Below are 114,599 nucleotides of genomic sequence, written 5' to 3'. Positions count from 1 at the left end.
CCGCGATGCTTTGATCTTTGTTAAACCTTCTATAGCGGTTTGGTTGATGTTGTGTAATTTAAACCATGTCTTCGTGGGAGGTATGATGTTGCAACGTGTTTTGTTGTTCATGGCCTTGTTATGACCTTTTTCAAGATCTAGTTATTTCAAGATCTAGATTGCCTCCTCAAATGGGATGAACGTATGTTTAACCTTGAGTGATTTGGATGATTTTCAAGGATAAGTTCTAATGGACGAAATCTGCCATTATTATCCTGTATTCGGTTGAATACATTTCGATTTTCACTCTATTTGGGGGCTCTTGCCGTTGTGGAAAAAGTAGCATCAGTGTCATCCATTTGTATTTGCTTCCCTTTGTCCAGTTGCTTCTGCAAGTAGTTGTTGACTTGTTGTGTTCATTTTCTCTTCTGAGCCTTTGACGCATCATTTCTAATGTAACGTCTTCATCTTCTGTCTCCATATTTTCTGGATCTACTTAGTTTGTATTTGTAGCATCTAGATCTTGAAGATGAGCTGTTGGAGCCTTCGGTCGTATACGTCTAGATCTAGGTTGTCGTGGTACTTGGAGATGTGAAGGTTGAGCTTGCAGATCTAGTGCGGCTAGTTGATCCATCGCGGCCTGATTAATCGGAACTTCAGGATTTGGTAAGTTGTTTTCTTCTTCTTGTCGCTAGTGCTGCCCAGAAGTGTTACTCATTAGTGCTGCCCACTTTTGGTGCCCAAAAGTGTTGCTCACTAGTGATGCCCAGAAGTGTTGCTCATTAGTGTTGCCCACTTTTGGTGCCCAGAAGTATTGCTCACTAGTGCTTCCCACTTTTAGTTAGAACCAGAAATGTTGCTCGTTGGTGCTGCCCACTTTTAGTGCCTACGAAATGGTGTCGTCTTCCTCCGTTCTTGTTATTTGTTGTCTTGTATTCAATCCATACGTTGTAGTTTACATTAAATCTGATTGTGTTGTACAAGTGGCAGCGTTATTGTCATTGTCTATTTTGTGGTTATTTCCTTTTGCTTTACGCTAACAATATTGTAGCGTCTCCTCTGTAACGATGGTATTGTCTTGTGTGCAGTTATGTTTTCCATTGCTGAAGCATTGTGGTGGCCTTTGATGAAGGCGATAGAGGATGCAAATTAATATTGAGCCTTTTGGCTTATAGAGTCTCTTGATTCAGCGAGTTGTTGTGTTAGACTGATGAACTCTTATTTGCCTGCTTGTCTGATATCGAGTAGCAACCGTTGATGGAACTTGACAGTAGTAGATCTATTTTGGCTGATAGTTGAAATTTGAATGTTTGTTTAACTTCTTCATTCCGCTTTTCGCCATGGTTGACTTCGGCATTCTTCTTTGTAAGGGTGTGAGATCTGATAACATCTTGGAGCACTTGTGGAAATTCTCTTGCGTTCATTGTTGATAGTTGTACTGGCCTCCTTTTGTTTAGTTGCTTCTATAAGTTGTCGTTAAGTTTCTTTGTTTTTCTGAACCTTTGATGCAGCACTTCCAGGGTCAGGCTTTTATCATCTGTCTCCATATTTTTTAAATCTGCATCTCATGAAATTGTGCCATTATGAGGAGAAGATACTGGCTAGTGAGACCGTAGAAGTTTAGATCTGGACTTTTGTGGTATTTGAAGCTGCAAAGGTGAAGCCTTTTGGTATGGTGAAACTTGATTGACTGGATCTTCAAGATTTGCTCAGTTGTTTCCATTGGACTGTTGTGTTCTTGCTTGATTGTTTACTTGAGATCTTGTAGTTGTTGCCATTAATGGAGCTTGAAGAAAAAATGTGGAAGAGGGCCCGTTGATAAGAACCGCAGACGGCGCCAATTATGTTTGGGAGAACTCACCCAAACACACTAACGATCTTGTTAGGGGGATTGTTGTAGAATTGTTGAGACTGTACCTTCAATGGCTGCCTACGTATCCAAATCGTTCTCTGGAATCAAGTCTCTCAAATGAACGTAGTTCTTTTTTTGAAATGATTGTTGGGTATTTATAGGAATCTTATTGCTTAAAATACCCTTTCCTTATTTGATGAGATATTTCCCTCTTTGTATGAAACCTTTCCCAAAGCTTCATATGGAAAAAATCCCTTGACATATCTCCGGACCTGCTATATATAACTTGGGTGTCATATTAGTGGGTAGTGTCATTGATCCAATAAGGGGCATGCCCGAATGCCACACTAGTAGGCAAGCGGGACTGCCACAGTAGCGGGCAAGCAAGCACGCCTCATTAGCGGGCGGCTCTTATAGTAGTACCCAATGATAGTCGTTCGTAGGGGTACGAGTACACTGGTACATACACTCAGCTCAGTTATCATTGTACTAACATTAATCATGCATAACAATTGATCACACGTGCAGAAAATTATTTTTACGCATCAATGCAAATCAATCACGTATTTAAATATCATTGAACGCAACACGAATGATCATCAATCAAATACAATTCAAATATCCACAATCACATACACAATTAAATATTTACATTATATACATATAGTTATCACAAAAACTAATATATAATATATAATATAGTGGCTACACTTTTGCTCAAAGCTGCTTACATATCCAAATCTTTCAAGATTGGAATCAAGCCTTACGTAGCTCTTAACCAATAAATATCAACATCTTTGTATCTACCTTTAAGAAAAACAATAATTTATACTATATATAATCACATACAATAAGTTTCAATTACTCCCACAATCATATACGTAAAGTTTCATACCCAGAGATACACTATGAACCTTTAAATCTAAAAACTCATAAATAGATATTTCTCTACTTTTGATTCTAAAAAAAATGATCTTATGAACCATGTCAGTTCCAAATAAAACCATAACCCCAATTATTTTTACATTATTTCGTAACAATATTTAGTATTTCAGAATTTGATATTTATTTCATGGCCAACGTGCTATTAAATATGGGTTTGACTTTTTGATAGAAAGAGAAAGGAGGGAAAATTAGTATTTTGAATTTTGAATTTTTGTGTAGAGATTTTTAATATTTGGAAAGTTTTCAAAAGATATATTAATATAAGATATATAATAAATATAATACTTATAATAGAGAAAAATATTCTATAGTTAGGAATAGAGATATTTGGTAAAATAGGAAGTTTCTAAAATGTTAAGCGTAATATAAATTCTTTAGAATGGAATGGTTTATCAAAAATTTAGGATTTTTAAGAAAAATAAGTTTTTACTTAGAACTAGACAAGTTAACTAAAAGAAAGGACGGAGACACGGATCGTGCATCTTTTAGCTAGCTTGGGATCGGATTTCTGGTGTAATATTCTCTATACTCTTTTTCGCGATATGAGAGGTGAGTAGTTAGTTTTTTTCTATTTCAAGTGTATACAGAAATAGCTTTACTGTCCAAGGTTTCCGCTCATTTTTACTGCTCATTCTTCTGTCATTATTCTTCATCCTGTCGTTATTGTTAAAACTTGTTAAATTTTAGTACTATTGAAACTGTGAAACTCTGGAATTGAACTATTGAAGCTGTATGGGCTATTAATGGCGGCGCAAACCCAAAAGAAAGAAATCGTCCTGCATTTTGTTTGAACTCTTTTTGTTGTGGTTTTGAACTCTTAATGTTGTGGTTTTGGTTGGTTTATGATTGGTGGTAGTGGGGGTGTTGAGTGTTGTCGAATGGGGGGTTGTTGAAGCTTGGAGGGTCGTTAATGGCAGATGATCTAGTGTGGAGGAAGGGTTATCGATGTAAATTATATTGTAGTTATTTTTGTTGATTGGTAGTTGATTCTAGCGGGTGTGTTTGAGCGCTGTAGAGTGGGGGCTAGCGAAGCTTGAAGAGGTTGTTTTTTGTGTTTATTAAAGTCATAGGGTTTTTCAAAAAGAGTCAAACTGCTGGGATGAGAGTGGAGGAAGAGAAGAGTGGTGGTGGTTGTACACGAGCTGGTGCGCTGGTGAGGGTGACTGAGATCGCGATCCAGCGCTCCCAGTCTCACCAGTTAGGTTTCTATTTTTGGTTGGGCTTGGGCCGAACCAATTAATTGTTTTTGGGCTGGACCACATTAGTTTTGTTTCTTTGGATCCATTCTATTTTGTTTGGGCTGGTCCATATGATTTGAAATGGGTCAGTTTAGTTTTGAGTCTTAAAGTCTGTTTAGATTTTTGGGGCCAGGTTATAAAGGCTTGGGCCTCAGTTTTAGGTTTTGTTTTGGTTAGTTAGATTAGGACCATGGGTTGAAGTGTTTTACATATGGGTTTGCATTAGGACCTGTTTGGAGGAATATCAAACTGGTGACTGTTGGGTTTGGCTAGGGGTGGAACTCGGGCGGGTTGGGTCAGGTTGAGATATAACCCGAGCCCAACCCAAGTTTCAAATGTTTTAACCTGAGCCCTAGTCGGTCCTTAAATTTTCAACCCAAGCCCTAGCCTGACCAATTCAGGTTGGGTCGAGTTATGTCGGGTTGGTCAAACTTTACGGATTTTTTTTGGAATTATGAGGTACAAAACACCGAAATTGAAATCTTCTAATGAAATCAAAGAGATTTGATTGTTTGAAAGTAAAACTAACTTTGTTGATTACATTATTCTCTCTAAAATAGAGATTCTCAACCTTATTTTTTACAAAAATAGAAGGAATGAAATATATATGTATATATGTACACGGGCTCGGGTTTTTCGGTTTTTAAATATTCTAACCCGAGCTCAACCCAAAACTGAATCGGGTTTTGATTTTACAAAACCAAGTCCGGACCACGGATTTGACATGTTAGCCTAGGACCAACAAAAGTCGGGTTTTAGTCCATTGGGCTTGGGCTAACCCAACCCAAGTTCCACCCCTAGGTTTGGCCCTTTGACTGTTGACCGTTGACTGTTGGTTGTTTATTGTGTTACATTGTTATTTTTTTTTTATGGACTAATCCCATGGTAGAATGTTATAAAAGCCTGTATAAACTATTTGTCATTATCTAAGAAAGATTTGACGTTGATATTGTGCAATTATTGACACGTGACGAGAGTGAAAGTTTAAGAGATATAATATTCTTAAAACGCTATAAAAAAATATTATGCAGTACGTTTGGAGAAATTGTGACATTATGTGGTATGTTAAAATTATTGTTATGTTAAATGATATGATATGTTAGGGTATATATTAAATGCAATATCTTTGAGAAATAAATGTAAACGCTCAGTCATTATATCTGTGAGATGCTACTATGAGGTATTATAGTATTTATGGATATTTCCAAAGGGATTGTGGTTTAGTGCAATATATTTTATTTGGTACGTAAAAGAATGAAAATAAAAGGTATTATGATATTTCCAAATATGGTGGCTTAGTGCAATAATTTATTTCGCACTTGATAAAGTGAAATGGTTATGAGATACTTATGTATGATACCTGAATAAATTACGTAACGAAAATCCTAGAACCTAGCTATCACAACTAACTCATGTGATTTGGCCCTTGTGTAGGGTGTATGTGATATGATTGGCTCTTGTGTCGGGTGTATGAGATGTTGATTGACCCTTGTGTAGGGCAATCGTAGCCGAATAGTGGTTTGATTATCTCGTTCGCAAAATTAGAACGAGACGCGCGATATTTTATGCCAAATAGTGGTAGTACCCACCTAATGGCGTTCGTGTGGGGGTTACCTGGTATGCGATATCCCGCTTAGGGTAACTACGCACATAGTGATTCATTACGTGAGGGGAGGCATGTCACACCCTGAATTTCGACAGAATTTGGAAAAACAATATTAATTCCGACTCTTCGATTTTCGAGGTGTGATGCACTCTCCACTTCCAAAAACCCATCATCTATTTAATTACGTGGATAATTCAAAACCAATAAAAATTTTTAAATAAACAAAAGTCCTCTTCATAACCAAAAACTCACAAATAAGATTAAATTACAAATCTCCTTTCACCCTCTTTAATTATAATTACAACTGAAAATACAAAACAACATTTGTCTCAACTAAAAACTATTACACCTTAAGGAAAAACAAAACATATCCTGAATGCGACGCTAACGCAAACCACAAGCAGCAACCAACCTTCTTTAACACTTATCCTGCCAAGACTTATCAACTATGTTCATTTAATGAACACACCCGATAAGCAAACATGCAAATCGGGTCAACATTATAAACAATGTTGGTGTGAGTAGCCCTAAAATACAACATATACTTATACATATATATACACAATCCATAAGGCAGTTAGTTCCTCCACCGAGGCGCCTTAACTTCCAACGACTAATACAACATTCTTAATCACAATAAGTAAGGCAGGTAGTTCCTCCACTGAGGCGCCTTAGCTTCCAACTAGCCACACAACAAACCATACACATAATAAATAAGGCATGTAATTCTTCCATTGAGGCGCCTTAGCTTCCCAACCATAATACAAAGGCATTTAGTTCCTCCACTGAGGCGCCTTAGGTTCTAACTAAACTAAAAACCAGCCAAGCATATTCTGTACTTACTGCATTTCATGCTCAATTACAGAGTGAGTCGTCTCTGCACAAGTAATTAGTTTGACCCACCCTTCTGCAAAACCATATACAATCTTATATTTAAAGATATATCATTAACCAACATAATGTCATAATTATATTATTTAAGGCTTTCTTTGTGTGTCCCTAAAATCACGTCGTATCTATGTCTTACCTAGTTTCCCTGGCTACCACAATCGCTTCCTAACGCCGAACATGTACATCCACATGTCTCCCCTCACATAATGAACCACTCCGTGCGCAGCTACCCTAAGCGGGATATCGCATACCAGGTAACCCTCACACGAAAGCCATTATGTGAGTACTGCCACTATTCGTCATAAAATATCGCGTGTCTCGTTCTAATTTTGCGAACAAAATAATCAAGCCATTATTTGGCTACGCCAGAAGGGCCATTTAGATTCACTGAAATGCCAGAAGGGCCAATCAAATTACTTATGCCAGAAGGGCCATTCAGATTCATTGAAATGCCAGAAGGGCCAATCATATCACATACACCCCTCACAAGGGCCAAATCACATGAGTTGTAGTAGCTAGGTTCTAGGATTTTCGTTACGTAATTTATTCAGGTGTCACACATTATATCTCATAATCATTTCACTCTATCACATGCCAAATAAATTATTGCACTAAGCCACAATATTTAGAAATGTCTCAATACATCTCAAGACCACTTTCATTCTTTCACGTGCCAATATATTATTGCACTAAGCCACAATCCGTGGGATATATCTACAAATACTATACTATCTCATAGTAGCATCTCACAGATATAATAATAGAGCGTTTATATCTATTTCTCCAAAAATGTTGTATTTAATAGATATCCTAACATATGATATCATTTAACATAACAACAATTTCAACTTACCACATAACGTCACAATAGCTTCAAATGTACCGCATAACATTTTTATAGCGTTTTAGGAATATTATGTCTCATAACATTTCAATCTCGTCACGTGTCAAAAATACACAACCTCAACGTCAAATCTTTCTTAGATAATGACTAACCAATTATGCAGGCTTCCGCACCATTTTAACATTTGATTTGTCCATATAATTTACAACATAAAACGTAGCACAATTAAACAGTCAACAATCCATAATCAAAGCCCAAAACCAAAACCCAAAAGTCTAAATATTTAAAGACCCCATTTGGATCTATCTTTAATTCCTATGGACCACCCCAAAACAAACTTGAAACTGGCCCAAAGAAAGCTAACAGGTTTCGGCCCAAGCCAACTAAAAAAAATGAAACTTAAACTGGCCCAAAATTTTACTTGGTTCGGCCCAAAGAAATAAAGGAAAATTGGCCCAAAGACTAAAATGAAAATGGCCCAAAACAACTAAAATAGAATCCGACCCAACAACTAACTAATGTTAGGCCCAAGGCCCAACCAAACAAACAGTATCGTCTCCCTCCCTCACCAGTGCTTCTCCTCCACCACCAACCCGAATTCCGGCCACCAACTCTCCTCCTTCCCCCCTTTTTAACCCAGCGGTTTTGATCATGATGAAAAACCCAACACTTTGGTACCATCAAAACTCAAAACCCTCGCTGCTCCAAAACTCCATCGCGCCGCCATTAACGCCTGTCGAAGGTTCCTCCACACCACTGCCAACCTCCAACCACCACCAAACAATTGGGGTTTGATCCCCAACAACAACCAAAACTTTAGGTATACTCAAAACCCAAAAACCCTCACTGCTCACCAATGGCGATCGACGCCATTAACTCCATTTCCAAGCTTTTTTCCCAAGCTTCAACAGCCCCGACATCACTCAACCAATATACCACAACAACCTAACATTCATCCCCTTACTACCACCAATTAACAACAAAATAACAAAAACAGTTCACATAAATTTTACTGGCGATTTCTCTGGCCGCCATTAACGGCCTTTCAAGCTCCAACAACACACCCAAATTTCAATCCCGACATCAACCAAATCAAAATAAATCAACCCACACAACAACAGTATAGCAGTTTCAAACCATATACAGGACAAACGTTGGTTTGGCTCGCGCCACCATTGACGCTCTTTCGAGCCTCAATAGTTCAAATTCCGATTTCAGAGTTTCAACAGTTCAATAAAACTAAAAGATATCGACAGAAATAAATAAGTAGAAAATTGATCGGAAACACTCGACAGTAAAGGTTTTAATTCGTAGACGTACAACTTTAGTTTTGGTAAAATGAAAAAACATTACTCACATTAATTAAAAGCTCCACGAATCTCTCCTAGTCCAAATCGTCGCGCTCCAACCCTCTAGCAAACGAGCCGCCTCCATTTTATTTTATTTTTATCTAAAAAACCCTATTCTCTGGAAAAATATGAATATATACCTGGATTTGAAACCTAAGCCCAACACAGACTCGGGCCCAGAAATTAGGCCCACGTATCCCAAATCCAATCCAACAAATTTTAAATAAATAAATTAATAAATAAATAAATACGTATTTTAAATACGGACGTTACAAGGCATGTGGATGTACATGTTCCGCGTAAGGGAGCGATTGTGGTAGCCAGGGAAACTAAGTAAGACATAGGGACGACGTGATTCTAGAGACACTTGAAAAAACTCTAAACGATAATTGTGATGATATATCAAATTGTACGTTAAATCTATAATAAATGATTTATTGTAATTTATGTTGCATTCACAATGGTTTTGCAGAAGCGTGGGTTGAATTGATTATTTATGCAGGTGTGACCCACTCTGTGATTAGGCCTACACCAGTGTAAGTATAGAGTAAGTTTTAATTTTGTTATTTTATTATTAGATACAGTTGATCTAGTACGGTTTGAATCTAAAGCGCCTCAGTGGAGGATCTAAATACCTTATTAGTATTGAATAGGAAGCTAACGCACCTCAGTAGAGGAACTACCTGCCTTAATTATTATAATTAAGAATACTGTATTAGTCGTTGGAAGTTAAGACGCCTCGGTGGAGGAACTAACTGCCTTATGGATTGTGTATATATATATAAGTATATTTTGTATTGTATGGCTACTCATACCAGCATTGTTTATAATGTTGACCCGATTTGTATGTTTACTTATCGGGTGTGTTCTTAAAATGAACATAGTCGATAAGTCTTGACAGGATTAATGTTGAAGAAGGTTGATTGCTGCTTATGGTTTGCGTTGGTGTCTCATTACAGAATATGTTTTGTTTTCCCTTGAGGTGCAATAGATTTTCACTTGAGACAATGTTTTTGTATTTTCAATTGTAATTATAATTAAAAAGTTGTTGAAAGAAAATTTGTAACTTAATTATATTTGTGAATTTTTGTAATGAAGAGGACTTTTGTTTATTTGAAATTTTTTTATGGGTTTTTTGAAGTTGAGAGTGCAACACACCTCGAAAATCGAAGAGTCGGGAACAAATATTGTTTTTCTGATTTTGTTGAAATTCGGGGTGTGACAACCATAGTCTAAAAGTAGGTTACAAACACTATATAAAACACCCAAAAGGAGTTTAAGAGAATCTTAGTTCATTACTAGACATATTTTCCGAAACAGGTTCATGCACATAACGAATAACACGGTAGGTTTTCTAGCCAACTTGTCAGAGCAATAATGTTTTCTACAATCATCTAAATGATACACCACTTGATTATTTGAAAACTATGATAGGTATACTTACTTCTTCATGTAGAACTCGAAGTCCCAACCTCAGCCCATCTAGAAGAAAACTTAGGTAAAAAACGGTAAAAATCCTAATTCTCAGCAAACTAGATTTCTGACGGACTATCTTCCAAATGGCACAACTCTTTTCACAGATATCCAAATCCATCGAGGCTTTTTGTGTTGAAAAGCTAACACACAGAACGTACTTTCTTATGTTTTATAAAAATACTCAATCTCATTCTAACTATGCCAAAACTAGGTTTGAACACAGTACATAGAAATTGATTTTTGACGCACTGTTTTCTGCCAGTCAAACTTCCAGACGTCATAATTAATTCCACGGGCCTTCGAATGCAGTGAGTCCAATTGAAATAAAAATAAGACTTCCAGATCTTACTCTTTTATGTTTTATAAAAATTCTAACTCTCAGCCTAACTATTTTAAAACTGGACTTGAACACAGTGCGCAGAAATTGATTTCTGATGCACTGTTTTCTATCAACCATACTTCCAGGCATTATATCTATCTCCACATACCTCAGAATGTGATGAGGCCAATTGGGTTGGAAAGAAGACTCAGAAAACTCACTTTTTCATGTTTTGGCGAGAATTTGAATCTGATCCTAACTATGTTAAAACTCGATTCCAAACCAGACACAGACCGGATTTCTGCAGTCAGAAAATTCTGACGTATCAACTTCCGAAGGGTGTAACTCCTTCTACATAAACCGAAATGTTATGGGGATTTTTGAGTTTGAAAGAGGGCAGATAACACTTACTTAACGTTCTTTAAAGAAACCCAAAATCAATCTCTAATTAAACACACTGAAATTCGTCTCCAAATCAGACAAAATTCATGACTTGAACAGGACCCAACAACACGCACCAATATTAGAACAAATTGCATGCCCATTTGAGTACTTATCAAATTTAATAGAAAGGTTCATGTTCATGTAGTATCCTTATACACCAAGAAAATGGTTCAAAACTAATAGATAGGCTATGCTCACGCAGCACATTAAAGTCAGACTTATAACCTTGCAAAATTATTAGGTGGGGAGAAATACAAAGGGTGTTGTACCTCCTAGTATTCAAAACCCATTCTCCCATGCATGGAAATTATATATCATGACTTATTTTAATGTAATAACCAAATCCACACATTCCTGTTTAATTGAAGTTAACAATTCTTAGCCACAAATTAAATAATATATATATTACATTAGAAACTAGCATGTGAAATTTGCTAACAGGAAACTAACATGGAAAATACCCATCAAAACACGTATATTAACAAGGAAATCTTGGCGTCTGTACTTATCTCATGCATCAAAATCAAACAATACCCTTTAGTTAAAATAGTAATCTATAAGGTTTTTAACGTAGCTTTAAACAACCTTTTAAACAATCCAAAGGTTCTAATAAACCATTCAAAGCAATCAACATCTTGCAGACTGCCAAAGACCACTTAACAATCAGTGAAAAATCTTTATCAAGCAATTGCGAACCTTGAGACAGAAGGACAGTATGTCAAATTGTCAACCTATGAATTTGATCAAATTAATTAATATCTTTTTAAATCTCCAAATCCATTAAATAAAATGCATAACTACTAGAAATTATGTGATAATAAAACAATAAAATTTCAAAAGAATTTAGCAAGTTTAGACTACTCACCGGAATTAATCGAAAAGCGAAAATGTTAGTTTACATAACAAACTAGAAATCAGGCGAACTCGAAAACCGACGTTAAGATAGTCTTTCTCTTTCGAAACCTTCTCTTTACCACTCTCAAGGCAGTAACACTCTATCTCTCTCTTTTCACTCTTTACGTCTCTTTTTGTTTTCTTTTTCTTTTTTTTTTCTTTTTTGAAACCCCTGAAAATATCTAACTAAACCCCTTTTCTCTCTCTCCCCACATTTTCTCTCCCTTATTTTATCTTTATCTTCTTTTCTTATTATTATTACTTAACTTCATATATTTAATTAAAAAGGGGAATAAAAAAAATAAGGGTGTTATAGACTCATTGGAAAATTAGGCCTTTGAAAAGTCACATGTTTCGAAAGGACGCACCATTTCGGCGTAAAACACTGTTTCGAACCAGTGCCTATTTCGAAAGGTCGCACATTTTCAGCATAAAGCACTGTTTTGAACCAATGTCTATTTCAAAAGGTCGCACACTTTTCGGCATAATGTACTGTTTCGAACCAGTGCACCGACCCTTTCGAAAAAGCTTCTCTCTCTTTACGTACTGTTTCAAGTGAAACCTATTTCATCTCAAGTGGAGTAACTTGGGAGACAAATTACTCATTCTTATCTCAATAGATTTGTGCAAATCCATTTTTCTAACAATCCCACACATGAATAAAAATTTGGCTTTTACACTCATAAACAATGGATTTCTATTCTTTTACAAATGAAAAGATACCGCATCAGGTCAAGTAGCATGGGAGTCCTTGAACTTGCCTTAGTGAAAGACGATCGGATTTAATTGGACGATCAGTAGACTTCAATTAATGTCCTTGAACTGTCAGCTGTTTGTATAAACCTAAACAATCATCCTCACGCAATACCTTATCGAATACTGTTGGTTCTCACGTTTGTGTTCATTTTGGCCTTGAACACTTCTTGGTTTCAGATAGTGCTCCTGAGACATTTGCCTTTAAAATTCTCATAGAAGCGGCCCCACTTCGCACTAACATAGGTGATTTCTATAAAGAGTATCCTGCAATACTCCACTTGGATAACATAACTTTCCAAGATATAGTAAATCATTAAAAGCTTGACTTATCCGGGTCTCTCATGGCGGATATGCCTTTGCCTTATAGGAATGGGTTAGAGTATAATATTACTTTTCAGTGCTCACTGAGTCACAGACATAATTCAGTTGGCCTATTAAACCTATATCTTGGGATCTCTAGTCAACTAGGTTGGTTTTTCCATTATTAGAACTCTTGGTTGATTATCTCAAAGGTTTTAAGCACATTCCCCTTGATAATCTTTTCACTTGCTCTCTTGTTAAACCTTTTGTAAGTGGATCCGCAATGTTATCTTTTGACCTTACATAGTCGATTGAGATATATAACTCCATTTGAGAGCAATTGTCTAACGGTGTTATGTCTACGATGAATGTGTCGAGACTTCCCATTATAAATGCTACTTTGTGCTCTACCAATAGCAGATTCACTGTCACAGTATATACACACTGCTGGCATAGGTTTAGCCCAGTTTGAAATATCCTCTAAGAAATTTCAAAGCCACTCTGCTTCTTCTCCAGCCTTGTCCAATGCTATGAATTATGATTCCATAGTGGACCTTGCTATGCACGTTTGCTTTGAGGATTTTCTTGAAATTTATGCATCTCTCCTAGAGTAAAACACCACATTTGATGTCTTTTAAGTAATGCTTTAACAAATGTCCAATTTTGAATTGATTAATTCAAGGAGATACATAATCCCCCACATTTTTCCAATTTCTCATGACAAAGTCAATAAATTGGAAACCCATTTAGATATATGTTTTTCAAGTGAGGCATCTTGCTAAAAAATGTCACATATCATTCATATAATGTCTAAACACTTCTAAAACCTCAATTTTGCTTACAAGTATGCTTACAAAACAATATCTTGAGCAATCTTCTTTATTGGCGCTCTTTGGCGCAATAGTAAAACACATACATCTTAAAATTAATATAATACTTTTAAAACTCTTTTAGAACCCGCCATTCCTAACATTTTGAATAAAATAAGGATTCTCAGAATCTTGGATCATAATCCCCTTTAAGTGTGGCATTACCACCACTTGTTTGCTTTCAAGAAGTCCATTCCAAAAATGACTTGAAAATTATGTAAGCGAGCTACCATCATGTCCACTTTTCCTCGCCAGTTGTTCATCTTAATGTCAACTTCCAAAGCGAGTCCTTTCACTGGTTCGGCTTCTTGGTTCAAGCCTCTTATATAGCCTTCACATTCTGCGAGTTTCAATCCAATATCCTTGGATAAATACTCTGAGATTAACATATGAGTCGAACCGGTATCCACCATTGCTAGTATATATACACCTGTAGTTGTTGAGTTCCACTTCTGCTAACATAAAGTCTTCATCGGTGATCGAAATGTTTATACCATTCAACAAACTAGTAGGACTAGCAACTGGAACAAGAATAGTAACAATAGCTCGTGATGTTGCCATTTCTTTAATAGAAATACACCTTGCTAATCCTTAAAACCAAAAAAGAAAACATAAACAATATATGTTCGGTAATGGAGAAGAAAAAAAAATATGTCTTAAGTTGTTAGGAAACTTATTCCAAAAATATACTTATTGTTAAGTAAACAAGAAAATCAAATTGATATAACAAATATATTATGAACAAACCTTTAGTTCAACGAATGAACTTAATTTACCAAAGAAGTATCTATCTTAAATTGTTAGGAATATACAACTTAAATGTACTTACTCTTTACCAATCACCAAACAGTACAAACCTTTTGTCTTATAAATATCTTGTATTTCTTTGTTAAATCCGAGCCTAGTGTAGAACCACTATGTCCTTAAGACATATTTTCTCCCTCACGGTGCTTGAAGGTTGGTGGGAAACTGTCTCCCAAGATAGAAAGGATTTCCTTCTATAGAAAGCTAGCACTTTAATTCTACAGAATCAGCGAACACAACATAGTATTTGACTAAGAACAGAGAGAGAAGAAAAAGATCAAAAAATGTGTGATCTGGTGTTTATCTCTCCAAATTCATCCATTATTTATAGGTGAGAAGTGCCTTTTCGAAATAGCACAGTGACTCTTTGAAAAGTTAGGCACCTCTTTGAAAAGTCAGGTACCTCTTTGAAAAGTCACATGTTTCGAAATGACACACCATTTCGGCATAAAACACTGTTTTGAACCAGTGCCTATTTCGAAAGGTCGCACCTTTTCGGCATAAAGCACTGTTTCAAACCAGTGCTTATTTCGAAAAGTCGCACACTTTTCGGCATAATACACTATTTCAAACCAGTGCACCCTTTCGAAAAGGTTTTTTTTCTCTTTACGTACTGTTTAAAGTGAAACCTATTTCATCTCAAGTGGGGTAACTTGGGAGACAAATTACTCATTCATATCTCAATGGATTTGTGCAAATCCATTTTTCTAACAGAACACCTCCAATACCAATGACTTTATGGTCATTCTCATTGAATGTTAACCTTAACATCAGAAAAGTTAAACTACTTGCCATTGTGAAATACACAATTGCAACGCTATACTTTGATGCTGCAAGATAACCATGTTCAGGTAGCAACATCCATTTCTCCTTAGGAGTGTCACCCTTAAAGTGTAATAGACTTCCCTTACAATGAGTCACGTCTTCATGATCAAACATCCTTATATACTCTTCCTTATTCTCATGCAACTCTGAAATCAGATCACTTGTACTCATACCCAACCTTCCTGGCTGTACCCCAATGTCATGGCTAAGGCCCTAAATCCACAGTTGTTGTCACCCTTTGGATCTTCAATATCCAAAATTAAAGGTTGCATTGTACAACTTCTGGAAAGTAGTCCATATAGCAATAGAATGAGCAATCACCCATATCCTTATCAAACTCAACCTAAAACAATAACAAATGGTTATCTTCGTGCTTGTAACAAGTACAATGAGTATTATGTGAATGCACCTTTTTCGTTGTTACTCTGGGGGTATTGGCTAAAGAATCTCTAACACACACCGTTTCAAGGGCATAACAACATCTCACTATGCAACTATTTTTCTTTTTATTAATATAGTTTATACTTAATCATAAAATCCTTTGCATGAATTTTCCTTCTATTTTGTTTTCATTGTCTCCTTCATTATCAGCTCAGGAGTGATAGGTGAAGCATCTTTATATGTAATAAATGGCACAGGAGTATTCTCTAGTTCCATTATAGTAGCTTCGAAAAGTCTCATCTCAGGATCATTCTCCCATTTCTTTGTTGATATTTGCAACTTAACTCTATCCTCAATTTCATTGGCATGGGACACTAAACCTTTAAAAGTTTCATCAAGATACGATTTCATTGCACATAAATCTAGCTTCACGCCAACCACCTCTTTATGTAGTTTTTCCATTGGAACCTAAAAATCAAAACTAAATAAAGAAACATATTAATATTTGAAGCTTCAATGACGAGCATAACAGTTGACCCTTAACATCCTTTAGATGTTCATTTTGACTCTCAACCGAGAAGGTGCAGTATTCGAATATATGAAAACTAATATAGCAAAATTTAGAAAACAGTCAAACTAGGATTGTGTTTGTGAATGCTTAAGAAATGAAAAAAACAAACTTGATTGAGAGAGCGCGAGGGTAGTATGGTCTTTTTCTTCTCTTTTATCTATTTTTAGTTCGAAAATAGATCTTGGAGGAAAGATTGCCTTTATTGGCAACTTTGACTGATGCCCTCCGGAGGGAGCCAACCATTGACTTGCAAACATAAGTAACATGGTTGAGATAGGAAGCATAGATCCACCGCCTATCCTCAATTCTTAGGTGGTGGTGGCAGATCGAGCAGCTACACAACCTGCAAACCCTAACTCTTTTGGTCTTAGATCGTGGAGCTCTTTATTCAACACTAGCAAGAATTCTAAGCTTCAACCTAACCTAAAGAAGGTATTCCCTAAGTTTACTAATGGCATAGCTGAAGTTCCTCTGAAATAGTGGAAGAAGGGGTTAGTATTTGGAAGGAATATGTGGTTTGGTATTTTGTGGAGAAAAGATTATCCTATCCATTTGTTAAGGAGGCTGTGAGCAAACAATGGAAATTAAAGGGTAGCTTTGATATGCTTGTTGATAGAGAACTGTTTTACTTCAAGTTCATCAATGATGAAGATCGTCAGCTCGTTATTGAACATGGTCCTCTATTCTTAGCTGGTAGAATTTTTGTTGTAAGATTGTGGTCGGAGTCCATTGAACTACACAAAAAAACAATCAACTCCGTCCCAATTTAGGTTAAGGTTGACATCTCAAAACAGTTGTGGACTAACAATGGTATTGGATTTATCTCAAGTATAATTGGGGAACCCATTTGCACAGATGATGCTACAACAAACACGGTAAGTGTTACACCCCAAATTTCCAGAAAATTTAAAATATGGAATTATCCAAGATATAATTATCTCAATCGTCACCCTATTCAATCATCTGAAAACCCAGGATGAAACGAAACCCTAATAACATATTATCAACCACGATATTAAAATATGAGATCAAATTTAAAACCAAAAGGAACAATCCTTCAATCACATTACTAAACTACAAAGAAACTAACCAACTTTATTATATCTGTCTCAAAACAAAACCGTACACTTCAGAAAAACTTAAACCAGAAGACTCCAAAAGCAAATCCAAAACACGTGTCATCATCCACTGCACTCCACCATCTATGTTTCCAAGAACACACCCACGTTGCAAAACAAAGCAAGCATGAGTCAGCAAATTGAATTTGCTGGTATGAGTAAGACTAAAAATATAAAAACAATATGTTCAATATTTCAAATAAAGGAATATACTATTACAATCATTTCAACTTGGAAGACAAGTTAGTTCCGTTTTCTCAAAACGGCATGTAGTTTCTTCCCAAGTAAGATTTCACCCCCAATATAAAATTTCAAGAATCTCATATAATAGTACTCATCATTCCCACTTTCCAAAATAATTCATAACATAAATACCACTTACATTCCACTTATTAAATGTACATATAATAACCTAATTAAATATGAGTTTGATATACCTTACCTTTAAGCCAACACATCGTCTTAGGGTAGGATATTTACGTCCCTGCATAAAAGATTAATAGATCCTACCCACCTGCAAAACAGAGTTAGACATCACAATAAAATGATTTATCTCAGCCAGTCAAATTTCCATTTATAATCAAACCTCATTTAAGACATTTAAGTCTAATTGATACAACCTGGTTCGTCCCGCATATTCGGGGAATACAACTTATCATAAAAACGGCATGTAGTTTCTTCTCAAGTAAGATTTCACCCCCAATATAAAAATTCCAAGAATTTCATATAATAGTACTCATCATTTCCACTTTCCAAAATAATTCATAACATAAATACCACTTACATTCCACTTATTAAATGTACATATAATAACCTAATTAAATGTGAGTTTGATATACCTTACTTTTAAGCCAACACATCGTCTTAGGGTAGGATATTTACGTCCCTGCATAAAAGATTAATAGATCCCACCCTCTTGCAAAACAGAGTTAGACATCACAATAAAATGATTTATCTCATCCAGTCAAATTTCCATTTATAATCAAACCTCATTTAAGACATTTAAGTCTAATTGATACAACCTGGTTCGTTCCGCATATTCAGGGAATACCACTTATCATAATACCTATATCAAAAGTAGTCATTCACATGATATCATTACGTCATAACCGTAGATCTCAGACTATCACAAGTCATTAATATTTTCGTAATAACATATCAAGTTATAGTCATTTTGCAATCACATAAAAGATCACTAGCATTCACTAATATTATTCACAGTCACACTTCACATCCATAACATCACACAAATTCACATACTTTTTGTTCATTCAATTCCACAATGTATCTTGTTTATTAATCACTTATTTACTGACCTCACCTTTAGTTCCTACTCCACGATTTGCACTTCACACATTTGCCAAATCACACATACCCGTATGCCTCTCTCACACTGAGTACCACTACAAGACATATGTCCCAAGCGGGGATATCGCGTCCAGGAACATATTTATATCTTGCAAACTCGTAACTTGTGAGTCACAGCCATCTCTGGGCTTCCATTCGCATAATCACAACCTCTTTTGGGTATTCAATATCTCAGGTCATTCAGGGCACATTCAATGAATACCTTGGGTCATTCCTGCCATATTCAAGGAATACCCATCATATACTAACAGGTCATTCATGGCACATTCAATGAATACCTTGGGTTATTCCCGCCACATTCAAGGAATACCCATCATAACACTAACAGATCATTCATGGCACATTCAATGAATACCTTGGGTCATTCCCACCACATTCAAGGAATACCCATCATAACACTAACAGGTCATTCATGGCACATTCAATGAATACCTTGGGTCATTCTCGCCATATTCAAGGAATACCCATCACAACACTAACAGGTCATTCATGACACATTCAATGAATACCTTCCTATCACATGACATCTCAAGTCATAATATATCATTACCAAATTCTAAGGCATGGAGAGTTCTAAAGGTGTGGTCGACTCATTGAAAATATTATTCTCAGCTCACTTATCATTGTACTAGCATTAATTATACACAACAATTGATCACACGTGCATAGTTATTTTCACGCATCAATACAAAATAATCACGTATTTAAATATCATGGAATGCAACACGAATGGTCATCAATCAAATACAGTTCAAGCAGCCACAATCACGTATATAATTAAATGATAACATTATACACAAATACTTATCACAAAAACTAATATATAATATAGTGGCTACACCTGTACATAAGGCTGCCTACGTATCCAATCTTTCAAGATTAGAATCAAGCCTTACGTAGCTCTTAACCAATAAATATCAACATCCTTATATGTACCTTTAAGGAAAACAGCAATTTCTACTATATAGAATCACATACAATAAGTTTCAAATACTTCCACTATCATATACGTAAAGTTTCATACCGAGAGATACATTATGAACCTTTAAATCCAAAAACTCACAAATGGATATTTCTCTACTTTTGATTCTAAAAAAAACGATATTATGAACCGTGTTAGCTCCAAATAAAACCACAGTCTAAAAGTAGACTACAAACACTATATGAAACACCCAAGAAGAGTTTAAGAGACTCTTAGTTAATTACTAAACATATTTCCCAAAATAGGTTCATACACATAAAGGATAACACAGTAGGTTTTCTAGCCAACTTGTCATAACTATAGTTTTTCCTACATTCATCCAAATGACATGTAACTTAACTATTTAGAAACTAGGGTATGTAGACATACTTTTTCATGTAGAACTCGAAGTCCCAACCTCAACCTATCGATCTAAAAGAAAACTTAGGTTGAAAACGGTAAAAATCCTAATTTCAGCAAATTGGATTTCTGACGGACTATTTTCCGAATGACACCACTCTTTCCACAGGTATCCAAATACATTGAGGGTTTTTGTGTTGAAAAGCTAACACACGGAATTTACTTTTTTATGTTTTACAAAAGTACTCAATCTCATTCTAAGTGTACGAAAACTCAGTTAGAACACAGTGCACAAAAACTTATTTCTGATGCAATGTTTTTTGCCAGTCAAACTTCCAGACTTCATAATTAATTCCACAGGCCTTCGAATGTGATGAGGCCAATTGGAATAGAAAGCAGACTTCCAGATCTTACTCTTTTTTATAAAAATTATAACTCTCACCCTAACTATCTTAAAACTAGACTTGAACACAGTGCACAAAAACTGATTTCTGACGCACTGTTTTCTGTCAACCAAACTTCCAGATATTATATCTATCTCCACAGACCTTGGGATGTAACAAGGCCAATTGGGTTGAAAAGAAGACTCAGAACACTCACTCTTTCATGTTTTGGCGAGAGTTTGAATCTGACCCTAACTATGTGAAAAGTCGATTCCAAACCAGACACAGACCGGATTTCTGCAGTTTGAAAATTCTGACGTGCCAACTTCCGAAGGGTGTAACTCCTTCAACGTAAACCGAAATACTATGGGGATTTTTGAGTTTGAAAGAGGACAGCTAAAACTTACTTAACATGTTTTAATCAAAACCTATATCAATTTCTAAAGACACTGAAAATCGTCTCCAAATCAGACAAAATTTCTAACTAGAACAAGAACAAAACAACATCAATATTAGAACTAAGTGTACGCCCATTTAAATACTTATCTAATTTAATAGAAGGGTTTATTGCTCAGGTAGGTCTTTTATACCAAAAGAAAATTAAGATATAAGTTTAAAACCGATGTAAAGGTTAGGCTTATAGCCTGATATAAGTCTGACTTGTAGGTTCATTATACAAAAGAGAACCAATAGTTAAAGAGATTCAAAACTAATATATAGGTTAAAGCCCATGCACATTAATGTTTGACTTAGTTTAGCTTAACCTTATTATAACTAGGTGAGCAACAAGTTAAGGTGTACCTCCTAGGTAGTTAAAACAGTTCCTGTTTGGACTTACAGAATTTAAGTCCACATATTTCTACATAATCATCACCACTTATTTCATATTTTAAATATCATGAAGGTTAGCACAAGTTGTTACAATCAAATATTCCTTAGATCATCACTGACCATATAAGACATTTCAGTAGCAAATAATTCATACAGATGCTTCAACTACTTAGTTCTCATACATATATATAAGCCATTTCTAATTCATAGACACTTCAAATGTTTATTCTCATATCTATAAGCCACTTCAAAAGCAAATAAGTGATGCAGACACCACCGACCATATAAACTCATTTATATCAAAAGAAATCTCAATGTCAGTAACTTAACACAATATGCCATTTTCTTTTCTTTTTTGTCTTTGATCAACATAACAATTTTTCGCTTCAAATTTCCATTAAATAAATTCAGGTAATCACTAATATAATTCATATGATAACTAATCAATTAAATTTTAAAATAATAAGGTTTAGACTACTCACCTGAAATTGAATTTGCAAAAGAATGTCAATGCTTTCTTTTCTCCAATCCCTTTTCTTCTTCTTCCCTTTCTTTTTATTTCTTTCAATCAAAAATTTTTTTTTAATGGAGGTTAGGGTTTTGTTTTTGAATAATAAAATTTTTATAGAGGAAATTCGCAGGTATTCTTTATTCAAGGTTTTAAGTTTGTTTAAGTTAACCTATGGGCCTCAAATGGGTCTAAAAACACCCAAGGTCCGTACCTATATGAATGGGTACATTTTAACAATGTTTTCAAGCCTAAAAATGATTCTAAAATACCTACAAAAGTTCTAACAAACAAATTCAAGTAAAAACAATTTTGAAAAATCAACAACAGCTAAACAAATTCTAGAACAAGCTAGACTTTATAATATAATAGTTATTTTCAATTCAAATAATGTAAATTGTGTTGTTTAAAAATTGGGATTGTTATAGTAAGGTTAAACTATGCTCGTTTTTGCGTTGTCGTCAATACTGACTTTAAATTCCCCACGTCGATTACGGTCAATATGGGGAATGGAAATAATGCTGATATTAGCTTAGACTATGATTGAATTCCATTAGTTTGCGAGCACTGTAATACATTTGGTCATACTGATGCAAAATGCTCGAGGAACAAGGATGTACAACCCACTAAACAAGCCCCACTAATCAAGACAAAAAATAAACCACAACAGAGATGGACACCTAAGAAGAACATGCAGCAAGGTCAATCTAGCTGTGTGAGAAATGCCGAAGGTATCCCACTACAAGATGGTGAGGAAGAAAATCATGTCATAGTGGTTGATGACCAGCAAGCCGTAGAAATACAAGCTGAAAAGGGCACTGAAGAGACTGAAAATGTGGTACTTATAGAACAAGACGCTCTTGGGTTGACGGTTCATAGTGATGAACCTCTTCTCCAAGGGGATGCGAACCTTGATATTGGTGCTCATGGTGTTCCCCATATTGAAGACCAAGATGGTACTATTCAACCATCTCTTGTTGAGGAACCCAGCAACTTGATAACTTCCACTATTGATCCTCCTTGCTCAAGATTGGAGGCTACCAGGGAAGAGGAGCAAAGGGAATTCACTCCGGTATTGAGCAAAAAGAATGCAAAGGCTAAGAGAGCTAGTGGGTGGAAACAGTCTCATATTTCTCCACCAATTACTAGAGGCAAGTCTTGTAGCAGTAACAACACGACAACAATTTATTCTACAACTCCAGTCGAGAAAATGACTACGGTAACTAAAGAACCCTCTCCGAATGCAGTTAGGGGGCACTTACCTGGTGAAATTAGTCCTACTCTAGCTATGATGAAGCAAGCATCCAAGGGAAAATACAAAGGTAAAAACCTTGATGGATACATTAAGGAGATTTGGGATGACACTCTTGGTTTAACATATGCTTGTTGTGAATGTGGGACTTTTTCTATGATTTTCAGAATGCACAGAAACATCTAAGGAAAGATCATCCAGTCTTAAAGGACAAACTTCTATTTGGTGGTAGATATATAGATGTTTGTGTTGTTATTCTTATGTGCACCCTAGTAGGTTATGTTCATGAGTGTTTCAGGATTGTATGGTTTATAGCCTTAATCTTTGGGATTTGTAGTTCTCTTAGGGAGGAGATGTACCCATTTAAAGATCATACTCTTTGGGGATCTTGTAAGTTTTATGTCTTTGGTTCTCTATACAGGTGGGGGTCTGTCTTAACCCCATAATCTTTTTAAAAAAAAATGTTATATGTCGTCTGTTACTAATTTGTGACAGGAAAACCAGCTAATTAAGATTAAAAATACACTACATAAACTCACCTAGGAAACACTCATTAGCTAATATAAGTGAAAATACCTATTAGTGAATAATAAATAAATCAAACAATTAGAAAGAGAACCAATTCGTAATATTAAATGAAAGTAAAACTAATACCATAGTCAGTGGCGGAGCCAGAAATTTATTCCAGAGTGAGCCGATGAGCACTAAAAGATTTCAACTCAACTCAATTTGTGTGTACACAACTACATAAACTTAGTTTGTTTTATTTTAGTTCAACACTGTTCATCAATATATATAAATAGTTTACGTAAACAAGCACTTCTTAATTTATTTAGTCAATATTTGAAAATAAAAAAATTATGTTAACATATTTAGGTATTGGAGATTTCCTAATTTGTAAGTAGTGTTGAATTTGGTTATGAGTCATAACTCATTGCAACTAGTTAATCAAGTTTAGCATTAGTAAATTGGACAAAATGAGATCCTTAGTATTTATTTATTAATAAGTCATGTATCTTGTTTTTTTTCGCCAATTATGATAAGTCAGTCAAAAATTCTACATGGTTTCCAACAAAATTAAATTTAAAGAAGCATGGAATCATATGATATGATCAGCTTACTGTTTCTAACTTGAGTACTCTTCTAACTTTTCATTTTAACGGTAGGATGAATCCATCAGCTCAACAAATGAAATATTACCTTTACCAAATAACCCTTTATAGTTCACTTTTTTACAACTAGCTATAGCCCTTTATTCAAGGGCACAAAGAAAATTCAAAGCATAATAGACGCACTAAGTACCAACTCAAAGTATCAAAGTACTGTTTTTAACCAAATTTCAGGGTGAGCCAGGGCGTACCCTGGACCCCACTTGGCTCCGCCACTGACCATAGTATAAGTTTTCAATAAAAGTTGAAGTAATAATGCATGCACAATATTATGAGTGGAAATATTATGAATATTGATTGTGTTCAGTTGGTTTTCTTCAAACGTTCCAATTTTTTCTAATTTGTGCTTTTAAATTTTAATACTTCTATCATTTTAATATGTTCGTGTTAAAGTCTATTCAAGTCTTAAACATTGTTGTTGCTCCTTTATTAGTTTCGCAGGCGCATGCAATGCTGCCAATTTTCTAGTAAGAAGATCGATGAAATATATTCGTTCCGCTCCACATAAATATATGTGCCCAATAAATGCCCAATCCACTATTTTTCCGCTATCACTGTCATTTAAATATCACGTACTCTACCCAAGCGCGTGAAACATGTGCCAGGGACGACACTTCTTTGCAGCAAGGCCCAAAATTTCGATATCGGTTAATATATCGGTGTACTTAAAAACCGAGATATATCGGATATCTCGGTTTTTTTGGTGACCAGTCCAAAGTTTCTAAAATATCGGATATCTCACCGATATATCTTGGATATCTCGCCGATATATCTCGGATATATCGGATATTTCGGAAATTTCAATATTAAATTATTAACAATTGGTCAAAAAGTCAACTGATATATATCGATTATCTCGGAAATATCGATTATATCGGCGATATAAACTTTCATATCGGAAATTCCGATATATCTCGAAAAAAAAGGGGTTTAATATTCGGTGGATATATGTCGGAAATATCGATATCGGTGTACCAATTTACCGAGATATATCGGCGAGATATCGGATATCTCGGCGATATTTTGGGCCATGCTTTGCAGTAGTTATCCTACCTAGTGGTGTCAAATGGGCTAGGTCGGGCCGGGCTGGCCCTCAAACAATAAAGCTCTCATGTTTTGAGGGCTGGGCTACCTCTATCCTCATTTACTTCGAGGGCCGGGTCGGGTCCGGCCAATACTTAAATCTCGAAGCCTTTATCCGCCCATCAACCCTCTCGAGAGGACTTGAAGGGTCGGGCTTGAGGGCCAAACGTGAGGGCCGGATACTATGTTATACATTTGATTTACAAAATAAATTTAGAAATATTAGTTAAAAATGATAAAATCGAATACACTTCACAATTAAACCTTCAAACTACTAAAAAAACTTGTTAAAGTTGTATTAGTCAATTAAGATAAGTTAAATTCATTTCATAAAATATTATAATAAAATTATAAGGTTGGCAAACTTAATAGATAAACGTTCTTTTAAGTGATTTTTAGCATATTAATGTTAAAATGAAATATATTGTAAATTTTTTTATTAAAATATATGTAATAAATGTTAAGGGCCTAATGAGGGCCGGGCTTAAGGAGGGTTTAAGTTTCAAAGTCTAGGCCTTTATCCTCCCCTCAAAGGTTTGAGGGTCGGGTCGGCCCAGCCCACAAATGTGTGAGGGCCTCATTTTGAGGGATTTTTCGGCCCATGGGCCGGGGCGGGGTAAGGGTTTGAGGGCCATTTTGACACCCCTAAATTCCTACCCAATCAATTTCCAATTCTTTGATCGTGAGTAGGGCTGTCAATGGGTTTCGATAATTCAATAACCGGCCCAAATCAAATCGATAAAAAATGGTTTGGGTTTTGATATTTTGGTTTCTGTTTCGATTCGGTAATTTGATTCAATTTTGAGTTCCGATAAGATATGATATTGGTTTGGTTTCAAGTTTTCCCTCCATCGAACTCATATGAATTCAAACCGATAAAATAAAATTTTAGTAATATTTATGATTAATTTTGTATATGTTTTATCAATTGTGTGGCTGAAATTAATCGATTTAATTGATTTTATAGTTTTCAGTTCGGGTCTGTTTGGTTTCGGTTTACAACATATCTTATCAGTTCGATTCGATTTTCGATTTAGAATGAAACATAATATTATTGGCTCGGTTCGATTTCGGGTACCCAATTATCTTATCGGTTCGGATTTTTCATAATCCAACATCCTCAAACCAAAATCTTTCCCCACTTATAATATACCTAAGCAGTTAAAATCGGATTTAATCGGCGATTAATCGGTGAGTAATCGTATATCGGGATGGGAGCGAGATGTTTTCGATCGATTTATCAGTTTGTTCTCACTTAGCGATATATTCGGTCATATCGACCGATAACACCGCTTTATCGGGGCAAAAGAGAATAAAACAATGCCGATATTATCGGAACCCAACTAGAATTAGAAAAAAAAAAAAAACATAACCCACAAAGTGCTTAACACTTCCAATTCCAGGGCTTTTGTCTTCCGATTCCATACATTTGCAAAACATTAAAGAACAAGCAGATTGGAATACCCATGTCAAATCCCTGCAAATATTCAAACGAAGAAGAAAGGGATAAGTAAAAAAAGAAGATTTTGTATGAAAGAAGAAGTGGGTTTACTGGCGGAGGTATCACATTTTACTCATGGAAGGGATAAGTTCAAAAGCAAGTTATCAAGCTCTCGCTCACAACTACAAACTGATTTGAGACCACTGGATACTATCAACTGATTTTTTCAGCAGAGAATTGGATGGTTTTTGTGTGGACCGGTTGTTTGAATCGGTTATTAAAACCATGGTTTGATACTTTGATGTGAATATGTCACTATTTTATTTTTATTTTTTTCTTCTGATAATATGTGAATATGTCAGTATGAATTGACTTGTTTTTTTTTTGTTTTTTTTTTTTTTTTTTTTGACTTTTACTTTGAATGAATATGAATTAACTATATAACTTGTGTTTTTCTAAAAAAATTCTTAATTATTGGATTTAATGTTGTTGTTATTCTATATTTCGAAGGTATAATTGTATAAAATAATATAAAACCGATATCACCGATTAAATCGTCGATTAATCACCGATTAACCGATTAATCATATATCGCTCCTAGACCGATTACATCTGAAAACCGATTTTAACTGCTTAGTAATATACAAGTATTCACAACCCATGCTATACAAGTATTCACAACCCACCGTAATTCAAATAATATATATAGTAGGGAGGTGATTTTAATATCTAGCAAAACCGGAGAGGTTCTTCGAATATCTTTATTAATTAAAATTTTAACAGGAGTGTGATTTTAATATCTACCAAAATCGGGGAGGTTCTTCAAATATCGAGCAATTGGGAGATTTAATTTACACTATTCGTGGGAGATTTCTCAATCTATTACTTTTTACAGTATTTTGGAAAATCTAGGCAGAAGCATATATCATATATTCATTGACGAAAATGATGAGCTATATAATCCGGCTGTATTATGTATTTCATGTGCATTTTATCATCCTAACTTTATTATTTGCATGGTTCGTTCATCATTTCAGCTTGCTGCAATTCGGTATATATTAAAAAAAGATGGAGAATATTGCCGCTTGTTCTTCTCATTCAAGTATTTCCAAGTCTTTTCCAAGTCAATATATATAGTACTTCTTCTTGCTCCTTGTCCACATTAATTGTACGTAGAACAACATTGGAATCACTACCATAAAAACAGTCACTCTCAAGTCCAATCTATCTTCAACTTTCAGCTTGAATCTCACCTTCTCCATGAAAACAACCAGCCTTTATCTTCTCTTCTTCACCATATCTTCTCTCTTCTTCTTCACTGTAGTTGTTTCTATAGAAGATGACATAAGATGTCTTAGAGGAGTAAAAGATTCACTTAAAGATCCTCTAAGTGTACTACTTAGTTCATGGAACTTTGGTAATACAACAGCGGGTTTTTTATGTAAGTTTGTTGGTGTTTCTTGTTGGAATGACCAAGAGTATCGTTTGATTGCTCTTGAACTTCGTTCTTTTGAACTTGGAGGTGAGGTTCCTGCTTCTTTACAGTTTTGTCAAAGTTTACAAACACTTGATCTTTCTGATAACGCGTTATCTGGTTCGATTCCTAGTCAACTTTGTGAGTGGTTACCTTTTCTTGTTAGAATAGACTTGTCAAAGAATCAATTTACTGGTTCTATTCCAGTTGAACTTGTTAATTGTAAGTTTTTGAATAGTTTATCTCTTGGTGGTAATCGGCTTTCGGGTTCCATTCCTTATCAGTTAGCGCGTTTAGATCGTTTAAAGATGTTATCGGTTGCTAATAACGATTTATCTGGTCAGATTCCTTCATTTTTGTCGAATTTTGATTCGGCGGGTTTTGAAGGAAATAAAGGACTATGTGGTCGTCCACTTAAATCTAAGTGTGGGGGTGGGAAGAAGAAAAATTTTGTGATATTTGTTGCTGCGGGTACTGTTATTTTTGGAATCTTCTTTTTTGGGACGATTATTATTGGAATCTGCTATGTTCGTAGAAGGAAACTGAAAGTAAAAAAAGAGGTAAAAGAAACAAAAAATGGAAATATGTTTGCAATATGGAGATATGATGGGAAGATCGCCTACGAAGATGTTCTTCGAGCAACAAAGGGATTTCACTTCAAATATCGCATTGGGGTTGGAGGTCACGGGAGCGTTTACGTAGCAAATCTTCCCTGTGGAAAAACAGTAGCCGTGAAGAAACTTCGCCGATCTTCAGAGCAAATTTATGAGAAAAGTTTTAGAAATGAGATCAAAGTTCTAACTAGTATACGACATCGAAGTATAGTGAAGCTCTATGGTTACTGTTCCAATAAACATAAAATGTTTTTGGTCTATGAGTATATGGAAAGAGGAAGTTTGTTTAGTGTTTTGAACAATGAAACAGAAGCAGTGGAATTGGATTGGAATATAAGGGTGAATGTTGTGAAAGATGTTGCACACGCCATATGTTACTTGCATCATGATTGTACCCCTCCCATAATCCATCGAGACTTATCAAGCAACAATATCTTATTAAACTCAGAACTAAAGGCTTGTGTCTCAGATTTCGGTACAGCTAGATTAATAAACCTTGATTCATCCAATCAAAGTCTTCTAGTAGGCACCTATGGATATATTGCTCCTGGTAAGTCAATTCAAAGCACCCTTTTGTTTTAATGTTCTTTGGTTCTGGCAAGAATTTTCTGAACTGGTGGCTTCGTTCTTGTTTTACAGAGCTAGCTTTTACGTTGCTAGTGACTGAGAAATGTGATGTTTATAGCTTTGGTATGCTAGCCCTAGAGACAATAATGGGAAGACATCCAGGAGATTCCATTGCTTCATTACCGAGGTCTGATGCTCAAATGATTATGTTAAAGGATGTATTAGATCCACGTCTTCCATCTCCAACGGACAAAAATATTACAAGGGATTTGGCTTTTATAGTGGGAGTGGCACTTTTATGTGTGCGTTCCAATCCTCAACACCGTCCAACCATACAGCAGGTCACTCAAGTCCTTTGCCGCGCTCAACCTCTCCTTCAGCCCTTGGATGAGATTGTGGTTCATGATGGGCAATAGAAACAAGACCCGAAATAGTTCTGAAACAAATAGTCGGCGGTTCTTGAACAACCTAGTCTAAGGAGTTGAGAATTATAGAAGTTGAGAGAACCCACAAATGAGCATCAGGATGGATAATATGTGTGCTGAAGATCCAATATTGCATACTTGATAGCTTGTCCAAAAAAAGTATTTTATATTCTTACCTCTTCTCTTGCTGTAATAAGATTAAACTGTTAAGTAGTACTAAAGGTTCTGCATGGTGCACACAGTTGATTGTGCATCCAGATGTAGAACAAGTAATTCCAATTTACAGATTCAAGTTTGTTGCATCGCTAAGATTTTTTGTTAACATTTTATATAGGTAGAATGTAAAATGCAATGCAAATCCATAATCTAGAAGCTCAAACTGAAGACCTATGCGTAAAAGCCCCTCCTCCGAAGTCCCAACCAAGGTCTTGCCACTAGCTGGTGTTATTAAGATTGTAATTGGCATGGAAAGGCATTGGCCTATATTACAATCTAGTGGAGGATTGTTGGTGAGATTGTATTATAGTTTGAGAAGCTATATATTGGTTAGACTAGACTGTTGCCTCTTTGCGGATATGTCATGATTTAGACGAGTGATCATGACCAAGTGGTCGTACTTGGATGCATTGGATCTTGTCCAAATGTACATTTTAGAGCACCTGATCACATCCATGTATGAGCAGAGCAATTGCAGTTATATAACTGAATCTCAAACAGTTATATACAATGAACCGTTGTGCTCTTTCAAATGAATGTGAGGAACAGACACATGTAATATATTGAAGAGGTGTGTTCTTTGAAGTTGGAAGAGGTGCGTCTGTTCATACAGCATTGAAACTCTATAAAGAGAACCTCTGTAACAAGGAAACAAATATGTTATCATTATCTCTCTCTCCCTCTCCCTCTCCCTCCAATGTTTAGTCTTGAATACAAGTTTCATTACAGTGCTTAGAGAATTCTTTGGTATTGCTAACCGCAGAATTCTATGGTTTGTTGTATCTTGGAGGTAATTTGCCAATGCTTAGAGAATTCTTTGGTATTGCTAACCGCAGAATTCTATGGTTTGTTGTATCTTGGAGGTAATTTGCCAAGACCCGATAGCAAACTCTTGTAGTGGGGGCAAATAACACCGTAAGGATATTATTATCTGCCATCGTCAAATTTATGATCATTTCCCCTGTTCCTATATACTTCTCTGTTACTATTGTATTAACAGCTGGACCAGTGCAAGTCTGGTGAAATTTATCAGAGTTTGGATCACAAGCACGCTATAGTTGGTTGAAAATCATATTAGGGAACATGGTTAGTTAAAACACATAAAGATGAGCATAGCATGATCATACGCTAAAAATTACAGATCACACTCAAATTTTAAGTACGTTGTTCGTGACCCTTATCAATTTTTTTTTTTTTTTTTTTTTGGAAAAGATTATGTGGTTAGGCAGACCCTCACCTGTATATACCAAAGCAGAAAAGCTTACAACTTTACAAGCTCTCCAAAGACTATGATCTTTAAAGGGAGCATCACAACAAAGTAATGTTACATTGCTACACTCCTCCCTAAGAGTGATCATTAGAGGGAGGCTCACATGCAAAAACATATTACCCCATCGTCGAGATAGACTACCAAACATCCACTCCTCAAGAGCTCCAAACCCCAAACCTAAACAACAGCTAAGATTCCTAATAATAAACCAAACTGCGACGACAGATGAACTTTCTGATCCTCAAAGTCAATTAGAGGTCCCAATAGCCCACTCCTTCTATTTCCAGTCTTCAAATTTTTACAAGTCAATGGGCTGGCCTTCTTTCCCCTTTCTTCCCAACTTACGTTCTCCACCTTCAAACACGCAGAACAACAGAAAACAAAGTCTTAAAAACTTACATGGTCTTACTTCTAACTCTATCTTTAACTTCCCACTAGAGTATATTTCACCTTCTCCATGAAACCAAACAATCTGTTTCTTCTCTTCTGCACAATAACTTTTCTCTTCTCAGTCATTTACTCTGTAGAAGAAGACGATATAAGGTGTCTTCAAGGTTTGAAAAACTCGCTCAAAGACCCTCAAAGCAAGCTCACTTCATGGAGCTTCATCAACACTACAGTAGGAGTATACAATACAGTAGGTTTCCTCTGCAGATTCGTCGGTGTTATGTGTTGGAATGAAAGAGAGAATCGCGTGATTGATCTTGAACTTCCATCTATGGAACTTGGAGGTGAGATTCCTGATTCTTTACAGTTTTGTCAGAATTTACAAACTCTTAATCTCTCAGATAACGCGCTTTCTGGTTCAGTTCCTTCTCAAATATGTGACTGGATACCTTACCTTGTTAACCTAGATCTTTCTAAGAATAGTCTTTCCGGTCCAATTCCTCTAGAGCTTGCTAACTGCAAGTATTTGAAAATACTTTCTCTTAGCGACAATCGCCTTTCAGGTCCACTTCCGTATCAGCTATCCCGTTTCATACAAGATGATGCATCGAAAACCTTTGGTAATAACAAAGGTTTATGTGCAGACTTTGGTGGTCTTACACCATGCCATGAAACTAAAGACAAGCATCAAGTCATCATTTTCATTAAAATCCCAATTCTTAGCGTAATCGGTCTTGCATTACTAATAGTTGGAATTTGCTACATTCATCGAGTGAAACTGAAAATTATGGTGGAAGAAGCAAAACATGGAAATCTACGTTCAGCATTGTTGTATGATGGGAAGATTGCCTATAAAGATATCTTAGGAGCAACAGAGGGTTTTGACGCCAAATATCTCATTGGTGTTGGAGGTGATGGGAGTGTTTACAGAGCAGATCTTCCCTACAAAGTCACAGTGGCAGTGAAGAAACTTCACCGAGTAGAATTTCCTGAACAATCAAGCAAGAAAAGTTTTGAAAATGAAATTGAGATTTTAACAACTGTAAGACATCGAAACATTGTGAAACTTTATGGGTTTTGTTCATACGAACGCAACATGTTTTTGGTTTACGAGTATATGGAAAGGGGAAGTTTGTTTTGTGTTCTGAACAATGAAATGGATACAGTAGAACTGAATTGGAATAAGAGGGTGAATGTTGTTAAAGATATTGCTCATGCTTTATGTTACTTGCATCATTTATGCACTCCACCGATCATACATCGAGACGTATCAAGTAATAACATTCTAATGAATAAAGAACTGAAGGCATCTGTCTCAGATTTTGGTATTGCTAGACTACTAAGGTTTGATTCTTCCAATGAAACTGTCCTTGCAGGCACTTATGGATACATTGCTCCTGGTAAGTCAATAAATTCAGAACCTGTTTTCAGTTCCATGATTTTTGGTTCGGCTTCGGAGTGCTTAAGTAACCTGGTTTGATTTGTTTTGCAGAGCTAGCTTATACAGTGGTTGCGACTGAAAAATGTGACGTTTATAGCTTTGGCGTGGTAGCTCTAGAGATAATAATGGGAAGACATCCAGGAGACTTCATTGCTTCACTATCAACGCCTGCTGCTCAAAATACTATGCTAAAAGATTTATTTGATCCGCGTCTTCCATCTCCCATGGCTCAACATATTACAGCGGATTTGGCTTTCATAGTGGAGTTGGCACTTGCATGTGTGAAATCCGACCCTGAACACCGTCCAACCATGCAATATGTCTCTCAAGTCCTTCACGCTTACATCGAACCTCTCCCCGGCCATGGCCATTGGATGAAAGTTTGGTCTTAACTGATTGCACACAGATAATGGGATGAATAGATATCTTATTCTGAAATCCAAGTATCAGCATAGTAGTCTGTGTTGTTGTACTCAAGTTTGTTCAAGATGGAATAAAATCCTATATACACAGCTTATGGTGTTGCTCCCTCACTTCACAAGATTCCGACATTGCTGAAATACATTTTGATGTATAAATAAATTCACCGCCATAGAGTATAGACAGAAACCATTGAAATATAGGTCTTCTACCCAATTTTTTTTTGAAGACTTCCTCCACCTTTCTTTTTTACCCAAAATCTTCTCTACGCTAGAAAGCAGTTCCCAACTTCCCATGGCCAACTTTCCATCAAGGTACTTCCAAGTTCCAACACTAAGTCTGAGCATCAAGAAAGCAGTTCCCAACTTCCCATGGCCAACTTTCCATCAAGGTACTTCCAAGTGTTGGAATCTGAGCATCAATGAAAGCAGTTTCAAAAATACTTTTGTATGTTGTTTAGTCAAAACATTGGTTGAATGAATCACCACTAGCAAGTGAGGTATATGAGGTGATCCTCTAGCATAAGGGCGTGCCCTTAGGGTACAAAGGCTTTTGTGTTAGGAGGAAGGACTCACCCAAAGCCAATTATATTGTTGTTCTAAAAGGTAGTCTATTCTAGTGCAAAATCAGATTGCTACTAATCCGCGCCTTGGTTATTACCTGTTATTCTGTCCTTGTCTTCTATTATTTTCTTTTATCTGCATACAACAATCTTAAGGAAAGATCAAGATGTCTACACCTGTTGACACCACACCGATCAAAGAAACCAATTCTGGAGTCATGGAAGTAACTTCGTCTATGAGAGATGCTGCACCTCTACTGAATGCTCGCAACTTACCCAATGTGTCAAAGATTGAATCCTTCAGCGGTTCACACTTCAAGCGATGGAGAGAAAGAGTGTTCACAGCCCTAGATGTACTCAACTATGCAAAGTATCTCATTGATACAGCACCCATGGAGGGTTCTAATGATTTCGAAAGAAATCAAGCTGCTTGGCTCAATGGGAATAATGTATGTCGTCATGCTATTTTGAGTACCTTGTCCAATGAAATTTTTGATATTTATTGTTCAAATAAGAATGCACATGATATATGGGAGAGTTTGAACAATAAATACATAATAGAGGATGCTAGTACTCAGAAATATGTTATTGGGACTTTTCTAAAGTTTCATATGAGAGAGGATAGAGATGTAACGTCTCAAATCCATGATTTTCATGTGCTGATTAATGATTTGAAAACTGAGGGTATTAATTTACCCGAAACCTTTGTTGTTGGATGTTTGATTGAGAAACTCCCCAGGAGTCTTGGAAACACTATAAAAAATAGTATGAAGCATAAAGCGTAAGCGGGATGACTCTTGAGGATGTGATCATTCACATTCACATAGAGGAAAAGAACAAGACTTCGGGGATGAGGTGTTGTCTAAGGAATTCCATTCTAAAGCCAATATCATTGAAGGTAATCCCAACAAATCTAACAAAACCTCTAAGAGAAGGAAATCTAACAAAAATAAGAATTTCAAGGTCAAAGGCACTTCTTTTAAAAGGAGTGGTAGTCTTGGCAATGGAAATTGTTATGTTTGTGGTAAAACTGGACATAGGGCTTTTCGGTCGGACACAAAAAAACAACACGATGATCCTCCCAATGCTAATCTAGTTGAGGGAGATGATATTGTTCTTTCTTTGTTGTGTCACAAGTGTTCATAGCCACCGGGAAGAGGAACTGGGTACTAGATTTTGGTGCCACCACGCGTGGTGGTGATGTTGAAAGCCTTCTCGGACTACATACTAGTGAAAGATGAAAAGGTCTATATGGGTGACTCTAGGGTGCGTTTCTGTTGAGAGAAACAGGCAAGGTTCTTCGAAGTTAACCGGGGAAAAACCCTTTCACTTAGTAATGTTCTTCATGTTCCCGAGATTAAGTGAGGAATCTGATTTATATGTCCCTCTTGGGAAAAGTCGGCGTCAAGGTGACTTTTGAGAGTGACAAGTTTGTTCGACAAAGAATGAGGGTTTTGTTGGTAAAGGTTATTGTAATAACAATGGTCTTTTCATGTTGAATGTACTTGACAACATTATTATTAATAAGAATGAATCATTTTACGCTTTACTTGCTCTTTTTTAATATATGGCATGGTAGACTAGGACATGTGAATGTTCAATTATATGAAAAGGATGAAAGCATGTGGTTTATTGTCTAATATTTCTGATTTTTCTAATGATAAATGTGAGATATGTCTTTGAGACTAAAGCCCACGAAGAAACCACAATAGAACTGTGTCTAGAGATAAACCTGGATTACTAACTCTTATTCATGGTTTGGGTGAATTCGAAGTACCATGTCTAGAGGGGGGAAGTTTTATTATATTATATTCATAGATGACTTCTCTAGGTACACCATGGTATATTTACTTAGACACAAGCATGAGGCAGGTGAGATGTTTCTCAAGTACAAAGCTGAAGTTGAAAACCAGCTTAACTGTAAGATTAAGAGACTTCGGTCTGATAGGGGTGGAGAATATGAGTCTAACCCCTTCTAGGACTTTTGTGACAAGAGTGGCATTATTCATGAGACTACTCCACCATACTCTCCTGAGTCTAATGGAGTAGCCGAACGGAAAAACAGAACACTAAAAGAGATGATGAATGCTATGCTTGTAAGTTCGGAGGTTCCACTGAACTTGTGGGGAAGCAATCCTATCGCTTGCCATATCTGAGAATAGGATACCCAACAAGAAAACAGGGAATAAAACACCATATGAGTTATGGAAAGGTCATGTACCTAACCCGACATACTTTAAAAATGTGGGGGTGTCTTGCTAAGGTTCTTGTGAACGAACCTAAAAAAGAGAAATTGGGACCTAGAACCTGTTGATTGTATGTTCATTGGTTATGCTCATAATAGTCTTTGCATATAGATTTTTAGTAGTAAAATCGATAATAACCTTGTCGATGCTAACACTATTATTATAGAGTAAAAATGTTGATTTCTTTGAGAATTTGTTTCCTTTGAAAATTGGCATTGAGAGGTTGGTTGCTCGAGTGAACAACAATCAATAGATCCTGAAATTTCTGAACAAGAAATTCGAAAGAGTAAAAAGAGAAAGGAAAATCCACCAATTTTGGTGATGACTTTTACATATTTCTTCTTGATGATGATCCTGTGACGTATAATGAGGCAATCAGTTCTCGAGATGCACCTTTCTGGAAGGATGCTATACACTCAGAGCTAGATTCGATTATAGCTAATCACACATGGGAGATAGTTGATCTACCTCACGGCTTAAACCCTATCGTTACAAGTGGATCTTCAAAAAGAAATTGAAACTAGATGGTTCCATTGAGAAATACAAGGCTAGACTTGTAGTCAAGGGATTCTCGGAAAAAGGCATTGACTATTTTTTGATACTTATGCTCCTGTAACTAGGATTTCTTCTATAAGAGTTCTAATGGCTCTAGCTGCTATTCATAATTTATTTATTCATCAAATGGATGTAAAACTGCATTTTTGAATGGTGATCTTGATGAAGAAATATATATGATGCGACTGGCACGATAGTACCGGGGAATGAGCATAAGGTATGCAAGTTAGTTAAGTCTTTATATGGGGTTGAAACAAGCCAAAACAATGGCATGAAAAGTTTGTGTGTCATGATGTCTAATGGATATCACATAAATGATGCCGATAAATGTATTTACTTTAAATCTTTTAATGTGAATACATATGTGATTATCTGTCTATATGTGGATGACATGTTAATCATGAGTCCTAGCCTTGATGTTGTGAGAAACACCAAGATGTTTTATCCTCCCAATTTGAAATGAAGGATTTGGGAGAAGCTTATGTGATTCTTGGAATCAAAATCATCGAAAGCGATGATGGCTATATGCTTTCACAAGAGCATTATGTTGAGAAGTTTTTGAAGAAGTTTAACTTTTATGATAGTAAAGCATGGTATCGACACCTTATGAGGCAAATAGTGAACTTCAGGAAAAAAAAATGCTCAACATGGTGTACTTCCGTCTAGATATGCCCAAATTATTGGTAGTCTCATGTACTTGATGAATTGCACTAGACGACATTGCTTATGCAGTTAACAGTGCTAAGCAGAGATACACTCATTGTCCTAGCCGGGGAACATTGGAGTGCCTTAGAGACTAGCCAAGTACTTGGGAGAGGAACAATGAATTACGGCATAAGGTTTAGACAAACTCCCACCGTGATGGAGGGTTATTGTGATGCAACTGGATATCGATTCTCATGATATCAAGTCCACTAGTGGTTATATTTTCACCCTAGGTGGAGGTGCGATCGCTTGGAAATCTTCTAAGAGACCTTGATAGCTCGTTCAACCATGGAGTCCGAGCTTATTGCTTTAGATAAAGCAAGTGCCGAAATTTTGAGTGGCTTAGAAACCTCTTGGCGATCTTCCTATTGGTACAAAACCTCCTCCCGGTATTCTACCTATGCATTGGTATTTGTCGGGGCCGCATGATAGCAAAGGCAAAAGCAAATTGTATAATGGGAAAGGCATATTAAATGCGAGACTACCGCCTATAATAAAAATTTCTTTGGAATCTAGAGTTGTGGCTCTAGATTATGTGAGGTCAGAGTTAAATTTGGCCGATCCTCTGACAAAACCACTTAACAAGAGACAAGTGGTTGATACGTCGAGGGGATGGGACTTTTGCCTTAGATAGGGCTTATTGACGACGGCAACCCCACCTATGTGATTAGAGATCCCATGAAGTAGGTTCAAAGGGAAAAACAAGTCACCTCGTCGCTCTGGTATGCTATTGTCTTTCTTTGAGACGTCCCACCCTATGACTAGATAGCATTATTGTATACTTTGTATAACTTGAATAGCAATGAGAAAAAGGATGAGTTATTTTACTCTTAATGGAATCCATAGTCCATTATTTTTATGAGATAGTGTATTTTAAACTGCTATGTACACTTGATGGATATCCACCTACGTGAATGTAGAACTGGGTCGGTTCTTATGAGTATTCGTGCAAATACTCTAGAGCATTCACATAACACAGCGTATGAGGGCAAAAAAGCAACACCGCGAAACAGGCATATAATGAAAGAGCAATGTGGGTGCATGTCCTCTATTTTACTTCTGAGGAATGTTAGTTCAAAGATTTTTAATCCACGACTTTCACGTATTATAAGACATGTTACCCTATATGGTTCAAGCCACGAAAAAGCACCGATATCTTATGCATTGTTTTTCGATTCTCTCGGCATTTTGTTAACCCATTTCTTTTGTAATATCCTATTCCAAAATAGTGGGGACTATTAGTATTTTTGAAATAGTGGGGATTGTTGGAATCTCTAATGAGTATTCAAAAATACTTGTGTTGTTTAGTCCCACATTGGTGAATCACCACTAGCAAGTGAGGTATATGAGGTGATCCTCTAGCATAAGGCGTGCCCTTAGGGTACAAAGGCTTTTGTGTTAGGAGGGAGGACTCACCCAAAGCCACACACGCGCGCGCCCGCCCCGCACCGAGCCGAGTCGCGTCGGGCTTGGGCTGTTTGTCTAGTGGGTAGTGAATTGGTTTTGTGAAACCGACTTGGAGAGGTGTCCGTCCTTCTCCCTCTATGATAACCGATCACACCTCTATATAAACACTGTTGTGCTCATAGAGAGAGATCAATCATAGAACACAAAGAGTGAGAGACGCATAGAGAGAGAGAACTCGTGTATACCAGAAGTCGTGATGCTGCTGCCTCTAGATTGAGAGAGTCAGAAGTCGTGCTGCTGTCATAGTCTTCTTTCCATAAAGGTGCTGTTGGCTGAAAAATACATCTATAGTTTTGGTGTGGTAACTATATATAGGGCCAATAATGGGAAGACACCCACCAGTCTTCATTGACTCAATATCAATGCCTGGTGTATATTAAAAGTATTTGTTAGACCACGAATTCCATCTCAGTTGATAGAATTGAAATACAACGGAGGATTTGGCATTGGCTGAGTTGACACTTTTATGCAATCCAACCCCCTCCCAGAACCTGAAGTAGTCATCAACTCATCATACTATTCCATTGTCTGTTGATCAAAGTCTCTATTGGTTTTAAAAAAATACACAAAAGCCCAAATTCCTGCACACACACACACACTCAAACAACTCTTTGTTACGTCAAGCAACAAGTACGAGCCACATTAAAAACCATGATTCCCAAGAAAAAAAAAATAACTTGCAAGTTCAAGGACAAAAGTTCCAGCATCACTACAAGATTACAGGCATATTTCCATGAGGCCACTTCATAATGAATGAATAAATAAGATTGTAACAAATGATCTTTTACCAAGAATCTTATCGTGCAAATTTGATTAAATTTTAAGAATGTATTTGTTGTCAGTCATGTTTGTTTCTCATTTCTGTGATGAAAAGCACCTTGCAGAAGAACACCCAGCTGATCGAAGCTTCATGGCTCGGCTGAAAGCCAAGGGTTAGGCGCCACATATGTATATCCCTGGAAATGTTCACCAGAAGTTGGTGTTGGAGCTGGAGAGTCATCTAGAGGCATTGTCGTCCAGCACTTGTCAAAATTTGCTGTGCAGTCTTTACCATTCACATCTGGCTTGAACTTGGGTTGTAGCTCTCTTGCCTCCAACTTCTTCCAGTTGATTGGCTTAAACCACTTATGACACTTTATTTCATCTCCTCCACCTAGTCCGCTGCCCAATCTTCTTGAAGGCTCCTTCTGCAGTAACTAATGACCAAAAAATGAATGTAATTAGAACAGCCTTGGTCATACATTAAGAAGGATCGACAAGAAAAACAAATTGAAGCATCTGAACTTACTCCTTTAAGCAAGGAGTGCGCCTCACTGCTCAAAAATGGTGGGAGCTTGACTTTTTCTTTTATGATTCTCTGCTGCAATTTCTGCCTGTTTTCGTGTGTAAAGGGTGGCTGGCAGAACAAAAAAACAACTTTAATAAATGTAATAACAGTGACTTACTTGGAAATCAGACAGAGGTCGTCAGATATAAATTAACAACCATGTGACTACACTACTTTATAGTTCTTTCCTAGGACCCAATTGAAAAATTGAATCAATTAGATGGTATAACAATCTCAAGTATCATTTGACCTCTTGATAAAGAACCAAAAAAAATACATCATTCACCAAAGAGAAAATGGAAGTACTTAAGTTGACATCTCCCTTAATTCTTGTCCATAGAAGTCTAAGACAGTAAGCCTTTTGCAAATAACCATGCCAGTCTCCTGACAGAAACCTGACGATCCCTACCAAGTACCAACATTTATGGTCGTAGGCATTGAGTTTCTGATGTACAAAAGTTTTGGACTTACAAGTCTTTGCACATTGGCCAGTAAATACCAACCAACGCTACCCAAGGTCAGGACAGCTCCCCACAGGTTCATGACTTCAATCTCTACGGAATCACCAATAGTCAGGACCTTCACACTCAACCCTTTATTTCTAGAAAACACTATCATTTTTAATGACTTTATCATCAGGCCACATAGCTTCCAAGCTCCAACATATCAAAGTATACCAACTGTAAACTATAGAAAGGTACAGTTACCTGTCCGGTTAGCATTTCATACAAGAGTATCCCAACACTCCACCAATCTGCATCTTTGTTGTGCCCCTTGGACAACAAGATTTCTGGAGCCATGTATTCGGTTGTCCCACACATTGAATTGGATCTGCTTGATTCATCAATTTCTTTTGCCAGCCCAAAATCAGTTAGCATAACCTGTGTAACATGTGGGAAGATGAGATATAATCCAATGACATATTTTTTTTTTTTTTTTTTTTTTTTGGTAAGCCTGTTTTAAATGAGATCAGTAACTCTTTGATGCTGGCGGGATTCGAGCCCTAGACCTCTGGTATCATCACCCAAAGGTTTTACCGACTTTGCTAGTCGGCACCTGCCAATGACATATAATTACAAAACAGATATTCCATAACCACAATGTATTTAGCCACAGCATCTAGAGTGAGAATGGCCTTACATGCCCGTCTGTATCCATAAGAATATTTTCAGGTTTAAGATCACGATGCACAATCCCGTTCTGGTGAAGATGTGAAACAGCAGAAACTATCTCAGCAGTATAAACTCTGGCTTGATCCTCACTAACCAAGACATACCCAAGAACAAAATAAAAAAGTGCACAGTACAGCGTGGCTAGTTGTTCAAATATAATAAGACATTTATGAAATTTACGTTAATAATAAAGTACCTGAAGAGTCCTTGTCGATACAGATGATAGAAGAGATGTCCTCCATTAATGAAATCAAGGATCAGATACAGCTTACTCTGTGTCTGTTCTATCGCAGGATTCGCAGCAAAACGGAGAGTCAGAATATACTAGATAAAAACAGTTTAAACGAAGCAGGAAGGAAACAGAAATACATAGAGACGAGAACGAGAGAAAAGGTATTTCAAACAAGAATGTACGAAAAAGGACAGGTTACTGCAGCCTAATTCTGCAAAACTATAGTAGAGTTGCTTATGTTCAATTACATTATTTTATTAACCCCTAAATTAACTCATTATACAACTTCAAGCTGTCCAACAAAATCAAAGACCGCCCATGCCCATGCATAATCCACGTTATTTCTGCACTTTCTCCTCATCCGACCACTGAACCATCATTACCCTGTGTCTTATATGGATGGTGGATCCTTGGTTATAGATTAGATTTTGTTTAAAGTGGCCGAAACACCATAACAAACTTGCAGGAAATTTGTAGTTGGGGAACTGTTGCACAATCGCCAAGCAATTACGTTTTCTCAAAGTTAACTAGTGCCATGGCTTTTGACAAACTCCTTGCTCCAACATCTTTATGGAATACCAATTAATTTATATTTGACTACTGATGAGATTCATCTAATCAAGTTCAATTTATCTAGTGGCCTGCTGGTAAAGACTTGGGAGGTTGGCCCAAGGTCCTAGTCCCACCTTTACCAGGAAAAAGGGGATAACGGAATCAAGTTCCAACTATCAAAAATAATAATTAACCGTCTTCAAAGGTAGCTCTAACTTGATATCACAAAAACATGTTAAAATGTATTGCAATTTCAATTCTACTAGTACTTATTTCAAGAGAAGCTAAACAGTGCAATAAACAACAGATGGACATGAACACAAGGATCTCTTTCATTTGTATTCCTTTTGTAATTCAATGATTATTATTGAGATCAAACAAAAATTACATTCGGCTATCACTTAATCTCAAGAAACCGTAATTATAGCATTATGCGCAAACATGTCTCTCCTTAACACTTAACAAATCGAATTCACTTTTATGTGTATTGCTATTTGAAATATGGAGAGTCTCCAAGTGCGACAAGGTGTAACTTAGGGGCAATCTAACTCCTGATCTTGTATACCAACTATTTACCAATTGTAGTAAAAAATAGTTGGTGAGACATTCTTATCTCCTTCTTCCCTCCAAAAACTTCCATATTTGGTATCTGTTTCAAATCCAAAGAGAGGAAGAAGAAGCTAATACTGTCTAATTTATTGTTGTGCTCTCGTTTTTTCTTAGTTCTTTTCCCCAAAATGGCCAAACCTCAACCTTCGAACACAAACCAAAACTCAAATGCTCCCTCATGGAGCTCGCTTTTCAAAGGAGCGGTTACAAACATGGCAACCACAGCTCTAAAGAGTTTCACGCCTGTGTTACAGGATGTTGTTGCTGAAGTACCAATTCATATTGTTGAACAAGGCAAACTCCAATGGGAGAACTACTTGGTAGGTTGTTTCCTATGGTCAAAGAATTTCTAACTAAAATGTGGAAGTTAAAGGCTGATTTTGAGATCACTACAGATAAAGAACTGTTCTATATATCTTTCTCTAAAGATGAATGAAGATAGGAAGGAGGTTCTTGAAGCAGGGCCAGTATTTATTACTGGAAGAATATTTGTATTGAAGACATGGACAGTGGAGATCAAATCACAGAGAAACAAAGTTGTGACTGCTCCAATATGGGTTAAATTGAGTGATGTCCCAAAAGAACTATGGACACTTGATGGTATTTCTTTTGTTGCTAGTTTGGTAGGAAACCCCATGTTTATGGACGATGCAACAGCAAAAAGGAAGAGACTTTCTTTTGCACGAATGGTATGGTAATTCCTTACAGTCATAAGTATAATCCTACTGTTAAACTTAAAGTGGACGGGAAGAGAGGTAATTGTTAGTGTTGAATATCCATGGAAGCCTTCTGCTTGTGAAAAATGTAAAAAAATTGAGCATTCTCCAACTAAATGCACAAATAAAGTCGCCCAGACTTGGGTCAGAAGCACTGCAGAAACTGGAGAAACTAGTGGAGCATCAAATGATATAGCTGCTGCTACAAGGTCTGAAGGTAATGGAGTGGTAGAGTTAGTGGCCACAACCTTAACGAAGATTGTGCCATTCTCAGAACAGGTGAATACTTCAAATGGGCAAATATCTCTAATTAGAAGGGTGAAAACTACTTCTCCTATGTAAACACTGGACCATGTCCAGTTGTGAACACTAGAGTTAATCAAGGGGCATCTGTTCCACTGATCAGAAATGCACAAAACAAAGATAAGTTTCTAGTACCTTTGATTACTACTCAAGCGGTTGTAGTATCAGAAACTAAACCTAATGTAGTGGTCCATGACGGACAGTGTCATGTGTTGCAGGATTTGAATCATCATGAAGAAGATGGCATACCGGATGAGGAGGAAGAACATCTTAAAGATGATCAAAATCAATGGACTACTGTAAAGCAAAAGGATACAACAACGTTGTTCAGGAGAAATAGAACCTCCGCTTGCTATGATGAAGAAGATAAAGTCAGTCATCAAAAAGAAAAAGATGGGATATCTTGAGGACTACACCAAAGTGTTTTGGGCTTTTGGGATGATACGCTGGGACCCACTTATGTGTGTTGTGCTTGCGTAGGTTTTGATTGTAGGCATGTCGCTATGAGAAAGCTCAAACTCATCTTAGGAAGGATTATCCTAAGATAGTGAAGGAAATCATGACTAGGAAGTAGGATTTCTATCTCTACTTTCTTAGGTTCAATTGTGGCATGTCTAGAGTGTTACCTCATGTATCTTGTGTCATTGTGTGCCTCTTTTTAATGGTCCAACTCTTAGGGAGGCTTGTAAGGTTTAACCTTTTGCAATAAATAGGTGGGGGTCTACCTTAACCCCAGTAACCATTTCCAAGAAGAATAAAAAAAAGTCGGACACAAGTCGTCATATATCTTCAGTATAACTATATACAAATTAACTAAATTTCTTCCAAAGAATAAAACTAAAGTGACCATTAAAGAAACTAGTAACCACTCTATCTATTTCACTTGAATCAAACTATATACCTGGAAAGAGTATTGAAGCTGAACAATGAAAGGGTGAACAACCTTAGTAAGAATATCTCTCTCAGCTTTCATATAATCAACATGATTCTTCTTTATAATAGTGTCCTTCCTCATTACTTTCATCGCGAAAATCCCATCATCCCCACCATCAATATTCTCCTTTTTTCTCACTTGAAACACTTTCCCAAATGCACCTTTCCCAACAACTCTCAATATCTCAAAATCCCAGGACACATTTTCATCCTCTCTTTGGCCTTCTCGGCCTCGACACCAACCTCTTCTTCTTCTTCTCCATCTGAGGTCTGAAAGTGAAGAGAAGTTAAAGGAGCTAAACGAGGAGAAGGACCAATAAGAGAATGAGATCTTGTATGAATGATTTCGGGGTCAAGAAACAAAGTTGAGGAAGAAGAAGAAGAAGAGGGTTGTGTAGTAGTTAAAGGGCCAAAAACTTCAGAAAAGTCGAATTCTTCATTAGATAATGATTGTGATGTTGGTATACTTAGTTTGTTTAGCTTTCCAGCTAGAATGGAATGAAGGGCTTTCTTTTGAACGTTAGAAACCATGTTTTTGATTGATTTGAGGTTTGTCCAATGATTGCAAAGCAGAGCCAGCCAATAAAAAAATAATCTTTTTTGGCTGGCAGAGAAGCAGAATGATTACATGGCTCAAAACACTGGATTCAAATACAAGAGAAAGTGATTCAATGGGAGGAGAATATCATTCACACAAGATTAACAACGAGAGAGAGAGAGATGCACGTGACAGAATTGGCTGTCAGGCTTTGAGTCAATTGTTTGAAGGGGTGGGCAAGTACTATTTTGAGTCTCACGAACCACACCAATCATGGATTGCTTATTGGATTTTGGTGCAGTTACTTTTGTGTAGTTGGGCAGACTTTATTTTTGGTTTTTGTGTTAAAATTCATTTTGGTTTGGAGTTGGTTAACAGATTTACAAATTACACCAAGAGTGTGTACTGGCGTATATCATACATAGAACCATAAAATACTCTGTTTTATATATTTTTCTATATAATACAAATAATAAAGTCAACGTTTCAAACCTAAAAATTAATACTTGAATTTTATGATCCAGGCTTATAATTGCTGAACAATAAAGTCTGTATTTTTTAAATAAAAAAAACACACTACAATTTGGACAAAATATTATTTTCTAAACTTATAATGCAACAAAATATGATCAAAAGTATTCATATTATATCCATATAAAACACGAATTATATGTTTGGCATTTTTTTTGTGTTTTTGGGCAGAATTTTTAAACGAATTAGAATCCAAATTTTCAAATTTTTGACAAATAATTTCCGTACCGAATTTTTGTTTTCTACGAATTTACTAGGCTTAGCGAGATGGAACGTAGGCCGGGTTCGTATCTATGGGGGCCTTTAAATTGGGCTTTTTTCAAAGCCCTGAACCCACAAACTTTGCAACTGTAAAAACGACTTTTGAGACAACAACAACAACACAAAAGAGAGAAGAAGAAGAAAAATGGCTACTTCAAAACAACCATTTTTTACTCCATCTCAACTCTTCTCATTACAACTATCTTCATCTTGATCTCAGTACACTCCCCATTTCCCACACAAGCTTTCTCTATACCCCTTCAAAGGCAATCTCACCTGTCTTCTCTTTACTATCATTTATATATATATTTGCATTCAGTTTCATTTTATAAACTTCTTTTTTTTTTTTACTTATTTGTTTGAACAGAAGAAGTCAAAAGGAGGTTGAAAGACGTTCTTTGTTGAGTTTTAAGGAGACACAAAAGGGTAGTAACGTTACTTTTGAATGCACTCCTTCTGGACCTTGTATCTCTTGCCATTACTCTGAAAAGGTTAGAGAAAAAACCTTTACATTCAAACAAACGCTGCAATATAGTTATTTGACTTAAATATTTGTTCTTTTGGTTAGTTGTAATGGGTTAAGTAGTTATGGAGTGATTTTGAGTGTTGGGCATATGTTAAATTTGCAATCTTGATTGTTGAAATGTGGTTTATGTCGAGAAGTGGGGAAGGAGGTTTTAGTTTTGGTTGATATTATTGTATACACAGTTTGTTACACTATGTGATTGTGGTTGATATTGATTTTTGAGCACCGAGAATAGTTTAGTAGAGTACCATGGAGGAGGTACTTCTGCCTTTTGTGTCTTGTTTATGGATCACGAGGTTTTGAATCGATGAATAGGTGTAGATGTATGTAGTGGTAATATATGTGCAGTTAATAAAAAAAATTATTGTTGGGGGATTTGAGAGCTGTTGTATGTGTAATTTAGAAGTGAAGGACATGTGTATTTGGTTTACACTCTGTCTCGACATAGAAATGTATCATTTCTTTGTTTAGTTGCTCATAATATAAAAATGCATTAGGCAATGGATGCCCACCAGTGATGAACACTGTGGGTTAAAGTATAAGGGGGGAACTGTGGTCCACCCATGCAGATTGAATGTTGATGCAAAAGCAATGACCTATTGCTAAGCTGTGGTATGTATGTGTTATTGGGTTGAAGTGCATACAGCAGGAATTGAACCTACAAATCTGCCAAATATGACCATAGATGTGTAACGGGGATCGCCGTACATTGTGGATAACCAAATTACAGTTTAAATTAAATCCTTAGGAGGAATCAATGATTGGGAAGCAGTGAAGTGACATACAAATACAATATATTCTGTAGTCATGTAAGTATTTATTTGGGCTTTCTTAATAAGTTAAGATGATATTTTAGTTTTATGAATTAGCAAAGGCAACGGCTAGTGTATGCGTGCATGTATCAGTGATATTTTACTTACATGTCGTGTACATATGTATGTGTGTTTGCATGTATCACTGTATGTATGAGCTGTATACTTGATTCATACAAGATGTAATTAACCCATGCAATGTCATTTTCTCTGTGCTTAGTTACTGTTTGAAATGTCTTGTGTAGAATGATGATAAATACCGATGCAGTGAGACTGGCTATCGCATCCCACTGAAATGTGTAGAAGTTGAAAGTGGTTCAAAGTCCAAAGATAACAGAAAACCTCAAAAAACCCGCTCCACTATGGAAATTACCCATGCAGTGATGCAAGACAGAAAAGAGCTAACTACTTCAGTAGGTCATAGAAGATTGCTTGATGACCCAACGACAAAGGAGGATGTGAAGCAGGCATATATTACTTACCGTAGCTGTATACCAGCAGTATTTGAAGAGAAGTTGTCAGTCTTTGGTTTTGAGGTATGTAATGCATATGCTGACAAGCTTCTTTTCTGTGATGAAGCTCATGCTTTTTTGTTTATATAGAACACTCCACTCATATTATCACATACTTTTGCACCTTTTGAGGTCAGTAAGTACATTGGCAGACCTACATAGGCACCTGAATGGGCAGCTTCCCACCATCAGCTTTTGAATTTTATTCATATAACTATGTAAGTATGTTAAGCACTAGAAATAATGGCAACACAGTAAAAGTTTGCTCCCCCCCACAAATCACTTGTTACGTACTTGGTAGGTTGACCACATTAGTTGAGTCGGGCCAAGAATCTAAGGGCTCTGATTAGGATCAGCTAATGCTTGAAAATGATACATATTAATGGTGAATTTGAAACAGTACAATAAAGCCTTTTTCTTTCTTTACCCTAGTTAAGCATTGCAGCCCACTTAAAGATCTAGAATCAGATCAAATTACTATCCTTTTCCTTTAAGCTGAAGCCCTTTTTCAGTTGAACCACCACAACCAGTTTTAGTGAGTAATAATGTCAACTAAATAAGTTTTAAACGTTTAGTATATTAGAAATATGACACTTGCGGAAAAATCAACGGTCACCATTAATTTGGGGGATGCATCACGCTTGTCGAGTCCATGGCTCAAAAATCATTTTGTACCCCTTTTTCCCCATTTTTGCGTTAGTCTTCTGATATATCGCTTGGTTGGACTTGGTCGAACCCCCCTGAACTCAAATCCTGGGTCTGCCCCTGAGTAAATGTATCTTGTCCTTCTATCTGAGATATAAATTTTCCGGCGAATGTTAGTGTTAGCATTCTAAGTGAGTCATTAGATAGGTGTGAGAGCTTTATCTACAAATACTTATACTCTAGTGTAAATGGTGATGCTAGGAGAGTTGTAACATTATCGTAATAAGGGAAACCAGTAATAAGAGATGAAGAAGAAGAATAAAGGAATAATAGTTGGGGAAAGATTTGTAGAGATTGTAGGGAGTTATCTTATCTCTCTACTCTACATGTATTTATAATACTAGGAACCTAATATACATACAAGGAAGGAAATTGTACTACCTACTGACTTACCACATTTATAAGATATGTGGTGGTACAATACGAAATCATTCCTAATATGCAGGATATAAAATCTTTCCTAGTACCCAAAATACAATATATTCCTAATACTAATATATTTCTTAACATCTAGGAAGGAAGATAAGGTTTCTCTCCATAAGGTTTAGGGAGGCCAGACCATGTTGCATACTCTCTCTCGCTGACCCATAACTTACCACGTTAAAAAGAACAAGTTAATCAGAGGTAAACATTCTCAATTTCTCACTGTGATTTCAAAGCTAACAATAAAAAAAATTAAGTGTTAATGAAGAAGAAAGTTTGAGATAAAAGAGAGAGATAAGAGAGTACGGCTTTATTAGTTTCGGCCTTCTCTCACACTTCTCACATAGGAAAAACAGTCTGTATGCAATATAGAAATATAAAAAAATAAAAAATAAAAATTGTGTCGTTTTTAGCAATTCTTTAGAGCTTGACTGCCGTTGACTGCTAATTTTTTCTTCTCTGACCAAGTCTTTGTTGAAGATCCTTCTTCTCTATGGATTGATCTACACTTTGTAACAATGGAAATCCCTCCTTCAGTCAAGATTTCCCACTCTACCAGTAGCTCCTCCACCCATTCCTAGTAAGCATTCCACTTGAAGGTGAGAGCTTGGCTTCTTCCTCAGCTCTAGGAAGTTCGTATTGACCAAGTCTAAGTGTGTCTCCATGGAGCTCTCTCTTTAAAGGGAGTAACCTCACTAGCTCAGCTGCTCTAAAGAAAGTTGATGTCAATGCTGTTGACGGTGTAGCAACAATCCCAATTGAAATAATCAACAAGTGTAGCTGAATGGAGTGAGACTATGTAGTTGAGTTCTTTATTGGTAGAAGACTTCCTCTTCAACTAGCACGTGATTCTTTGCAGAAAATTGGAAAATCAATTGTGGATACTCCATATCCACTGACAGAGATTTGTTGTACTTCAAGTTTAACTTGGTGGAAAACATGACACAGGTGCTGGAAGATGACCCATTCATATTGCTAGTAAACTCTTTGTCATAGGCAGTGGTCACAGTAAGTGGAAGCTTAAAAATCTAAGATCAAGACATTGGCGGTATGGATGAAAGCTAATGAATCTACCAAAAGAAAGAATTGTGAACTGATGATGGGCTTAGCTATGTTGCTAACATAATAGGAAATCCTATATGGCTATATGTGGATCAGGCAGCTAAACTCACACAAGAATCCATTTTCCAAAATTCTGTGTTGTCGTACTAGTGAGCCATGAGTATAAGAACCCAGTCAGAATCAAGATGGGGGAAATGGAGCTTGATATAGAACTGAGTATCCTTGGATTCAGTAGCATGTAAAACCTGTCAAAAGTTTGGACATAAAGAAGCTAGTTGTGCATCTAAGATGACATCTGTGTGGGCTGTAAAAAAGTTGAATGATAAGCAAAAAGAGCAACAAGTGGATGTTGCAGCTGAGCCAGCTGAAGTGACTGAGGTCATTAATGCAGTGGAGAACAATTCTGAAGAACAAGATTCTCATGCAACTCCATCTGTCCTGCCAGAGAGCAACTAATTGAGCCCATAGTGCAGAACTTTAATCCATTTCAATTGATTGAAGAAGAAGATCAGAATGAAGATCTAGCTACACCTATGCAAACTCAACAACAATATGTGAGAGCTTAAGAGGTGTCACTGCTATTAGAGGGGGTACAAGTCAAAAAGGAGGCAACTCAACTAGGCGTGTTTTATCTACAAACTTCAAGAGGGTTCATCTGCAAGAGGTGGCTCAGTCAGACATGAAACAGTGGCAAATGATGGCTTAACTGAAAGACGTGGCACAGAGAATATGTCACCTACAGTTGATAAAGTTCATGTCACACCAAATGCACTCCATAGCTTGGCTAAACTTGGAATTGCAGGTGATAATTTAGAGGATGAAGCCCCTGAAATGAAACTGAACATTTCAATGACCATTTACCTACTAAAGAACAGAGTTCCTCAGTGGAGGCAAGTCAAAATTCTAATACCGAATGGACTGAGGTTGTGAGGCCTAAGAGGGGGGGAAAAGGTAAATTCCAACTCTCTCATGGAGAAATCAATGATCCCACCATTACCATGCTTAAAAAAGAAGTGTCTCTATTCAAGAACAAAAGGTTCAGATTTCTTTGCAATTATATCAAAGAACTACTGGAGCTGTGACAAATTCTTTCGAGATTGTAGCAAAGTGGAGGGATCATATCAAGAGAGATCATGCTGATCTAATGAATAATTTCTCAAGGATTGGGGACTATTGGAAATAACAATTAGATTCTTGCTTTTGTTTCGGTCACGTAGGAGATGTTTTGCAATACACTTGTGCTCAACTGGTCATTAGTAGTATGAGTTAGGTTGGTTATGTATTCACATTGAGTGTTTGTGATGTATCTTGTTGGCGGAAGTCTCAACAATGGATGAACATTAATAAGATTTAATAAAACAAACACTAAAATCTAGGGCTTAAACCTTCAAACATGAAGACCAATTCTCAAATAATTAATATTCCATAATAACCAACCCACCAATGAAGGCCTTGATGCTTTTATATAAGAAAACAACTACTAAACCTAATTGGAAACCAAATAGGAAACCATCCTAAATCCTATTCCTATTTGAAATAGGAAACCAAATAAAAATAGAAACTACTAATTAATTAATAATCTATGCTCATGCATCAGTTTGTTATGCTTTGTACCTCCTCATGTTATGGAGTTGTTGATTTTGTAGAAGGGGGCAAAGCCTTTGATGGCTTGAAGGAATACAGGTAGGGGTCTGCCTAACGGCCTAACCCCATAATCATTGTAAAAAACTGAAAATTTTTGTTCTGTCATTTATGTTAGGGTCAGAATGAATTGGTACTACTGTACTAATACTATTCTCGATTTTTTTTATACAGGCGATCATGTTATGTTTGTTGCTTGTCAGTGGCCCAGTTGTATATATCAGAAGGAAAAGAACGATTGCCATGTCCGGAGTTGGACCAGTGAGAGTACAGACCAACTCTAGGTTCTAATGATGGGAACCGCCCCAGACCACGATCTTCTCTCAAAGTCAAAACTGTTGCAACAAAAATCTAGCAGGAGATGTATTGCATATCCTACGCGGCGCAGCAGGAAAGCCATCTCTGCCCCGAAAACAACATTGTTCTCTCCTTCACGAACAGTCCAAACACTCAGCTCATAGGACATGGATTCTTCTTAAATGGTTGTCATGTATATTTGAAACGAAGTTGATCTTAGTTGAGATAAGAAATTGTTTCACACTCGTGAAAAGTAAAATGTAGATGCTCTAGAATTATTTGAGCTCAATCCCTCAATACTTTTGATATTAAGACTTGATTGTTTGGATGAAGTTTCGCAATTTTGTTTTACAAAGTTTTCGATTTTGGTGGCAGTCATGCCCAACGTCCAATCATACTATTTCACTTCAGCGTCTCCTGTCCAATGCAAGTCATTACTGAACTAGGAACAAAGTTAGGATTCTAAGCCAGGGGATGCGAGATTATCACACCCTACTCCACCAAAAGAGATTTAGTATATAAAGGAAACATAATTAATTATGACTCTTACTTACTATTTTTTTCTCCTATTTTTTCTTAATCTCCCTACTTACAAGGACTGCCCCAATGAGCCCGAAAATGAACTGCTATTATATATACAAGGTTTTAGACCGGCCATATGGTCGGAATCATTTCTAAAATTCACATCCCTTAAATTTTTGTGAGGAATTCAATGACTAATAATTATTAACATAAGTTTTTGGAGTTGATTTAGCAATGTTTTCTTATTGGAGTCGTATAAAATTTCCTTGTGAGATGTTGATTGACTTATTAGAGTTAGGGGTGCCAACGGGTCAATTTTGGGTCTGGTTTTAATGGTTTCGGTTTGGGTTTTACTATTTGTGGTTCTATCGGTTTTGGTTCTCAACGGTTTTAGTATGAGAATTATAAAACCCAACCCAAAACCATCAAAATCTATGGTTTTTTTATCGGTTTCGGTTCTAATTCGGGTCTTTATTATTTATTATGATTATTAAACAATTTCAACCATTTAAACACTAAAACTTGTTTTTATTTTTATTTTTTTCTTTTCCTACATGATAATATTTTATGTATAATTAGTGATATATCAACAATCATATTTACATCAATCTATGAATATATATCAATTATACACATTAAAATATTTACCATTCATACATGTGATAATTTCAAACTTTGATATAGAAATTAAAATAATCAAATATCTAACCCCAAAAATTTGATTTTTTTTACATGCATACACATATATTTGTTTCCTCTCGATCGTGTACACGTGCAATCACATATATTTGTTACCTTGATATATTTTACGTGCATACACATATATTTGTACACGCGTATTAACTCGCATTATATTTTAAATCGAACATGCGAGTACATGTGTCTTACAATTACATCTCATCACTAATTTTTAACATAAACACTACATATTGGTTTATAATAAGTGCGTGTACCACAATATATCACTAGTTTTCGAACCCGTCCTACGAACGGGTGTCGTTATATTAAATTATTTTAAAAAATATTAACAATTATACAGAACTATGAGATATATATGATAATTATATTAATCACTCATTCAAATTTCTTGCACCACTCTCAATAAAAAGAAAACACCAAACCTTGATAAAACCTATTGACTTCTTTTAGTTGTTAGATTTAATAATTGAAGTTTTATGAGAATGTTCAATGTGGCGAAGATGATATTGAAACTACTTGAATAGCAAGATATTTTCAATCATAATAAAAGAATTATGATAAACACTATTTAAAATGCAAAACTATACTTGTTGAGACATTATATTCCCCCTATAAATAATACAATTATGTTTCGAGGTTAGTTCAATATATTTGCATCAAGTTTCCGATTTTCTGTTAATTATTCATTGAGGTTAGTTCAATGTAGTTATTGCATCTAGTTTTTGATTTCCCATTAATTATTCTTTGAGGTTAGTTCAATGCAGTTGCATCAAGTTTTCGATTTTCCGTTAATTATTCTTTGAGGTTAATTGGTCGCGGTTGCATCAAGTTTATGATTTCTCGTTAGTTATTCATTAAGGTTAATTTAGTGTAGTTGCATCTATTTTTCGATATTTCGTTAATTAGTTTTTGAGATTAGTTAATTGCATTTCCATCTAGGTTCCAATTTCTCATTAATTTCTCTTTCAGATTAGTTCAATACATCTGCATCTAGTTTCTGATTTCCAGTTAATTATTTTTAGAGGTTAGTTCGATATTCAATGCATTTGTATCTAGTTTTAAATTTCTGGTTATTTATGCTTTGAAGTTATTTTGACTAGTTACATTCGATTTCTGATTTCTAGTTAACTATTATTTGAGGTTATTTCATTGCATTTGTATCAAATTTCTGATTTCCCGTTAAATATTCCTCAAGATATTGCATCTAATTTCTGATTTACCATTAGTTAATCTCTGATTTTAGTTTTATGCAATTGCATCTAGTTTCTGATTTTCCGTTAATTATTCTTTGAGGTTAGCTCAATGTAGTTTCATCCAATTTTCGATTTCTAGTTAATTGTTCTTTGAGGTTAGTTCAATATCAAGTTTTCGATTTCCCATTAATTATTTTTTTAGGTTAGTTCAATGTAGTTGCATTAAATTTATGATTTCCTATTAATTATTCATTGAGATTAGTTCAGTGCAGTTGCATCCATTTTTCGATGTTTCGTTAATTAGTCTTTGAGATTAGTTTATTGCATTTGCATACATTTTCTGACTTCCCATGAATAACTCTGAGGTTAGTTCAATATATATGCATCAACCATCAAAAAATGTATATATGTGCATCTAGTTTTTTATTATTTATGTTTTGAGGTTAGTTCGATGCAATTACATCTGGTTTATGATTTTTCATTAACTATTCTTTGAGGTTATTTCAATGCATTTGCATCTAGTTTCTGATTTTCCGCCAATTATTCTATGAGGTTAGTTCAAGCAGTTGATTTTTATATTTATATTTTGATTTTATGTTAATTATTTTTTGAGATTAGTTCAATGTATTTGCATCCAATTTTCGATTTCCCATTAATTATTATTTGAAGTTTGTTTGATGTATTTGCATACCGTTTCCAATTTCCCGTTAAATATTTTTCAAAGATTTGCATCCAATTTCTAATTTCTCGTTAGTTATTCTCTGACTTTAGTTTAATGTAGTTACATCAAGTTTTTTATTTTTAGTTAATTACTTTTTGAGTCTGGTTTATTGTATTTACATAAAGTTTCCGATTTCCTGTTAGTTACTCTTTGAACTTAGTTCAATGTATTTGAAGCCAGTTTCCGATTTCCTTTTAATTATCCAATGTGGTGTGTAATATCAACTTCAAACAGGGCATAAAAATAAATTATGTTTGATTTACTATGTGGGATCATAAAAAATTATCCAGTTCCCGATTTCCCGTTAATTTTTCATTAAATTATACATGACCCACTATGTGGGATCTTCAAAGATTATCTACGAACGTGTGATGTTATATTAATTATTCTGAAAAATATTTGCAACTATATATACATAACTATTATATATGAATATTATATTAATCACTCATCCAAATTTCTTATAACGTTAAAACCCTACTATCCATTAAAAAAAAAACTCACCCTTGATAAAACCCTTCAACTTCATTTTGTTATTTAATAATATAAGTTTGATTAATTTTTTGTGAGATTGCCTAATAAAGGCGAAGTTCATATTGGGCTACTTGAATAGCAAAGCGTTCCCAATCATCTGAAAAAGAGATAAGATAAACACTATTTTAAATGCAAAACTATACTTATTGAGACATTCCCACAACATATAACACAACTATGTTTTGAGGTTAGTTTAATGCTTCCTCCAATTGGTGATCAAATTAAGGTCAACACGGATGGGGCTTCTAGAGGAAACCCAGTCCAACTGGGTTGGGTGGATCCTTTAGAAATGTTCATGGTGATTTTGTCTTACTCTTGAGCAAAGGGTATCGAATTGGAGACAACTATACTGGTGAGTGCATGGCTATATTGGAGAGTGTGGAGCTTGCCCTTTCAAAAGGATAGAGCAATCTCCGGGTGGAATTAGATTCGGTAGTAGTGTCAACTTTTAACTCGGGGGCATCCCTTGGCAACTCCTATGCGGATGGAAAATTTGCTCACGCGAAGGTGCAAAGCTTGAAAGTGTCGCACTGTTGGAGAGAGGCTAACCCTAGCCCTTGAGACCAAGTGACAAAATTTGGATCTTTCTTAGCTGAGAATGAGGCTTTTGTATCAAATGGCAGACCCCCATGGCTATATGAATGGGAGGTTCCATATGGTTGCTATTTTATAATATCTTGAGCCTACATCGTATAGCATGTGGGTTCTACCACTCCTATACAGTTCTTTTATTTCGTTTCTTTCCTTAATTCAATTTACACTTACCAAGTAAAAAAAAAAGGTTAATTTATTGCATTTGTATCCAGTTTCTGATTTTCAATTCCATTATTTATTTTTTGATGTTAGTTCAATGCAGTTGTATCTAGTTTTCGATTTCCCGTTATTTATTTTTTGAGGTTAGTTCAATACATTTGCATCCAATTTCCTATTAATTGTTCTTCGAGGTCAGTTCAATGCATTTGCATCCAACTTCCGATTTCCCGTTAATTATTTTTTGAGATTATTTTAATGCATTTGCATCCAATTTTTAATTTCTCGTTTATTATTCGATAAGGTTGCATTTGCATTTAGTTTCTGATTTCTCGTTAATTATTGTTTGAGGTTAGTTTAATGAATTTGCATCCAAAGTAGATGATGCATTAAATCTATCCAACTTTATTTGTTTAAGCCCATATAGACATATAGTGCATACAATTCAATTTTATTTGTTGTCCGCTTAGTTTTGATTGTACATCGTTACTTATTTTATGATTAGTTGACTTTTATTTTTCCTTTTTTATCCCAGTCACATGTGTAGTTAACAAATATATAAAGTAAATGTTCAGGCAACTCAATTTATTTTTTCTTTCGTTATTTCATTGTCTTTTTCTAAAAAGAAACTTTGTTATGTTAAACTTCACCTAAGATTAGTGTAGAAACTATTCTTCGTGGCGAAAGGGTTTTAGAAAATCGTTTTCGGTGAAAACTATTGTTTTTAGCAATTTAGTTTTCTGTCTCTTATTTTTTCATAATTAGCTATAGTGTTTAGGAAAAGTTGGAGAATCTATGAAACTCTAGATGGGATTGTTTCCTTCTTTATATCATATTTTTTTTAGTAATTAGTAATAGAATTTAGAAAAAACTGGAGTCTGGTTTTTTCATAATTAGTCAAAGAGTTTTACAAATATTGGAAACTCTGTGAATGCTCAAAAAATAGAGCTAACAGGGTATAGCTATAATATATATCTAAAGAAGCATGTGTATCCTATTTAAATATACATGTGCCTAAGTTAATAAATATAAAATGTGGTTCTATCGGTTTCGGTTCTCAACGGTTTTAGTATGAGAATTATAGAACCCAACCCAAAACCATCAAAACCCACGGTTTTTTTTATCGGTTTTGGTTCTAATTCAGGTCTTTATTATTTATTATGATTATTAAACAATTTCAATCATTTAAACACTAAAACTTGTTTTTATTTTTATTTTTTTCTTTTCCCACCTGATAATATTTTATGTATAATTAGTGATGAATCAACAATCATATTTACATCAATCTATGAACATATATCAATCATACACGTTAAAACATTTATCATTCATACTGTGATAATTTCAAACTTTGATATAGAAATTAAAATAATCAAATATCTAACCCCAAAAATTTGATTTTTTTTTTTTTTACGTGCATACACATATATTTGTTTTCTTGTATTAACTCGATCGTGTACAAGTTTTTTTTTTTTTTTTTTTTTTTTTTTTTTTTTTTTTTTTGAACAATAAACTGGGGCTCTGGCCTACCCTTAACCTGCATTAATTACATATATTTCGATCATGTACGCGTGTAATCACATGTATTTGTTGCATTGATATATTTTACGTGCATACACATATATTTGTACACGTGTATTAACTCGCATTATATTTTAAATAGAACATGCGAATACATGCGTCTTACAATTACATCTCATCACTAATTTTTAACATGAACACTGCATATTGGTTTATAATAAGTGTGTGTACCACAATATATCAAGTATGTGTATCATATTTAAATATACACGTGCATAAGTTAATAAATATAAAATGTATTAGTTAGTTCAGAATATACACGTTGACATTATTATTAACATCTATGATACACTTGTTTAACGTATTGTTATAAAATATACATTTAACAACACACATTCACTATTATTAGAAGCAGTATTTTTTAAAAGACATATTTAATTATTTATTAATTAATTTAATTAATTATTTTCAAAATTAATTCGGACCGGACTCGGATACGATGAAAGCCGGTTTTGGCCCGAGTCAGTGTTGAACTTTGCAGGTTTGGACCCAAGATATATAAACACTTTTTTAGAAAATAGGGTTCATAAAATAATAAAATATTAAAAATGGAGAGATGAAAATTTGGATTTCTGGAGGGTGGAGCGCGACGGTTCGGACGACGAGGGATTCGTAGGAGCTGTTCAGACAGGTGAGTAGCTATTTTGCTATTTCACCGAACTTATGGTTTTCTGTGTTGATACTGTTCATTTTCCGTTGTATTGGACTTCGTGCTATTCTGCTTTATTAAATTTTATTTAAATTTCGGATTTGTAATTAAAGTGTAATACTGTGATACTGTGCTGTTGGAACTGTGGAACTCTGTTCAAACTTTGAACAGGCGTCAATGGCGTCAGCCTCACAGAAAGCGTCCAACATAGTTTTAAATCTTTGTTTTGTGTGGGGTGTCGATACATTTGAGAGAACTGTCGAAGCTTCGACATGAACGTCAATGGTGGCAGCGAAAAACCCCTGTACTCGTTTTTGTTTTTGTTGTGTTGCGTTAGTTGGATTTTGATGTTGTTTTGTTGTTGTTGGGGGTTGGAATACGGTGGTCGGGTATGGATTGGGAGCTTGGAGAAAGCTTGAGGTGCGTTAATGGCGTTACTGCCATTACTGCCATACGGGGTGGGGGCGATTTTGTTGGTGTTTGAACTGTTTTGTTGTTGTGGATGAGCGGGTTGATGTTGGGTTGTGAGGGGGTGTGTTTGAGGTTTGTGTGAGGGCTGTTGAATGGTGGTGGAAGCCATTAATGGCGGCGGCAAGAAATTTCTAGATCCAGTTTTGGTGATGTTGGATTGGACGATTTGGGCTTTTTGTTTTCATTAATGTTAGAGGGTTTTTGTTTGGGAGTCTAACCGATTTAATGGAATGGGAGATGGTGGTGGCCGGAGATTGGTGGCTGGAGGAGGAGAACTAGGGAAGAAGGTGAACTGTTCACCGATTTGGGCTTGGGCTTTGGGCCTAACCCTTTTGGTTTTATGTGGGCCGGTTCTACTTAAGTTATTTGGGCTAGTTCTAATTTTTGTTGTGGTTGGGCCCGATTTTAGTTTAAGTGTTATGGGCCGGACCACATCAGTTTTGGTTGGGCCAACTCTTTTTAGTTTTGTGTTGGACCAATTCTTTTTAGCCTTTGTATGTGTGGACCAGTTTATATTAAAGTTTTGATTGGGCCAAATCCAATTATTTTTGGGCCGAATCCACTTAACTGTTTGGGCCAGTTCAATATAAGTTTTTGGGCCCGTTTCTAATATTGCTTGGGGCCAGTCCATAGGACTTAAAATAAATCTAATTGGGTCTTTAAATGTTCGGACTTTTCGGGTTAAGGTTTGGGCTGGCGGTTAGGTCTACTTAATGACGGCCCATGAGCCCATGGCCCAGCCTGCACTTTGACCCAAGCCGTGAACCATTACATGACCTGAACATTGTTGAACACCTTAAACGACGGTTTGACTTCGATGACGGTTTGACTTCGACCGTGGCGTGTTGATTTTGACGTTGACCATGATGTGTTGACTTTGACCATGATGGGTTGACTTTGATTTTGACCATGATGGGTTGACTTTGACCGTCGACCGTTGACTTTGACATTTGACCATTTGACTTTGACCGTTGACTGTGAATGTTGACTTTTCTAGTTTTTCACATATTGGACTTTATGGATAAATATAGAAATAATATGTTGTCGATATTATATAACTTGGTTGGTCATTATCTAATTTAGATTTGGCGTGAGTAGTGTATAAAACATATATATATATTGGGCTTTGATTGTGGATCGTGAATTTGTTTATTTGTCTTCACGTTTGGTGTGTATATTATATGGACGATATAGTAATAAAATCTTTGTGGAAGCTCAGATATTGGGTTGTCATTATCAAGAAAGATTTGGATGATGTTGTGTATTTTTGACCGTGACGATATTGAGATGTTAGGACATTATATATTCTAACACGCTTATAATAAAGATGTATCGCGATACATTGAAGCATTGTGACATGATATAATATCTTTGGGATATTTATATTAATGCAATATCTTGGAGAAATGTATATACACTCCATTATTTTATATGTGAGATGCTAATATAGTATCGGTGAATATTTTGGGGAGTGTGGCGTTGTAAATAATAATATATTGGCACGTGAAAGAATGAAAGTGACTATGAGATATAATTGAGATATTTAGATATTATGGCTTAGTCTGTTAATAAGGTAATTGACTGCGCATGATATAGTGGAATGTTTATGAGTCATTAACGATGACACACTGAATAAATTACATAACGAAAATAACCAGAACGACTACCACAACTCATGTGATTGGCCGTACGGCGTTCCGGGGATTAAAATTTGAATGGCGCCCCGGTGACTACCGGCGTTTGATTAAAATTTGAATGGCCTTCGGTGGCCCTCTGGCGTAACCCGAATAGTGGCTTGATTATTCCGTTCGCAAAATAGAGCGATGATCGCAATATTTTTATGCCGAATAGTGGCGAGTGCTTACATAGATTTGGCTTCGTGTGAGGATTTACGGTGTCGCGGCATCCATTTCGGGTGGTTACGCCGGAGTGGCTCATTATGTAAGGGAGGCATGTGGATGTACATGTTCGGCGTTGGGTTGCGATTGTGGTAGGAAACTAGGTAAAAGACATAGATCGACGCGTGATTTTAGGGACACACAAAGAAAGCCCGAAATAATCTAATTATGGTAATATGTTAGTTAATGATGTATCTTTAGATAGATGATTGTATATGCTTGTTTGGTTATAGTTTAGTTAGAACCTAAGGTGCCTCGATGGAGGAACTACATGCCTTATTTATTATGAGTATAGGTTGTTATTGTGGTTAGTGGGAAGTTAAAGCTACCGATTGGAGGAACTACTACCGCCTTAGTTATTGAACTTAAGGATGTTGTATTAGTCGTTGAAAGTTAAAGCCTCGATGGAGGAACTAACCGTATGGATTGTGTATGTATATGTATAATTATATGTTGTATTTTAGGGCTACTCACACCAAAGCATTTTTATAATCTCAACCCGATTTGCATGTTTGTTTATCGGGTGTGTTCATTCAATGAACATAGTTGATAAGTTTTTGAGGTTTAGTGTTGAAGAAGATCGGTTGCTGCTTGTGGTTTGCGTTAGCGTTGCATTTCAAGATAGGCCTTGTTTTCCTTTGAGGTGATATAGCTTTTCAGTCTAGACAATGTTTTTGTATTCTCATTTGTATATTTTAATTAAAGAGTTATTGAAAAGAGATTTGTAACCTAATCTTAATTGGGAATTTTTGTAATGAAGAGGACTTATGTATAATTGAAAATTTTTATTGGTTTTAATTATCCGCATATTTTAAACTGTTTATGGGCTTTTGGGAGTGGAGAGTGCGTCACACCTCGGAGATCGAAGAGTCGGGGAACAAATAATGTTTTTTCCGAATTCTGTCGAAATTCGGGGTGTGACAATTATAATATATATATTTAATAAACTTTTACACGTAAAAAATATATTTTATATTATAATGTATTAGTTTGATTATCTTAAGTGTAATATAATACTAAATTTGATATATCGAAATCATACTAATCGGTTTTGGTTTCAATTTCGGTTCGGGTACCCACGGGTTTTTTACGATTCAGTTCTTTATCGGTTCGGTTCTTAATGACCCGTTTTAAATGAGTCTAACTTTTTAAAACCCAGAACCCAAATATTTGGTTTCGATTCCGGATAATTGGGTACCCATTGGCACCCCTAATTAGAGTTGTGGTTGTATTAGGAAACTTTTTAAGATTAAGAGTTTATGTTGTATTATGAAACTCCTTATGATTAATTAAGAGTGTCCACATGGCATACTTCTCTCTCAAGAACGCGCCACTTAAGAAAGAAATTGTCCACATAAGAAGTGCTCTAGTTTAATATAGAGAGGTGATATAAAGATTAGACAATACTGACTTAACAGCCCCTATACTTAATCGTAAATTACAAAACATCCACCATATTTCAAAATTATGCATATAATTACATATATGACCCCGATACTTTTGTTTAATGTCCTCTTTGTTTTTCGGCTAGAAACATGTCTTAAAAAAAAACATTCAGATATAGAGTCCTCACACACATATAGATAAAGAGTTCTTATAGATAAACTCACATTACAACATTAAACAATATTACAACATTAATTAAAATAGACATATAGATAAAGAGTTCTCATATATAAACTCGCATTACAACATTAAACAATATTACAACATTAATTAAAATAGACTATAGGACAAGACAAGACACAGACACAGACAACTAACATTAAAAACTGAAAACTGAAAACGACACTACTATTATTCATTCATCAGCATCAGCATATTTTTTGCCATTGTGCTCCTCATGGTCTTTTTTGTCTCTCAAACTCTTTGCGAGTCAGGAATCGATCCCCGCATTAGTGTTTCGACCCATCAGCATATTTTTTCATCTTCGTGCATATATATTTGTATTTTTTTTATTTGTATGAATTGATAGTCTACGTGCTTCCAAGCTTTTGAAAGTGTCGGCCCCATCATTACACATATTACAACTAAATTTTGCGAATGCTCTTGTAAATATACCTAAAAATCTAGACAGGGACGGAGCTAGGATTCTAAGTCATGGGGTGCGAGATTATGTGCACACCCCCAAAAACAAAAGTATGCAATTTATTTTTTTTTATTTTTCAGAAGGTCTAAACAATAAATATCAACAAAATTATGCATTTATTTCAATTCACAAAACTAGAGTGTGTTGACTATTAATAATTTAATATGGACTGATGAAGTTAATTACTTAAGCACTTAAGTCATTAATTGATACTACTATGTCTATATATATCTACATAATCTAGTCAACAAGTCTACAACAATTCAACAAATTGTTAACTTCCTATAATGTTATAAATCTATATAATATTATATAGATTTACAATGTTATTATATATAATGTTATAATGTTATATAGCCTTATAAAATATTAACATTGAAAATAAAAAACTATCTTGTTTTATTTTTGTTTTTTTTTAAAGTGGAAATTTTATTGATAATGATAATGATGTTTACAAATAATTAGGACAAGCGTGCAACAAACTACGCCGCAAGTCATTTCTGAATTTGTGTTTTTTTGTTTTTTTAATTTTTAATTTATTAGTTTTTTTTTCATACTATTTTTTTTATTGATAATATTCTTACTATAGTTGTGAAAATTTTGGGATTGCGGTAGTGGAAGTTTGCTAAAAAAATTGGGGGTGTGAGTAGAAGATTTTTATAGACAATTAGTTATGTGGTAGTAGAGCTTTTCTAATCTCAAGGGGTGTAACCACCCCCACACGCACCCCCTGATATCATCTATGAGTTTGAACAATCGTGATAAAAAAGGGTGCGACTCTCTAAGTTGTATTGCGACCTTAAGATAAACTCACGATAATTCATGAATTTTGTACTTCCCCACTATGTATGTTTTCTCAAATCTTCCCAACTCTGGCTTCTAAAAGGATAAAAATCTATCACCAGACCAAAGCTAAATTGCTTGTGCGGGTGTTCTACACTTCTTTAGGTCTCCATAAAAACAACTTGCAAAGATCTTTGAACTCTTCTTTACTCTTTTTTTTAACCTTTCCGGCCAAGCGCTACGACAAGTCGACAAAGCAGTGAAAATTCCTTGAGAATGCGGCAAATGGATGAGCATCTAAAGTAAACTCCAACAACCACTACATAAACAAAACAACCACAATCATCGAATGGGGGATCGCTGACTACATGTTAATTTGCACTGGAAAAACTGATTTTACATTGGCAATGATGTTTTGGGCTATCAAAGGCTGGATCAGGTTCCAATACCATTTGGCAAGTAGTTGCTACAAACTTAAAACAAAGTTAGTAATCCTATTGTAGTTTGTGTTTGATGCTTGTTTCAGTGTTACTAGAAAGTGAAATCTCACCAAATGCCCCAAAAGTCGCGCATTTTAAAAAAAAAATCCCCTAATTCTCATTTCTCAAATCCCTAATTCTCAAATCCCTAATTCTCATTTCTCAAATCCCCTGATTCAAATTCCTCTTTGCTATAATACACATCCCTAAATGCCTTTATCTAGATCTTAGCCCAAATTTCCAAATCATTTTTTCACAGATTCCAAATTCTCCACTATCAATAATTTAGCCCAAATTAAGGAACGGCTTTTCAAACTCTGTTAATCATACCGAAAATTTCCTTACACCTTCTCCTTTCAAAACAATATATCAGTCTAACTTTTGGTTGAGGAGATATCCCACCTTTCAAACCATCGCCTTTTTAAGTTTAAGTTTAAGCCTACATTATTTATTTTATTAACAAGCCCATGATCAATAATAGCCCATCTTTCTATACGTCCATATATTCCTGGTAAAATCCTACAATGCAAACATTGTCAGTTCAGGAAATGACGCATCTCATTGGCTGTTATATCATCTTATCTTGATTGGCTTGTTGTGAATGTGGCTCAATGCTCGTGCTCTATATCAAACATACCGGATTCTCGCATGTGGTTTAGTTTTTCTTATTGGTTGGTGGTCATATCGTTTCTAGGTTGCCTAACTGTGGCTATGGCTTAATGCTCGTGCTCTCTATCTCCAATATATAAGTTTTTGCATGTGGGTTCAGAACTTCCATTGGGGGTTTACTTCTTTTTAGAAACAGTGATTCTGTTCTTCTCTTGGCTGATATTTAACGTATAATGCACGACTTCTCTGTGGAGTTTTCCCCTGCATTGTTGGGTTTCAAATCTTTATGTGCTCTAAACAGGATTTGGCTGAGTTTACTTGTGATGATGTCTGTCTTAATCTAGACTCTTCTCTGGCTTAGTACGGGTTATGAGCTCAATGGGCAATGATGGTCTAAGGATAGAGGTTGCCATTTGGCATATTAGTTTCATAAAATGGAGATTATGGATAGATTTTGGGGTTTTATGCATACAGATGGACTTGTATGTATGGGTAAGTGATGAGGTGGTGTTGATACCTCTTGACTGTGAAGGGATTGTGTTTGAATTTGGGCTGTATATAAAGGTTATCGGCAGCTTATGGGTTCTTCACACTTCTTCAAACAGAGATCCTTCACTTCCTTATTTACATGATCCCTACCACAAACAAGGTTCTGTCTTCCACCAAGCACCCAAATTCTGTTGAACTTCTATCTATGGAATTTGCTGCCAAGATGAGGATGCCTTATACTGAACCACCAATGATAACCAGCTCTGACAAAATGAAGAGTCTTTATGTAGGCTATAATAAGTCCACTCTGTTTGGTCGTGTTCTAGATGGCAGTGAATATGACAATCAGTAAAATCAGCTCTTGAAAAAGCATGGTACCCTTTCAAGATTGAAGACATGAGTCCGTACAAAGGGAAATATATCAAATCGGATGGAGTCTCGAGAACAGTGGCTGAGACTGGGGGCAGCCTTGGATTGTCGCGACAAAAGACATTTTTCGATTATCTCATGGATGGACTTCTATGAAACCAAGGACTTAAATTTCTCCAAGTTTTATGTGTGGATGCGGTTGCATAACTATCACGAGGTTTATTTGGACAAGGAGATTATTGAGGGGAATTTGGTGGAATCGGCTATTTTGATATGTCCGATCTCAAATTCCTAGAGTTGTATCCTAAGACGGAAACAGCTTGACCCTAATTGTGTTGAGTTAAAGTGGTCTTTGGATGTTCATGCACCAATCCCGGCTTTCTCATACGGAATCCATAGATGGAGTTATTTGGATATCGTTTGTTTTTGAGTATCTCCAGTTTTCTGTTTTAAATTTGGCTTCATTGGACATCATTTTGCGGCTTGTAATGTGGCGAAGATATTCATGGGGAATTTGAAGTTCGAGTTTCTCGGGAGGACAAAGGTTTCAATTTTACTCTTCCAAAACTTCGCATTGTTCCAAAACCATTTGGAGAGAGAATTGTTTCGAAGCTTCTCCTTGATGTTTAACCCCGATCTAAACCAACCTTTTCTTAGATGATCACAAATGTTGCCGACTCATCGGTTAATTCAAAAGCGCCGCAATTTCTTGAACATTTAAAAGCTCCCATGATCATTGATTTTCGTCACCTCAATGCTGCATTGCATGAGGGTCCTAGCAATGAACCTGGATGCCATATTCCACATGATCACCTACCTATTGCAGTGGAAGCGCATAACCCTGGACAGCTGGGTTTTTCAACTCAAATGGAGTTCAATAATTTTCATCCTCTGCATGAACTGGAATACCCGCCTGGATTTGCTCATATAGCAACTGACACTAAGAAGCTTCATTTCATTGATTTGGCTCAGTTACATAATCAGGCTGTTCATCAGGATGATTACTCTTATAAAAGACAAGAGATATCACAAGGGGTTGCAGCCAAGGATAAAATGATACATGATCGGGAGACTGTCAATGAACTAGTTGAAAGTTTCTTTGAGGCGGATCGCAAATCAAGAAGAAAAACTCCTATTCATGATGAAGGTGAGGTGGAGGTTGAACGCCCAAACATACTGCACAAGAATTCTGATGGGAAAGGCAAAAAGCTTCAGTCGGTTAAGGGTCCTGGCCGTAAGCAGACCCCAAGGATTCCATGAGTCTACTAGCTTGGAACAGTCGAGGAGTGACCGCCCTTCGATGATGGAAGAGCTGAAAAACAAATCGAGTTGCGGGCCTTTCTTTTACGTTTGTTATGGAAACTAAGTGTTCTGTAGATAAAGGAGTCAGACTTATTAAAAGGTTAGGAGATTTCGAGTCTTTTGTAGTTCCAAGCTGCGGTTTGTCTGGTGGTTTGTGGATCTTTTGGGAAAAATCTGTGGTTGTAGATGTTTTGATGTATGATTTCTGGTTCATTCACTGTAAAATAGCAATACAAGTGAATGGTGTAAAGGAATGTTTCTTTTTGTCTTGTGTCTATGGTAATGCTAAATCTTGTGTTAGGAGATTACAGTGGCCTGTTCTTACTATGTTTAAGCCCAACAATAATGAATCATGGTTGCTCATGGGAGATTTTAATGAAATAACTTGTCCAGAGGAAAAATGTGGGGGAAAACCTTTTAATTATCCTAAAGTGAGGTTTTTTTTAGATATGATTGATGATTGTGAGCTGTTTGATTTAGGTTTTGTTGGTAGTATTTACACATGGACAAATAAACAGAATGGGAGGCACAGAATATGGGAACGAATTGATCGAATGATGGCAAATGAAGGTTGGCGTTCAAGATTCTCTGGCTGTAGAGTTCATCATGAGTTGGCCACTAGTTCTGATCATAAGTTTCTGATTTTAAAATTGCTACAAGACCGGGTTATGATTAGAAGGCCGTTCAGGTTTGAAATAATGTGGGTGCAACATGATGGGTGTCAGGAACAGATAAGAGATGCTTTTCACAAGGAGTTGCAAGGTTCTCCGTCTTTTGTACTATGTAAGAAGCTGCAAAATTGTAAAGAAAATTTAAGATGGTGGAATAAACATGTTTTTGGAGATGTGGAACATAAGTTGGACTGTGTTTTACAGAGGCTGAGTGAGATTCAACGTTTGATAGAGAATCACAACGACACAGATGATTTATTCAGGGTGGAGAATGAATTGATGCAGGAACATAATGATATTTCGTACGAAAGCAAATCATCAGGCGAAAGCTTGTCTGGATTGGTTCCAATTTGGAGAACAGAATACGAGGTTCTATCATAATATGGTAAATTGTCGTAGACAAAGGAATTACATACACTCAATCAAAGATACTAATGGTGCCATTTTAACTGAGCGGCTTTGAGGATAGGGGATAGGGCGGTGCTTTTTGAAGACACAATGACTACTTCGGACCCGATCTTGTCTCAGATTTTCAATGTTCCGGCCCCATCACTTGAATGAAGCGAGAAAAATCAAATCTGTTAAAAGGAGTTGATACTGATGAAATTGTCACTGCTCTGAAGCATCTGAAGCCTTTTAAATCTCCAGGACCGGATGGATATCAGGCATTTTTTTTCCAGCATTTTTGGAATTTGGTGGGGATCAAGTAAGTGCAATAAATAAAGTCTTTTTTCCTTTCGGGCTCTTTCTCCCTGCAGCTAAATCATTCCTTCATTGCTTTAATTCCAAAAATCATGAATCCTTCTCTCCTGGAACATTTTCGGCCAATCAGTTTGACAAATGTGGTTTATAAAATTATCTCTAAGATTATTGTCAATCGATTGAGACCTATCCTGCAAAGAATAATTGGTCCATTTCAGACTGCCTTCTTACCCAATCGTAGTATTCATGACAATGTTTTGCTTGCAAATGAATTTTATCATAAGATAAGAGGGCATGGGAACAGAAAAGCTAAATATTTTGCTCTGAAGATTGATATGCAGAAAGCTTATGACAAAATTGAATGGAGTTTTCTGCGGGTGATGCTAGCAAAGTTTGAGTTTCCGGTGGATTGGATTAACAAGATTATGTTTTGTGTTCAGAATGTTTCTTATTCGGTGTTACTCAATGGTGCTGCACATGGTTTTTTTAAGCCATCTAGAGGACTAAGACAGGGTGATCCCCTGTCGCCCTATCTTTTTATCTTATGTTCAGAGCTACTATCTTTGAATTTCTTGAAAATGAACAGAGACGGGCTTATACATGGTTGCAAATTGGGCAGATTCTGTCATCCGGTGTCTCACTTAATGTATGCGGATGATCTTTTAGTCCTGGGTAAGTGTGGATTTGAGGAGCAGCATCATTTGAACAATCTGCTAAAGGAGTACTGTAAAGTTTCAGGTCAGACTATCAATAGAACCAAGTCGCAAATAATTCATCACCCCAAATTGCATCGAAGGTTTGTTTACTTTTTGAGAAAAAGTTTCATGATGCCGTCGACTTCGGTCCTGCCACTGTACTTGGGAGTACCAAATTTAAATGACAAAGGGTAGAGTTCAAAGGTTTTCTCCTCTTTTGGGAAGATTTCAAAGGAAGCTGGCAGGGGGTGGAAGCCGAATTGTTTATCTAAAGGGCCGACTTACTCGTAAATTCAGTTTTATCTTCACTTGCCTACTCATATGATGTCTGTACAATTTTTACTTCGCGACGGATCCCGGATCGAATGGAGATTATCCGAAGATCTTTCTTATGGGGTCATACACACGAGACAAGGAAACTACATTATTTTCCGTGGAGGGGTAGCATGTATGTCAAAGAATAATGGTGGATTTGGGCATCAAGGAATTCTGATTACAAAATTATGTTTCTTGGCAAAGAAAGGATGGGATCTTCTGAATCCCACATCTTTATGGGCACATCAAATGAAACAGAGGTACTTTCACAACTCCAGTTTTTATGGCGGAAGTCAAATCTAATTCATCATTATGTGGAAAAACATTTGTGCAAAACACGAAACATTCTCAATCTTTGGATCGGTCCGAAACTGGGTAATGGTACTTCTATTAACGCATGGGAGGAAAAATGGATTCCACATCTCGAGGATTTGCTCGAAATTCTTGGGGAAACCATTTGATGTCTTTTAGCTTTGTTTCGACTTCATTAACATGGACACTAATACTTGGGATTTGGGAGAGGTTAAATGAATTTTGGCTGTAGAATATGTCGAAAAGAATTGTTTTCGATAATTTTAACACAAAATGAGAAGGATACTTTGATCCGGAAATGGGAGGACCATGGAGAATACCGGTGAAGTCTGCATATAATGGTTGCATTGAGTTGATTACACCAACAGACACTTTAGATCGGGATAACAATTTTTATAGAGCGGGTTTGGAAGATGAAAGTCTCATTCAAACAAAGATTTTTCATATGGCAATGCTTGCAAGGTGTCGCCCCAATGGCCCGGATTTTTGGCATCTCATCATTTTCAAGTTTATCCAGAATGCACAATGTGTGAGAGAGCTTTCTTTGAAACTCAAAATCATGTTTTCTTTGAGTGTTCCTTTGCTAGAGCTATTTGGTGTGGCACAAATTTTAGTGGCCTTGTTGATCGAGGAGGAGTATGAATGTTGGTAGTTTTAAGGACCAGTTATTATGTTTATTAAAATATATGGGACAGGGCAAAATGGGGAAGTCAGATCTTTCGCTACTTTGTTGGGGTTTTGTGGTTTATTTGGATTGGATTGAAATGAAACAAGGTTTCAAGGTAAGCGTCCGCATCCGTCTCGATACATCCACCACAGGCGTTGAAACATATACAAATTTGGTTATGGAAGTCATGTTCCGTCAAAAGCATAAAGAACAAATGCTTGTATATATTAAATGGTTTCCACCAAATGCGGGCATGGTTAAAGCCCGAATCTGACGGGGCTTCTATTGGGAATCCAGGATCTGCAGGGGGAGGATGTATTTCGGGGATCTTTGGGTCGTTTCATTATGGGAGCCGATTCCAATTTTCTTCATAACCCGGCAATGAAGCGGAATTTGTAGCTCTCTTATATGGACTCCAAATTGTGGTAGAAGCGGGATATCGGAATGTGGAGGTAGAAACAGATTCTCAATTGCTCTATAAAGTTTTAAAGGATGAAATTCTGAATTGTAACTGGTTACTAGCTCGAATTATTATTCAGATTAAGTTAGTGCTGCGCAAATTCCACGAAGTGCACTTTAGTTGGGTTTATAGGGAAGCAAATGGTGCTGCAGATGCACTCGCTTCGCATGCAGCTCATCAAGTAAAGAATTTTAGTGCGCAGTGTCGGTCAATGTACACTTTTCATCTGGACCTGCTCGAGATCTGTCTTTCCTTCCGCCTTTCTCGTCGGTGTGGTGGCATGATCCCCCAATGGTTGTAAATATGCAAGTCCTTTATGATGTATTAGGGTTATGTACATTACGTTTGGTATAATAAAGGTTTATTATTAATCAAAAAAAAAAGTATCACTTAAATATTAAACAAGTGATGCAGCTAATCATGTGCATGGAAACTCAATAACATATGGAAATGTGGAACGTCCTGGGAGGGAGAGGGTTTCTTATTTAAAGAACATGGCATTCCGCCAAAGACTTTTTTTCTGATTATCAACCCTATAAAGACCAGCTATAACATTACAGAACATCTCATATCTAAGATGGAATGTGATCTGTCCTCTGCTTCAAGAAGTACAATGCATTACATACTATTGCTATGTAATCATATAAATTATAACCACCCAACACCCAACAATCTTACATGTAAACTTCACACAAATGTAAATAATCAACCCTTCAATTTGAAGATTACACAGAAAATGCAAGTGATAAAGGTTAAAAGCCAATTTTATCAAACAACATTTCTCATTCATATTGGAATCTTGGGTGGGGGATACTTTTTACACGTGTGGTTTGTATTATTCATTCCAATACTATCCATGAAACTCACGCAACAAGGTTACATGATAAAGAATAAACCTAATAATGCCTGACAAGCCCACCCAACACAGAAAGACACATGTTACACCGCAGTAGGATGGTCTACAAAAAAAGATATGTCCATCCATTGACTCACTCACTCACTATTAACTAATGACCTCACAGAAAGTACACAATCAAGGAATATGTTGATGATGATGATACAAAAGTAACTGATGACACTTGATCAATTTGATTGAAGCAAAACTCTGCAAATATGCCTACACATGTTATGCCGACTACTATAATACAGGTGCCAAATTCAACTCAAGAGGCCTCAAAGCTCCATGGACAATCTCTTGAACAGCTCTATTTCGACGGCAAACATCTGATAGTTCTTCAACCGCAACCGTCAAGGCAGAACTATCAGCCCCTGATGCTGCCTCAGACAAGGACTGAAGAAATCCCGTCTTCTCTACCTCGGTAACAGCAGCCAATGGAATTAGTGAGATGCTTTGCTTAGCCCACTCCAGTGACTTGAAATCATATGCCCGTGTCAGTGATAGCAGTGAGCATGTCACCTAAAGATAAAGAAAGCTGAGTTATGAAAACTCGCACTTATACATTACAAAAGAAATCTGTTTGCAAAGGCAATTACCGCTTCTAAACGAGACCTGGGCAGCGCCCCAGTTAATGAGGCTATTAAAATTCTAGTGAGGCTTGGACCTCGAGGAACTACAACATTATCCCTGACGGATTTGTACTGCTCCCCAAGAGTAGAATTTCCAAGGTCGAAGACATCAGATAAGAATGTCAAAATGGAACTGCACGCTTCCCTGGAAAAAAAAATTAAAAAAATCAGTAAAAGAACAATTATTGAAAATAAAGTTAGAAACAAAAAATAAAATCTTAGCAAGTGAAATGGGGACAAATGCTAATCATCAACTAACATGACTATGATGAACGTCATACCAGCACAATTTGAATCTCTTCTTGCAAATGAAACTGCTGACAAATTGGGTTCCAAGATCACTTCCAATGTGTAATTCTTGGCTTCATATGAAGTGAAACCATAAGCCATTTTTATCCTTAATAATGCTAAATCGAACGCTTACTATCGACTCTGATAGCCATAGCAAAAGAAAAGAGGTTGATTTCACCTCTTCTCCCCCTTGCTAATCCGTGAAGAATGTCAAACACATATTATTAAATTGAGATATATTCTTTCGAAGTCCAATATCAATTAGTGATGTTATGTTCTGGATGCCAACTTCGACTGAGCCATTGAGGAATCCCTCGACAACCAATCAACCTTCGCCTTCTCTTTAGGAGAGAAACAACTTTCAAATCTGATCTAAATGAACTACTATCACCATCAAAGCCAGCTCATTCTTGGTCAAAACTTAACTGGTGGTCAATCCTTTAAGAGCAGTGTCTTAAAGCGAGACTTTCATGTTTTGGCAGATACAATATTTGTTTCCATACTGATTGCTTTTAGGATTGCAAGTTTATTTTTTCGGTTTTAAGTTTCTTAAACCTGACTTGATGCACTTTTTCTCTTTCGGTTTCCTTTCTAAACAGTATGTATCTTTGATTCCTTTCTAGCACATAGCATTGGCCAATCAATTGCAAAAACGAAAAATGGACCACTTCAGTTATTAGGTTTAAATAAGCAGTTAAAACCGATTTTCAAGTCATTTCGCCTTAGGGACTATATGGGATTTAATCGGTTGAATGGGATCCAATCAAACATTGCTGAATAAATATGGAACTCCACATCTGGTTCCTTAGATCAGTCATCGGTGTATCAAACTTAATGTTTAATCTCGAGAAGCCCACACGAATTGTGACAAGGGAAAAAAAAAAGGTATTCGAATTGCTCTCTTTCTGCTGAGGAACTCAAAATAAACTGTGAAATCATATTAATATCGAATTTCCTAAAGTGGACCCCTCTTCTCTCGAACAAGAAATGGTCTCCTAAGAACTGTCTCGAGCTCTAATCATAGCTTAACAGCCACGAGTGAGTCGTCTTTCTCACATATAACTTGAAACATGATAAACTTAATAGACCACAATAACAACCTGGCACCTTTAAGAAATCTTGAAGAGGACAGGAGCCTCTCCACTTCTTCCTCAAGTTGTTGGTACTTGATTAATATCAAACAATAAGCCATTTATCAACCACAACAACCAATACTGCCTAATAATCAGGGATCGATTGAGAAAATCATTAGACGTATCGCTGCACGCCTGCACCCCTAATAAGCAACATACCAAGGATGAATGGATGATAAACTTGGATTTTGATAGCACATGGTTCAATTATCCAATTACAGAGAGTATGGTGCGGAGGAAAGTACAAAACATGCTTGATACATAAGGTGGCAGTTCAAGATGTAAGTAATCGGATATGAATCAAAAGGAAAGATTTATGACACGATAAAGTGGCAACATTAGGGAAGAAAATGATAGGATATAAGTATGTCGATGTAAATCCCAAAAATTCTCTTTTTATTTTTGTTAATGGATCCAGATTATTTATTACTAAAAGTGAATAGAAAAAGGTTACTTCCTGAAACATATTGGCAATTGGAAACACAATATGTAGATCAAACAAACAATGAGTTCTAAATACATGGTAAAGGCTTTAAAGGGATAAGAGATATGCCAAACAAGAGAGAAGAGGATAGAGAGAGCAACAGTGAATAAGAAAACACTTGCACTGAGATGTTATGGCTCAATCCATGTTGTTGTAAAATAGATCCCTGCTCGCATGCTTCCCTAATGAACCTCCAAAGCAAAAGCTTCTTTGTACTGCTCTTGGTCCACATATATAAAATATGTCCTCCATACTAGTGTTCATCCTGTGTATAAATTTTATATAAAAGAAGACTAACTGATACCTGTGTTGTATCGTGATCCCAGTCATCGCACAATCAACCAAGGATGGGAATGCTGAAGAAGGAACAATTAAGTGAGGGCAGTATCTGATACATCTTGATGCCAACAAAAAGCAGTCATCTGCTATGTCCGGTCTATCTGTAAAATCCTGCAAAAATTGGTAAGATGAGTATCAGTATCCATCCTCACCTTCCAGTAAATAAAGAAGTTGTAATGCAAAAAGTTGGATACTGATAAAAATATTAAAAAACTTTAAAAGATAACGTAGTCGGTAGTTCAATAGGACTGGAGGAAGACTAAGACGAAATGTTAAAGGATGACCAAGAAGAACTGATCTGGAGTTTTTTCTCTTTCTTTCACTTTCTTTGTATTTTTACCCTGTTCCTTGCTTTGGTGAGTTTCTTACTCACCCCCATTTCTAATAAGATGCCTTATCACCCAAAAAAAACTGGTCTTGAATAGAAACGGTAAAAAGCCAGAGATGAGAAGAGTGACCAAGAAAGGAAAAGGGAAACTGTAATTCAAATTAAACATCAGGGCATCCAACCAAAACAGAATCGGTGATGAGTGTGGAGAGGCCCAGGAACATACATACTTTTATGCAAGGCTTTTACATATCTCATGTGGAACTAAACATTCCAACAACTAGGGCCTCTACAGTGGCTACTTGCCAGAGGAGTCAGGTGCAGATCACGTGATTGCAGAGTATGTTTGGAGATAGCTGACAAGGTCTCAAAGTAACTCTCGATCGCACGTGTCTCCATCCAAGTAATGCTTTAAAAGATGGCTGGCTCTTTCCTGACGCCATGTGCTGTCCAGATAATGGGGTGTCTGATGTGGTCTCCAGGTGTGGAGCTGATTTGGTATTTTGTGGCCACCAAACCACTAAATGACTTTTCACTACCAGATTTTTCACACCTAGGTGGGTAATTTGGCTATATTTTCATATAAATAGTTTTTTATTACTAAGGGATATTTTCTTTATTTAAACAGAGGGCAATCCTCTGTTTAAAGGGATTTAATTTCATGATTTCTTCTATGCCTTGAAATTCCCTACTATAGATTATGCTCCTTTGTTTCTTGCTATAGGAGCAATGGGCTGCATGAGGTGGGCACACATATGATAAGCTACGGAATACAACCTACAGTTGGGTCGTCTTAGATTTCATCATTTTCATGTAGATGCCTCGTAATTCATTCTAGATATCCCCATTGATTATACCAGCTACTAGCATAGAATTTTTCTTATTAACAACAAAAGACTAGTGGCAATAACAATAAAAAATAACCTGAATTTTCAATAGAAGATGAGTAGTATGGCTGAAAAGTGCTTCGATCAAACTTCTGAGGTAATTTGCACAAGATGGATCAGAACCAAATATCTGCAGCACAAAGGTTCAGTTGGTTGCTCAGGTGATCATAACATCTAAAGCACGTCAAGCTTGTAAAAGCAAACCTTTATGACTTCACTAGAGAGATAAAGAAAGCATGGTTGGTGGTGATTTTGATATAGGCCTTGTATCTCCTCCAACATAGCTCCTATCGTAGCTCCCATGAACTTCCCAGACGTTTTTACCTAAGTGCAGTAAGAGTTTGTGAGAAGAGCAACAAAACTTTGAAGTCTTTTTTCAAAGTATTTTCTTCTCTATGAAATAGATTGGAAAAGAAGAATGAGAATATTATCAATTTTTTTATAGGTATAGATTCTATCTTATATTAGTCAAGACATTTGAAATACTACAGTATGAACTCAAACACTGACTTATTATGGTGTGTGGCCCTGAAGCATATTACCCATTAAAACATTTTTCTTTCCTTTTTACGCCCGCATTGATTGCATATTTTCTACCTTCCTCTATTACTCAACTTGGTCTGTGTCATGCACGCAATTTGCGAAGTCACGCAGGATTTGGTCGAAAGCTATTTTGTTTAGAATAAACACGGATAATTCTTTATGCTATGACATCTTGTGTGTAGCTTGCAACCTACTGTTTCCATTGAACACAATTATCTTTCACCAATAAAATCAGCTTCTCAAAATCGTTTATATATTTTGGGGAAATATGAGTCATGAGATTCTACCAAGAATTACAGCCAAAAGAATTTAATAGTTATGGCCACAGGATGGACTACCCATGGTTGTAACTTGCAAATGTTGCTCTATCTGTGAATCTACAAGATGATTAAGAGCTGACTTTATGTGGAGGTGATAGCGTTACCATGAGAATCTTACTCGCAAAAATAACTGATTTGAACATCTCCAACCTTGCCAAATGAGGGCTGCGAACTGAGATATGCCATTCTTTTGATGTTTTAAACTCCAGTTGGGCTTATCAAATGTGTTGATTTCTTTAGAGGATGATACCATGATGGAAGATCATCTCCACTAAAACCAGCTCTTCATTCATGTTGTCAGCGTGATGTGTGTGAGATACATACATACATACATGTACATTCACATAGATACATGCATACATACTACACAGTGCACAAACACGACATGTACTAGGCAGATGATTAACAAGGAGCGAACAATTATGTTCAAAATTAGTTGAAGTACAGAATTGATAGTTGAACATATATTTTACAACAGAGACATGTATCATTCAGAACACTCACAGCATATTTGCAAGCCCGGCATAAAGCCTCCATTGTTCGCATATCCCAAGCACGACTACACAAGAATAAGTTCGAGCTTAGAATATCTATAATAGAAAAATCAAGGCGTGCACCATGGAAAATCAAGCTGAAATAAAACTTCTTGAAAATCCTTACTGGTCAAAGATGGCTTTAAAAATAGGCCACAACCTTTGAATTGCATCTGCCACAGCTTCAGGCTGATTTACATACCTAAGATTTATTCAAATGGTAGAATATTTTCAAAATAGGCCATAAGAACTCTTCTCCACGAGCGCTAGAAATTTAAGAGAATAGAAGTTACTTGTACCTGAATATATTTCCAAGTCGGTCGATATGAATAGTAAGCTCACGTGCAATTATTTTTCGCATTGTCTCTGGTCCTTGATTGATGACTTCCTGTTCATTTAGATTAAAACTGTCAATAAACCTCTACCAGCAAAATTATGGACTAGTTCTTTTAGCTATGGCATTAACCTGCAAAGGAGATACAACTGGCAGGCATAAAGCTTCTAGAGCTTTCTTAGCATGTTCTGGAGGAAGTTCTGTGATAACCATACTGAAACAGAAGATTTTAGAGATAATACAAAAACCCAGAGCGTAATAGACGGAAAATCCTAAATAGTTTTGGAAAGCAAATTTGCATCTAGACAAAAGAAAAATACCTCAAGGCTTCAACCAGGTACAACGATTCCTCAGCTGAGAATTTATAGCCACCTTCTCCACTTACTGCTAGATGGTATATGTGAAAGAGGCCATCCACTGATCCACAAAGCTTCTTACGGCAATCTAGTGATTAAAATTGAATAATCATTTCAGTTCACAGTATAGCTACTGAGATTGGGTAAGAAACCATCATATTAACCAACATACCAAGTGTAACCAAAAACCAAAAGAAAGACTTAGTTGCGAGGCTAAAAGTAAGTGGGCTACAAAAGAATACTAATTACTGCAAGGTCAATAGATGAAACTGTATGGAGCACCATGGGAAACAGGAGAAAGCTTCCTGTCTGAAACTATGGTCAGAAAGACCAAGTCTTTTGTGTCAAGTCAACAGTGAATCTTTAGTCATTTCACGTTGCAGATACCCACTCAGAGGATACAGTAACCTCCAGTGTTTTGTCCTTTTTTAGTAGCTCTCTGAGACTTTCGGCAGGTAGAACTTAGAATGCTTCTAGGTCATGAAATCTAGCTTGTGCAAAAGCCAACTTCAGCCAATGGGCACCGCAAGAATAAGCACAGTGCAGAACATGATTTAAGTACAAATGTTTGGATGAGAATTTGTGAATGCATTACAATCGAGATGAAACAGCATATTAAGCTGCAATATATTTCTGATGTCGGATTTCAATGTCGCAAAGAGTAAGAGAAAGTTGCTGAAGAAGATGGATGGCAAGGAGAAGAGAAAGGAAGATGACGAGACGATTGTAGATGGACTAAAGAGTAAAGACAGCAAGAATATGACGACTTAGACGACAATGAAGATGAAGCTAAACTAGACTTTGGACACTTAGGAGCTAATGATGTGGAGCTCTCAGATGGGGATGATATAAATTGATGGAATTCAATGGTAATTTACTCACCACAGACATATAAATTCACTCCCAAAGAAAGACACTTTACCCAATTTACCCCTTTTCTCTACCATCACAGATTCACAACTCACTACCACCTCCTCTTTCCCCATAGCAGGAAATTCACGTCTTTATTAATCTTTAAAAAAAAGAGAATATCTATAATGGTTTATTCTAAACAAAAATTGTGAAACCCAAAACACCTTAAAAAAGGCGACATTAAAAGATCTTTGTTGCATCTCTTCTTCAATTAAGATTCCACATCTCACACTTTTTAGATAATTCACACTTTTCACCTACAAATATCAAACCACTCAATTAGACAATGAGGAAACCTCTATCAGACCATTCAAGAGTAGAAGAGAAACCCCGAGATAGAGAATTTGAATAGAGAAGAGAAAGTTATCAGAAAAAGTTTTAAACTCAGCTCGAATGCGCTAAGATTTTTAAGGAAAGTTCTAGTTTCCTTGCTACCAAAGTAGATTAGGATCAAAATTTCAAACTCAAGAAGAAGCTCGAAACAAGCCGGATGGAACGCATACAGTGACAAACTGAGTAGTGGATGGAGTGTGGCAGTGGTGGTGGAAAGAGGGGGCAGACTAAGTATAATGCTTCTAATTTTGAGGTTCGGTTATACACTATATTATTAGTACCCTTTTTTTCTTAATGATTTCTTACTGTTTGTCTGTTTCCCTATATATATGTGTGAGAGAAAACCGAAATTAATTAAGGCCATACCGTCTTTTCTCTCTTCTTCTCCTGACTTTTTCTTCTTCTTTCCAAAATCCCTTATATAATTTTACTATTTCAATTTAATGGGGTTCATTGATAAGAAAAATTAAACTGTGATGTTTTTCACCCTTCAATGGAAAAAAAAAAAAAGATTACACACGTTTAACAAAAGATACTGTACCATCACATATGTGTCGGAAGGCCAAAGCTGCAGCAGCTGCAGAATCTTCAGATGTGCTCATCCCACTCATAAGAATATCTACAACTGAAGGCAAAACTGAGAATCCACTAGGTGCAGCATCAAGCCATTTCGAAAATGCTCCAATTGTTGAGCACACTGAAAAGGTACCAAAACCCATACTCGAGCTTAATTATATGAGGGTCAAAAGACCTGAAACTACACATTTGACGATGATGCGAGCAGTTCCTTTAATTCAAAGTATCACCTGTATGAAGTAGCTGAGGTTGACGAGGAAGATTGGGAAGTAAAGCCATGACCTGGGTGAAGTAGACACGTATCTTTTCAAAAGATTCACTTGTATTCACAGAATGGAAATATGGATGTATACAATTTTGGCTGACATATACTGGCAAATCATGGCAATAGAAAACTCATGTATTCACCCATTTCTACTGTTAGTTGAACGCAGCCTAAGCAGTTGAACTAAAGTCGTAATAGTGTAATACAGATTAGCAAGGACACTTAAATGTAAAACATGAATGAAGCAAAAGTAGATAGAAAATAGTTGGCAAAAAACACAGATGCGTATATAAAGATTCCAAAGCAAGAGACCTATACCTGGGGCAATACTTCGGCTTCAACCAAAGAAACATATTCGGATATCGCCCTGATACAATATAAAGCAGCTTCTGCAGGGCGCCATTGGCAAGTTCCATCACTCCTGCAGCTGCCTACTGCCTGAAAATATTTAGTGCAAACAGAAAATGTTCACACCAAGCTTTTCTGTTTGTATACATAATACCGTGAATGCATTCTCGTAATAACCAGAGGCTGTACCCCGAAGAGTATGTTGTGAAGGCGCCTAGCCCAAATGGGTGAAGGTTGCACCAGGAGCTTAGTCACACGTCAGTGAGGTAACATCCAAGAACAGGAATTCTTATAAATAACAATCGCTACTTAGCGCTGAGTCCTTTTAAGGAAAACCCCACATCTATTATGGTGATAATTAATTGCAGACTGTTATGATAGTAAAGTCGTGTCGTCATTGTTATAAATGGATATCCTAAAGTATTTGACCTACAATAATCAACCTATTGCCATACTGATATTAGCAATCTGGTTATTTGATATAATGTTCAACAAGTTGAAAAACTTTATACATAAATAATATTTTTCATAGATGGTAACCTTATACTGCAGAAGAAGATTTTGATTCTAAGACGAAACGTGATTGGTTTTTCTTTTTACTATTTAAGAAAAACAGATAGAAAGAGGTGTGTGTGTGTGTGTGGGGTGGGGGGTGGGGGCGGTCATTCTAACAAATAGTTTACAACAATTCGGGTAAGAAATGTTAGATTGTGTAGATAAAGCATTTTTTTTTTTTGGAAGATCAATACGAAGTTATTTACCACTAAACAGAAGACGTAGGGATATTAGAGCTTCACACCTCAACAAGCTTCATGTAAAGAATTTTGAGGGTCACTTCACCCCCTAAAACTGATGCAGCGTCTATCAATACATCCCCAACAGCTACCAATAACAAAGATTGTGTTAGTCTTGCAGCAGTGCCAAAAAACAAAAACAAAACAAAAAAAACAGAGCAAAACAAAAACTAAAAAAAAATGGTTAACTAGGATTACCCCAAATAGATGAGCTAATTAGGATTTCCAAACCTCCCCCCCCCCCCACCCCCACACACACACACAAAAAATCCCCAAACCTCCAACTAGACCAGAAATTTGGGTCTCCCCACAATGACACAGCACCTCCAAGTTAAATAGGGTTGACTGATAACCTTAAGGTCAAGGCACTTGTAATGACTCAAAAGCCCTTCCTCATGTCAAATTACTGAAATAAACCCTACCTGTCTCAAGACCAGCCGTGGGGGGTATTCCTAATTCTTAACTAGTGTTATCTTTCAGTCAATTATGCTATTATACAAACAAAATCTAGTTTTTGTCCCACAAAAGTGCACACCCTGAGCCTAGAGCTGTGTTTGTGGTGTACGCTTTGAGGCAAGACTTCGGCATGGAGACGTAAAGAATAACACTCTCTTTTTTCCCTTCATAATCGGTTATAGCTTAAATGGTAGGAAAAATATATAAACAACATCTGACATTCAATATAATGGCTTTAACAACAGTAAGAACTTTAACCATGGCATTTTCCTACTGGCAATGAATAGTCATACCATATCTAGTCTGCTTGAAATCCTTGAGGTCCTCTTTTGAAAGGTTCTGATGATCTTCTGGATATTGAACTCTGAAGCTTACCTAACAGAGGAACTCAGCTGCTCAGTATATAGTACAAAGTTTACAATAAGAAACCAAAAGTTTATGAACTTAGCTGTATTTGCTGATTAATATAGGAGTTCATCATAGTGGATATTATGAAAAGGTACAAGCCTTAAATAAGAAACAAAGTTGTTTGAGATTTAAGAAAGTAAAACATAAATACATTTGTAGAACAGCTCACCAGAGATACAAGGGCTTCATATGGTGCACGAAAAATTTGTAACCTTCGACTCTTCTCTGCTTGAATGGAAGCTTCAGTTCCATATGATAAGTAGGACTCCCTGAAAGCATAGAGTCACTATAATAATCATAATAGACGACAACTCAGTTAAGAGGAAGTGAAAACAGCAGGTGCCGACTAGCAAAGTCAGTAAAACCTTTGGGTGATGATACCAGAGGTCTGGGGCTCGAACCCCGCCAACATCAAAGAGTTACTGATCTCATTTAAAACAGGCTTACCAATAAAAAAAAAAAAACAAAACAAAAACAAATCTAAAAAGAGTTCACCTTTCAGTCAAGTTAACTTGAAGGTTGTGCCAAAAGTTAAATGTCATGGAAGCAATGTCATACTCCGGGTGTGAAGCAACATCTAGCAATGCTTGGACTATCACCATTGATTCCGGAGAACCTGAAATTTAATTTATAAATGGGGATGTGAAGAAAATCTACTGTCAAGAATACATTGAGTAAAATAAGATCAAATATATAAATTACATAAAATTATGAATATACCAACTCGCAGAGTAAAATCTACTACAGCATGACATAAAAGCAAGAACATCAACTTTGATAGCATTCAACGCAGCTTAAAAAGCTCCCAGATAGGTGACACCAAAACCATGTCAAGTTGTCTAAGAGAAGTATAATGCAGCATGTAAGAAAGTACCGGTTGCAATCAACTCAACATAAGAATCACCCATATCAGCAAACAAGCGAGCAATGGCCTTCACATCTTCTTCATCCTGGTAATATAGAGGAAATGATCAGCTCGCAAAATTTATTCATAGAAACTCCTTAAAATGCTTGGGAAAAAATTATATATTGTGTCGTCCCCTTCAGTGTAGGAATTCAACTCAGGAAGTCATATAGGGGTGTCAATATAGCCTATGACACAAACAAAATAATATGCATAACAGGGGATTGAAGGAATTCATCCTATGTTGTCAGGGAAATTTGGCATTTGGGCCTTTGACACAATCTACAATTATTTTCACTAAAAATTGCCACCTTTGACAGCAACCTGAAATTTTTTCTTTAAAAATTGCCACCTTTGACAACATAGCATCCATATACTCTCGGATCATTTTCTCTGATTCCCCCCATTAGGAAATAAGATCTTCAAACTGGATCTTTCCAACTCATTAAAACAGAATTTGATCCACCTATGTTCTCATTTATTGGTTTTACTAGTTTCTCAATGATATTTGCACAGGTCACCTCTCAGCTCCTTTTCAATGTAATTTCTATTCATTGTGTCTTTAATAAGTCACATTACAACAACATTGATAAAAGAAAATCATGCGAAATTTCCAATGGTCTCTTCACTTTATAAATAATTGATCTAGAAGCCAAAACCAGATGTAGAAACGAGATTAGAAAGGCAAGTGAGAGAACTCCAATTATGCAAATACCTTTGAAGAATCTTTTAGTTGCCCCTTAAGACTCATTACTTGCGGCACAAGTAATTGAATCAGAGGCATCTGTGCAGAAAGACCACCTGAGCTTCCAGCTGCTGTGTAGTGTATCAGCTCAGAAATAACTGCAAAAGCACAAATATATGTATGTGTTCAACAACCATGTTAAACTTTTCAGAAATTATAACAATTATAGAAGATTTTTCTTGAATTCACAAGATATTTACGCCAATCAAATTTAAGAAGTTGACAATGTCAGAAGCAGAAAGCGCATTTCAGGTAATGTTCAATAAAAATTTTAAGACAGAAGACAATGCATGTAATACGACTCTAATATGTCTAATTCGAAGAAAGCAAAACAGGCAAGTCCCAATGTATATGGAACAGTGGGATAATAACTTTTTGTGGATTCAAGCAGCATCTGCAGAAGTTTGCAGGACAAAGAGGAGTCCTTGATCAGCTTGGTTCAAATCAACCACCTTAATTAGGTCTACTTTCATTTTATAGAACTATGACTTCTTCCTTTTGATGATCAATATATAATTGATAACCTAGCCAATTGGCTTGATGTTCCTTTCAATTCAGAGACTTATATGTTATTAGACAGACTTTAAATTCTTAATAGGGTATTATGTATCTTGACACTGCATAATCCAATCTGCATTACATATTGACCATATTAAAAATTGGCAATTGCAAAGCAAATAGCAAAGTATGTTAGACATTTCTATATCAAAACGCAAGGCTGATTTCTATGTCAAAGCGCAAGGCCGAGGAACTTCTAGCAGCTTAAGAGGGTACTAACTACAATGGCACGTACATAGAGAACTTAAATTGAGGTAGCTTGTTAGAACAACGGCAGGAAAGTAACAAAGCATATTTGGAGCAAGAAAAAGATAACATTTTTCCGCACACCTAAAAAGTATGGTATTTTCAGGAGAAATCAAACTGACTTTTACGATAGACCAGTTGGTGTTTAGATATGGGTCCTACATTTTCCGCACTAAATTGAAGATGACATTGCACAGCGCAGCTAAAGAGTTGTCGGAAGGCAAAAGACTTGCGCATGGTGAGTTCAAATGAGTACAACTCATAACTCACAAGCCCACCCAATTATAAGGGATCAAATGAGACGTATGACAACAAGAAATACAGCAAGGACTTCACATGAGATGTACAGTTGATTTTTTTCATCAACACGATACAGTAACAACACCCTTAAATTGAACGAGTTCTTCTGTTCCTACTCGAACAAGACACCAGCTATACAGAAAATGAAGAAACAACATAAAACAAATGTCTTACTTCTGAGTCGATGTCCTTGTAAAAGCTATATAAATACAAATATACAATGCACTAAAATGTATCTGGTCCTTTCTTAGCCACCAAGCAACTCAGAACCCAAATCCTAAGTACAGTGAGCAAAGGAAAACAAGCAAGAGAAGAAGGGGGTTTGTACTTTATGTCTTACCATTTACAGATGCTTCTGAAAGCAGCTCCGAACTCAAACTAGAAATTGCAGTGAGCACCAAAGGATGACAAGAAAGGGAAGAGGAAGGGATCCTGTAAACATAGAAGGCAAAAAAACAAGTTATCTCAAAAAGAATGGTGATTACAAAATAAGAACTAGTCAGAAGATGTAACAGGATTAGAATTATGGCACCCTAATACTGAGTAGTTTAGTTTCGGTTACAGCACTTGCCACTGTAATACTAATCTGCCTTGGGTCGAAAGCCAAAAAGTTAGACTTTTCTCAACTATATGGAGATAAAGCATCATCAAGAATGCCAAATACACACACTTGAAAAAACCTACCCAGGTCTTAGTCGAATCCAGGAAGCAAAAGCCTCGAGAACCTACAAAAGAAAGTGACTATTCAAAACATCGCAATCACGCAATGAACAAAAGAGCACAAAAAATTCAACGGGAAGCAAAGATATCAAACAGCTCTAAAAGTTAGCTATGGTTAGAACCATCCAGCTGAAAGTAGAAGCTAGTGCGCAGAATCAGGTAGCAACTATCAAAAGCTTTTACGTGATCAATACAAAGCTTTTAAGCAGAAGTATGAGCCAAACAAAATAGTCAAGCAATCTACAGAGAGTTAAAAGTATGGCCATGTCTATGGAGCTTACAGTGCAAAACTCATAACTTTAATGGACAACAGGCAGTCTTGTTTATGAGTAAAATGTAAAATCATATGGAAGAACAGGATATGCAAGAATAAAGACCGACACAAAACATATTACACTGAGGACCAAAGAAATCCACTTTTCACATTGCATCTATCATCGCCACCTCAAGGTGACAATGGTAAGTGTTAGACATGTCCAGCAAAGAAGATATGAGCTCAACCATCCAGTCATTCAAATCCCTATTGTGCCTGACAATGGTCAGTGTTTCTGTGTCTGACAAGGCACAAGTGGTCTGATGCGGCAACTGCAAAGTACCCGAATATGGGGACCCTAGATCCGCCATTCCGAAGCATTTTGGCCACAGTTCAATTTCGTGTAACATACATGCTTTCTTATGTCAGTCTTGTTCCCCTCTAGCCTCTGGAAACTTGGTATGCGTAAGATTAATGAAGGATACTCGATTAAATATGGATCTAGGTACCATACCCAACTTCAATGCCCACAAATCTTGACACGTACCGAAGTCCGACACATGAACACAAATTTAACTTCAAACTATGTGATGGAGCAAAATCTATAGACCAGTTGATCTGCAATAGACATTTCAAGTACTTTCACCTTACAATTAGGTATTTCAAGTTTTTTAGTAAAAGAGGCCAGATTTAATTTATGAACTCCTAAAGAGATAAATTGTGTGTGTGTGCGTGTGTGTGTGTGTTTGGGGGGGTGATCAAGGTCATACATAAACAAAATATAAAGGCCTGAAATTGAAAGGGGCAACAAGATTCTGTAGAAAGAATTGTTAATTACCTGTTCCTTTAACTCATTAAGAGCCAAGCAAGCAGTTAACACATCCATAGCAACGCCCACAGATAGAATAAGTTCCTTCTCGAACTGCCGCCGTCTTTCCGGTCGAGCTGCTATCTTATGGCTGAATGCTTCCTGACAAGGATTACAAAATAAGAGCAAAAGAAAAAATCAACTCAAACGCTTTAAATACACAGGTTGCTAAATGTAGATGATGTTTTTTATTCGATTGCCAAAAAAGGTATAGAAAAAGTCTTCTACTATACGCAGCAGGGGATGGATGTTGATGGACAGTGTCCGTCATCAGTTGGGGCATTTGATATAGAACTTTATCGCCCATGTATTTCATCTTGTTGCTTTTCTTGTGTTAGACTTTATTTTCTGTATTTGGTTTCTTTTAGCTGTACATACGATTGGGTGCTTTGGTCTTCAACTATTACCCCCTAGCTTTCCTAAGTATTGATGTATTTTCCTGCATTATACCAATACATTAACTTTTATGGATCCAAACCCAAAAAAAAAAAAATCCATTTCAAACACTATTGAATTACTTCTATTAGTATTGTCATAGTTTAGTTCACCTTTATGGGTTCGAAACCCACGGTGGGCGTTCAAAGACATTCGACGTTGAAAGTGTCCAGGGGACTACTGGTCAAGACTTGGGAGGTTGGGCCCAAGGTTCCCACCTTCACCGGGGAAAAGGAAATTTAAGGTTCAATTCCCACCTTCATTCATCTTTTAGTGCTTGTAAGATCACTGAAATTATATCTGTAAGTTTTATAAGAATTCTTCTGGTCAACTGCCTCCATAAGGACATACCTGCGGCAGCACAGTGAGCAGCTCCAAGAAACTTGGTATACATTCTGGATGAGAGTTCATCTCATCCCTAACCCAATTCACAATGCCGCCACCTCCCCAGTCTTCTACAGAGACGTGCACAGCCAAAGCTGCCACTGCAATGCTAATCTACAAAGCAAGACATTTTTCTCAATATCATTATATTGCCCAAAACAACAATAATACAGTGTGCGTGTAAAAGAACAGTTTGAATTTAAGACCTGAGTTCGAACTACAGGGGATCCTTTGTGAAGCTTTTTTAGCAAAGCCTGCATTCACCACATCCACAGATGTAAAATTCACATTTGTAAGAAACTAGATAATAGCAGACCCACAGCAATCAAAATCCACACATGTAAATCAGTAGATATAAGCAGAAAAGCACCCTTATATTATACAAGATTGGTACAATATGTTGGCATTCAAGAAATATATCATCAATTAAGTAAAAAGTTGTACAGAGCAAAAAAAGGTAAAAAGTTGTAATAAAATATGAGCTGTTAAGACTAAACAGAATAATACGAAATGCCACTTTTGCGCAAATTTGATAGCTAAATTCTTGGAATGGACACTACATTGGACTGGCATATTCGCATATAAGCACATCAAAACTAGATGTTATCGCGTATTCGTGTTGTTTCCAATAATCTCGACAGATGTCATGATATTTTGCAATATTTTGCAGCATTTTATCAGTGGTCAGAACAATTTTTCTATCAATGAAAGGTATCTAATATCTGAAAAAAACCTTACAACCCATACATGGAAAGTTACCCTTCCAAGATGCTAAGATCACTCCAACCCAAGGATCATTACAAGAACAATTTCTCCCTTTCCCACATGAACTTTAAATCGCAACTCCCTGAATGATCATTCCCTTAAACCAATAAACAAATGTTTCTCTGACCGCTTTAAAGACATCGCTAGCAACCTTGCTCTTGTTTTCGAAGATCCACCAGTTGCACTAGTTCCATATCACTCAAATGATTGCCTCGGGAAAGTTGCCCGCCAACCACTTAGCATTTAGCTGTCAATAGTTTGTATCCATTTTTCCTTTATTGTTCCAACTTAAATCCCCTAAACCATCCAAGGTAGTTGTGGAATTCAAACCCAACCTTCCAAGGCTCAACCACTAGGCTACTAGGTCAGGGGCAATAGATTGACATAGGCATCTCACTCTCTAAAAAAAGTAAAAAGATAGTCCACAAACTTAGCATTTTCTTTTGAGGATATTGAAGCAGATAATAAAAAACCATTTTCTTACATTTAGCGAATCCCGTAAAGGGCGAAAAGCTTCAGAAGGCAATTCCTCAAAATCTCTTTGTACCTATATAAAGAAAAACAGTTAATGCCTGAAAAAAATAGAATGTGAAGAACAAGTAAAATGAATTACCTTGCTTCTAAGAGTTTGTGAACAAAAAATAAGAGTTTCTAGATTACTACTGGGATCATGTAGTAAATTATCTGCCACCTGTAATTAAAAAAAGAAAAAAGAAAAAATAATGAGTGAAATGATTAGGTAAATAGGTTAATAATAGTAGTAGTAGTACCTGCCACGCGTCAATAGTACGTTGGAAATCTTGAAGCCAATTATCAGCTTGAGAACGAATAGAATCATCTGGATGATGGTATAAAACATTTAGGGCTTCTTTCACTGTGTTTTGTAATTCCATCGATTTTCTTTTTCTCTCTCTCGTTTCTGTTTTTTTTTTTTATATTTATTCGCGCCTCGGTAAATTGAAATCACAAATATGCCGATTGCTCCTGATATATCGGAATATATCAACTGACATTTTCTTTTTAAAGGTTTAACTAAATCATACACCCCATCCATACTTTTGGGCCCATTTACACAATTCATGGGCCCTCACATTTTCTTCCCTTTTAATCCATCCAAATTGTACATTTGGTTCCAAAAACACTGATGCTAGAGACAACAAACTTACCATTTGATACACATTCCTTACATTTCCATTCCGCTTCCACCCATTTTATTTTTCCCTTTAAAACACATAATCAGATACTTGTTGTCGCCCAAAATTTACACGATTCATGGGCTTGCATTTTTTTCCTTTTCCGTCCAAATTGTACATTTGGTTCAGGTTCAAAAAACACCGATGCTCCCATGCAAATTCGATTCCAAGGCATTTGTAGCTCGAACTTCCTATTTCTTTACGCATCATCGGATACCCCATCATTTCCTTTCATCGACATACCGCTATTTCAGCTCCCATACCCCAAAATCCAAGGCATTTGTCATAAGCACCATCAAAAGCAGGTCTTATCCGACACCGGTCAATATACCCAAAAAGCATCCCCATCAATTCTATGTTCAACATTATTATATATCTATATTCAACACTATTATATCGGGGTTATCTTCCATACCCGACTCACGGTCTAGGACCATAGCTTTGAGGACCTATGTAGTTCGTTTTCCCATTGTTTCATAGATACCATAGTTTGTGGCTTCACCTTTTCAAAAAAAAGCCCATTTCTACCTTCCCATATTTCCCGCAACAACATAATACTATAAATCCCTGCAAACCTTAGGTCATGGTCTATTTTCTCAGATCCCCCCAGAACAAAATGTTCAATCCATGCTTTCAGAGACTTGTCATGCTACATGTCCACCCTCAGCCTTATCTGAGATCCAAACCATAACTGCCTTGCCCATTCACCTTGAAAAAAAAAGATGATCATCCGTTTCTAAAGCCTTCCAACACATCTTACAGGATTAGTCACATTTGAATTTATGTTTCACAGCTATTTCCCCAGTAGGCAGACCCCCCACATAGGCTTTCCAAAGGAATTGCTGAATCCCAACATCTATTCTGAGGTTCCAAAGCTTCCTAATGATCTTAGCATTATTATTTGAACTTTCTCCCAACTCATATTCTTTGGTCAGGTGTTTGTAAGCTGACTTGACTGAATACCTCCCTTTATAATCCCCAAACCAAATAACTCTGTCCTTTTCCTCTAAGTTAAATTTTTCTAACTCAATTCGCTGACAAGTAGGCTCAGGAAACATTTCTCCCAACCTGTTATGATTCCATTATGAGTGATAAGTATCAATGACTTGATCCACCCTCAGAAAGTCAGGATTATAACATGGGTACACTTGATCTCCCAAGTATATAGGTGAGTTGTTTAGAATAGTCAATGGCTCAGAGAGAAGAGGTATATCAACCCTATTACTAAACTTCCAAACTAGACCCCCCTTAATGGCTTGCATCGCATTATTTACCCCCTTCCATAAGTAGGATTTATGTTCTTTTTTGTTCTCCAATTCTTCCCTCCCCCAGTGCCAACTGTAAATGTTGTTGAAATACCTAGCCCACAAGGACTCCGAATCTGTTATCAATCTCCAACAATGTTTCCCCAGCATAGCAGTATTCATCTCCTTGGCCTTCCTAAAACCCATCCCTTCTTGCCCTTTGGATCTACACAACTTTTGCCAACTCAGAGTATGCATAGCATTTGATTCCTTAGACCCATTCCACCATAAATCCCTGTTTATCCTATCCAGATTGTCTATTATCTTCACTGGTAGCTGGAAAGCTCCCATAACGTATATGGGCACTGCTTGCCCCACACTCTTGATAAGGGTAGTCCTAGCTGCCTGAGACAGAACTTTTGCCTTCCATTCTGAAACCTTTTTTTGTAGAGAATCCACCAAATAAGAGAAAGCTTCAGTCTTCTTCCTCCCTATAATCATAGGAACCCCCAAATATTTATCTTTAACATTCAACTTTTTAACCTTCCAGAATCTCAAAAGCAACCTCTGATGTCCCACATGCACATTTTTACTAAAAAAAGCACTAGACTTATCTAGGCTAAATTTTTGCCTAGATGCATCACTATACTTTCCCAAAATAGCCTTTAAACAATCCGCCTCCCCCAAAGTTGCTTTCCTATACCAAAAAAAAAAATCATCTGCATATAAAAGGTGGGAGATAGGAGGTGAATTATGCATAACGTTAAAACCCGAGAGGTCCCCCTTACTCTCTGCCTCCATAATCATTCTAGAGAGGGCTTCGGTCACTAAGATGAACAAATAAGGGGATAGAGGATCTCCCTGTCTCAGACCTCTCTTAGGTATAATATAGTTAAGAGGAGATCCATTTAGAAGCACTCTAAAGGATACTGTTTCCAAATATTTCCTTATCAAGAAGATCCACTTTATGCAAAACCCCATATTCTCCATAATCTGATATATAAATTCTCATTCCACTCGGTCATATGCTTTCATCATATCCAGTTTTACTGCCATCCACCCCTATTTTTTCTTTTTCATCTGATTGAAATGGTGGAAAATTTCACTATTTATCCCTATGTTATCCCCAATAAACCTCCCTTTCACAAAAGCTCTTTGAAAAGGGGAAATGAATTTGTGCAGATAAGCCTTTAGTCTATTTGACTGCAGCTTGGAGACGATCTTATAAGTAAAATTACATAAACTAATAGGTCTGAATTTGGCTATGTTGTTAGGGTTAGGGATTTTTGGGATCAGGGTTATGAACATTTCATTTAGAAAAGGATTAAGTTGTCCAAAGGTGAAGAAATCTTTGACAGTGGCAATGATAGTCTCTCCCACAATATCCCAACATTGTTGATAGAATATACCTTGAAACCCATCTGGCCCAGGTGATTTAAGGGCACCCATCTTTTATACAACCTTCCATATCTCAGCATCCAAAGGAATCTCAGTTAAAATACTATTTTCCCTTTCCGAGATTACTGGGTGAAAAAGGTTGAGAATCTCAGGGTCAGGCTGAGGGTCTTGGGTACTAAACAATTATCCAAAGAACCCATTGATCACCTCTCCCACCTCTTTCCTACCATGCTTCCATTCCCCATCCACATCTTTTAACTTGGTAATCTTGTTTTTCCTTCTTCTATAGAGAATGGAGAGATGAAAATATTTGGTATTCCTAGCATAGTCCTTCACATAGTACAAAATATCATGATATGTCAAAATATCGACTCTTGATTTATGGATATGTATCGTGGATATATCCCCTATGTGGGGATATATTACATTGGGGCATCTGCAAATATCGTGGATATATCAAAATATATCGACAAATATCAACAAATATTGATGAATATCGATAGACTATGTGTGGGTATTTCTAACTGCAAATATCGTGGATATATCGTATCCACAAATATCATGGATATACCTACAAATATCGTGCATAAAAGCAAAGTCACAATGTTCTTGTATTAGACTGACTTTTATAAATCGACACCCCCTCCCCTCCGTATTATTTTTATTTATAATAAAATTCCTCAAATTCCAATTAACAATTTTAAAAGTATAATGAGATTTTATCATAAGCATATATAAAAAAACACATAGAATGGTAGGTCACTAAACTCTAGAAATTGTATTCCGTAGTAAGTCTTGAAAAAGCTGATTCGTGGTCACTTGACCGAGTGTAGAAATTATTCACAAATTTTGATATCAACAGCGGCCAAGTTCTCACTGACAAAACTCATTTAGCCCAAAAAATCCTTTGCTTTTGCATTTCTAGAGTCCCCTTTTCTCAAAATTCCACTTCGGTTTTCTTTTTCTCCCCATTAACTGAACACAAAACTAGATATAGTGGAAAAGACTCTTCTCTCTTTATATGTGTGCGTATTTTTTTAATGTGAATCCTTAAATTCGTCAGCTTGTAATTATTTTGGCAAGCTCGCGTGGGAGAGGGTAGGAAATGTTATGATCTACGATGACGCTTTTATGCTCCATATGGCTGCTAGAACTTTGTGCCATCAAGCAAGGTCTTGTAAGTTTAAGCTCTTGCACTTGTGCCCTGTCCATTAGCAAAATATACCAACTAACGAAAGGGGGAATAGATATCCCCTAGTTAGACACAACACACAGGGGACACGCTCCAAAGGCCATATTGGCATCTCATTATATTGTAGCCACAGGAAGAATCCAAGAATTCCATCCATAATACTTAACTTACGTTAGCAACAATATGATCATCACGACAAATATGTTAGAGAGATTTGATACCATATTCTCTAGTCAGAGAAATATATTCTGACTTCATCCTAAAAATTGCTAGAAACTACAACAAACCATCTTCATCATCATCAAAAGAACTCAATTATCAATAATTATCCAGAGATTGTTTTCAATAATTCTCCAATTTGAAACACATAACCAAATTCAAATTTTCAAGATTTCTATAGCAATAATAGTCAGAAAGAAAGTTGAATCAGTAAAAGTGAACTTACCGGCTAGTTCAATTGGTCTAACATTCTGAACCCTTTCTATCACTTCCTCTCTTTCTTTGGTTTTTTGGTTTTTTTTTTCCATGAATCTTTATTTGGTTCTGTGAATGAATGAATGAGGTGATTTAAAGAAAGAATGGAATAGAGAGAAATTGAAAGAAGTAAGAAAAAAACCAAATTGAATAACAGTTCTTCTTGTTGCACGGAGATGAAACAAACAGAACGAATTTTTAGTTTTGGGCTAAAAACCTATCATCAGAAAACTACATTTCAAATCACAACCACCACCGAAGGGTTCTATCTGCCCAAATATTGTGGATAGAATGAAAATTTGTTATATCGTCGATACTTACACTTGTTTTTATCCCATTGAATATCACGATATTTCCTAGATTGACTGATCTATTCAAAATCTAATGAGAGCAATGGTGGGAATTATACTACAATGTGAATTAAAACTAGACGTAATATAAAAATTATAACTTCATTAAATTTAACTAAACAATAATTGAATTCTAAATTAATGACTAAGAATTGAATAACAACAACTGAAATTAGATTTAACAATTTTAAATGACAGAATCGAAATGAACAAGAAATAACTATTTTATTTATCTAATCAATAAATAACTATGATTCAAAGAATTAATCTAAAACAATATATGGAACTAATTAATTTAACTGATTCAATTCAAAAACTAGACCTACAAGCTATTTTAATGGATATTTTCTATCATAGATTCTCTAACTATATCTTTCTTAAGAGCTAAGTCTTGTTTTTGTAAAGGAGGAGACCAGATCCACAATTTCGTGCATGGGCTAAGGAGCCATGTTTTGGGCTGGAAAATCGAGCCCAAAGCCCAATGTTTTCAGTCCACAGAGCCCGTTTCAGTTGGCTTTGACTTCAGCATATTTTTCGTTCACTTTTGCTTCTCTAATTGAGCCAAGGCTTGGACCATTGGAAAGTTCTTTCCGAGCTGGTCGTTTTAACGTAAGGTAGGCCCAAATCTGAGGCCTGAGTCCAAAGATATGGTCTTCAGAAGTTCTGCTAACTTGTGTATTGTTTCTGCCCGTGTTGACTTTTCAGCTTTTGACCGGGCTTCATAAAGGCTTTATCTCCTTGAATCTTGGCCTTTATCACAGAACTTCTTAGCAACCAACCCTTTGCTCCTTTATATCGCCAAAGTGACGCATTTCTGCACATAATTGAGTTCCATGTTTGAAATACATAAAACTATTAAAGCATGTAATTAGCATAAACTCTTATTTATTACTCGCATAATTGGTCTAAAAGTAGTATTATTAAGGGGTTAAAACTACAGTTTTGGGCTCTTAGCATATTGTAGTAAATATTTTAGTGTGGAAGCATTTAGAGCAACATATGCAACTTATCTTTATCCAATTGATAGCATTGAGGATTGGCCAGAAATAGTAAGTCTATAATGTGTTAATTTAGTAACTTGAATCAACTTGTTTACTTTAGCTTGATAAGTTGTTTTTGTTGCTTACTCTTAACAGGATAACATAGAAGAGTTGGTTCTGCCTCCTGAAAACACTAGGAAGGCTGGAAGGCAAAAAAAAGCAGAGAATTAGAGGGGAAGATGAACCACTTAAAACTCATAGAAAATGTGCAGAGTGTGGAACACCTGGTCACAATACCTTGACTTGTGATGCAAGAGAGAAAGGAGTTCATGGCAATAGAATTAAGCCTCAAGACCAAGGTAACTCTAAATATGTCAGTTATACATATAGTGGTTTTCATAAGTTATATATATTAACTAATAAGTAATGATTTGAAGGTGCACAAGACCATAATGAAGCAACACCAACAGCAGTAGTAGTAGCACAAGAAGCACCAGCAGCAGCACAAGCAGTACCAGTAGCACCTCCAATGCAACCAACACCAGATCTACTTGAACCAACAAATAAGAGAGGTAGGAAAAGAAGGAATGCTCCACTGCAAGAAGAAACACCAGCAGCACCAACACAAGGAGGTCGAGGCAAAGCACCAGGACAAGATGAAATTTAACATGATGTAGCACCAGCACAAGCACAAGGAGGTCGAGGCAGAGCACCATGACAAGATGAAGTTCAACATGATGTAGCACCAGTACAAGCACAAGGAGGCAGAGGGAGGAGCAGAAAGTCAAGAGGAGGAAGTGTACCACAGGTACCACAACCACCTCCAATGCAAGAAGCACCACCTATACAAGATGAAGGTGCTAGAGGAGGAAGTAGAAGGCCGAGAGGACCAACAGAAGGCACAACAGTGAGGACTAGGGGTTTATATCGGCTGATGTTTGGAGATAACAATGTACCAACACCTTCAACACCTCTAGTGAATTCAAGTCAGAGGTAGTACAGTTACATTTTGGGATTTAGTTATAGTTATATTTTGGGTATTTGACATAATGTTGTTCAGTCGTGCATGATATTTTGAGATTTGATGTACTTTTGGATTTATTTTTTGCTTGAAGTACTTTTGAATTTGTATGCTATATTGGTTTGATCTTGGTTGAAATTTGTCCTCTGGTTTAACTTCTTTTGAATGCTAAATTTGTCTTCTATTTTGTTTGGAATTTGTATGCTAAATTTGGATTTGTATGTTAAGAAACTTGTGACATAGTATCCTATTGACATATGAGATACATAAACACACAGACATTATTAGGACCAATACCTAAAAAACCCATACATAAACACACATACACAACAAACTAACCTTATGGGTACCCCACAATGCAACAACACTCATGCCCGCACACATCACAATTAACGACAAGTGTGACATTAATTCTTCTCAATGGGCAGAAGAAGCTGGTTCTCAACAGTAGTTAGTTGAACCTTATTGAAACATCCAACCCAATCACAACAGAGCCACAACTCATGTACTTTGCCAGATTTATTTTCAGACTTGTGCAAATCCATAATGCCTCAACAGTTTTCCATATTGCATCTCCTTTTCAGGTATGGACACTTAGGAGCTATGTGGTTTTCTTGGTAACATAGTTGACATATCTGTAAAAAAATTGTTTACAAAGGTTAAAATTTGATACAAGAAATAATATCATCTTCTACGACGTAGTCCTTATTGTATTTGACAAATTAGACTGTAGTCCTACTTTACAGCCATTAGAGTTTTGAAGTAAGGTATTTTACCTGTGGCGCCACAAAAGTGCTTATAGAGGCTCCACCCATATTTCCTTCCAATTTTTTTTGTGATATTTGCAAATGATGAATTTTTAGAGGCAACAAATTATTTTGAATGAATTGGGTCTCCAATTTATGGCCGCTTCTCTATGGGTTTCTTATACAAAGAACCACCAACGGCTCTATTGTTTTGGCCTTTGATTTGATAGTTAGATTGTGACATGTGGCAAACCAATTTGAGTGTTGTTCCAATGATATTTTTACTTATTCACGTGATGTTGCATGCGAGGGGTAGTATTGTCATTTCAAAAATATAAACAGATTGACCACAGTCAACTGAATTGACTTGCAGTCAAGAACCAAAAGTAGGACTAAACCCTAATATTCAAGCTTTTTTAGACCAAACCCTAATAAACCAACTATTATTAGGATCCAAACCTAAATAAAACAGGACTACATAGATATAGCGCCCAACTAGACAGATCTAGATGATCTATAGACGTAGACTACATAGACATAGGCTCACCCCCTTTTGTTATAAGCATCATCATCATTACGATGCTCATTATAATATTTCCATTCATCAAACAGCGTTCCACATTTCTGGCATCTTTCATCTGCCCATACTTTAGATCTGCTACAAGTAAATGACATATCCTTGCTATTGTGTACATCTTTACGATGTGAATCTAAGCCCTTAAAAGTCTTCACTACTTTCTCATTTTTGCACGTGTTGCATAGAAATGTGACTGTTTATTTTTTTTTATAGCTTTGGACCAATTTCCCATTTCCTCTAAGCCCTTGGTTTTTTATTAGAACAGTGAGTACAATTAAAAAAAATAGTGAATATGGCGTGTCGGATAATGTTACATTAAGCCCATATTTTTGTGAAGTGAGACATTCCCCTTTTATAGGAAGTGTCATGTATTGGGTGCCTTTACTCTGAAACTTCTTAAGTTGTCTATCTTTAGACATTAACTAAGAGTGTCATGTATTTTTTCCATAAAAACCTCAACCACAGTGCTCATGGAAAGTCTATTTTTAGGCATTAACTGATAATACCACAATGCAACATGTGTAATATATTTGTTTTTTCTTTATCGTTATTTTCAATCCCAAAATCAGTAATATAATATTGTCTAGTTTTTTTTTTCTCAAACTTCTCCCAAACTTGTCGTGGAAATCATTCTTGCCCCTCATGGTGATTGTTCTTCCTCCTCAAAATTTCGAACAACATCATGCCAAAATTGAAAACATCACTTTTATATGTTACTAGCTTCAAGGCAGTGCCGACCCTAGCCTAACATTTTGGTGGCCTAAAGCAAGACAATAAAATGTGGCGCTATATGCGTTAATGTTATTTATTTATTTATTTTTTTAATTTGTGTTATTCAATATAATCCGAGAGAGAGAGAGAGAGAGAGAGAGAGGTAATTTTGTTATTTGACATAGGAGTTTTATTTGTTTTTTTTTATATATATAGAAAAAAATGTGGGTTTTTTAATTGTGAGTTGGTTTAGTGTTTTTGGTTTTTTTTTAATTGTTTGTAACGAGTAAGGTATGTATTGCTTGGATTTTGATTACCAAATCATTGCCCAAAAAAATCTAGCCATTTTCAACATACCAATTATGTCAACAAAATAAATAATGGATTTCGAGACATTGGAGTGTACCAAAACATATGACAATGCAATATTGTAAAATTATCGAATGTGAAAGAAGTTGTTGCACTAATCATTATCTCTCTTATTTATTGGGATCTTTAGGTTTTACATTACACACAACACAAGTAAATAAAACCACATCACTAACTTCAATGTTTTTATGTTTAAAGGCATACTACCTCTAGCCGTTACATAGTTAGTTACAAGTTGTTACACCGTTGCATAACATTTGCGGTCGTTTTATAATGATCATTTCTCTATCTATCAAATTGTGTAACGTGTATCATACCAACTTAGGCTGTGTTAGATGTTATCGCGTATTCGTGTTGTTTCCAATAATCTCGACAGATGTCATGATATTTTGCAGCATTTTATCAGTGGTCAGAACAATTTTTCTATCAATGAAAGGTATCTAATATCTGAAAAAAACCTTACAACCCATACATGGAAAGTTACCCTTCCAAGATGCTAAGATCACTCCAACCCAAGGACCATTACAAGAACAATTTCTCCCTTTCCCACATGAACTTTAAATCGCAACTCCCTGAATGATCATTCCCTTAAACCAATAAACAAATGTTTCTCTGACCGCTAGCAACCTTGCTCTTGTTTTCGAAGATCCACCAGTTGCACTAGTTCCATATCACGCAAATGATTGCCTCGGGAAAGTTGCCCGCCAACCACTTAGCATTTAGCTGTCAATAGTTTGTATCCGTTTTTCCTTTATTGTTCCAACTTTAATCCCCTAAACCACTAGGCTACTATTACATAAAAAAATTCATATTGTTGAAAGGTCAGGGGCAATAGATTGACATAGGCATCTCACTCTCTAAAAAAAGTAAAAAGATAGTCCACAAACTTAGCATTTTCTTTTGAGGATATTGAAGCAGATAATAAAAAACCATTTTCTTACATTTAGCGAATCCCGTAAAGGGCGAAAAGCTTCAGAAGGCAATTCCTCAAAATCTCTTTGTACCTATATAAAGAAAAACAGTTAATGCCTGAAAAAAATAGAATGTGAAGAACAAGTAAAATGAATTACCTTGCTTCTAAGAGTTTGTGAACAAAAAATAAGAGTTTCTAGATTACTACTGGGATCATGTAGTAAATTATCTGCCACCTGTAATTAGAAAAAAGAAAAAAGAAAAAATAATGAGTGAAATGATTAAGAGTAAATGATTAGGTTAATAATAGTAGTAGTAGAGTACCTGCCACGCGTCAATAGTACGTTGGAAATCTTGAAGCCAATTATCAGCTTGAGAACGAATAGAATCGTCTGGATGATGGTATAAAACATTTAGGGCTTCTTTCACTGTGTTTTGTAATTCCATCGATTTTCTTTTTCTTTTTCTCTCTCTCGTTTCTGTTTTTTTTATATTTATTCGCGCCTAAATATGCCGATTGCTCCTGATATATCGGAATATATCAACTGACATTTCTTTTTAAAGGTTTAACTAAATCATACACCCCATCCAGAGCATACTTCTGGGCCCATGGGCCCTCACATTTTCTCCCCTTTTAATCCATCCAAATTGTACATTTGGTTCCAAAAACACTGATGCTAGAGACAACAAACTTCTGTTGATAGACTCCTTACATTGCCATCCCGCTTCCACCCCTTTCCCTTTAAGCAGCATCATCAGATACCACACGATCAGCTTGCATTCCTTTCATCAACTCAGCTGCTATTTCAGCTCCCATGCATTCCGATTCCAAGGCATTTGTAGCTCTGAACTTCCTATATACAAGCACCCAGCAGCTTCCCATCCCTGTCCTGACATACCGCAGCAGCAGCTCCCTTACCCAAAATCCTGTCATAAGCACCATCAAAACAGGTCTTATACCAGTCATTATAAGAAGCATCCCCTATTCTATGTTCAACACTATTATATATCAGTACACTATCAGGGTTACTTCCATACCAGCTCTGGTCTGGGACCATAGCTTTGAGGACCTCTGTAGTTTGTCTTCCCATTGTTTCATAGATACCATAGTTCTGTGGCTTCACCTTTTCAAAAACCCAGCCCTTCTTGCCCTTTGGATCTACACAGTTTTTCCCAACTAAGAGTATGCATAGCATTTGATTCCTTAGACCCATTCCACCAGAAATCCCTGTTTATCCTATCCAGACTGTCTGTTATCTTCACTGGTAGCTGGAAAGCTCCCATAGCGTATATGGGCATTGCTTGCCCCACACTCTTGATAAGGGTAGTCCTAGCTGCCTGAGACAGAACTTTTGTCTTCCATCCTGAAACCTTTTTTCTATAGAGAATCCACCAAGTAAGAGAAAGCTTCAGTCTTCTTCCTCCCTATAATCATAGGAACCCCCAAATATTTATCTTTAACATTCAACTTTTTAACCTTCCAGAATCTCAAAAGCAACCTCTGATGTCTCACATGCACATTTTTACTAAAAAAAACACTAGACTTATCTAGGCTAACTTTTTGCCTAGATGCATCACTATACTTCCCCAAAATAGCCTTTAAACAATCCACCTCCCCCAAAGTTGCTTTGCTATACAAGAAAAGATCATCTGCATATAAAAGGTGGGAGATAGGAGGTGAATTATGCATAACGTTAAAACCCGAGAGGTCCCCCTTACTCTCTGCCTCCAGAATCATTCTAGAGAGGGCTTCGGTCACTAGGATGAACAAATAAGGAGATAGAGAATCTTCCTGTCTCAGACCTCTCTTAGGTATAATATAGTTAAGAGGAGATTCATTTAAAAGCACTCTAAAGAAGACTGTTTCCAAATATTTCTTTATCAAGAAGATCCACTTTCTGCAAAACCCCATCTTCTCCATAATCTGATATATAAATTTTCATTCCACTCTGTCATATGCTTTCATCATATCCAGTTTTACTGCCATCCACCCCTGTTTTTTCTTTTTCATCTGATTGAAATGGTGGAAAATTTCACTATTTATCCCTATGTTATCCCCAATAAACCTCCCTTTCACAAAAGCCCCTTGAAAAGGGGAAATGAATTTGTGCAGATAAGCCTTTAGTCTATTTGCCAGCAGCTTGGAGATGATCTTATAAGTAAAATTATATAAACTAATAGGTCTGAATTTGGCTATGTTGTTAGGATTAGGGATTTTTGGGATCAGGGTTATGAACGTTTCATTTAGAGAAGGATTAAGTTGTCCAAATGTGAAGAAATCCTTGACAGTGGCAATGATAGTCTCTCCCACAATATCCCAACATTGTTGATAGAATATACCTTGAAACCCATCTGGCCCAGGTGATTTAAGGGCACCCATCTTTTATACAACCTTCCATATCTCAGCATCCAAATGAATCTCAATTAAAATACTATTTTCCCTTTCTGAGATTATTGGGTGAAAAAGGTTGAGAATCTCAGGCTCAGGCTGAAGGTCTTGGGTACTAAACAATTATCCAAATAACCCATTGATCACCTCTCCCACCTCTTTCCTACCTTGCTTCCATTCCCCATCCACATCTTTCAACTTGGTAATCTTGTTTTTCCTTCTTCTATAGAGAGTGGAGAGATTAAAATATTTGGTATTCCTAGCATAGTCCTTCACATAGTACAAAATATCATGATATGTCAAAATATTGACTCTTGATTTATGGATATGTATCGTGGATATATCCCCCTATGTGGGGATATATTACATTGGGGCATCTGCAAATATCTTGGATATATCAAAATATATCGACAAATATCAACAAATATCGACGAATATCGATAGACTATGTGTGGGTATTTCTAACTGCAAATATCGTGGATATATCGCAATATATCCACAAATATCGTGCATAAAAGCAAAGTCACAATGTTCTTGTATTAGACTGACTTTTATAAATCAACACCCCCTCCCCTCTGTATTCTTTTTATTTATAATAAAATTCCTCAAATTCCAATGAACAATTTTAAAAGTAGAATGAGATTTTATCATAAACATATATAAAAAAACACATAGAAGGGTAGGTCACTAAACTCTAGAAATTGTATTCCGTAGTAAGTCTTGAAAAAGCTAATTCGTGGTCACTTGACCAAGTGTAGAAATTATTCACAAATTTTGATATCAACAGCGGCCAAGTTCTCAATGACAAAACTCATTTAGCCCAAAAAATCATTTGCTTTTGCATTTCTAGAGTCCCCTTTTCTCAAAATTCCACTTTGGTTTTCTTTTTCTCCCCATTAACTGAACACAAAACTAGATATAGTGGAAAAGACTCTTCTCTCTTTGTATGTGTGTGCGTATTTTTTTAATGTGAATCCTTAAATTCATTAGCTTGTAATTATTTTGGCAAGCTCGCGTGGGAGAGGGTAGGAAATGTTATGATCTACGATGACGCTTTTATGCTCCATATGGTTGCTGGAACTTCGTGCCATCAAGCAAGGCCTTGTAAGTTTAAGTTCTTGCACTTGTGCCCTGTCCATTAGCAAAATATACCAAATACCGAAAGGGGGAATAGATAGCCCCTAGTTAGACACAGCACACAGGGGACACGCTCCAAAGGCCATATTGGCATCTCATTATATTGTAGCCACAGGAAGAATCCAAGAATTCCATCCATAATACTTAACTTACGTTAGCAACAATATGATCATCACGACAAATATGTTAGAGAGATTTGATACCACATTCTCTAGTCAGAGAAATATATTCTGACTTCATCCTAAAAATTGCTATAAACTACAACAAACCATCTTCATCATCATCAAAAGAACTCAATTATCAATAATTATCCAGAGATTGTTTTCAATAATTCTCCAATTTGAAACACATAACCAAATTCAAATTTTCAAGATTTCTACAGCAATAATAGTCAGAAAGAAAGTTGAATCAGTGAAAGTGAACTTACCGGCTAGTTCAATTGGTCTAACATTCTGAACCCTTTCTATCACTTCCTCTCTTTCTTTTTTTTTTTTTTTTTTCCATGAATCTTTATTTGGTTCTGTGAATGAATGAATGAGGTGATTTAAAGAAAGAATGGAACAGAGAGAAATTGAAAGAAGTAAGAAAAAAACCAAACTGAATAACAGTTCTTCTTCTTGCACGGAGATGAAACAAACAGAACGAATTTTTAGTTTTGGGCTAAAAACCCATCATCAGAAAACTATCTTTCAAATCACAACCACCACCGAAGGGTTCTATCTGCCCAAATATTGTGGATAGAATGAAAATTTGTTATATCGTCGATATATCAACAAATATCGTCGATACTTACACTTGTTTTTATCCCATTGAATATCACGATATTTCTATGCCCATCTCTAATTTCTCGATATTTATCGTGATATATCGAGATATATAGCGATATTTTGTACTATGGTCCTTCACCCATAGCTGCCCTAATTTTTGGCTCCATAAACTAGCCTCCCTCTCCATCATCTCTTTTAGTTTCTCTCTCAACTTTATCCCTTTATTATACTTCCATTATGTGATAGTCCCACTAAGAATTCTCTCCAATTGCTTCTTTAGGCTCTTTATCTCTACATACACGTTCCCAAACTTCTCTTTGTTCCAAGTTCTCAGACTATTTTTTGTCGCTTCCAATCTTCTCTATACATTGCATCCCTAATTGGCTTGTTTAGAATTCCAGGCTTCCTTTATAGTATCCTTACATGTATTATCCCTCAGCCACATTTCACAAAAATGGAAAGGTTTTGCCTCAACTGTTTTTGGAGAATTCAAACTAATCAGGAGGGCTAAATGATCCGATGAGACATTTGGAACATTTTTAACTAAGGCCTTAGGAAAGGTTTGGTTCCAAATAGGATTGGCTAGAGCTTTATCCAACCTCTCAAGGATATGGGCTTTATAGGATCTATTATTTGACCACGTGAACTTTGGCCCATGATAACCCAAATCAATCAGCCCCAGATCATTTACAAAATCATTAAACTCAATCATACTTTTGCTTAACACAGCCAAACCACCATGTTTCTCATCCAAGGAAGCTATAGCATTAAAATCCCCGAACACTAACCAAGGGCCAGGAACCAAGCTAGCAAAACCCCTAATCTCATCCCACATAGCTTTTTTTTCTTTTGCAGGCATAAGGATTACCATAAATAAAAGTAAAAAACCATTCCACACTAGAATTGACATATGAAATTTTACCTGTAATGTGATTCAACTGAGCTCCCAAAACGTTCACCTTGAACCCCTATTTCCAGAAGACCGCTAGACCACCCTTTGTACCATCCGCTTCTACAACACAGCTACCCTCATATTTGATCTCCTTCCTGGCCAACTCCATCTTCTTTTTTGAACTTTTTGTCTCTTAACAACATAACACATCCGGCTCATGTTCTTGGATGAGGTCCTTTATTATATGAATTGTTGATGCAGAACCCAAACCTCGACAATTCAAGGCTAGGATTGTACTCATTGCCCTAGAGGCCGTTGTTCCGGGACAGCAGCCGCGAACCTAATCTCCGAGCAAACATCTGGAACTCCTTTTGTATTTGCTTCCAAACCATCAAACTCATCACTCCCCTCAGACTCAATCTCAGAAGACCTACAAGCCCGAGCATCACTACTAGTCTCTGAAGATTCCAAACTAGGATCCCCATAAGCAAAATAACTAGGGTTGCTGGTTGAGTAGTGCTCTTCAGACTCACTATATTCAAAAAACCCATCTCCTCCACTACCATCCGAACCAGACCCCATCTCACTTTCACCTCCACTACCAACCATGCCAACAAAACTAGACCCAGCATATCCTCCACTCCCTTTCCTATCACTTGAGTCCTCCGAACCTGAGCAAGCAATCATATCCACTTCCTTTGAACCTACCTCAGCCTCTGTTTTTTTACTCTTGCTTTGTGTATCCTTGCTACTCTCTTCAGACATAACAAACTCAAAGGCACTCTTAAGATAACCCTTATTCTTTTGAAACAGAGGTGCATATCTTGGGTCCCAAGTTTCCTTTCGTCCTTCCCAAGTTCCCCTGTTTTGTCTCCTATCCTTTAGTTCTTGTTCTATGGAGTTGCCAATAGCTGAGCCCTCTATACTCGACTCAATCTCCACCACTTCACTGGCCTTGATCTCTCTTCCTTCCTGGTATACCACTCGCATCCTTTTCCCCTCCCTCAGCTCATTTATTTCTTCATACCCTTCTAGTTTCCTCTTTTTCCTCTGTACTTCAGTATCCCTCTTAGATTTCTCCTTCCCCTCCTTTAACCCATCTTCCCAATGTCTCCTCTCTTCCCTAACATCCACCTTTTCCAAAGCTTTCTTTCCTCTACTCCTAGAGCGCTGGGGAACCGTTGGGAAGTCTTCTTGTTCTGTACCATTTTCCTCCCTTTGCTTGGTATTCCCTTAACTCCTCTAACTCCTCTGCATTTAGATCTAAAGGACGCTTAAAACTCAGGTTGTTTCCTTTCCCCAACACAACTTTTTTTGAGATATCTTCCTCTGTTATATTATTCTCTTTATGATCAGAGCACGATGCCTCCTCGAGCTACTCACTACCAATTTCTATAGATTCCACATGTTCCCATATTTCTCTCTCTCTTTTGCACACAAACTCCGCGTTTCCATCTGGATAAACTTTTATCTTCTTTTGTAAAATCATTTCTTTGCATATACCATCCCTTGGAATTTCGACCATCATTTCATGATCTTTAGCCAAACTGGTGAGCTTTGGGTTCACCCCTAATAGTTCTGGTTCAACACCCTTTTTCCATTAAAAAGTTGGGCTTGGGCTTCTCCAAGACCTGTATATACCCCTCTAGGCCCAACCCTCCACCTATCTGAGGGAAAATTGTTGCCTTTGTTTCACAGTGATGGGCCCTTTCCTCTTTCTCTATTTCTATTGGGGTTTCTCCTTCCCTCGGACTCAGCCCATTACCCAGACAAGCCTTATCTCCTTCAACTACCATCCGATCCATATCCACATCCACCTCTCATTCCTGGCATACCTTTCCCCCCAAGCTTTCCTATTTAGGATTATAATCCCCTAGCCCTTCTTCCATAGGTCCACCACATCCTTCCAAAACCGGAATACTATGTGGTCCTTCCTTATTGGCCTCTGACAGATTATTCTTTTCCTTGTCCATTTCCTTCCTAGCCAAAACATGCTCCTCTATCTAACATCCGTTATTTGTATCAACTTGCCCAGCTGGACCACTTGTTTCCATCCCATCAACCGTCCTTTGTTCTTTTTCCGTTACCTCCGTTATTTCAAGTGACTCCTTCACCATATTTTTTCCGGTGGCTTTTCTCATATCTACCAAAGTTTGTCGCAGGTCTTGGTCTTCCCGCTTCTCCTTCTGAGGATCCCAAACCATAACTTTCTGTTCCTGGATGCCCTTTCCAAATTTGTAAGAACTTGCTTTGACTCTACTGGTTAAGGATAACAAATGTTGTAAATGTGCTTTCCCTTTCCCTTACTTGAAAGTTGGATGTTTGGCCATATCCTCACATTCCTTGTAGTCATGCCCTATTAGCCCACAAAAATTATAGCATAGTGGCAATCTTTCAAATCGAAACATGATTTTTACCACAGTTCTTTCATCCAGTTCCGCAATAGTCTCCTCCACCACCCTCTTTTTTTAGGGAATTCAACCTGAACTCTAGTGAAGGAGGAGCCACTATCTGCACCACCAACTGCATCCAGCGCAACCACACTCCCAAACCCACTCCCAATAGCTTGTATTTCCTCCCAATGTCTTCTCTCCGCTGGAATTCTATAAATCTGTATCCACATCTTAAAACAGTGGGAATCATACCTTTCTAGAGCTCTATTTGGTTCCCACGCTTTAAAAGACATCACATATCCATGTATCATCCAGGGACCATTTTCCAGGACAAAATCCATTTCCTCTTTATCTGAGAAACGAACCTTAAAAATCCCCTTAGTAATAAAGAAAATGATAAACATAGATTTTGTTTCCCATTGCTTAGCTAGCTGAGCTTTGATATCATCATCTGTAAACCTTTTTGGGGAGAATAGTTTCCCTAGAATAGAGTTTTCCCAATCCTTTAACTCATTGGGCTTTAGTTTTCCTAGTTTAATATCGCTGTGGGTATGAAGGGGAAAGCTTCCATTTCTTATCTAGATCCCTTTGTAACTTTTTGACCTCTGTGTTCTCATAGATAAAACCATCTTCCTCCGCCATTTTACCCTAACACCCACTCCAACCCCCAAAGCCCCCAAAACCTAATAGGGCAAAACAGGACAAACCAGACCAAACAAAAACAATAGCGAAGAGGAAAACCAAAACAAAGCGGGTTCAGAGAAAAGAGGATGACGAGGGGATAGAAAGAGGATAAAGAGGAAATAGGGACTAAGCAATAGTCAGGTGGGATCTAGAAAAAGAGATAAAAGGTGAGGAAAGAGGGAAGAAGGTAGAAGGAAGAAAGCAAAAACTTTCATCCGCATACTTTTTCCCCTAGCAGGGTTACCCACACAAAACTTATAAAAGGGAGTAATTGTCATGTTATCCCTCTTCCCTAAAATATGCACTACTTAAGGGTGCATTTGGAAACAAGAAATGGAATTCTCGTGAGAGTTAGAATTCTAATGGATGATTGTGAGAAAATTATGGTTGTTTGGCAAGCTGTGAAAATTCTCGGTAATTCTCACTGTCAATTTCCCACATATTGTTTGGCTGCTAAGAATTCTCACATCAATTTCCCAGACAATTTTTTTTTGCTCAAGCATTTCACAAAACCAAAATAATAGTCATTCCAAACACAATATATAAATGTGAAGATCAAATTTCATACATTACAACATATTATACATCGTCAATCTTAATTTATCTAAGCTAACATATAAAATGGGCTTTGTCAAAATTATAGAACATCAATTTATTTAAAAATAGTTATAGCATAAAAATAAGAAACAAATGTCCTGTCATAGAATTTTTACATACTTTAGACAGAAGTACATAAAAACTTATTGAAATTAAAAAAAAAATGACTGAAATTCAAAAATCAACTAAAAATATTTAAAAATAGAAAGGTATGTTTTCAATCGTCAGGTTGCACTTGATCTCCAATCTCCTCAGATAATTGGTTTTCAATAGGGAGTTCATTCTCATTCATTATTTTGATCGTTAAAAAATTCAGCAAAGTGTTGGTATAGGGGAAGTGATCTTCCAAGATATCGTAGCAAGTGTCTTCTCTCCTGTTAAATTTACAAAATGTGTCAATCATACGTGTATTAACTAAAATGGCATGTAGATAGAATATTTGTATATATAATTTGGTAGTACCGGCATTGTTGATAGAGAGTTTCAAATAGCTTCCTCGACTTCTACCTGATTTGCTTCATCATCCCATGTAAACCCTGCAATTGATATCAGTTTTTGTACATCCTCTTTGATCTTTTCCCATTGATGAACCTGACCTGTAATACTGGGACATGAGACATCAACACCGTATATGCAACTTACTTTATTGGCAATACGAAAATAAATAATTCTAAAGCCCCTTCTATTTATGTCATCTTCCAGCTCTCTCAATGTGTCCACCAAAACAAAGTCTATTTCAGTTGTCCACATAACATGACGACGTGGTAGGAAAGTTGGCATACCTGTCTAAATAAGTATTAACACCAATTTGATATAACTAAATAATGTTTAACAAAGCAAAACACAAACACTAATAAACAACCATCATTTGTACATCAATTATTTCAAAGACTTAATAAATTAAAAAACTATTTATTAGCCTAAGCAATGTAACCATCTCCTAACACCAGCTAGGAATAAAAAGTTTAACGAACCTAAAAACTATAAATCCTAAATGTTAAACAAGTGTTTTCCACACTACTTTATTCTACTAAACTGTAGTTCCTTAGTTTCTACCAAATGCCAATTAAAATTGAGTTGGATATGGCATCAGGTCGTAATTAAACTTCCTAATGAGCCATCGTTGACATTGATGTTCGTCCATATTGAGAAACATTCTTCGCTTCTCAACATCTTGAGCAAACCACTCCATATATAGCTTCAATTTTAATGTCTTCATCCACATCAGCAAAGGCTTTTAGAGCTTCCCTCACAAGAGCCCAAAGAGAATCATTCATTTCATTTGTCTAATCCATAACACTTGCAATGTGACCAATTTCCTTATACATTCCAACCATCTCACGTTGCACCCTTGCAATCACAGATCGACGACCCTTTAGTTTGTCATTTGGTTGAGCAAAAATTGGGTTGGATGAGGACGAATCAGGAGTATGCGGCATTGTGTCCTCATCCCCAATCGGCATCTTCCATGTTCACATTGTCTTTCGTATCATCATTAGCATGCATGTCTTCATCAGCCATGGTTGTAGTTGTCTCTCTCAAGCTCATTTGCTTGATCATTCCCTACCACTTCAAGAAGGTTCTGCATAATTCTCAATTCCCTTTGCTCTTTAGTTTTTTCAAATGTTTCATTCCCTGTCAAATATGAAATTACAAGTGTTTAATGTTTACTTCTTATTGGATATTGGGAAAAAAAATATGACACGTAATACATAAAACTAATACCTTCAAAGCATTAGCCCAAACAAACTCATCGGCAGTAACCGTTTCTTACAGTTATCCCAGCCAAAACCACTCAAACCTAGTAATTCCTACACTCTGCTCACAATTTTCTTCCATGTCTTCAAACGGTTTCTAGCATGGATACTCATGATTTTCATTCTGCATATGTGCAATACATTGTTAACCACCGCTGTATATGCTACAACTTTCCATCCCCCTTGGCCTTTGTTACCAAGCGACAATTATTCATGCAACGTGTCCAACATCACCTGGTCCATATGGTCATTCCAAAATAAATGATCAGATTGTTGAAACTCTAGTCCAAATTCAGATTGGGATTCCATACCTATTTAATAAAATAGTCAAAAATGTATTCATCTAATTTACAACGTAAAATTAGTCCTATTAATTATTACCCGCCCCAACAAATAAATGGATAAAAAATTAAACCAATAAAGTTGCTCAAAATAATAAAAAAAAATACTATTAACATACCACAAAGATGAAATTTCATAAAAAAATATTTATCATAAAATCATATCATATAAAGACAAACTAATTATTTCTACGAGGGGGGCGTTCATTCCACATTGTCATTGTAAGCTGATTCCTAAAATTTGTCCAATCATTATTTGGTTCAAGTGCTGCAATTTCCTCTTGGTCATTTACTAAATCATTGTGTTGCTCCTCAGGCTCATATATGCCCATTCATTGCCATTATCATTTGGATCATCTAGTATTATGTAATGCAAAATACAACAAACAAGTATTAGCTTTATCTATGTATCAACAGGATAAAACAGGGTTGTCCTCAAGTAAGCGAAATGTTTTTTTAACAACCCAAATACACGCTCAATCACATTGTGCAAAGATGAGTGGCGATAGTTGTATAACTCTTTGGCTATTTCTGGTTCTCGTCCTAGACGTTCAGCCAGATGATATCTAGTCCCACGATAAGGCGTCATAAAACCAGGAGCGTGTGGAAAACCCGCATCACCAAGGTAATACTTGCGGGCAAATCAAATTTAGGAAAATATATGTGAACATGAAATCAATTATATATAATAAGTTACCAAAAAAAACATAAAAATAAAAAAAATAAAAATACAGTTGAGAGGTATACCATTTGGAATAATTAACTTGCCTTTAACTCTTGTTAGAGAGGATCTCAACATCCTACTGTCATGAACTGATCCTTCCCACCCAGCTAAAACGTATGTTATCTTCATATCAAAATAGCAAACAACCAAAACGTTATGTCTAATATCACCCTTTCGGTTGCGGTAACGTGGTTGGTTATCTAATTAAGGGTACCATTGCTGGCATGAAAGAACCGTCTAGTGCACCAACACAATCCTATAAGAAATTTAAATGTGAATGGTCTCTAAGAATTTGAGTGCCCTTAAACTTTATGATGTACATAACTAATATTTACCTTGAAATATCTCATGGCCCAAGGTCTTGGGTGTACACTACGACCCATTTGAGGAGAAAAACTTGCACGTGCAGGCTTCACAACTTATTTTCTAAGTTTTAGGATAGCTCACAAGACATTGTGAAAATGTTGATGCAATGTTCCAGAAGATCTTATAAACCAAATGCACTGTGCCTAATATGTGTGTCGTGGCCAACAATGAGAAGGAATAGAGCCACTTGCTCCTCATACATCAACCCACCTACTAGATTGCAAACCCTTCATCTTTAATCGTGCACACAACCTATGAAATGCAAACTTATTCATTCTGAGCATGTCATGACAATTGTTATCACTTTTCATGTAAAGCCTCCTAAGAATTTGATGTCTCTTTAAATCCCTATTCCTAGATGGTTCTCAATCTATGTATACAATAAACAATCTAGTATGATAATAAATCCATGTAACAATGCAACAAATCCATGTAATAACTCGGTAATCGTTTGTCATTTTTCTATATTTCCAGAGTATATATACAAAAGTAAGTAATAAGCTATGAGAAAAAAAAATGTAAACAGTAGAGCATATCATCACTAATTATTTGACTGCAATATTATTTACTTATTATTTAGTAAGTAACAATGTGATTTATAGTTTCCCCATCTGAAGGTTTTTAAAACAAGTTCGTTACAGTAGATAATTAGTTGCCTTATGCCAATATAAACAAAATGTAAAGAATCAGATTTTAACTTTTTAGGTAAGCAATGTCTCTTGTTGGATCCATAATAACAAAAGGATGTAAAGTTCCATGTTGGTTTTAAGTATTATACACTATAGAAATATTGGCAGTATAAAAACAATCTTCAAGGTCATACCATGGTCGAGGGAAGACCAGAAATATAGGGGCATACCAAGTTCAAGAATGTTAACATTTAAATTTTTATCTCATATTCTAAACCATGTATCTCTCTTAACAGTCCATTCTCACTCATACAAGGTCCACACTAGTCCTCTTAGCAAATCCTAAGTCTATTCAACCATGCCAAATATTTTACTTGAAAGGATAAATCCCAAAAATGATAGGCAACAATAATAATACAAGGCATGAACAAATTTCTAGTAACTTGCAAGAATACTATGATTGTCAACTTGCAAGAATTTGCATAATTGAAGACTCCTACTGCTGAAAGCTCTATATTGTAAGGTACTTTTTTTTTTTATCGGCAACGTATCATATGTTATTAGAAATCAATATAAGAGAAAGGATGAGATCAAGATCCTATAATTACAAGAAAGCAAAAACAAAATGGAGTACAAACAAGTGCAAAACTGCAGAAGGTAGCCAAATCAAAACATATTGTAGTGTACTTTGTGTACTATGTAGGGCGAACCTTTTTAGTCAATTGGTTATCTCCTTGCCAAAAGTTTAATCTATTGCTTGGGTTTTGTCCTTCGAGCCCTTTGATGATGGGTTATGCCCATGTTAGACCAGCCATGGTACTAGAAAAGTATGGGAGGCTTTCAAACAAGAAAAACAATTGCCTTGAGACAGTGGTGTACTTGTGTGGTATTCTCTTATTTACTGAAAAGGATACAGTTCATGTTCTTTCCATTACATCACTACTACTATAAATAACCTGGCACCTTAAAAGTAATCAGCCTTTTTATACCCGCGTGCTGCCCTTACTAAATGTTGAGCAAAAAAAAAAACATTGGCTAACAAAGGGAGAAAATTGTAATTTACTTATTGCTTTCCATTTCTAGCATTGCTTTTAGTCAAATTTAAGTGCATATCTGAGAGGGCTTTTATGTATTTCTGAAGTTATCATCAAATGTCGCCTCTTTTATGCTTCGGCTCCCTCTCCACGGGTTTAACGATCCGAAAGCAATTACAAATTAGACATGAGTACCAAATCCTACTGCTTTTCCTATTTATTCTATTTGTTTGTTCCGATAATTAATGCGTTTAATTTTCTAAAAGTCTTCACGTGGGACCCGTTCGGATGTATAACTCTGTGGCTATAACTTCTCTTCTGGAAACAATGTTTAATCTAACCTCTCCAAATTTGAAGCACCTCATTCAGTATACTATTTTCTGCCCCGTCACTAAACAACAAACCTACTTTACATTTAAAGTTTTTCTAATATCCCCACCATTATTTTCTTTTCCTCTTTAAATACTTGCCCCGCCTCACTTTCAAAGACATTCGTACTAAGTGTTTGATAAGAAAGTCGTTAAACTCCTTTATGCAGAAAAAAAAAAAAAGAAAAAACTTTGATGCTATACAGTGTTTATTTGTAATCGTCAAACACTCTAGGTATCTACTAATTTCTCTTTTTTTTTTTTCCCGCTAGGTCTTTTTGTTATTTAAATTGTAATGAATTCATTTTTTGCAGTTTTGGTTCGCTTTTTTTACCACCATTTCAATCTGGTTTTGACTCAATCTCGGCATTTGTTGTTTTGACATTTTTTTCTTGTTTTTAAACTAACTACTCGACCTCGTAGTCTTTAGGTAATTTTCGTTCGTTTTGCCCAAATTTACTTAACAGAATTTTGGTACCTAGCAATACAAGGTGGTACAAAAAGCGTTATAGTACATTGTGGTTGAAAAAACTGTATATGATCATAGTGCATTCGGGGAACAATCAAATGTTTATTATGTTACAATTAACTATGTAATGTGTTATAGGACCATAGCTTCTTTTGTTCCTAAAAAAAAAATATAGAGTGTCGGGGTTGATCAATTGTATTTTGAAACCCAGATTGATGAACTATCATATCAATCGACTCAATCTAAAGAGGGTTGTCCAATA

At 36.3% G+C, this 114,599-nt stretch overlaps 6 protein-coding genes and 1 long non-coding RNA gene across 9 annotated transcripts; 3 read left to right on the top strand and 4 right to left on the bottom strand.

The window, feature by feature from the left end:
• Positions 1-26,689: 26,689 nt before the first annotated feature.
• On the bottom strand, positions 26,690-27,205 carry LOC147522940 (uncharacterized). The gene is made up of 2 exons (XR_015195752.1): positions 26,944-27,205; positions 26,690-26,853 (listed from the first exon to the last, which is right to left on the bottom strand). It is a non-coding gene; the product is annotated as an uncharacterized LOC147522940 (long non-coding RNA).
• Positions 27,206-27,801: 596 nt separating this feature from the next.
• On the top strand, positions 27,802-30,206 carry LOC147522939 (inactive LRR receptor-like serine/threonine-protein kinase BIR2). Its single transcript, XM_086596150.1, has 2 exons — positions 27,802-29,455; positions 29,545-30,206. Exons 1-2 carry the CDS (start codon positions 28,078-28,080, stop codon positions 29,886-29,888), a joined length of 1,722 nt encoding a protein of 573 aa, XP_086452276.1. The 5' UTR covers positions 27,802-28,077; the 3' UTR covers positions 29,889-30,206.
• A 1,500-nt stretch (positions 30,207-31,706) lies between these two features.
• On the top strand, positions 31,707-33,744 carry LOC147522938 (inactive LRR receptor-like serine/threonine-protein kinase BIR2). The gene is made up of 2 exons (XM_086596159.1): positions 31,707-33,170; positions 33,263-33,744. Exons 1-2 carry the CDS (start codon positions 31,841-31,843, stop codon positions 33,601-33,603), a joined length of 1,671 nt encoding a protein of 556 aa, XP_086452285.1. The 5' UTR covers positions 31,707-31,840; the 3' UTR covers positions 33,604-33,744.
• Positions 33,745-39,821: 6,077 nt separating this feature from the next.
• Positions 39,822-45,968, bottom strand: LOC147522937 (serine/threonine-protein kinase AtPK1/AtPK6-like). Of its 2 annotated transcripts, none has more exons than XM_086596130.1 (6): positions 44,979-45,968; positions 41,862-41,944; positions 41,634-41,754; positions 41,201-41,374; positions 40,455-40,562; positions 39,822-40,362 (listed from the first exon to the last, which is right to left on the bottom strand). In XM_086596130.1, exons 1-6 carry the CDS (start codon positions 45,099-45,101, stop codon positions 40,075-40,077), a joined length of 897 nt encoding a protein of 298 aa, XP_086452256.1. In that variant the 5' UTR covers positions 45,102-45,968; the 3' UTR covers positions 39,822-40,074. The 2 variants fall into 2 exon arrangements, with proteins under 2 accessions (XP_086452256.1, XP_086452265.1); XM_086596139.1 differs by having other exon boundaries at positions 45,021-45,847.
• Positions 45,969-46,433: 465 nt separating this feature from the next.
• Positions 46,434-52,650, top strand: LOC147522936 (structural polyprotein; the record flags this gene model as incomplete). Its single annotated transcript, XM_086569083.1, has 4 exons — positions 46,434-46,606; positions 46,708-46,831; positions 47,924-48,214; positions 52,196-52,650. Coding segments are annotated over 4 exons (705 nt in total), but the record flags the coding sequence as incomplete, so codon positions are not given.
• Positions 52,651-72,041: 19,391 nt separating this feature from the next.
• MOS14 (ARM repeat superfamily protein) lies at positions 72,042-100,268 on the bottom strand. 2 transcript variants are annotated; one of them, XM_086596114.1, is made up of 28 exons: positions 100,115-100,268; positions 99,949-100,026; positions 99,820-99,882; positions 89,108-89,170; positions 88,065-88,112; positions 87,826-87,972; positions 87,010-87,141; positions 85,883-85,923; positions 85,539-85,630; positions 84,065-84,192; positions 83,320-83,395; positions 82,941-83,061; positions 82,615-82,714; positions 82,331-82,412; positions 81,587-81,669; positions 80,758-80,877; positions 80,405-80,456; positions 80,140-80,295; positions 78,318-78,441; positions 78,130-78,211; positions 77,963-78,051; positions 77,791-77,865; positions 77,635-77,689; positions 76,472-76,591; positions 76,305-76,397; positions 75,018-75,163; positions 72,773-72,950; positions 72,042-72,695 (listed from the first exon to the last, which is right to left on the bottom strand). In XM_086596114.1, exons 1-28 carry the CDS (start codon positions 100,235-100,237, stop codon positions 72,417-72,419), a joined length of 2,946 nt encoding a protein of 981 aa, XP_086452240.1. In that variant the 5' UTR covers positions 100,238-100,268; the 3' UTR covers positions 72,042-72,416. The 2 variants fall into 2 exon arrangements, with proteins under 2 accessions (XP_086452240.1, XP_086452247.1); XM_086596121.1 differs by lacking the exons at positions 99,820-99,882; positions 99,949-100,026; positions 100,115-100,268 and adding exons at positions 89,237-89,314; positions 89,394-89,550.
• Positions 100,269-104,459: 4,191 nt separating this feature from the next.
• LOC147522934 (uncharacterized) lies at positions 104,460-104,918 on the bottom strand. Its single transcript, XM_086569076.1, has one exon. The coding sequence runs from the start codon at positions 104,916-104,918 to the stop codon at positions 104,460-104,462; it is 459 nt and encodes a 152-aa protein (XP_086425202.1).
• Positions 104,919-114,599: the final 9,681 nt, after the last annotated feature.

This window comes from Coptis chinensis, chromosome 1 (genome assembly GCF_015680905.1).
Source record: "Coptis chinensis isolate HL-2020 chromosome 1, ASM1568090v1, whole genome shotgun sequence".
In the NCBI taxonomy this organism is placed as follows: domain Eukaryota; kingdom Viridiplantae; phylum Streptophyta; class Magnoliopsida; order Ranunculales; family Ranunculaceae; genus Coptis; species Coptis chinensis.
This window is presented reverse-complemented; position numbering and strand designations above follow the sequence as displayed.

Coding starts and splice junctions, on each gene's coding strand:
- LOC147522939 (XM_086596150.1), top strand. CDS start 28,078: ATGAAAACAACCAGCCTTTATCTTCTCTTCTTCACCATATCTTCTCTC. Junction 29,456..29,544: donor CTATGGATATATTGCTCCTG/GTAAGTCAATTC, acceptor CTTGTTTTACAG/AGCTAGCTTTTACGTTGCTA.
- LOC147522938 (XM_086596159.1), top strand. CDS start 31,841: ATGAAACCAAACAATCTGTTTCTTCTCTTCTGCACAATAACTTTTCTC. Junction 33,171..33,262: donor TTATGGATACATTGCTCCTG/GTAAGTCAATAA, acceptor TTTGTTTTGCAG/AGCTAGCTTATACAGTGGTT.
- LOC147522937 (XM_086596130.1), bottom strand. CDS start 45,101: ATGAAAGTAATGAGGAAGGACACTATTATAAAGAAGAATCATGTTGAT. Junction 40,563..41,200: donor ATGAAATGCTAACCGGACAG/GTAACTGTACCT, acceptor TTGTTCTGCCAG/CCACCCTTTACACACGAAAA. Junction 40,363..40,454: donor CGCACTCCTTGCTTAAAGGA/GTAAGTTCAGAT, acceptor TTTGGTCATTAG/TTACTGCAGAAGGAGCCTTC.
- MOS14 (XM_086596114.1), bottom strand. CDS start 100,237: ATGGAATTACAAAACACAGTGAAAGAAGCCCTAAATGTTTTATACCAT. Junction 80,878..81,586: donor TTTACATGAAGCTTGTTGAG/GTGTGAAGCTCT, acceptor AAATATTTTCAG/GCAGTAGGCAGCTGCAGGAG. Junction 76,398..76,471: donor TCTCTAGTGAAGTCATAAAG/GTTTGCTTTTAC, acceptor TTTGTGCTGCAG/ATATTTGGTTCTGATCCATC.
- LOC147522934 (XM_086569076.1), bottom strand. CDS start 104,918: ATGTGGGATGAGATTAGGGGTTTTGCTAGCTTGGTTCCTGGCCCTTGG.